A 125,089-nucleotide genomic window follows, 5' to 3' on the forward strand; every position below is an offset into this window, starting at 1 on the left:
TGTCTTTTCCTTATTAAAGAGGGAAGATTAGCAGGTATGAGAGAGCTGTCAAAAATGTATCAACACCAAAGAGAGACTTTCTTCCATATGCAATCAGTGGATTGAAAAAAAATTAAAACATGAATAACTCTTTCACCATGAGAGTTGACATTATTTAATGCTGGGTGTAAGTGCTACTCAAACCATCTGGCCCAGGGCTCCACGGCCCACACTTTGGGAAACCCGGCTTTAAGGAAGTGAGATGTGCGGGGGTTAGGAAAAAGGGAGAGGTAACAAGGAACTCTGCTTGGTGGCAGGGCAAGGCAGAGCGTGGGTCTCCCCTCCACACCTAGGTCGTTCACAACCTCTACTGAGATCTTTCCATGAAGAGAGACTATCGCTGAAGTAATTCAACCCAACAGTCAGATTCACTGCCAAGTGCAAGGCGCTGTGCAAAGTGTCACAGGGAATAATAAAAAATAATGAACCAGACTCAGCGCCTGCCCTCAGGGTTTCCAGACCCCTCCTCTCTCTGGTGACTCTACTCTGAACATGTTGTTTGTCCCACAATCCCAGGACTGGGGTCGACATTCCAAGCCTTACTCCCACAGAGTACACCAGGAGTACAATTTCTCATGGTCTTCATTATAATCCTCCATTAATTTAGCTCAAAAGTCAATTTAGGGTTAACTACGATTCTTCAACTTGTAAAAATATGTATTCTTATTAATCCAGCTTGCCTTCTTTCTTGGGGATTGATTTTTTTGAACATGAAGGAACTTTGCATGTAACCCAATTCAGTTACATATTGTTGTGGTCTCTCCAAATTGTCAGGAATTTTTCATGTCCTGATTTTATCCTTAAAAATATTTAGCTGTCCCTCCAAGCTTTACATCATTTTTATATATATTTACTATATATATATATAATATATATGACTTTTTATAAATTCCTTTTTTATATCTATATCCAACAACTTGAAAGGAGAAGGTCAAGGGTAGAGCCCTACTTCTAGAAGCATCCTTGAGACTGATGAGTACTCTGGGTCTGAAGTTTCACATGTATTTCTAACTCATGTTTTTCTTGAATACTTACATATTATGAGAAAAGTTTCAATACTTTATATCTACAATGATACCCCGATTTGAGAGAGAGAGCTAGGGAGACACAATACGATTAATTTAGTTTTAGGATGATTTAATTCCCAGGAACCCATGCAGGTTCCTAGTAATTGCTACTTCATTTCCTAAATATATACAAGCCACGTTTTGAGGGGTTTGTCCTTGACTTTGCTGTGAGTTAACATCCAACGTCCTGATCTCTAATTTCAGGAATCTCTGCTCTCTCTCTTTTTAGTTACTGGAGCGAATGTATCCACTCACGTCTTCTAACTCTCTTCTCTTTGGGATTATTTAGAAATTACTGAGCAAAGACCCCAGTCACCCCCAAGGTCTTTCTAAAGCAAGATTGTAGTTCAGAGTCTGGGGACCAGGATTCATTTAAAGCAGCTGGGTGATCTCTTCTCAATCTTGGTCTTCATATTAATTTCCCCCCAAATCCATCCCACTTACTATATGTATATTTTAAATTACAAAAGCAATACATGTTCATTTTAAAAACTCAAACTGTAGACATATAGTTACCATGGCCCTGAGGTAATCAATGTTAATAGCTTAGTGTATGTGCTTCTACACATTTCTCCATGGTAATACAAATACGTATGCACAAAGTTGTTTTTTTGTTTTCGGGCTTCTTAACACAAATGAAATCATAGCACATGTCCCATGTCTTCTCACACAAGGGAAACAATAGAAAAAATAAACAAATGGGATTTCATCAGACTAAAGAGCTTCTTCAAGGCAAGGGAAAACAGGATTGAAATGAAAAAACAACCCACTAATTGGGAAAAAATATTTACAAGTTATATATCCAACAAAGGGTTAATCTCCATGATATATAAAGAACTCACACAGCTCAACAACAAAAAATCAAACAACTCGATCAAAAAAATGGGCAGGGGACATGAACAGACATTTCTCCAAAGAAGATATACAGATGGCCAATAGACACATGAAAAGATGCTCGTCATCACTAATCATCAGGGAAATGCAAATCAAAATTACACTAAGATATCACCTTACACCTGTTAGAATGGCAAAAATAACCAAAACAAAAAGTGACAAATGTTGGAGAGGTTGTGGAGAAAAAGGAACCCTCATACACTGTTGGTGGGAATGCAAACTGGTGCAGCCACTATGGAAAAAAGTATGGAGAATTCTCAAAAAATTAAAAATAGAAATGCCATATGACCCAGCCATCCCACTACTGGGTATCTATCCAAAGAACTTGAAATCAGCAATTCCAAAAGTCCCATGCACCCCTCTGTTCATTGCAGCATTATTTACAATAGCCAAGATGAGGAAGCAACCTAAGTGCCCATCAACCGATGATTGGATAAAGAAGATATGGTGTATATATATATATACAATGGAATACTACTCAGCCATAAAAAAGGATAAAATTGTCCCATTCACAACAACATGGATGGATCTTGAGGGTATTATGTTAAGCGAAATAAGCCAAATAGAGAAAGATGAACTCTGTATGACTCCACTCATAGATGGATGTTAAACATGTAGACAAAGAGAACTGATTGGTGGTTACCAGGGGAAACGGGGGGTGGGGGGAGGGCACAAAGGGTGAAGGGGTGCACCTACAACATGACTGACAATAATGCACAACTGAAATTTCACAGGGCTGTAAACTATCATAATCTTAATAAACAGTAAAAAAATAATTAAATTATAGCACATGTGTCACTCTGCAATTTTCCTTTGTCACTTAACAATGATATCATGAATATCCCTCCTGATAGTATACATAGATCTAATTTATTCACTGGATGTATAATATTCCACAGTATGGATATGCTATAATTTAGCCAGCCATTTTCTTTGTGATAAATATTAAGATTATTTCAAGTTATTTTCAACTACAAATGATGCTGCAGTAAACGTTTTTGTACATCTATGCTCATACTGGTGCCTTCATTTCTATACAATAGATTTTCCTGGTGAGACTTGCTAGGTCGACACATATATCAAAATGTTAGTAATACTGGATTGCTTTCCAAAAATGTCATACTAATTCACATACGCTGACAATGGTTGAAAGAAATTGCTTCCTTGCAATTATTTATTCAAGTTTTTGTCTCCCTAAGTTAAGTAACCCAAGTTGCTAAATTTCTTTTCTGGAGTTACCATGTGTGGTTCAAGCGGTTTCAAGCTGGCCGACCAGTCACCCATCTATGATGCTAGAATGACGTTTTCCTTCAGAAGCATAGGGGCCTGAGGTTTTATTACCTTTTTAAAATGGACGTTCATTCAGACACAGGAGTCTTCCCAGCAACAAAACTCCCTAGGGGTGAGTTACGATGAACATTTTAAAACAAGCCTTGCTAATGCTTTTTATGATTATAAAATTAACTCATTTAAAAAATTTCAGCCCATATAGACGGTTATGAAAGAGAAAGTGAAAAGCTGAAACTTCCTGAGCATTTAGTATGCCCCGGGTAGTGTCTTAATCTCTTTATATAAATTACTTGACATAATCCCCCCAAAAGTTCCCTGTATTACTTCATTTGACACTTAAGAAAACTGAGGGACAGGGAAACAAAGCAACTTGCCCATTGTTGTGCAGCTAACAACGGGTGCAATCAGGATTCACACCAAGTCATCTGACTCTGGAGTCTGGGCTGTCTCTCACCACGTTATACTGGTTAATTAACCGGCTCAGATTGGTTTCTAGTACTTAGATGTCTTAACAGAAATGTCTTATCTAAATAGGGATCTCCTCAGTCTGGCCCCACTCAGCCTAACTAAAATTACCTGCCTTTTCACCCAGGGTGCTGAAGCCAGTATCCTCCTAAAACATCCGTGTGGACAATGTCACCTCCAGGCCTTTGCGCCTGCTGCCCCCTCTTTCCCCTTTTAGATTACACCAGTCATTCAGGGTCCACTTGCAGTTCTATCTTCTCCAGGAAGTCTGGCCACCCATACGCCATTTCAGTCAGTATCTACACTGCTTTCCAGGAGGTGAGTAGCTATTGCCTGTACATCAGGCTTCTATGATGAGATTGTAGGGTCCTCAAAGGCAGGGACTGCGGTTTCTCATTCTCTGTGTCCTCCACATTGTGAGCATGCAGTAGAAGCTCCTTGAATTGAATTAAAGACAGTGTTCCAATGATGTGGACAAAGGCAAGGAGAGAAGATCAGGCTCAGAGAGGCTTAGTTCTAAAGGAAGGATTGGCATCTTTTCATAAGTTTCAGGAATGGCCTTCATTTATTCGTCTTGTTTTAAAATTTCACTGGCAGTGTTGCATTTTAACCTTTAAAAATCTCTACAGGTTGTATATAAAGAAAACTATATTGAAACATAAAACTTCCCAAATTGCTGAATTCTCACCTAGCCTTTGGTCTCCTTGTTGAGTGGTCGTAAGTGACATTCTGAAAGTGACATATACTGCTTCCCCCAGCCTTAAACACACTTCTGACTTCACTCTTGGGCACACCTAGGCCTTAGGATGACCACCACAGCCCTGCCCGTACCCTAGAGGAGGTTGGTTTCTTCTTCTTAGAGGTGTGCTTGGAGGTGATGGAATTATCCCCGTGCCTGAGTCCTTCCATGCCCCTGTGAAGGCCCTGACATCCCCCCCATCCTCACTGTTCACCCTCTCACTTATGAAGCCACACCTGCTTGCTTTATATGGCCATTCAGTGTCCCAACAACATCCCAAACTCATTCCACCCAAAATCATATGAATATCTCACCCATATTGTTCCTCTTCATGGTAATAGCTACCACCCTCGTCCGATATCCAGGCTTGAAGCTTGAGTCCTCTTTGACTCAGAACATCATGGGGCTCAAAAAAAAAAAAAAAAGGCCATTTCCCTCCCTTCTCTCAATACCTGATTTACACTCAGACACTGTGTCTCTCAGTTTCTTCAAAATGTGTCTGGCATCTGTCCCTTCCCGTCTACGCCCTCGTACGTGTATTAAGGCCCTGGATTTGGCACCAACCTCTGAACTGGCATCTTTTCCTCCTGCTTCTTTCCCCTCTAAGCCACTCTGTTTACCTGTGCCATACAGTTCCTTCTACAAGCTCTTTAAACTTACTCTCCTGCTCCGAAATTTCCACTGGGTTCTCCTGATCTCCTTAAAAATAAGACTTTCCTTCCCTTCTTAACCTGGAATTCAGGAACTTCTGGGGCTAGACCTTTATCTGTCTTTTCTGATTTCTTTCCTACTCTTTCCCAAAAGAAATTCTTAGCCCTTGCTAGGTTGATTTACTATAATAATTATTATTGTGTTCTTTAAACAGCCCATGTATGTTAGTCATCAAGCCACAGAGTGTCAGAGAAAACCAAGGCCCAGAAAGATCAAGGGAATTGCCCAAAGCCAAACAGCCCCTAGGGAAGAGCACCTCTGCTCTCTCTCATTTATATGGCCTGAACTGCTCTTCTACGGGGTTTTAATAACTCTAAGTGACTCTTCATTACATGAGAAGGCGAGCTTTCATAACTTTTTGAAGATAAACAAGGGACAGTGTTTATCTGGAAGTAAATTCCTGCTGCTGCCTTGAAGCTTGGGTCTCTAACATCTATCCAGGCCTAAGTCAGTAGAGATATTCTTATTTTGGACAAAACTGGAGGGTGAAGAAGTGGAAAGAGATCTAGTAAATCACCTGGGAAGGGCAGTCCAATATGTGGACACCCTTTTCACAGCACTGGGGTCAGAGAGACTCAACTGAAAATGCCCCTTCTCTCTCTCAGCCACCAGCCCTCTCACAGTGTCCACTCAGCCCTCCTGGTTTGGACTTGAAACTCAATCTACCCCAACCTCAAGATCACCCCCTTTGACTCTCAACCCAGTGTTCAATTCAGAAGCTGTCCTCTGCTATATTTCTTATCTGGAGAGTAGAGGGAAATGAGTGAAACTAGACACGAGCAATCACAAACCCAGAATGTCCGTTCACTCATTCAGCAAACCTTGAGTGTAAGCTTGCTACGTACCAGGAACTATTCCAACGGCAACCCTCTTGATAATAACTGCAATGTATCGAAGGCTTGCTATGTGCCAGGCATGGTTTTAAGTGCTTTAGTATATTGTATATATATAATATATTGTATATATAACATAGTGAAGTCTCACAATAAGCCCATGAGATAGGTTCTTTTTTTTATTGCCATTTTACACACGAGCAAGCTGAGGTGCAGAGCAGTTAAGTAACTAGACACCGAATGACACATAGCTATGTGGCAGAGCTGGAATTTGAACCCAGCAGTCTAGCTCCAGAGCTTTGTATTCCTAACCCTACACTGTGTTCACAGAGCACCCTAACCCAACGTCTACTTATGTCATCCCCATCTCTTTTTTAAAAAAATAATTTAACAAACATTTACTGGTAATGGCAAGGCATCTGGCCACGTGCTAGGTGCTGAGAACACAAATACAAATAAGACGAGAAGAACTATTTTCTTCAGAAGCTCACACGTTAGTAGGATAACAATAAAAAGAGCTATCCTGTGCCGATGTTGGTGGCCTATAATTCTCTTCAAAATACTTCAGCATAGACGGTGTGATAAAGGAGTCACCTGTAGTCACCATTCTAGGAATGTTAGATCAATTATCCAAATTAGGAATAAGTACCCTAGGGGCAGACGTCTGACACTTCATCCAAAGTTCACAATCCAGAGGCAGCTACTATACCATAATCACTTCACCCCTCTTCATGTCCTCATGGCCCCATCCCAACCGTCAGAATCCCAGGGGAGATTTTACAACTGCAGATTCTAAGGCCAGGGTCCTCAGAAATTCAGTTTTAACTGGTTTTCTCTGGGCTCAGTTTTATATATATACTTTTTCATTATGGAACATTTCAAACACATACGAAAATCAGGAAGATAGAATAATGAATCTCCATGTACCCATCATCCAGCTTCAAGAATTATCAACTCTCATTGCTGTCTTGTCTATGGCACTGGTATTTTTTTTTTTAAATTGACACCTGAGCTAACATCTGTTGCCAATCTTCTTTTTTTTATTCTTCTCCCCAAAGCCCCCCAGTACATAGTTGTATATTCTAGTTGTGAGTGCCTCTGGTTGTGCTATGTGGGATGCCACCTTAGCATGGCCTGATGAGTGGTGCCATGTCTGCGCCCAGGATCCGAACTGGCAAAATCCTGGGCTGCCAAAGCAGAGTGTGCGAACTTAACCACTCGGCCATGGGGCTGGCTCTGGCATTGGTATTTTTAAAAAACTTCCCAGTTTATTTTAATATGCAGCCAGGATTAAGAATCACTGCTCTAAACAAATGATTATAGTGGGATCACTGCAAACATAGAAGTATGTACCAGATATAGCGGAAGCAGGGAGGGGAATGATGAACTCTGACCTCTGAGGGAAAAGGGAGGATTTCTATGACTCCTCGTTGGGTCCTGGGTGTCCAGGGCTCAGCCATCCCAATGGCAGCCCTGATGTCTGGACCCCCAGCAGAGGTGCTTCTCTAGCTGGGCCTGATCCCAGGCCAAGAACTGGAACCACACGCTCACATACACGAAAAATGAAGGCCTTCTCAAATACATATATATATTTAGTTGCATTAAAGTGGGGTTTACTACATTAGATAAAGTAACAGTGTAAATGTGAGGGTTTAAAAAATATGTTTATGTTTGCGATGAAGAAATGACAGGCGTTAAAAGAATTTAAAAGCTATGGAAGGGAGAAAGGAAGAGAATAGAAGACAAGTGGTGAATAACGAGGACTCAGGTTACAAGAAACAAAATTCAGAGAAAAAAGAAGAAAGCGAATCGGAGGAGTAGCACATGTTTTCCTCTCAGGGAGGAGCAGACGAGAAGCCCGAGCTGTCCATGGGCAGCAGAGGCAGGACATCAGGCCTGAACTCCTCGGAAGGGTCTGGAGAAACCAGACAGAAAGGATCTCCTTCCTCAGTCGTAGGAGAGTCAAAGAGAAAGTGTTCTGGCTTGAAGAGGGGGCAGAAGCAAAAGAAAACTGGAAAGCAGAACTAGAAGTCTCTAAAACCCCAAGTGTTAACCTGACCCATGTTGAATTGGTTAGCAGCTGAGTTTAACAAAGATTTAACAATTACCTACTAAATGCCAGGCACGTGACACCATGTGAGGTGCTGGGACCATAGCAATAAGTAAGAACGTGCCCAGCCCTGAAGTGCCTAGAGGAGTCTAGAAAAAGTGATGAAAACTGAGGGAGGTGGCCCCAGAAGACTCTGAGAGTCCTAAAGGGGGCAGGTTAATTCTGACCGGGGTGGTCTAGGTGGTAGGGAGAGAGTGGGAAAGGAGGTGACATTCGTCCTACCCTTGAGGGATGAATAGGATTAGGGGCGGAGTGCCAAGCAGAGGGCAATTCCAGGCCGCGGAGCACACATCAGTTGGAAGTTGATAGCTGGCAATCACGTGCGGACTCCCGGGAAGGATCACGTCAGAGAAGCGAACCAAAAGTGAAATAAAGTCCCATGATCTCCAGGGAAATTTCTGAGTGGGAGACACATTTCAGTGTATGAATTCAATGACAATTAGAAGTGAAACTGCTGAGAGTATTGCTTACACTTCTTCACTCACCAAGATTTGTGGGGGAGTCTACAGGAAATCAGGGTGTCAAGAATGTAAAGGGAAGGAGGTACAGAACCTCCAAGATGGACTCAGTTCCCCCCACCTCCACCCCAGGCAATTCTTCTCCCAGGGTTTCTCACGGGTGTCTGTCTCTCTGTTCCCGTGCCATCATGTGTTCTGGCCCTTGCTACCTCACAACCCCACTGACCATTTCAATGGCCTCAACTGTTCTCCTGGCTTTGTGCACTCTACTCAAGTCACTCAGAACATGAACGTTTGTGAAATAGTCACACTCTGCCAGACTCCATGGTGTGCGCTGAACACAATCTCCCTTAGCACTGCTTTGAGGGCGCCATTTCCCTGCTCACTTCCCACTCCCTTTTGATTAGAGCTCAGATTCCACAGCTGGTCATGAAGAGCCATTAGATATCCTCGTCTCCAGGCACGCCTTCCTTGTCCCTTCTAGCCCTTAGACTTTGATTTAACATTTTTTCTTTCACCTGGATTGCTTCTGCCTTGCCTAACTCTGTCTTTTAAGGCAGAGTTAGACGTCACCTTTTCCATGAACCCCTCCTGATCCCAGAAACAGGAAGTAACACCTTCTGCTGAACTTCTGTAGGTCATGTAGTGGTTCAACCACCATGTAACGCTTTCTACAACAGACTAACGTAAAGCTTATTTGTAAAAATGTCAGGGATCCAGCTTCAGCTTAAACTCATCATGGGCCACAAGAAGGCTATTTACACAAGGGCCTGAGGAGTCTTCTGGGAAAGGATTAATCCTCAAAGGAGTCAGGTCCAGGGAGCTTGACTTAACAAGGCCTTGGTGGGGATGGGGAGGGTGTCTATAACTGGTGTAGCTCCTTTTCTAGATCTCAAGCTCCTTCAGGGCAGATACCATGAATAATTCACTTAGTGAAGAATGTGGTGTACTGCATTGTGTTTGACAGCAGTGGATATTCAGTAAGTATTCAAGAGAGAAAAGAATATTTACTGTCCTCTCCATAGAGCAAATCTGACTATGTGTCAGGCTTCGTTGCTGAAAATATGAAGTTATAACCCAAAGGTTTTCTTTTCACACGTGTGGACCTCTAGTGTGGGGTTACTGTAAGAGGTTCATAAATCCTTATCATGCCAAGAATTTTCTGCAGATTGAGTAAATACAATGCTGTGTGCATATATGTAATGCTATGTTTCAAATACATAAAGATATTATTGTGGTTAATTTAAAAAATCCACAAACTTATCTAGAAACCTTCTTGGAATCCAAATGTCTTTTGCTGTTACACATACCATTAGATAATAAAAGCACAACTTCTACTATGTATGTTCTGATCCTTTTAAAAACAAACACACACACACTCACATTAAAAGAGGTCCCCCTACCAATGAAATTTTTTTAAAAAGTGGGGCCAGCCTGGTGGCATAGTGGTTAAGTTCATGTGCTCCATTTTGGCAGCCCAGGGTTCATGGGTTTGGATCCCAGGCGCTGACCTATACATGGCTCATGCTGTGGTGGTGTCCCATATATAAAGTGGAGGAAGATTGGCAACAGATGTTAGCTCAGGGCCAATCTTCCTCACCAAATAAATAACGAATAAAAAATAAAGTTAAAAAAAGACATTCTGAATACACATTTTTAAAATCTACCAATAAGTCTAATATACGTGTTAAACAATTTCTCAAAATTTAAAAGAGTTCCTCAACCTGAGGAACCTCTGCTATATGCCACATGTGTGTCACACCAGCCCTGCCTGGGCTGTCCTCCAGCTTGAGGGGTGGCACCACACCCGACCTAACATTTCGTCTCAATTTACAGTGTACAATGAGCTTTTTTCTTCTTTGTTTGTTGCTTTACTTATTCTCCACAACAGCCCTCAAGGGTTGACAAGAGAGCTATTAAATTTCTCAAGACTGACAGGGGCCTTCTATTAGGAAATGTACATGGAAGAGACAAAAATCAAACAAGAAAGAAAATAAACACACCATGTAATTTCAGAAAAAATTGAGAAAAGAACATAAGAGCTATATGGGACACACTGAAAAGTTCTGCCAAGCACATAATTGGAATCCTAAAAGGAGAGGAAAGAGAAAATAGGACTCTGAGGACAGTCCAAGCAGGGCAAGGGGACAGAGGGTGATGGTGAGGTGAGGTGGGTATATTTCCTGGGATGGTGATATTTGAGCTGAGAACTGAATGACCAGAAGATGTCAGCCAGGAGAAGGCATGAGCGAAAAGCATTCCAGAGAGAAAAAACAACCGCGAAGGCTGTAATCGAGAAAGAAACAAAGTATGCCTGAAGAATACCAAAAAGACCAGTGTGGCTGAAACACGATGAGTGAGAATAAGAGCCGAGTGAAATATGGTTGGAGACACAGGCAGGTAGGGCCTTGTGGATCCTACCTAAGCAGCCAGAAGAGTAGGATTCATCGAACATTCCTTTTGCTTCCCCACGTTCCCAGTCCCTTTAATCGACAAAGCACAAAGTTGATTATTAAGTGGGTCCAGGTGACTAGCTCTAGTCGGTGGACTGTGGGCAGAAGTGATTTGTATCATTCCTGGGCCACAGCATCAAAGAGCTAGCACGGGAATGTCAAGCTGTTTTTCTCTTCAGGCGACAAAGCCAGAAGGTCAAAATAGGTTGAATCATTGAGTTGCAACATGAAGACAGTTGCCCTTATGAGTCATACAGACTCTCGGTAGACTTTAAGCAAGAGAGAAATAAACCTTTGTGCTATTAAGACATAACATGCTGATTCTGACTAATATTACATGGTGAGGAGTTTGGATTTTATTCTAAGTGTAATAGGAAGTCATTTGAAATTTTAAGCAAGAGAGTGATGAGATTATATACATGCTTAAATGATCAATTTGCTGTGTGTAGAATAGATTATGAGGAGGAGGAACAGGATAAATCAGGAGACCAGTTATAAGTATTGAAGTTAATCTAGGTGTGAAAAAATGGTGGCTTGAAATCAGGGGTGGCAGAGGAGGTGGTGAGTTGAATTCAGGACATATTTTGAAGATAGAACTAACAAGACTGATGGAAAGACTCCGAGGTTTAAAGATCTCTTCCAAAGAATAGGAAAAAGAGAGAGAGAGAATACTTCCCAACTCCTTTCACAAAGTCAGCATAACCTTGATATCAAAACTTGACAATAATATTACAAGACACATAAATGCAAAAATCCTAAACAAAGTATTTGCAAACCAGGTTCAGAAATACATAAAGTTGAAAATAGATCATAATAAAATTGGATTTGTTCCAGGGATGCAAGTTTGTTTTAACATTCACATATCTAATAATGTAATTCATTAATAGAATAAAGGAGGAAAATAATCTCAATAAATGTAGAAAAGTCATTTGATAAAATTCAACACTCATTCATGATTTTTTAAAAACCCTCTTAGCAAGTTAGGAATAGAACTTCTTTAACCTCATCGGAGTACTATAAAAACTTACTAGTACACATCATACTTAATGGTGAAATACTGAAAACATTTTCCTTAAGGTCAAGTATGAGAGAAGGATGTATTCATCATCCCTTTTATTCATCCCTGTATCTAGATGTCCTGCCCAGTGGAACAGGCACCAAAAGAAAAAGAAGGAGAAAGAGGAACAGGGGGAAGGTACAGTTCAGGAAGGAAGAAATAAAACTCTCATTATTTACAGATGACATAATTGAACCTATGGAAAATCTTGAAGACTCTGTGGAATAATGATTAAAACTGATAAGTGAATTTATCAGGATCACTGGATGGAAGTCGAAGATATAAAGATCAATTATATTTTTATATACCAGCAACAAAAAATTACAAAGTAAAAAAATATTAAATGATAGCATTTACGATAGCATCAAATTCATCAAATACATAGGAATAAATCTAACAAAAGCTATGTAAGGATATCTACATGGAAAACTACAAAACACTGTTGAGAGAAAATTTAAAAACCCAATAAATGAAGTGCTATACTATGTTCATGGATTGAAAAATCAATATTATAAAGATATCAATTCTTTTTTGTTTGTTTGTTTTGGCAGGGAGAGATTGGCCCTGAGCTAACATCTGTTGCCAATCTTTCCCCCTTTATTTTCTCCCCAAAGACCCAGAGCATGGTTGTACATCCTAGTTGTAAGTCCTTCTAGCTCTTCTATGTGAGCTGCTGCCACAGCATGGGTGGTGTGGTTCCATGACCAAGAAACGAACCCAGGCCACTGGAGTGGGAGCACCAAACTTTAACCACTAGCCGTCAGGCTGGCTCAAGATATTAATTCTTTAAATACCTGATTCACAGTATCAATGTAATTCTAAAAAAATTTCCAGCAGAGGTTATATTTTTGTGGAGATTAACCAGCTGACTCTCAAGTTTATATGGAGATACAAAAGGAAAGGCCAAGAATAACAAAAACTTGAAGATGAACAAGGTTTGAAGACCACCAGATATTAAAACTTATTATAAAGCTACAATAATTACCACCAGGTGGTATTGTCAATTGCTAGAAAGATAGGCTAATGGATCAGAAAGATAGGCTAAAAGATCCAAAACCAGACCTACAGATATGTGGACATTTGATTTATGCCAAAGGGGACACTGAACACTAGCAGGGATAGGATAATCATTTCAGTAAGCAGTGCTCTGTCGGATATCCACCGAAAAGTAAATTTGATCCTTACTTCATTCCACACACAAAAATCAAATCCAGGTTGATTGTAGCTCTAACTGGGAAATGTAAAACAATGAAACAGCCAGAAAGTAACAGAAGAACATCTTCAGGGGAGGAAAAGATTTCTTAAACATGGCACAGAAAGCGCTAATGATGGAGGAAAAGATTGATAAATTACTACATTGAAATTAATAACTTATGTTCATCGAAAGACATCATTTAGAGAAAAGAAGACCAGTTACAAAGTGGGAGAATATATTTGAATATATATAAGCAACAATGGACTTTTAACCTGAATATTTAAAGAATTCCTTTAAGTCAATAACCAGAACATACAAACAAATAGAGAAATGGACAAGAACTTGAACAGGTACTTCACAACAGAGGATATCTATATGGCTAATAAAAACACGAAAAGGTACTCAACTTTATTATTTATCAGAGAAATGAAAATTAAAACCACAATGATATGCTGCTACATATGCCCAAATTTCCAAAATGACAGTGCCAATTATTGGGGAGGATGAGAAGCAACTAGAACTCTCATACATCGCTAGTGGGAATGTTAATTGGTACAGGCACTTAGGGAAACTGGCTGTATTTACTATAGTTGAACATACACATACCCAGTGCCTGAGTAATTCCAGCCCTAATTATATGCTCAAGAAATGTATACATATGTGTGTATATGCTTGTGTACAAAAACATATGTTCAAGACTGTTCATACTAGCACTATTTATAATTGCCCCAAGCTAGAGACAACTCAAACGCCCATCAGTAGAAGGGATAAACAAGTTCTGGTGTATTCATACAACAGAGTACTATACAGCAACAAAAACGAACAAACCATTGTGAGAGACAGATGCCTAAGGACTCCCAGCTTTTCCAGCCTCAGCTGTTTGAGTCTGCCCAGACTTGGCCCCAAATACATGTGTGAGGGAGCCTCTGAGATGATCCCAGCCCAGCCACTATCCGAACACAACAGCAGGAGAAACATGGAGCGAGGACAGCCTAGCTGAGCCCAGTCAAGCTGCACATTTAAGAGCAAAATAAATCATCCTGACTATTTTAAGCCACTGTTTTAGGGATGCATGTTATACGGCAGTAGAAAACCAGAATATACATTCAAGTACTTAGGGAAAAAATAAAATAGAATGTTAAATTTATAAATCCATTTAAAAATGTTTAAGGAAATTTAATTAGCTAAGTTTGTAAAAATCCCTCTAAAAACTATTGTTTAGCGGCCCGCCTGGTGGTGCAGTGGTTGAGTTCACGTGCTCCGCTTCAGCGGCCGGGAGTTGGCCAGTTCAGATGCTGGGCATGGACCTACACACCGCTCGTCAAGCCATGCTGTGCTGGCATCCCACAGAAGAACTAGAAGGACTTGCAAGTAAGATATACAATTATGTACTGGGGCTTTGGGGAGAAAAAAAGAAAAACAAAGAGGAAGATTGGCAACAGTTGTTAGCTGAGGGCCAATCTTCCTCAAAAAAAAAAACCACCATTGTTTATTGCTAGGGTCATAAACAGATCAAGAGATTTGCAAGCTGAACTTAAAAACTTAAGGAAAAACTAGGTTTTTAAATTTCTATTTCCATAAATTGAATCTTAGTTGAAAACAAAAACCCAAATGTCTTGGCTGGCTGACTTCATTGATCCTCTCAGACAGTTGAAAGAAACAACACAGGGAAAGGAATGGAGTGATTTATTGAACGCTTACCAGGTGCCCCGCCACCACCCAGGTGCTCTCCTGAATTGACTGGTTAAGTCCTCACAACAGCCCTGTGAGGTGGATGTTCTAATCCCCGCCTTACAGAGGAGGCTTGGGGAGGCTGTGGCACCCGCCCAAGATTCTGCAGGCGGTAAAGGACGGAATCTGTGCTTTTGCACGCTCGGCTGCCTTCTCCTGGAAGGAAGGCTGGTGAGGGTGAATCTCTAAAAGTCACTCAGGGCCCGGGGTGTGACTGCGTTCTGGCATCTTCTGTGTCTGCTCCGACAGTGCCAGTGAGCCTTCCAGGGGGTGAGGAGAGGGGTGTGCATCCAAGCGACCTTCCTGTGAAGATTAACGTGGCCAGAAAAAGATGGCCCACTGGTCCTTAAAGTTCAGGGGTGTGGATGGGAGCCAAGGGGGCCCGTCCCCTGGACATAACTTGAGAGTAGCTTTGGCAAGGAGTTCTAGAAGCTGTGGAAAGAAAAAGAGGAAGAATTTCAGCGCTATGTCTCCAGATAGCTTGCCTGACGTCACAGGATTCCTATCAGTTTCTTTTTCCTCTACCAATTCCCAATGTTTTAAGTGTACCCAATGCCTGACATGATAGGGATGGTTATATCTTTGAATCATTTCATTCTAGAATATTAGTTGAGGCAGCTTTGAATTGCGTAGTCCAATCCTCTCATGTTACAGGTGGAGAGACCAAGAGATCAACTTCCGTTGCTTCCTATGGAGAATCTGTAGAACTCTACTTCCTATCTAACACTACTGAATGAGTTTTTAAAAATCTGTGTAGAAAAATGGTGAGTTTCATAAGATCCCTGTCTTTTATTTTTACAAAGAGAACGGTAGGTAAATGAGGCCTGTAAAACATCAGTAGAAGCGGGCATAGGTTGGGCTGGGAGATGCCATGGGTTGCTGTGGTCCAAGGGTCAGAGAGGGAACTGCTAACTAAGTCACCAGACTGAACACGGAGCCCTGGCAGGTGGAGTGGCACTGCCATCTAGACACTCAGAGCCTGAGAGCCCGGGCAGCTTCTGCCCTGCCACCTCCAAGGGCAAGTTTTCTGCCCCATGAGTCTTTCCGGTGGTTCTGTGAGAAATGTGAAGTTTCACAACAGTGACAGCTCCCCAAGCACCTCACAGCCACTTCACAGGGAGAGAGCCTGAAGACAGGCTGATGGTGATCTGTCTGCCCTGAGCAAATGAAAGAAACAGATGGCGGTCTGGCCACCACTCAGTTCCACAGGGCCTGAGGAGCTAGTGTGTGTTTTGTTTGGGTCTCCAGCTTTCCGCTGTCCCATTTGTTCTCAGGGGGTCTGCCCCAGTTGCCACCTTCACTGGAAAGCCAGACTGGGGGAAATAAGAGGGGAAATCAGGTACCCCTGACAGAGAGAGAGGAGGAGATTACTAAACAATTCTACAAACAACAGAAGTTTTAAATACTTTACACTTTAACTTGGCGCTTTATAGCTTACAAACTGCCTTTATATACCTTGTCTCAGTTGCTCCTCACAGCAACCTGGTAACGCAGACAGAGCCTACCTGTCTACCTATAAGTGGGTATTCATTATCTATTAGACTAATAGTCCTGTTCTGCAGATGAGGAAATGCTCTTGACGCTGGTTAAACGGCAGGACTAGAGTCAGACCTTGGAATCACAGAATCACAGCATCACAGAATTAGAAGGCACCTTAACAGCAATAATCTAAGGCATGCTTCTCTCACAGCCTGAATCACCTTATAAAAGCAGAGATTTCTTCTGGTCCCTGCTGGAACTCTTCCAGTGATGAGTAACTCACTACTCTGTGAGGCAGGCCATTATTAACACTGAGCTGAAACTCTTCTCCTTGGAGCTTTCAGCCTTTCATTCTTTTCTGCCCTCAAGAGCAACACCAAAGGAAGGGAAACTCTAATTCCCCTTCTTTTTGAAATTTGAAAATATTACTCTTGCCCATGTCTTGCAGATGAAACATGTTCAGTTCTTTCCACTGTTAGTCATGATTACTCACGACGTGACTGCCTAGCACAGTGCCTGAAATAGATGCAGATACTCAAAAGATGTTTGCTGAATTGGTCCTCTAGCCCTTGGTACTGTGTCATGCTTCCGGGCTCCTCTCTGACCGCAATTAGCTTTCATGCTGCAACCTGTTTCTCATTTGTTTGTTTATTTAAATAATAGAAAGGAAACAATATGTAGTTTTTATTTTCAAACCACAGAGTTTTCAGAATAACTTAAAAATGTAATTAAAGTTGGCCAAATTTCGGACAGCTTTCAATTAATTTGTGGTAATGGACTCATTATCTGACTTAATGGACCACTTCAAAGATGCGGTCATTGAGCATCTCCTATAAGTAAGACGCCAAATGGAACATTGTGATGAGTGTCCATAGAATTAAATGGAAAATTCTAGTGAAGGTGGGGTTAATGTGGGGTCTGGCTGGAAGACCCTGCATGACTACACTGCCCAGCAACACTGCTTTGCCTGTTAAAAGAAGTAGCACACATTTGCATTTCAGTTCTGGGCACCACAGACCAAAAAAATGTACTGTCTTCACAAAAGAGGCCCAGGGGCAGCTCTATTTTGAGTTCATCTTAAGTTGGATTGGTGTGAGGGATGAGCTCCGGTGTCAGTGTGATGAAGCCCTGTCATTCTCAGCGATGCGGAATTCAGCCAGCTTCATGCCTCTTCTGTAAGTCTGTGCCGGGAGGAATAGCAGTGAGCTGACGGTTTTGGTAACTGAAGAGCCGGGGAATAGATGGTGAATTGTGTGCCACTTTATAAAGGAAGCCATAGTAAATTGCAATCACAAGGAGCCAGGCTTACTCATTGCAGTAATAACTCTAGAAGGAGTTTGCTGGTGAATAAGTCAAACCAAACATCCAAAACCACAATTTCAGAAAAGGATCTCTGATTTAAATTATTTCATTATCACAGACTACATTGAAAGCCATCTGAAATTTGGCCAATTTGATTATGTTTTCAAGTTGTTCTGAAAACTTGGAAGTAAACAATATGTTTTTTCTTTTCTATTACTTAAACTAACAAAAAAAACCATTTAAAAACCTATTCTCTTTATACTACAAATATAAGTACTTTAGAAAGTGAGTTATATCAACAATTTCCTCGTCTTGAGCTTCAGAAAAGGCTGAATTTGAAAAGGGGCATTTCTTGTGATAGTATTAAGGGTGGAGGACCTTGGGGACTGATCTGTGACCTCCTTTCACAGAGAATATCTGCATTGTCATCACATGGTAGGTGATAGACTCTTCACAGGTACAGAATGGAGGGAACTTCTAGTCAAACAGAATCCACCTAGCAGGGAGGAAGATGATCCCAAGTCACAAGAGAAACTGTGAAACACAGCAGAAACTTCTTGCTGAAAGACATTCAGATGTCCAGGGGCTTGTGTCCATTGTACTGCTGACTGACTACTTCCCTTCTCTTCCTCGGGACAAATCATCCTTTGCCTTCTTACATCAACCCCAGAGGCCTTTGGGGACCAATATACTCAAATGAAGGAAGTGAGGTTCAGTGAGGTTGTGTGGTTTGCACAAAGTAGCAGAGCCAGACATGGAAGCCAGGACTTTGGCTCCCAGTCCAGGTCTTGTTCTTGTTTACCATGCTGCCTGCCTCCTAATGTTTGGGAAAACTCGTGTATGAAACGTGTAGCCACCTAAAGTTGGGAATTTTCACACCTTCACTTGAAGGTGATGGTTTTCTTTATAGGCCGAGGGAGAGGTACTGATCTTGGAAGAGTCAGGATTAAAAGCTAAGATGAGGGTACAGGGTAGGTAGGAGGAAGGAGAGATAGAGCCAGGCAGGAAAGCAAAGGTGCTAGAGAAGGAAATACGGGAACAATAAAATGCGGGAGATGTAGAGGACAAACCTGGAGAGGGGAAATTAACTGAGAAGAAGCAAAGGGCATTTTTCTTCTGAAGAGCAGCAAACTCAGGCAACCACAGACTGAGCAGAAGTCAGAAAGAGGGGAGGAAGAAGAGAACAATCAGAACCAGAAAACAGAAGAAAACCAGGAAAGCACGAGAAAAGTGAGAGCTGCTGTAAGTTAAGAGCGTGTGCAGGTGGGTAGGCATGTTGGACAGAGAGGGATTCACAGGACAGAATCCATATGCGTGGAGAGGGGTGGATGAGCAGGGAGGTGAATATCGGCACAATGGGAGGGGGCAATGAGAGTGGACTATGCAAATGGAGGCAGTCAACAAAGTGATCTGGGCGCTAGACAGATCCTTGGAATTACCCCAGAATCAGCTCAACCGTGGTTCTAGAGACGCTGGTACCAGAGGAGACGATAAATTCCGTATTTGTAAAACCAAATCTCTACCCTCTTAGCATTCACCTCTCTTGCTTCTTTCATCATTTATGTAACTTGCTTTTCAAAATACACAAACATTCATTTATTCACTACATGTACCCTGGAACCCTTCCTCACAGGGCTAGTTTCTTGGGAAATTTGTCAGTGCTTCCCAAAGAACAATGGGTCTCTTGAGGCACCTCCCCTTGCCCCTGCCACACACACACACACACACACACACACACACACACACACACACACACTTGGATATGTCCTCCAAATTGGGAACAGTGGGTTTTCCTCAGGAAAAGCCAGGCCTCTACCATGGCTGGGTGGAGTCCCAGAGGAAAATGTCACAGCATTGTGAAAACAGCCAGGAGGAACATGAAAGCCGTTTCCCAGAACTGCTCAGTACAGCCTTTCTTGTACACTCTCCTGAGCTGTGAGGGAAATCCTGCGAGGACCACGAGGCCCTCCCAGATTCGAGTCCACTCCACCTCATGTAGGTGTGGTTTGCAGGGAAAGCCAGGCCGCTGTGTATCCTTCCCATCATAGGAACCTTCAGTCAGAGCAGCATACATCCTTTGCCTGAGCGATCAACATGCTCTCCACCGGGCCAAAGGAGAGCAGGTGGGCCATTTTCCTCCCCGCGTGTTAGTCTATATCACAAGCCTCTTTGAAATATGCGATTTTAACAGCAATATCTGCCCAATGCAGGCTAAATAAGGACTGCATTCCAGGGCTGACTCTTTGCCAGCAAGAACCACTGGGAATTAGAACCATGCCGGGGTTTTTTTTTCCCCCTTTAAAATGCATGCCACAAATAAAATCCCCTTTAGCCCTAGCTGTGGCCTTAGCTATTAGCACAACCTTGTGAAAAATTTAGCAAGCTATCTGCTTGCTCAGAATATCGACCAGCCCACTTTCCAAAATGCAATCACACTTGGTAAGAAATGAGTTTAAAAATCTCCTCATGCTTTTCATGCACCTGGAATGAGCTGCTATCCACAAGGTTGGGTTAATGCCACTTTCCGGGAGTCCTCTGAGAGGACAGGCTCTGTGAAATGGGTTTTTGCCCTTACAAGCTGAGTTAAGGCCAGCTGTTGGCAGGAAGGTGTGGCGGCTGCCTTCTGAGTACTTACACAGGATCCTGAGCCCGGTGGCCGTGCCCATGTTAATTCTTCCCTCACCTCATGTACTCCCCATCACTCCTATAATCCATGAACGATTCTGATCCTGACACTTCCTCAAAATCCTCCAGCACCAGACTGGTGGAGTCCTCACCCAGGACGCTGCTGTCGGGCCTGGACATCCTGGCCCAGGAAGGAGGTGCAGGAGGGTCGGTGGCAGCTGGAGGGGGAGAGCAAGGGGGCGTGTGCTGGACAGATGTGGGCATGGCCTGAGGAGGGGACACAGCCGGCTCATGGACTTCCTCATCATCCTTCTCGGACTCTGCCCCTGTCTCTGGGGCAGCAGGCCCCAGGACGTGGTAGAGGCTGGGGAGACGGATGTCGAAGCGCAGCCCAAACTTAGCAAAGAGCTTGTCGTTGAGAGCGTAGAGCTTCTCGGAGATGTCATAGCCCAGCAGGGCCGAGAAGAGGCGGGAGATGTATCGCTCTCTGGCCAGAAGAAGGTGGAGACTTTTCCGGGGCCAGGAAATATAGCTACACGCAGTCTCGGCTGTCAGAGTGACCTGAGAGGGGTCAGGAGCAGAGAGTGAAGGTTTAAGCTGGAAAATGTGTCCATGCTTAGCCCAGGGAAACACAGTGACTTGGCAAATGGCTGCACTTTTACTGAAGAAGCTGTGGGAACACCCCCCACGGCCTTCCTGGAGAGGTCCAGTGAATGACTTTTATTGTGTGCACTGATGGGTGGGGGTGTCCTTGTCAGGAGCCTGGGATCAGCCATTCACTCACTGGGCCCTCACCTTCCGGAGCCTCAGTTCCCATATCTGGGCTCCCTGGCTCTCACGTGCTATGGTCCTGTGGCTGATATCACTAATGGCTGCAGAAGGTTCTGACTCTGTAGTGATTTCAAGAGAGAGAAAGGGCCTCCTAGTGCTCTGAGGAAAGGTTGGAAAGCTGATGACTGTTTGTTTTAAGAATAAAGGACAATCTATTGCAGTAGGGATGCAAAAAAGAGCTGGAAAGCATTTCAGTTATTAGGTGTGACAGGCTGCCCCAAGTGGACAGAACGCTGGCCTGGGATGCAGGCCCATGAAGTTGCTCTTGACTTGGCCACGACACATAACCAAACGGATCTGATGATTCAAGTCAGCAAAAGGGCACAGAGGAAGAAGAACTCTTGAGAGCACAAAGTCAAAGGGCACCCCACTCTCCAGTTATTCAGTCCTCTAGGAATTTCTGAGCCCTCACCATGCGCCCAGAAGGCAAAGCTGAATTATACCTGCAGGGTCAATAATGTGTGGCCGGTATGTACTAGGTGCTTGATAAATCCTTAATAAAACAATGGTGAGTGGTAAAGCCAGAGTTAAAATGGAAACATGCTTAGGATAGTAAAGGAAAAGGGTGTGGAATCACACAGTTTTTATAACCTGATTGGTCATAATACTTTAAAAGTGAGAAGGCCGGTGGAGTTCATGACAAAGGTTTGTGAATGGAGACGGTGGAAATGATGACAGCAGCTAAGTTTACTGAGGGGTGACTGTGTGCCAGGCATTGTGTTAAGTTCTTTATGGGGATCATCTAATTAAAGGTAAGGTTAATTTATCAGAGATTTCTTATAATCCTTCTAATTCCTGCATTGCCTACCAGATCTCCCACTGCCCTCCTCTCCTTTCCCTTCCCCTTGGCTATCCCTCTCTTCCATTTTCTTCATTCATTTCCTCCTTTCTGCTTCTCCGCCCCTACCATCAGCACTGAAGTCAGGGCCCTAATTTTTTTTTTTCCTGCTTTATTTCCCAATCCCCCCGCCCCAGTACATAGCTGTATATCTTAGTTGCAGATCCTTCTAGTTGTGGGATGTGGGACAACGCCTCAACATGGCCTGACGGGCGGTGCCATGTCCACACCCAGGATCCGAACCCTGGGCCGCCGCAGCGGAGCGGCGCGAACTCAACCACTCGGCCACAGAGCCGGCCCCTCAGGGCCCTAAATTACCTTATCAAGGCCAGAAGCTGGTTTCAAGTTCCAGCTTCACCCCCTTACCAGCTGTGTGACATCAGACAAATCACTCAATTTCTTCAAGCATGTTGCATCATGAGAAAGAATTCTGGAAGTTGTGCTCACAATCCACCCATTACTAACAGTTCAGCGTGTCATTGTCACTATCTGCCCCAGCCAGCTCTTTAGATGTCTGTACTATCATTGCCCAAATGAGAAATCAGAGTACTGAGCACAAAGCAGTGTGGGTAAGAGCGCATCTGGATGTAAACATGGTCCTTAAAGCTGAGCACAGGACCGTGTGCGTGCTTACGAACACGCTGTTGCTTCTTCCATCTTAAATCAAAATGAAAAAATGAAAATCTGTTTTCTTCACCTCACTTGTTTGGCTAGCTACCACTCCATCTCCATCAATTTGCTCTCCTTTTCAGCAAAACTCCATGAAAAAAACTGTCTGTCCTTGCTGTCTTCCACTCCTCTCACTCTCTCTTAAACCCATAATAGGCTTTGCTCCTGGTTGCCCACCAACACTGTTCCTGGTAAGGTCACCGGCGACTGTAAGTTGTGGTGCTCAGTTTCTGTGGCGTTCAGCCCGGCTGATCACTCTGTCCTCTTTGCTACGCTTTCTTTCCTTGGTTCCCAGGAGGCCGTACGCTCCTGTATAGTCTCCTGACTGCTCCTTTTCAGCTTCCTTTGCTGCTTCCTCTTTTTTTCTCCAACCTCTAAACACTAGAGTATTCCAGGGTTGGTCGGTTCTTGAACCCCTTCTCTGTCTAAACTCACTGAATTGGTGATCTTGTCCAAGCCAATGGCTTTAAATATCATCTGTATGCCAACGACTCCCACGTTTATGTCTCAAGCTCAGACCTCATTCCTTAATTCCAAACTCAAATATTCAACTGCCCATGCAGCGTCTCCGTTTAAATGTCCATAGATGACACAAATCTAATATATCCAAACCGAACTTCTGCTCTTCCCTCAAAACCAAGTCTACCTGCAGCCTTCCTCATCTGAGTTGAGAGCAGCTCCATCCTTCCAGTGGCTCAGGCCAAAAGCCCGAGCGTCCTCCTGGATCTTCTTTCCCTCATACACTACATCCAATGTATTAGAAAAGCTTTTTTTCTCTATCTAGAAAATACATGCTCTGGCCCCACATGATGTGGATCCTCGGCACCTCTCTGATTTCTCCCCCTGCAATTCTCCCCGCTTCCTCTCTTTGTTCTGCCACACTGACCCCCTCTTCTGTACCTCAAACAGAGGTGCAGAGCCCCTCCCATCCCAGGGGCTTTGCAGTGGCTCTTCCCTCTGTCTAATATGCTCTTTCCTCAGCTTCACAGATCTCACACTGTCACCCCCCTCAGATCTTTCCTCAAATGTCACCCGCTCAACAAGGACTTCCATGACCACCCTATTTAAAATTGCAACTATATCCATCTCCCTTACACGACTCTATTTTTTTTTACTACCAGTTATTATCGTTTAACATATTACATTATTTATTTATTCTGTCTATGGCTTATTTTTTGTCTCCACCATTAGAATATAAGCTGCATGAAGTCAGGGACCTTCATCTGTTCTGTTCACTGACATATTCCAAGCACCTCTAACAGTTCCTGGTATACAATAGGTGCTCAACAGATAGTATTGAAGTGAATGCATGAATCAGGTGAAGATTACCCATCTTGTGTGTTGTAAAACAACTTAATGTCACTTTCTCATGTCCTGTACAAAATCTTTCCCCAAAGGTCTTCAGGAAACCTGTTCATTGTCTGGTTCCCACATACATACATGCATGCTGGTAATAAAATTTTGGCAACTTTTTCTTTAATTTTCCCCTCAGAGTTTGGTTGAGCGGCTTTAATGGGATAACATATGTAAAGAGGTCTTGGGTCCAATAAAACATGATGCAAACTGAGAAATACTGATGATTCCTCCCATGCTGTGTTCTTGGTGACTGATGAGATGGTCACAGTGCTGAAGAGTCAATAAATTCTTATTTAACTGAGTTATTGAGACGTGTGATGGGATGTTGATTCATTTGTGGTAAATGCAGTAAGAATTATGATTCAGGCAGTCACTGTGGATTGCCCTATTACTCAACAAAGACTATGTAATTGCAAAAGGCAAGGACAGGATGAACCATAACTCAGGACAGCACTTGACATTTGCAAAGAGGAAATGGGACTTTACACAGCCACTGGCCAATGTGTGGATCTCATTGCTCCCAAAGGAGGCGCACACTAAAAATACAAATGGGAGGAATATGATGGTAGCTACATTCCAGGCTCAGAGGCCATCTGGGGTTACAGCCCTTCCTTTCGAGCATAACTTAGGGGAGGACGCCCGGCTTATCCACCACCTGTCCCTTGGTGTCAGTGTCAGAAACAGAGCCTAGTCTGGCTGGATCAGGACCTGACTCAGCCCTCCTGGAGGTTCTCATGGCCCTGAGGGAGTTCTCCAAGGAGACTGCTGGGCTAGTTGGAGAGGGTGGGTGTGTTTGTGGTGGGGGAGGAACATGATCAGAGGTGGTCTGTGGCTGGTGGCCCTGGCAGTGGGATCAGGATTGCCTCTCAGGCTCTGTCCTCACAGAGCCAAGAGTCAGGGTGGGGCGGAAGCAGGCCCAACCAGGTGGCACCGCCTGGCATGTGTCTATTCTGGGGTTGGCTCATATGCTAGCATGAGGGACTCCCTGATAGAAGGAGTAGGAGACACATGGAACCCAGTACTGGCAAACTAGACTGAGGAGCTCCTACAATGGGGTGTGTGTGTGTGTGTGTGTGCGTGTGCGTGTATGTATAAACTCCATTCTCCTGGTGACCCTCCCATTTTAAAAATGAACAGACACAGTAGAGCCAGGCAACTTGCCCTTGCCACTTTCTAGCTGAAGACCTTGGGCAAATTACTTGATGCTTTTGAGCCTCAGTTTCCTCATCTGTTAAATGGGGCAATAATAATAGCCAGCCCAGAGGATTGTTGTGAGAATCAACAAGGCAATATAATATGTAGGGCCTGCCACACGCTAGCCATCCAATAAGTCAGAACTACAAAGAAGGTAACCAAAGTCTGAAGGATTGGCAGAGAAGAGAGTAGGGCCAAACAGCCAGGCCCCCACCTTGGAGCGTGTATGTGAATGCCCCATGGAGTCCTCTAACATACAAACTGCCCACTGCCAAGCCAGTTCAGCAAACCTTTATTGAACACCTACTGTGTTCAAGACACTGTCCTTTGGAGCCTGGGGATAGAGAAGAGGAGAAGCCCAGACTTCTACCGCAAAGAGTTCACTGTGCGGAAGACAGGAAACCAGGTTATTAGAACAGAGAGCATTGTGTGCACCAGTCAGCGTAAGTAAAAGGAATAGAAAAGGCACGCAGGCAGGAAAAATAAGCTGTGAGCATGGAAGCTGGTGAGGTCAACATGGGCAGGCTTCAGAGGAAGTGAGATGCCACGGCCTTATGTAGATGGGGAAACGCATTTCAGATGGAAGGGACAGGAGGTGCCAAGGCACGGCCACTGCGAAGAAACGTGGTTTATTTGGGGAAGTCCTAGTAGTTCGGCATGGCTGGTAAGGGCAAAAGTGTAAGAGAGGAAGGCACTTGAGATGTGGCTGCATATCACTAGAGGTCTTAAGTTACTCTCTAAGGATTGTGGGGTTTTATCTTGTGGTCACTGGGGTCTTCTGGAAGAGTTCTAGGCATAGGAGTGACATGATCCGCCTCTCAGGGTCAGTACCTCCCTACCCCACCCCACCTCTGCCAGGAGCCCAGGCACTCTTTCCACAGAAGGAGAGTGCTCCCACCCTTGACACCATATTGGCAGTGGTTCAAAGGACAGATGGAAGAGGGGAAAGGTGGAGGGGGGACATTGCTGGCTTACAGTGGGAGGGGGTGGGAAGGTGCTTCCGTGGGGTTCCCTGTTACCTGGAACACCCCCTCCTCAGAGGGCTGCAGCGATTCCCACTCGGGAGAGTCCATGAACTGGTAAGGAAAGATGTAGTGCAGAAACTGGCCGTCCTGGCTCACACGAACCCTGGAGAAGGGAAAGAAGAGACAGTGTGGGCAAAGGGAAATGGCTCCCCGAATCCTCCTCAGAGTCTAAAGGACATAGGACAAAATGGAAAATGATTAGGATCCAGTATGGGCTTTTTCCTCTTTTCCCCAGAAAACTCAGAGTCTCGGCTTCAACTTTTCTTCTAAAGTGAGTTATCGCAGGAAAGGAGATGTCTCCGTCAGGCAAAGGGGAAGATAGAAAGATCTCTAATCCAGACCCTGTCCCTTTGGAAGGAGCTATTGTTCCATTTTTTCTGGAGCTTTATTGGCTGAGCAAATATGCATGGAGCACTCCCTGTGTTCCTGGAGGTCTGGAAATGCAGAGATGGGTATGATCTGATCCCTGCCTTTAAGGATTTCACAATTTAGTGGAAGTCACAGGTACATAAATAACCGGCTGCAAGTCAGTGCGTGCTGTCATGGAAGAGGAGAATAGAGGAGGGAGAGAGAGTTCTCTTCGAGTGGCAGACTTCTCAGAGATGACATTTGACCTGAGTTTTGAAGGATGAGTAGGATATTGAGAAGCAGATCAGGATGGGGATGGATGGAGAGCTGGGAAATGCATTGGGGCAGTTTGTTTTCCAATATCTGCTTTTTCCCTTCCTCCATAGTGCTAGAGTTTTAGCCGGGCTCATGGCTGTCCAGCTAGACTGCATATCCCCATCTCCCTTGCAGCTAGGTATAGCCCTGTGATTAAGTTCTGGCCAATGGGATATTAGCACTCCAAGTTTTGCTCCTAATGAATGCCTAGATACATATGTTGTGCATACAAATTACCAAAGACCATCATCAACTAGTAAGCTATTGCCTATTATCTGACAACCTAAAGATGGATGACAGAAGAGGATGTAGGACTCAAACCAAGCCAAGGATGTGGTATCAGCCATTGTCTCTGATGGCAGAAACTCTTGCTGCTCCAAGAGCAGGTAATATACATAGATAGCCAGGCAGAACTTCCCTGAGTAATGAAAAGATACTAGAGAAAATGAAGTGCCTGCTCTCTTCCCTCAGGGTCTTCACATAATCTGTCCCCTCCAGCTGGGCTTCTTCCCAATCCCCACTTTCTCCTCAGGCATCAGTTTAAACATTCCTTCTTCCAGGAAGTCTTGTCTGACCTCCCCAGAAAAGTTAGGTCCACCGGTTGCATGCTGTCATTGCACTTCGCGTTTCTCCCTGTAAATATTATGTCTATTATTCACCACTACGTCAAATATTAACTATTGACTTTCTTGATAGACTATGAGCTCCATGAGTAGAAGGCTAATATTTTTCATATTTTAACACTGGATCCCTAGTCTCTACCACTCTTAATGAATATTTTTGGAAAAGGGGAAGAAACAAAGGAAGGAAGTGGGGGAGGAGGGAAAGAAGGAAGGAATGATCAAACAAATGAACTCACTTGTGTCACCATAAAAGGGCACTAAACTCTCAGGGAAAAGCTTCTCAAATAAAGGAAGAAAGACAAGAGGAGATATATCAAATCCTCCCATCGTATCCACGGGCAAGGAACCTGGCCACTTAAGCAAGCCACCGAGGAGTGACAACATTTTAGAGTGTGAACAACATCTGATGAGCTTGCGCAGCTCCTTGAAGCCATTTCAACTGGTATTCTGTGTCCTTTATCATTTGAGTCTCTTCTTCCTTCCCGATCTGCTAGATGACAGGTAACGTCCTCCTACATGAATAGCTTGGAGAGTTAGTTGCCTGCTCAGGAGGCTGTGCGTGTGGGAGTTCCTGCTTTAAATTTTATATGCGAGAAACTCTCCAACAGTAAGTACAGCTTAACAGGGTAATAAACTTTGAGGAAGTCACTTCGCCCTTCTGAGTCTTGAAAAGGACTGATTGTCTTTATTAAAACAAAACAAAAAGAATGTCTGAGGTTTCAGCAAAGGGCTCCAGAAGAGAGTATGCACGTGAGATGGCGAGGTCTGCCCAAGGAGCCCCCACTCCCTGGCATGTAGTTCTTGTCTGCTGCTTCGAGGTGTTTGGTACCTCACTATAACCAGCCAAAGCTACAATGATTCTCCTTTAAAACTAGAGCCTGGTCATAGACCCGAAGCCTCTTCCCCCAGCTCCAATTTAGCAAAGTTGAGACAGGATGACGTTGAAAGATAACAAGACAAAACTTTTACTCTAGACCTTGAAAACCAAGGGAAAAAATCAAAATTGGCTAATTTCTGACTCGAGTCTTTGATGCTAAGTATACTAGGAAAAGCCACACTGAGGAGGCAAGTCCCCCCTCCCCATCTCAGGGAAATTGTCTTATACAAATTACAGTAAATCCAACATATAATAGATACCTGAGCCATAGAACAATCATAACATCCTTCCATAAACTAGCACCATACAGCAGAGTGGGTATTTCTCCCACCAGTCTCAATTCCCTCCTTTGAACAGAGGAGGCAGGAGGAGAAAAAAACATTATGGATCTCATGAATGAGGATATTTCCTAAATTGTCTTTATTTTAAGCATGGAACTGTAGGTGGCAAACATTTGGCAGCAGTCACAATGTATTTGTACGTACATGCATTTGTTTACACTTCAATTCACTCATAAATGAAATGAAACACCTCCCCACAAAATCACATAGCTCATTCAACCCAGCACCTCTGAGCCAAACAAAATCAAAACTTGTCTACGCAACACTTTCAATTCGATACATTAACACAGAAATGCATAGGGTTACCAGAAGTAGTTGTTGTAGTACCATCATCATCATTGTCAAATTCTTCTTTTTTTCCCCACTGTGTGGTTGTCAGTCTTATCTGATTTCATTTTTTTCTTTCTTGGCATCAAAGCCTTCTGATTACTATCTGATCTTTTCTACTACATTCTCCCGGTCTCAAGAAAGCAGGTGAGAAAACTGAGGACAAAGCTTTTGAAATCCTTTGCTTGCTTTCCACATATCCAGCCCAAGTATCCCAGGTTATCCCACGCACAAGTCCCACTAAGGCAATATTTCCAAGAATCCACAACTACCTACCAAATGTGCACCACAGAGCCCCACGGTGTGTGTTCAGAAGATATCGGCCAATGGCCAACACTCCTGTGCAGGCTGCCTGGGCGTACACTGGTCCTAACTAAGACCATATCTACTAATGTCTGACTGTCAGCCTTCTTAAGAGGAGTCAGCCAGGTGTCTGCAGCAAATCCTCAGGTAGACACATGTGGGTATCTTTACTCTTTCCTCGACATCTGGCCCTCAGATTTACAGTACTTGATTTCGTGGTCTGTGAGGATCTCAGTAGAACTGGGAATGGAAAAGTGGACAAGGGTATTCCCTCTCCATACCTGGGTCTATACAGAATGGCTTTACCTTAGAGTCTGTACAGGATATCCCCAACACAATTGGGTGTGTTTCCTTGATGCCCTGGCAGGGAACAAGGGTTACAGGAAACCCTCTCTGTTTTGGCACTGTTCCCTGCATGCAGTTGGCACTGGGCAAATGTTGAATGCATATGGAAGAAATAAATTAATCTTACTGAAATGCTCAGTTTTCCAAAGCATACAGAGATATTGCTGCAGCTTAGGCATGACACAGTGGGGGGTGTGTGTGTGTGTGTGGGCGTGCGTGAGCATCTGTGTGTGGTCATTACAGACGCAAGCTCAAGAAACGTTCACCCCACAACTCCCAGCAGCAAGTGCATACGCAAACCTTCCTGCCAACCAAGAAGACGCCTCATGATTTAGTTTCCTCTTGGAAATGCTAGAAAGAGGAAGCAAACCCATGCTTAGAAAAATCCATTTTGGTTTGTTTGACTTGCCACATCCTTCCCTCAATGAAAGGGAACACGAAATGGAAAGGGATCATTGGGAAAGGAGAAGTGTGGGCAAGGGAAAGAAATGCTGGGCAGTGACAGAGCAGCTTACCGGCCAGAGAGCAGCAGGGACAGGCGGTTGATGGGCGTCTCGCCCTCCACAGCATAGGTCTGCTCGGCAGCCAGAGTCAAGACCTGGCCCTCGCAGCAGTGGACAATCTCCTTGTATGTCTGCAGGGGCACCTGCAGGGGCAGGCACAGCGTCTTGTAGAGGAGCTCGAACTCTTCAGGGAGGGTGTCCTCGCGGAGGCGGTACACCAGGTGTGCCAGCTGGAGCACACAGGCCGTTGTCAGCAGGAAGCTCCAGAGGACGACGTCCAGGCCGCAGGCGTGGAACCAGCCCCACAGCACGCAGCACAGGTAGCCTGTGCCCAGGAAGCCAAAGAGGTAGAAGCATCCATACACCCCACTGCCCCCCATGAAGCCCAGGAGCAAGAAGCAGTTGGCCAGGTGGTAGAGAGCCCCTTCCAGATCCTGCTTCCAGCCAGCGCACACGGGTGCCTGCCAGAGGAGCTGGCCCACGCTGCTGCCGTTGGTGCTCATCTTCGGGGTGTCTCAGAGCCTTGCTGGGCTCTAAGGCTGGCCCCACATAGGAAATTCAGAAAATGGGTTAATCGGTCCTCCCAGATGTCTTCTCACCTCAGGCTTCTCACCACCAACTCCACCTTTCCTGGGAGGAATGTTTCTGGCAGCTTTGGGAATGAATGGCAGAACATAGTACGCTTCATGGAGAACTGAAAACTTTTCCCTTCTCTCTTTCCCTCGGCAAGGCTCTGGCCCTCTTTGCAGAGCTTTGGCGAGCTTCCCCGGCTCCGGGTTTCTTAGGACAGCCTTCACATTTGGCTCTTAGCAGAAAACCTAAATTGTGGCAAGGAAAAGAGAGGACTACGGGCCTGAAAACTTCAGCAGTGAGGGATAAGGTGGCCACATCCTGCTCTCTGTTGTCCCCAGACAGAATGAGGAGAGCCCAGCACGGGAGGCACACTTGTGTTCCATTTGGAATGCGTCTCTCTTGGCACCGGAAGAAAGGGTGACCCCAGATGGATACCATGTTTGGAATTGGAATCCAAGAGGTACTGGCAGTGAGGAAAAACAGGCCAGGCACAGAGGCAGGCTGGCAGAGCACTTAACATACCTCCCCAGAGGACAAGATAAGACCCGGGCAACGGGGTGGGGGATGGACGGATGACAATGGAAAAGTGAGCGCAGAATTTACCACAACACCTCAGGCAGAACCCTGTCCGAGCTCCCTGTGGGTAGGGCTAGGGGCTCTCCTGAGGTAGGACACATCAAAGGAGGAAAGTATGGGACTATTATCAGAAAAAATCCTTACAGTGAGAACTGGAAAATCCCTTGAAGGCCTTTATGAAGTCACGGTGTAAATATCACTCGGCATTTAGGTGACATCCATTAAACAAAAATAGCTATGCAAAGCAGCGTTTTGAATTCTAAGCTGACTTTCCCATGCATACATCTGGATCTAGTAATAGTTAATACAATGGTAATACAGCGGTCACACCATCCCCCTGCCCACCCCATTATTTGCAAATCATGAAAACTACCACTTAGTAAACATCTACGAAGTGCCGGACCTAGATTAGGTACTTCACACACATATTATTTAGTCATCACGCAACCCTTCCACATAAATATCATCCCCCTCCTAGATATGAAAGAAACTGAGGCTCAGAGAGGCAGCGAGTTCCCTCAGGTTGTAAGTGGCAGACCCAGGATTTGAACCCCAGTCTCTCCGACTTACTGCTGTGTCCCAAATAGTTTGCACAGTAAGTGGCAATACAGATCCATGACTCCCCTCGTTGCGCAGGAATTCTGATGATGGCTAAGGAACTTCTGGATGAACCTAGGATCTACTTTGGGTCACCAGCAAATAAATCTGGAATACACAAACATTAAACCAAGAAATGTCCCTCTGGCTTCTAAATTACTCCTTGATTTTTTTTCCTTGCTGCTGGTTCACACTTACTACCATCATTCCTACCGCCCCTGAAGTACGGGGGGGCACCCAGTAACCTTCCAGAACTATTCAGTGCTGAATACATAGGGACTTTTATTATACTGTGAACAACCTAACCAAAATTACAAAGAAATTAGAAATTGTCAACTATGCTGAGGAGAGGAAGTTTTCAATTCAACAAGTATTTACTGAGTGTCTACTGTGAGCCAAGCCCTTCAGGAATCAAAGATGCCCGAGAGAAGCTTTCCGTCTATCAAGGGAAAGATACCTCAAAAAAAATGGCAATTCAGTGTGGGAAGCATGATACCCGGATTAAGGTTAAAGAGAGGTGGCAGCCAAGAAGAAGGGTGGCATAGAGGGAGGGAGACCCAGAGCCAAGATTTGATTTGAGGTGTAGGGGTTGAATTAACCAGGTAGGCAGAGGGAGAAGAGAATTTCCGGTGGTGGGAACAGCCGAAGCAGAGGCACAGAGGTGTGAGAATGTACAGCATGTTGAAGGAACCCAGTTTTTAAAATTTAATTAAAATCAACTGACCAATAAATGTGCATCTTATTCTCTCCTTTCTAAAGCTGAGGGGAAAAAACAGTAACCTATGGTAAAGGAAAAGAGCTAGAGAGTGCCTGGAGAAAGGCCTCCGGGGCCTCCTCACAGCAGGAGTCTGGGGATTTCCACGTGCTGCTTTTCTGTCACCTGCCTGCCTCCCAACCAGCCCACCCACTTTAACAAGCAGCAGCTGTTCATCCTTCCACCTTAGTCATGCACCCTCCCCCCCCCCCCCCCCCCCCCGCCCCCAACTGCGATGCCAGAGTAGCAGTCCCTGCCAGCTGTGAGCAAGGAAATCAGAAGCACAGGAACAGAAGAGCAACCTAGGCTCTGCCCAAGATAGAATTTCAAAGCAGGTCATCTTTCTCAGCAAGCGTTGCAAATGGGCTGGCCCCAGCCCTTTAAAGAGACAGGCAGATCCATTGACTACTGTTTTCAGCCTGCCTTTCTTGTCAACCCACACATGCTCATCTGAGCAGAGGGTACTAACATTTAACAAGGTATTATTGTTTCCTCATGATACCTTTTTTTTATGATAGAAAAAATAGGCTCAGAGAGGTTAAGGAACTTGCCCAAGGTCACAGAGCTAGTATGTGAATAAGGACTAAAGGCAAGGTCACTGTGACTCTAAATTGTATGTTCTCCATACTGTCCCACCTTGCTGGGTAGTTTTGGGAGTTTATTTGTATCCACATACAGGCTCATTTATTGCTACAGTATGTGAGTATGCTGCTGGGGTGGCATCACGGGTGCACAAACACCTGGGTGAAACACCATGGGTGATAGTGACATCAATGCCTCCATCAATAGGATAGGACATACGATGGGAACATAACAATGGAGAGTTGTATCTTGTTTGTTTTTAAATCCAATTTGATAGAAGAGGAAAGAAAAATTTGTGTGTCAAAATGGTATGCTTTTTTTTTTTAATTATCTTAACTTTTTTTTTTTTTAAGATTTTATTTTTCCTTTTTCTCCCCAAAGCCCCCAAGTACATAGTTGTATATTCTTCGTTGTGGGTCCTTCTAGTTGTGGCTTTTGGGACGCTGCCTCAGCGTGGCTTGATGAGCAGTGCCATGTCCGTGCCCAGGATTCGAACCAACGAAACACTGGGCCGCCTGCAGCGGAGCGCGCGAACCTAACCACTCGGCCACGGGGCCAGCCCCCAAAATGGTATGCTTTTATAAGGAAATCCACAAACAAGCAGGTAGAAGCACAGTAGAAAATATTTGGGGAAAAACAAAAGGAAAGAAACATCATTCGTTGGGTCGATTCAATTCAATAAACATTCATTTAGGGCAAAGTATGTGTGCCAGGAGCAGATGATATAAAGAAGAGCAAGACAATGACCATCTCCAAGGAACTCTTGGTCCAGTGGGGCAGACTGACCTAGAGATAACTGCGACCCAATGAAATAAGTATACTTGGGCTTCCAAGGAAGCACTGACGGGGGAGCAAGAATTGAGGAAAAACTTCACAGGGAAGGTGACATTTAAGCTGGTCTAAAAAGAGGAGTAGGTGCTCCCCAGCTAGGGGAGGGCATTCCGGGAAGAGAGAACAGAATGTGAAGTCCAGTCCAGAAGTAAAACAAAAATACATGGCATATTCTGGTAACAGAGAACAGCTTGCCGTAGGTGAAGCAAAGGGAGCAGCAGGCCCTGAGGCAGGCTGGGGCCAGATTATGAAGCCAGCTGGCTAACAGTGCCTCTCCAAGTGCAGTCCTGAACCACGCTGCTCCGTGCACTGTTACGGTCCGTGATGAGATAAGGGCAGAAATTGAGAGTAGTTAGACGCTTTTATAGCAATTGCAAAGAGAAACTTATGGCCTTTGAATTTAATAAAAACTTTCAGCTTATATAGTGGTATGTCTTTTTTCGTTTAATTGTTTTTTTAATTTCATTTTCCTAGGACTGGTTCTTCACCACGTATAGTTTGAGAATCATGGGGCTTGAGATTAATGCTTTCGTAATGTAGATATTAAAACAGAATGGAGGCATATAAGCAGTACAGTCTTTGACATCAGTCTTAAAAGGATCTTTTTGGACACCATGTCTCCTTGGACAAGGAAACAATAAAAAGAATAAACAAGTGGGACTTCATCAGACTAAAGATCTTCTACAAGGCAAGGGAAAACAGGATTGAAACAAAAAGACAACCCACCAACTGGGAAAAAATATTTGCAAATCATATATCCTACAAAGGGTTAATCTCCATAATATACAAAGAACTCACACAACTCAACAACAAAAAATCAAACACCTGACCAATAAATGGGCAGGGGATATGAATAGACATTTATCCAAAGAAGATATACGGATGCCCAATAGGCACATGAAAAGATGCTCATCATCACTGATCATCAGGGAGATGCAAATCAAAACTACACTAAGATATCTGATACCTGTTAGAATAGCTATAATAACCAAGACAGAAAATAACAAATGTTGGAGAGGATGTGGAGAAAAAGGAATCCTCATACACTGCTGGTGGGAATATAAACTGGTGCAGCCACTGTTTGGAGATTTCTCAAAAAATTAAAAATAGAAAAACCATATGACCCAGCCGTCCCACTACTGGGTATCTATCCAAAGAACCTGAAATTAGCAATTCAAAGAGACTCATGCACCATTATGTTCATTGCAGCATCATTCACAATAGCCAAGACATGGAAGCAACCTAAGTGCCCATCGATTGATGATTGGATAAAGAAGATACGGTATATATATACAATGGACACTTAGTCATAAAAAACGATAAAATTGTCCCATTCGCAACAACATGGATGGACCTTGAGGGTTTTATGTTAAGCAAAACAAACCAGATAGAGAAAGACAAACTCTGTATGATTACACTCATATGTGGAAGATAAACAAACATATGGACAAGGAGAACACATTAGTGGTTACCAGGAGGAAGGGGGGAGGGGGGTGGGCACAAAGGGTGAAAGGGCACACCTATAAGATGACAGACAAATAATAAGGTACAACTGTAATTTCACAATGTTGTAAACTATCATAACCTCAATAAAAAATAAAACATAGAAAATTTTTAAAAAGCCAGAATGGAGGCATAATTTTCAGCTTTGGACATAGACTGCCAAGCTGATCTTAGGCAGACCTGTTGGTTGCCTATCCTAGAGCCATTCCCCCTTTTTCTTTCGTTTATGAAACTCTGACCTCACTTGAGCCACGTTAAGGAAGAGGAAGGTGGACTTCTCCCCCAGTTGCCAGGACCTGAAATAAGACTAGTCAAAGCCAAGCACAATATCCCATTCCCCTCGATGGTAACTGGTTTAAGGGTGGGCATGTGACCAATGGGATGTAAGAGGAAGTGTGGGGCACAGCTTCTGGGAACAAGTATCTCCCCCGGTAGAGACAGTAAAGGGGCCTGCTACCCTTCTTCCCGGCTTGCGTGATGAGGTAATGCCTGAAGCTACCATAGCCACGAGATAGGATCTGCCTAAGGATGAGAAAGATAAAGAGCAGAAAGACACAACAAGCCTCGGTTCTTGAAAGTATTACTGAGCCATTGTCTCAAACCTGAAACTGTCAACCTCCAGACTTCATGACAGGAGATAAATTACATGTATTGCTTAAGCCAGTGTAGCTGGGTATGCTGGTACTGGCAGCCGAATGTGCCCAGATTCAGATCTCCCTGAGCATCTCCATAAAGACTACTCTTCAGGGAACAGCTCTCTGAACATCTGCTGATTGTCTTACTCTATGAAAACTGAACATCAGACAACTTACGTTCTACCAATAATTTTTTCTCCAAAGATTAGTAAACTATGAGAGGAACTGCTCCTCTAACTCAATTTGACCATTCATTTTGGCTTGGCTGTTAAGTGAACAAGTAGAAAATTGGTCACATACTCAATATCCATTTACCTCTTCCTCCTTGTAATAGAATTCCAGTTCTGTTCTGGTATTTAACCTACACATGGGGGGACCCTGTTTAAGCCAACCAGCATAAGGCATTCTGCTGACAACTATTTTTGGCCCAAAAACGCACATACAACCTAATTTGGCTCAGACTGAAAAAAGCGACTTCACGCCTTGGGAATGATTTCTCTCTTCTGTTGGACTTAAGAAAGCACAATTGACTTCATCAGTCCTGGAAGAGAGCTCTGAGATGAAAATAACTTGAGTCTTACATGGCATCACTGGGCCTATGATAGCATTGCATCTGGAGCTTGCCCTCACTCTGGACTTTCCTTGATGAGGATTTTGTATTTATTACTTGCTGTCAAAAGCACATAACTGACACAGATGGAACTACCATCTAGCAGTTTTTAATAGCTAAAGAAAGAAACACTGGGTATAGTCATACATGCACTCTTTTAAGGAAAGTGTCTTAGAATATTCTTCATAGCACTGAATATTCAGCTTTATACTTTTATAGTTTATATAATTTCTTTGAGAGCAGGGTCCATGTCTTACTAATCTTTGTTTGCTACTTAGCATATAGTTGGCATACAGTGCATCTTCAGTAAATGTTGAGTCAAATAGTCTCTCACCTCTGAGGATAGGATGTATGTCTCAGTCAACATGAACACTCAATATGTAGGGCAGTCCCTTGCACATAATAGGCCTTCACTAAATAGGTACTGAATGAATAAATGAATTTATCACTATGGATACATGATGTTTATATTAGACCTCTGGTGCAGGAAAGAACATTGGGCTTGAACTCTAATACCAAGACTCACATCCCAGGTCACCAGCTATTTGACCAGAGCAATTTCCTTAACTTCTCTGAGTGCCTAGACTCACCTATAAAATGAGGATTAGTTTCTCCATCAGCCTCTACATCAGACCTGTGGAGGCTATAGTTATGCTAAGGTAGGCTTTGCCTAGGGACATGGTCCTGTTCTCATCAACCTTCAAGTCAACTGTTTCAAGGTTAGACAAAGGGAACTAATTAGAGAGAACAGTGTGAATGTACCTGTATTGACAGTTGGGGAATTACCGTGAATAGCGGGGGCTTAACAAAGAGGCTATGTCAGAATGTGGTGGTCACCCATGAGGACACTAGGTTCTTCATTTTTCCAATTACTGTAGTAACATCTCTTACTGTTATTAGTACCAAAAATCTGCACATCATCTTTGGGAAGGATGGGCAGAGGGTCTTGTGAGATGTATTCTTAGCTATGCCAGATATCAAGAAAGGTGCTTTAGTTCCTTTATAAATCAGGTGAGTGTATCAAACTGGCAAAGGTTGAAAAACCTAACCTTGCTAACAGCTAGGGAAACGGACACCCTCAGATACTAAGGCGCAAATGGGACCCCTTTTCTAGAGATCAGTCAGGAAGTACTCATCCAAGCCTTGAAAGTTTGATAGCCACTGGCCCATTCCTAGGTAAGTGATTAGTAAAGATGCTCAGACTTTCTTATGGAAACTTTCACTGCAGTGTTACTATGGAGTAGCCAAAAAAAAGTAAAAAGTGTATATACATGCAGAAAAAGATGTATGGCAAGGTCACCAAAAAGTGGTCCTATTTTAAACTGGTGGGATTTCAGGTGATTTCCTCCTTTCTTCCTTCTGTTTCCATAAAACCAAACAATAAAACAAACAAACAAAATCAGAAATAATTTAGGTATCTGGTATGCATCCTGAATGGTGTCTGACACATAGCAGGGATCCTACAAAACATTTGTTTAATGAATGAATGTACAAACAATAGGGAATTGGCTTAATTAGGGTAAGCCACAAAATGGATTTATACATACCAACACAAATCACATTGTAGAACTCTACTCAATGATGGGAAAATATATTAAGGAGAAAAGGCAATTAATATTATGATCTCATTAAAAATACGTAACATAGAAAAATGATCTCTCATTTTTTTGTTTTAAAAAAGATACAAATGCATAAGAAAAGTCTGGAACAAGATACATCAAAAACTAACATTGGGTGATAAGGTAATGGATTTTTTTTTTCTTTTTTAGGGTTCCAGGACATATTCAAGCAGAATTTGGATAACCATCTGCCAGCGATCTGTACTGGGTGGGAAGTTGGTACATATCTGTGTTAGTTGTCCAAGATTCTATTCTTCACCTAGAAGAATGCTCTGAAAACTATAAAGTGCTTACTAAAATCAAAGTATTTTATCCAAATATTCAAGTGAAAGTAGGAATACAGAATCAAAGAATTAGAGAATGTTAATACACTAAATACTAGATACTGTGCCAAAGGCTTTAAGACACCATTTTAATCAGTATTCACAGTCTTGTAAATTAGATATTACTACTATGCATGCTTCTTTCTTTTCTTCTTTCACATGAGAAAACAGACCCAAGAAGGTCGTGACTTGTGTCAGGCCACACAGCCAGCTGTTGAACCTGAACCTAAAAGCCATGCTCTTAATTAACTGGAAAGAATCCTAAGGAATAATTTAATTCAGCTCCTTTATTTTACAAAAGAGGCAATTTTCCCTTCATACAATGACATATGAACACTATGTTTCTTACTTATATTCCTCAGTATCTCTTGTTGTTAAGATTTGAAACTCAATTTACTTAAAGGCAGAACATGACCAGTTGCCTCACTAGCCTGTAAGCAGCTAGGAGGATCACAGGGTTGCTATAGTAAGCGAACCACACTCCACGTGCTATTCCAGGTTTCACTACGGCACTGAGGTATTTCATTAGTGACTTATTTGTACAACCCAGCCCCTGGCCTGGGCCAGCTTCTAATTAATAAGAGACAACCGTCTGGCCCCTAGGCATTAATCTTATGATTTTAATCTATTCTAAAATGTAACTAGCCATCTATAGATTAATTATGCCAAACAGTTGAGGTCTTCCAAGACAAGGCACCCTAATGTGACCCAAAATCTAAACAAATTACTTTCCCAAAGGACAACTAGTAAAGAAACGATAATGATTTAAACTACTAAGACTGAGGCTTGTCCAGCTCTTGTCTGGAAGAAAGCTAAAAATAAAAAACAAAACTCTGAATGACATGATGTGGTTACCATATTCATTCTGAATTGGTAAATGGTTATTTTCTTACTTCCATGCATCTAATTTCAGATTTCACCGGATGAGATCAGTATTTGCTTTCTACTTACAACAAATATCCAGAGTTCCCAGAAAGACACAAGAACATAAGAAACTTATATTACAAGATTTGTTTATACTATATCCTTTAAGAAAAATAAATAAATGCCATTTTAGAATGTGAGGAACACACACACACAAAAAGGTTTTTGACCAGGCATATTTTCTTTCTTTCTTTTTTTTCTTTTTAAAAATTATACTTTTTCCATTTATCAAAGTTCACCAAAGAACTCCCAACATTATTGAATCTTCTTCATTCTTCAGGAATTATTCATTCACAGAGCAGATCACCTACGGAAAAAAATTATTTTAGAGAGTAAGTTCCAAACATCATGCCAGATTTATGGAGTTCTGGAATTAAGATCACTAGAAATGAATGCCCCAGCCAATACTATTAACAAATCACCACAATTATTCTAAACTGGTCATGAAATAAAAGATCCACATTTTTAAATTCTAGTTTTGCCTAACAAAACATCACTGAAACTGTTTGATCCATTACACTGTTTAATCTTGAGAAGTCTTTGTTGAAGTAAAAATTAAATACATATTTATTTCCTCAAAAATATCTTTCCAAAAAAGGCTAAGGCAGTTTATTTTTACAGATATGCCAGAGAAGAGACTTGCAACCCCCTCCTTGCTAATTCAAGTACGTTTGGCAAAGAGCCACTAAGTGAAAGGCAGAAGGTCAGCTCTGTACACAAGGCACTTCCTGTGGAAAGTTACTCACTTAATTCCAAGGGCAAACAAGTGTAACCCTTTTGAAATCCATTTGGAAAGATCAAAAGGGTAAAGTAGCAGAGGATAGGGTTGCTGGTCTGGTCAGTCAGTACTAGGCTTTCACCGCAGAAACAGGCTCAGAGAGGTTAAAGGACTTGCCTCCAGGGTTCTTCTGATTCCTAAAGGCAGAAAGATACTAGCTGCCATTTCCTCTTCACATTGCTAAGCAGGTTCTATGTTCCTCTAGTTTCTCTTTCAGTGAAAGCAGCAGTCACAAGACAGAAGAAAGTATCTATAATTACCACCATCACACCTATTTTTTCTTAGGACAAGTTTTGAAATCTCCCCCTTTGTTGCCTATTAAATCCCCAGATAGTTTATATTTAGCATTATCTCTGCTCCTTCCGCATAAGCAAGTGGGTCTGAAAGAGGGCACGCCTGAGAGTTACCTAGGAATCTCTGAGGCAACAGGTACAGATGAGGGTGCAGGCCTGTGAATTTCGGAAACCGTTCCTCAGGCGAGTCTGAGGCACACCTCTGGCGGAACGTAGCCTACCTTTATGTTAAGTCCCAATCTACTGAATTCAAGTTACCGTGAAGACCTATCTCAGTTACAAATAACATTAAACTCTACAAGGGTTTTCGAATTCAGGAACTTTCACGATCATTACTGGGAAGATCTAAGTTTGCAAAGTCTCTTTCCTTTGAAGCTATCCTCAGAAAAACTGGTCTCACAGTCTAAGAGATACCAATTTAGTTATAACAGTGCGGACAGTCGTGTTGGATTGTACCTGACAGCTCACGATCTGGTGACTGAGTTATACACACCTATGCATTTCAACAATAGGCCTTTCTAATTAGCATCTGATTGAAGCTTTATGATTGAAGATCAAGACTCTATGCAACCCTAAAAATGAATATGTTGGCAAAAAGTCTCATGAAGTGAAAGGAGTGAAGTGTACAGTGCTTGGGATTTAGAGAACATAAAAGACCCAGACTCTGGTTTTGATTCCACCACCTATCCACTCGTAACTGGAGCAAGTCTTTTTTGACTTCACTCTTCCTCCATTTCCCCCCAGGGGTTGGGGAAAATACGCCACCTGTGACCAATGGGGATCAAAACACCTGTTCTTCTTCCAAAAGTAGTATGCTAAAAACGAATACATGACATTTTGAATTCTTAGAAAGGCCTGATTTGGATTCAGATTGTTCTTCTTGTAACCAGGCTTCAAAAACACATAATCAGGTCATATATTCAACAGACCTCAATTATGCTATCCACAACTCCCAAGATATGGGCTATTTCGTTCTGGTTTCTATTTTACAGTTTACAAAGCCTATTCATACATATATTATTCAATCATCTCAACAACTCTATGAAATAGTTTGGGCATGTATTATTATCCCTACTTTAAAGAGGAGGAAACAAAGGTTCAGAAAGTTAAGGACTTGCCCAAGACCACACAATCAGTTAAACATCACGTCTTCTAAGTGCAAAGCTCGTGCAGTTTCTGTTATAGAAAGATGAAGTACAGGGGAGCCACTCTCACTCTCTGTCCTGATAACATAAAGAAAACTGTAGCTTCGGGTCCTTTGAATACGTGCTCTTTATAACAACTGTCCCACCTCTGTGGTCCACACGAAGTCCAAGAGAAGTTTCTGATGCTCCTAAATCAGCATTTTTTTAATCACCCTTTTTATCAAGGGAGGTTCAGCCCTAGGCAACAGCTTATATAATTGGCTAGGAAGAGAGATTATAAACAAGGAAACCATGTACAAATGTTGAGATTCTGTGTCTTTAAAATAATCAATACATGTACTTATACTTTTTAAGAACACACTCCCCCACATCCAAATTTACTTATTTTACAAAGTGATTCACCATGAGATTTCTTTAAATAACCATCTAGTCTAAAAGCCACTTAAGGGGCCGGACCCATGGCCGAATGGTTAAGTTCGTGCACTCCGCTTCAGTGGCCCAGGGTTTTGCTGGTTGGGATCCTGGGTGTGGACACGGCACCATTTGTCAGGCCACGTTGAGGCGGCGTCCCACATGCCACAACTAGAAGGACCCGCAACTAAAATATACAACTATGTACTGGGGGGATTTGGGAAGAGAAAAGAAAAAAAAAACCAGAAGATTGGCAACAGTTAGCTAAGGTGCTAACTGTTTCAAAAAAAAGAAAGCCACTTAAGTGTGTCATGTATATACAGAGTAGATATACCATACCATACATAGAATCACAAGATACATTACAGCTCTCTTTCTATAAATGACAAAAATGCAATCTGGAGAAGATTAACGTCTTGATAAACATTAAATGTAGCTGAAGTGAAAACCATGCTCAGCTAGACATCAGGGGAACCAAAATTAAGCCTCAGGCCTTTCAGCCTAGACTGTTTTTCACTACACAGTGATACGTCTTATCAGCTCAGGACAGGCTCCTTATCCCTCTTTTTTTACAGTCAGTGAAGAAGGCTGCCCATATATGAAATTCCAAAGAGGCAGGAAAGAAGTGAAAGGGAAAGAAGCCAGGCTCTCTATTACTATTAGACTGGTATGTGGTGTTGGCATTATCTCTCAGCTATTATTAAGCTAAAAGTGGTGGTGTGGTATGGATGTTATGGGCCGGGGAGGGCGGCAGGGGGGCCCAGAGCAGAGGGAGTCTGCCTGGAGACACAGAGGTTCCAGTTCTGACCCTGAGAACCCGCCTCAGGGGGCATTTCATACCTTAGGCCTTAGTTTCCTCGTTTATTATTCATTTAATTAACAGTCCTCTCTTGAGTACCTACGATGTGCCGGGCACTGTTATAGGTCCTGGGGACACGACAGGGAGTGAAACAGAAAATTCCTACTCTCTCAAAGCTTACATTCTAGTTGGACTAAAGCAATGCAGATGATAAATACGTAACATGCAGGCAATGGTGTTAAGAATCATGTGGCTATCAAAACTGAAATTAAATAAAACTAAAAATTCAGTTCTTCAATTTCACTAGCCACACTTCAAGGGCTCAATAGCCACATATGACTAGTGGCTACCATGCTGGAGAATGCAGGTACAGAACATTTCCATTATCACAGAAAGTTCTATTGGACAGTGCCGAGAGAGCGCAACGGGGAAGGGATGTTATTTTAGACGGAGTGTTAAGGAAAAGCCTCTCTAATCAGGAGACTTTTGAACTGAGACCTGAATGAAGTGAGGGAGGGAGTCAAGTTACTATCTGAAGGAAGGGCTTCCAAACAAAAGAAAATCAGCTATTTGTGGTATTGTTGTAAACACATCATTTAAAGTCCCTTTCAGCATTAAAATGTTGATTCAAAGTTCCTCAAAAAATGGTTTGAGGTTTTAGTTTTATTAGAATAAAGCACGGTACAGAAGAAATGAGAATGGGGCCAGCCTGGTGGCATGGTAGTTAAGTTCACGTGCTCCGCTTCAGTGGCCTGGGGTTCACAGGTTCAGATCCCAGGTGTGGACCCACACAACGCTCACCAAGCCACGCTGTGGTGGTGTCCCACATCCAAAGTAGAAGACGACTGACATGGATGTTAGCTCAGGAACCATCTTCCTCAAGCAAAAAGAGGATGACTGGCAACAAATGTTAGCTCAGGGCCAATCTTCCTCACAAAAAATAAAAGGAAGAAAGAACAGTAATTCCATTTCTGTTTTGCAGAAAGCAATGCTTCCATGTGCTGCCTACTCCCTTTTTAAAAGCACTTACTAAACACTCACAACATTAGAAACAAGGAATAGAGAACATGTTTGCTTTAGTTTCTTTAAGTCAGACAACTGAATATTTTGAACTTCCTAAGCCAAAATTCCTTCTGACTCTAACATAACTCTAAAGGCTTTTGTCAAGCTCTTTCTTGAAAGCTAAACTCTCCCGTTCCCAAATCCACTGAATGCCTCTCAATTTATTACCATCACTTACTCCCTTCATTAGGAACTGAAAAGTTATTTTTTTAGTGATGCTTAAGCATGTTAGATTAACCAGGTGAACTACCATTCAGAAAGAATGTGGCCCCATGGCTGCTAAATCTGTAAAGCAATACACAAATCTGAAGCAATAAGCCTAGGAATTACCTTGCCAGTCAGAAAGTACCATGCTCACCGTTTCATATCTTAAATCCCAGGGCTCTCATGCACTCCTTGTGGGCCTCAATTAGGTGTCCACAGTGCTCTTCTCCTTTCTCCATGATGCTATAAAACAAAATGCACTTGTTATCTAACAAAGTAGGCATTAAGCACTTTCCTAGTAAACAAGCGTGCATGATAGTGATGGGGAGTGAGGCAGAACATGGGTCTGACGGAACAGCTGGAGTTTTAAAAATGCTATTACACCAAATGGCTTTGTTTTTATCGGTTCTTGTGATATTTCCATGCTCATGAAGATGTTCCACAAATACCTAGTTTTTTGAGGGGGAATCTGAGTAGAAGAAATAATTGTGTATGGCAAATATTGCCTCTCGTCTACATCCAAGGAATAATAAGGCTCTACAATGAAATGAACTGACTGAATAAAATATTTATGTTCAATGAAGGACAGAAAGAAGAGCTTAATTTTTTGCCTGCTATCATATTGGAATTAAATTTTTGATTCTGCCCCACATTGAAATGCACCTAAGTAAATCTAATTCTAATCACAAGACACCCAAAAACATAAACAGCAAAAAAGATCTGGCAGCCAGGAGCAGCCTGATGAGCCCTCCTTGTAAGGATCAAAGAACTTTTTATGTGTAAAATTCACAAAGCAAAGACTAGGACCGCACAGTTTTATTTGTAGGGCCTGAAAATGTAATTTTAGCAAAGTTAAAGCCAAAATTCAAGTACAAGAAAAAACTAGCTCCTGACCATAGATATTTGGGGAGAAGCTATAGTGGTCCGAAGCAATAGATGCAAAAAGAATTTAAAGAAAGGTTCTCCTTCCAACTAATCCTACACATCCCTCAATAGCTCCAGGGCTGCCTGCAAATGACAACGACTGTCTGGGACAGCGGGCTCCTTAGGAAGATAATAGCTAACATTCCCTGATCATTTATCGAACGCAGTAAATATTGTGCTAGGCACTTGATGTGGCTTTTAGCATTAACCCGTACAATAATCCTGGCAGCAGATACTTTCCTTAGGTTCATTTTACAGACATATGAGGCAGATATGTTAAATAACTTGCTCAAGGTCACAAGGTTGGTGGACCAGGACTCAAACCTTGGCTCTGGATCCCAAGCTCTTAATCGTGATCCGGTAATACCCAAAGGTTCAGTAAGCACTAACTGTTACTGTGGAAGCAATTTCAGGATCAGATTACAATCTTTCAATTCTCCCTTTAGAGTCTTACTTGCAAAGTACTGAATATTAATAGAAAGCACTGAGTTCCTACAACTCTTATTACCCCTACTATGCCACTTAGGATTTTTTTTTTATGTGAAGACCAAAAGGGGCTGGAGGAAGAGGGTACATTCACATTATCTGAGGATTCCTTCTACTGAGATTTGTTCCCCAACTGAGGCTGTATAAAATGAGAACAAACAAATTTTGTGGATTGATGGTAACCTACATGTACTACAGGTACTCTGAACACTATGATGTCACCTATGTCATGACTGGTTGATTTTTAAATATCTAGCTAAAAAGGGGGGGGAGGGTTCAGCACCGTAAGAAACGTACCCTGTGTCCTACCGATGTCTAAGTTTGGGGAGAAATTACCAGAAAACTTTTACTCTTTGGTCTTGCCAAATCTGCTATCATAGCCCTTACCACGTGGTATAGCAATAATTGGCATACGTCTCCGTTAACTTTTAGCTCCTTTAAATCAAGCAGCATCTTTTTATCCACTTAGGTCTTCGGACCTAACGCAATGCTCGACACATAACAGATGCTCAGAAACCCTCTAGAGGAAGGAAGGAGTGGGCGAAGCGAGCCACAATCTGACCTCTCCCCACCCTTCATCCGTTCCCCGGGCTTCGTCAACGAGACAGCCCACCGCGCAGCCTCCGGGGCCCACAACCCTCCCGAGCGCCGCCCAGCAATGCGAAAGCCCGGCCGAGGCCGAGCGCGAGGCCCGCCAGAGGGCGGAGGGCGGAGGGCGGAGGCACCGGCGGGCGGCGCGTAGGCCGCCGGCGCCCCTGCCGCCTGCGCACTGACCACGCATCGCGCGCCTTCTTCGTCTCAGGGCAGGCGCAGCAGGGCTTCAGCGGCTTCTTCTCCTGCGAGTCAGACGGGGCAGGGCCTTGGGCGGTCAGACCCGGCATCTTTCGCGCCAAAAGCAGCGACTAGCACAGACACCCGAAACTCTCCAGGCTCCGCCGACGCCGATTCGTCCGCAGTCACCTCCGTCAGTCGCTCTAAAGGGGACAGGAAGTCCTGCCTCCCTCGGAAGGGTGGGGTGGGGCAGAAAGGATGGAAAGGGCGCATGCGCAGAAGAGGCTAAATCAAGGTAGTAATGTGAGCGGGCCTCTTCAGCGCAGGCGCAGAGAGACAGCTTAAAAGAGCACGGAGCGTTAGTAAACCAAGTTGTGGGGGTGGGACTCACGAAGGCTAAGAATACAGTAGTAAAACGTCTCAGAGATCTCTCAACCCAACCATCCACCGTGAATGTCGAAAACTGAAGCCCGAGAAGTGAAATGACTTGTCCACGCTAAACAAGAGAAAGAAACCACCTGTGACAGCCAGGTCCCCTTGAGTAACAGATTAGCTCCCCGTGTTTCATGCTGGGGCAGTACCTGCCTTCTTCCTGCCCCCTACTATCTTTCACTTACCTAGTTAAAAATGAGTAGCAAAGACGTTTGAACAATCCAATCCGCCAGTGTTGGAAAAAAATTCCTCCACCACCCTCAACCTCACCCCATACATTTGAAATCCTCAGCTAATGGTGTTTATAGCCCCCTCTCCAACTGATTTGATTTCAGTATGAATTTAATTGTAGGGCAAAATATGGGTTAATAAAACAAAAATGCCTTTTCCTTGGCATTTCTCAAATTCATTTAGGTAGATATGTAAACTGGTGCCTACCTTATTTGCAATAGAATGAACATAACCATTGTTTTTTTTCCTGCAGAGAATTATTAGAGAAAGAAAACTTGAACTTTTGTTAATGATTTTTTTTTCAGGGGAAGATTCACCCTAAGCTAATATCTGTTGCCAATTTTCCTCCTTTTTCCCCCACAAAGCCCCAGTGCATAGTCCTGTATACTTGTAAGTTCTTCTGGTTCTTCTCTATGAGCTGCTACCACAGCATGGCCACTGACAGACAAGTGATGTGTTTCCACCCTGGGACACGGAACCCAGGCGCCAAAGTAGAGGGCCCTGAACTTTAACTGCTAGGCCATCAGGGCTGGCTCTGAACTTATTTTTTAAAGCAAGACTTTGAGGCATTGTTCAAAAGCTACCTGGTGATATATATCTTGGGTAATTAAACTTTCAGCGTCACCTAACAGAAGTTTGTTTCTGTATTTCATGGCTTTAGCTCAGGAAATCTATAGGTGTGTCTGTGAACTGGTGCTGTATAGGAATAATTTCTACATGTGTATTTTTCAAGTTACTAAGAATATCTCCATTTTGTCATCTAAAAACTTCTAATAAGCATGATTTTTACTTCATTCTGGATGATTGATATGTTTAATAATACAACACATTGCCCTTATGTTCCCCTAAACTCACCCTTATCCACTATGCTCAGTTCTTTCAACTAGGTGTTCACTCTCGTTGTTTAGTATCTTGCTACTCAAATAGTGCTTCTTGGACTAGTAACATCACTTGGAAACATAATATATAATAAACGGGGTACAACAAATCAGTGGGGAAAAGAAAACAGACTAACTGGAGAAGATTAAACACCACATCAAAAGGAGGGGCTCTGGATGCATTAAAGGTCTACATGTGAAAGGTTAAACTAAGAAATTAATAGGTGAATAGAAGAGAAAACCCGAGGCCAACACTCATAAGAGCTGTTCCAAAATAGTACTAATCATAGAAATGGATAATAAAACAACAATGAGGTATCACTTTACACACATCAGACTAACAAAAATTAGAAAACTAGATCATGCCAAGTAGCAGTGAGGATGCAGGAATCCTCCAGGTTACTGTCAGGAATGCAGACTGGTCCTGCCATTTTGGAGGGCAGTTAGACGGTATCCAGTTAATTTAAGAATAGGTGCATATCCTATGATGCAGCATTTCTATTCCTGGATCTATATTCCAAAGAGCTTCTCAGCAAGTCCATAGGGAACATGTATGGGGATAATCGTCACAGATGTCTCTGTGGCAGGGAATTGGAGGCAACCTGGGCACTCATCACTGAGGAAGTAGACACGGAAATGTGGAGTACTGGGCACAAACTAGAAGAAATTGACAACATATACATAGTAACATGGACAAATTTTTAAAATAGTGTAGGTAGTGGGAAAAAGTAAAAAAGAGAATAGATACATAACCCAATATTATTTACATAATTTTTAAGAAGGAGTAAAAAATAAAAATACACATAAGAACACATACATGTGAAAAGAGTTGCTTTAAACAGTCAGAATGGTTGCCTATGAGGGGAGGCAAGTGGGGCTGGAGAATGGGGATAAATGAAAATAAATAAAGTGAACTTGCAGGGGCCAATGGTGATAATGTACCATGCACAGAGGAGGATAATTAAGTCGGCCACCTGCACCTGAAGAACAAGGAAACCTATAATGGTTGCATCCCGCTAAATGTAGTTGGAAAACACTGCTTTATGGGGTAGAAATTGAATTTCATTATTTTAATATCCTCTTTCACTATACTTTCAGGAGGTGTGGAACAAAGTAAGTTTCATTCTCAGGGCTTAAGCCTCTTCCTTGCTTTTAAGTAAAAATAATCATTTTTTCATAAGAGATGTGAATTTCTAGATGATGTGCTGTCATCTTGTCATGTTCATTTTGGTCCCCCGACAGTAGTTAGCACATGGTAGACACAGCATAAAGGCTTTTTACTCAGACAGATTATTCCCAATAAAGCTTCATTTTGCCCTGTTGCTGCCAAGAATCTAGAAAGGTTTTTTTTTTTCTATAGAAAGATCTCTCTTATCTTAAATAAGCAGAGAAACAAAAAAAAAAAAGAAAAAAAAACTGTTGTTTGAACTGATTTTCCCTTCTAGTATTGTCTGATAACTCTTATATTGCATTGATAATTCTTAATAGAGAAGCCATATTTTTAAAAATGTGCTCACTCAGAATCTATAATCAGTAGAAATGACAACAGAATCTTTAGCTACAATACTTTCCATATAGGTAGAAGTGTTGAGTTTGTGAACTATCATTTAATCTTCACAGCAGTTGAACTTATTATTTACATTTATAGATGAGAAAGTTGAGGTTCCGAGATGGACATGATTTGTTCAAGGTCACATAACTTGTAAGTGGCAGCCCTGAGTCTCAACATCTTCTCCCTCTAAGGTCTGTGTTCTATCTATGTAGTATCCCACTTAATTTATCTAAATGCAAGGTGAATATTTCTTATTTTACAACTTATCATTGATCTGTATTTAATTGTGCTGCTGAACTTTTGTGTCTAGGAAATGAACAAGGAAGAAAAGAGAAAGAAATATCTAAGTTTAGGGAGTTAAGGGAATTAAGATAAACTGTAGATACAGATTATAGACCAAAAGGCTGAAACAGCCTTTCTGCAGTTAAGAAAAGATTTTGCTCACTTGCCTCCCCTGCTTCAGTGAAGGGAGAGTACTTGCAGTGACAACACTTGCTGTGACTTCCTCAGGGTAAGCTAGTATCCACAGGCCTAAGACAGAAGTTAGCCCCTTGCCTAGTCCCACACTTCCTTAATCTGCTACGTTCAAGATATTAACAAGCCCTTGGTTTCCTTCCTGAGGCTGTGACTCTCACTTAAACTCTTTCAACAGCTGCTTCTTCAGGATGGAATATTATCCTGCCCTTGAGAAAAGGACCAAAAGATACTCCTTTCCAAAGTGAAATATTTAGTCCTTTATATCCAGCTACTTAACTCTCCTCTTATTTCAGAATGGTGCAGTAACACACAGGAGTTAATTTTTCTTCTGCCTTTTAATTTATGAATAAGTTAGCTTTAAGGTCAGCTACTGACTTTTATATTAACATCATCCTTTACTTTTCTTACCCAGCTGAAATGCCTTAAGACTTGTGTCATGGCCTGTCTTAGTATTAAAGGAAAAACAGGAGTATAAAACAATGAAACTTAGTGTTTCACACTCTACCCCAAGAAAAACCTCAATAACCCACTTCCCACAAGAAGAACACAACAATTTTAGAGAGCTGTCCTTAGAGGTTAAAAAGTTGAGAGTAGGTGGCACGTGGGGACTACATAATGTAAGACTGGATTCAACCACCTGTTTTACAGAGGCAACTCTCAGGTTAGTTTGATTAGTATCTTTTGTATCGAGTTCTCGCTTCCTAGTTCCGATTTTAACCAGCAAAACTTTACAATTTTAAGCCTCTGGGGCTCTTTGCTATTGCTATAATTGATACATTAGTAAGCTGCAAGAGTTGAAATGGTGACTGTAATGAACTTTTTCATAGCACAGTGAATATGTTTTTGTATGGTACTGAATTGAGGACATTAGCTACACATGGCATCGAGCAGTCATTCTGTGGATGGGATGACAGCCCTGGTAATGTAACAAACTAAGGAAATACTTTCTAAAATCTCTCTGTGGTAAAAGTGTTCTTAGCCGTTGTTTATGTCTGACTAACCACAGGAGTGGAGGCTTTACCAAGTAAGGGTGGCTAGTTGAAGCTGGTAGAGAAGGAGTGACACCATATGCTGAGAGAGGAGAATTACAAGGCTCGAATTCTCACTTGCCTAGTTAATAGGTTCAGAGGGAACTTTGTATAGCATTTACATTTCTGCCCGGTAAAAAAAAAATGCTTTCCAATTTCCACAGGTAAAAATGTGCTATACTTCATTCGCTATAGTTTTTCAAGAACTCTGAGAGGCAGGAAGCCTTACCCTGTTTGCCTGCCACAGTTCCATGAATGCTGGTAGAAGCCAGCAAACTGCCAGGTCAGAGATGAAGGACAGTTTATTACTCACAGCAGAAGCAGCAAAGTCTTGGCATTTTTGTGCCAGTTCCCTGAGCCTCAGTTCCCACAGGGTGACATGAAGAATGCCAGATGACATCTGCATACACACTGAGTTGCATCACAGGAAATGGACAGTGAGCTTAGGAAACCCAAAGCTTTAATAACGGGCAGTAAGAATGTCTGCCCTTTGCTCAGAGGGAGACACTGTCTCTGACTTTAAAGGCCATAAGCAAACATGCCCTTTGTTCCAGAGGGTCTCTATCTTCCAAGGTTGTTTCCTACACACATAAAGGAACAAGGGCAGACGGGGGGTACCCCCTTGTAAGACAAACATAAACATGAGAGACCCGTGGAGAACTGTTTCCCAACAAGCCAAAGTATAACTTTCATTTTAATGAAATTTTATTAACTAGCACCGCTCTCCAATATCAGAGTTTCTTCTACACAAGTAAATTAAAAGACACAGGACCTAATTTCAAAAAGGTTGCATATTAGTCATTTCTTGCTGTGTAACAATATTACTGCAAATCTAGTGGTAACACACATTGATTATTATCTCACAGTTTCTATAATCAGGAATCTGGCATAGCTTAAGTGGACTCTCTGATTAGGATCTCACAAGACTGCAATCAAGATTTTGGTTCAGACTGTGGTCTCATCTGAGGTTTTACTGGGGACGGATATGGTTCTAATCTCACTCAGACCGTTGGCAGAACTTCAGTGTCTTGCAGTTGTAGGATTGAGGGATATGGTTTTTTGCTGGTTGTGGGTTGGAGGCCACTCCCAGCTCTTGAGAGGCCACCTGTAGTTCCGTGCCATGTGGGGTTCCCCAGCGTGGCCACTTGCTTTCTCAAAGCCAGCAAGGGGGAGAAGAGCAACTCCAGCCAAATGGCCACTACAGTCTATGTAAGACAGTCATGTAGTCACATATATTCCCTCACATTTGATGTATTCTGTTGGTCAGTGTCTTCTGATAATGTTTTTGGAGGAGGCTGGCTGTTGACTATTTCAGATAATTTATCTGACAGAGCGAGGAAAATTCTTTCTGGGGAGGGGAAGTTTTAGCTGAGACCTCAAATGGTGAGTCAGCAGTGAGAAGATGGAGGTGGGGGTGAGGAACATTCTGGGAAGAGGAATAGAAAGTGGGAAATGGAGCTATACCCACAGACAGAAAAATATTATCATACTATTAAACATTGTAATTTATTTGTTTCTGTCTGTTTTCTCCCTCATCCAGTGAGCTGTACAAATTATCTCAGAAGCTTCAACACCTATTTCACAGTAGACAATTTGTTTAATAAATGGATGGATTTACTAATTCAGAAATCACTTTATTAAGCTTTTATTTACCAGGTACTTCAGAGATACAAAACGACCATGGGAGGGCCTATGCCCTCAGTGAACACACAGTTGTGGGAGCAGAGTTGCAAACAATTACTAACACAAGGTGGTCACTGTTATTGGTGCTACCACAGCATGGAAGAAAGAATGAAGCCTCGCTCTATTGGGGGATTGGGGAAACTTAACTCAGCTTGGCAAAGTTAGTCCTGAGTCTTGAAGGATACCTAAATTAGTTGGGGGGCATAAATAGGAAAAAGGCATTTTAGGTAAAGGAATCAGCTTGAGCAAAGACTTGGAATGACAAAGTATACGGGTGGTTTGCAAAAATCCCAAGAAGTTTAGGAGTAGAGAAAATAAAACCAGGGGCATGTGTGGAAAGAGGAATGGCAGGCCAGGAAGCTTATTCAAGAAGTGTCTATGGATCACATGAAAAGGATAAAGAAGATACAGAAGCCAACTCTAAGGTGTGCCATAGCCTAATGGGATAATTTGAGCATCATAAAGAATAATGACCATAGTGGATTAAAATACATCACATATGGAAAAATGCATGAATTCATAATGATACTAAACAACCATCAAAACCTTAACATTGGAGATTGCTAGGGCACCAACTCAGTTCACTGAAATTTGATAATTAAAGTGAAAGAATCCAGCATTTAGCCAGTCTTTCCTCTATTATCCCCGTATTTCAGTATAACCAGAGTTGCTGAAAGTTCTTTTTATCGAGGAACCCCAGGTAATAAAGAAAATTATTGAAAGTATTAGAAATCCACCATTCTAGCATAAAGGACTTAAGAGACATACCAAAATGCAATGTGAAGACTTGTTTTTGGATCATTTGATCAGAACAAACCAACTATTAAATGACACCTTGGACTCAACCAGGGAAGTTTGAATACATACTGAGTATTAGATATGAAGGAATTATTAATTTTATTAGAAATGATAATGGTGGCTAAGTTAAAAAAAAATCCGTGTTTGAGATGCAGATTAAGGGTAAAATATGATGTCTGGGATTTGTTTTAAAATATTCAATCAAAAACTGGGGGAGGGGATAGATGAAATTTGGTAAAATGTTGATAATTGTTGATTGTTGGTGGTGGGTACCTGAGGGTTCATAACTAAAAGTGGATTCACTTTTGCCCATGTTTAAAAATTTCTATAATAAATAAAAAGCAGAGTCAATGCATACAACAGTCATCTTCAGCTGATTTAATGCCCAGGGCTCAGTAAGGGGTACCAGTCTGCGGACCAATACTTACTAATTACTGAGCCCACTCTTGGATTCCTCAGCTAGCAGAAGCCCCGCGGAAAGGGGATGTCCGAAATGAAAGCCCCAACTATTCTAGAAGGTTCTGAGATTTCCCAGGGATTTCCGAAAGCGGCTACGGAGTGTAACTGGAAAATCGCTACTGGATTTGAACAGCAGCCTTTTCCCCAGCCTCCGGGGCCCCGGCGTTGACCCCGCCTGGGCGGCTGAAAGCTCGCGGCTCCATAGCGGGAGCATAGCGGGAAGCAAGGCTGTCCCTTCACGTCCCCCTCTTCCCCCGACCCCTTTACCTAACCTTTTCCTCCTTTCTTTCCTCCCAGCCCCGCGCTCCTCCCCTCTGCTCTTTCCCATCCTTCCTCTCCCACGCCTCGCCTCACCCCTACCTTATCTCACCGGCTCCTCCACGCCCACGCCAGCCCGGCCCCTCCCTTGTCGAGCCCCGCCCCGTACCTTCGCTCAGCCTCTCCTCTCCCGTTCCCCGCCGCACCTCGCTTCTCCTCTCTCACGCCAGCCCCGCCCCATGCTCGCCCCGCCCCGTATCCCGGCGCTTACGTAGGTTACCATAGTTACGGTGCAAGCAGCCGCTAGGCCTCCCTAGTTTTCCCCGGCTGGCGGGAGGGAAGAGGCGGCAGCATGAGCCACGTAGTGACCATCGAGGAGCCCCAGGCCAAGCCAGACGTGTCTCAGCCCCGGTGTGGGGTGAAGTCGGGGGCCTGGGGCCACGTCTCCTCCAGCCGAATGTATGATTTCCTGTATGGTAAGGGCGGCCCCAGACCTCCCTACTGAGTTATCGATTCCTGAGCCAGGTGGGCTTTGAGACGGTGGGACCTGGCCAGGGGCGCAGGGGACGAAAGACGAGCCTCAGGACGGATCCCTTACCCGCTGTTGTCCTTTGTTGGGTGGGGGCAGCTCCGAGCCCTCCAGGTGGCGGCGCTCTCGGGGGAGCCTCGAAGCCGCCGGGGCGCTCTGCGTCTCGGAGCTTGGCGAGAGACTGTCTTCCTCTTCACACCCTCTTTTCCTGACAATTTGCGCAGCCCATAGCCATCTTCCTGAAACCTGTTCCAGACGTTTTGGTACCCAGAAAAGTATGCAATGATTTGGAGACTTGGAGATTCCCCCAACATTCCCGCGTTCAAACTGCATAAAATGCCCAACAGGAATGACCTTCCTGCTCCCATTCTCTGGGAAACTCCAAATTTGGCATTGTAGGTAAAGAAGTGCCAGTTTATCTCACTTTTGTTTTTAGTTTTCTCTTTTTCCTTAAACTTATTCTTATCCATCAAAGCATTACTTATAAACTAGGTCCACTGTGTCCTTTTGGGCCAATAAAGCCCCAGTGTATTTTATTTTATTGCTGAAGAAGATTCGCCCTGAGCTAACATCTGTGCCAGTCTTCCTCTCAGTTTTGCATGAGGGTCGCAGCCACAGCATGGCTACTGAGGTGTAGGTCGGTGCAGGGATGGACCCAGGGCTACCTAAGCGGAGCCCGAGTCTGCTGCCAGCACCCTGCCTCCCACTCCCCCTCCCCTCCCCCCCGTGTATTTTACTGCCCTGATTGACCATTTATGTTGTCTCTTCTACAGGATCTTAAGTTGCTTACGCTCTTTAAGTTCCTGTTCTATACATTTTTGTAGCCTTCTCAGTACCCATTCCAGTGCTGGTGCGTATACTAGGTGCTTCATAAATGTTTTATTGAATTTTTGAATTTGCTATTACAAGAATTATAATCAGGTAAGCATGATTTTTTTCCAATTTTGCCCTCAGTAGTCCCATGCTCTTCACTTGAACTTTCCATTGCTTTTAACAGTGTGGTATCTCCTCTGGGATTCCCAGGGTCTCCTTTTGATGGAATCTGTAGGCTGCCCATTTCCTGGTGTAGGGGCCATGAATGATTGCTTGTATATTCTCACCAGTGCTTTTCTTTATTCCCTTTTGGTTTCATCTTGTGAAGTAAATCTAGTAAACCCCTATAAACACATCACCATGTTTGCTTCAAAGGTAATTTGGAAATGGGGATAGACATCTTCAGGAAAGACAGGCAAAGGATTTATTAAGCTTCTTGTTTCTTTTATTCCTGAAAGTATCTCTTTTTTTTTGCAGAGAGATTGCTAAATGTTTCCATGTATCTTGCAAGGAACAAAAATCCTCTCAGAATAGGTCAAATGACAATTTGGATTGTTCTAGTTAAACAGGCAGCATCACAGCCATTCGTGGACAGGAAGCATAATGTAGCCAGAACCGACCAGAGCCAGGACAGGAAGGGTCAGTGCTGCTCAATTCCTTGGACCTTATGGTCTTTTACCCTCTTAGGGTTGCCAGATTTAACAAATAAAAATACAGGATGCACACTTATATTTGAATTTGAGATAAATAATGAATAATATTTTAATATAAGTTTTTAGTCCCATGCAATATTTGGGACATATGTATATAAAAATCATTCATTGCTTATCTGAAATTCAAATTTAACTGGGTATCCTGTATTTTAGCTGGCAACTCTAATCCTGCTTCTTTCTGCACATATGCTTCCTTCTTCCATCTGACAGAAACTCGTTATGTGTGGATTTCTCTTACTATCACAGGGACTAGGGTGTCACTCTACGTGACCTCTTAGCTTTAGAGCTCACCACCAGTTATATAGAGTCCTTGTGTATCATAGCTGAAAATTAAAGAGAGAAATAAGATACGTTATTGGCCAGCCAATGAGTTGACTGGCTTGGGTCAGATTTCCATCCTGACAGAAGGGTGGTGGGGTGGGTGTGGGGATCGACGGTACAAATATGGACATCTTTCCAAAGTTACAGTTAACATCATTCTTTTATAGATGTTACCTCATTTATACACCATTTTGCATTTTACTCACTTTTTGTAAATGCTTTGTATCTCTCAAATGCCTCTCTTGAAATGCCCACCAAACTTTGTCACTTCCCTGAATTTGTATATTTGTTGATGGATTAATAGCTACATTACTGTCCTGATAATTAAAGTCTTTTAAATTGAGGATATATTTTTCCTAGCCTCCAAAAATGTTTTAGAATACCTTCTAGGTTTATTATGAGCTCTTTACTCCTTTCTTTTCCCCCAGAATCTGCAATTATTATACTTTCCCCTAAAGTCACCATTATGTCTTAGGGTTTGAAACACATCCTCTTTGTCACTATTACTTGGTCGTGACAACTTCCTGGGTTTCTTAGAACTGTTTCTACAATATGGGTAAATTGGCTGAGGGGCTTTCTCATGATTTCCTTGGGAAAGTCTCCCCCATAAAATTCATGGGTTGTTGATAACATTAGGCCTGGGAGCCGGAAGAATTGGAGTTCAAATCTTAACTGCCCATCAGTAAGTTGTTAACTTCTTGAAGCCTCAGTTTCCTCGCCTATAAAAAGGAGGCCTCGGCCTACCTCATTGGGGTTTTGTGAGGATTAAATGGAATATTGCATATAAAGAACTTAATACCTGTCTAGAAGTAAGCAAGTGATATTTGGCGACCACTATCACTTGGGCATCTCAGAGGCCTTTCTACTGCCTTTTGAGCACTGATTATAATCACAGTTGTAGGATTTGTTGCAGACTGTTTAGTCACAAATCATACAGTATTGTGGCATTATCTTCTGTAGATGGCAAGTTTCTGTAGATATCATGTCTTCACACTCCTCATGGGAATAAGAGGAAAGTGGTTTATTCAGACTTAGGGGAAATGCAGGCTAAACTAGTTTCGGAGGAACAACCAGTGATATCTTTTAAATCACTTAAGAGTATAAATAGAAATTTCCCCTTGTTCCATTCTATTCCCAATATATCAGAGATGTTGAAGCTGTGTTCTTCCTTCTCTTTAAACAGGTGCATTCATTCTGCCTTCGAATTCACTAGCCTATAATTTCAGGCCATAAAATCTGGCCTCTTCATTCCTAATCAGCTCAGTTTTCATCACTTCTCAACCCGAATCATAGATGTGGATTTGGGTGATGCAGCTGAAGAAGAATATATCTAAAGGCTGATGATTCTCAAATTTAAATCTCCAGTCTAGACTTCTTTCCGAAATTCTAGACTTCTGTATCAAATTGCCTACTTTATATCACCACTTGAACATATACTAGACATCTGAGACATGCTTCCCTGATGTTCTCCACACAAGTTTTCCTATATCAGTGATGCCAACCCCACCCTTTAGTTGCTGAATCCAAAAATCTTGGAGCCGTCATTGCCTCCTTTATGTCTCTCACACCTTCCAATCCATTAACAAGTCCTTTCTGCTCTGCCTTAAAAATATATCTAAAATCCTGTCACTCTCCATCACTTCTGTTGCTACCACCATATGCAAACCACAATCATCTCTTCTGCATTATTCATGAGCCTCCTCATAGGTCTCTCTGCCTCTTCCATGCTTCCCTGCAGTCCGTTCTTAACGGGGCAGCCACAAGGGACATTTGAAAATATAAATCAGATTTTGTCACCCCTTGCTTCAGAATCTTGCAATACTTCTCTGTCACCCACCCTCCTCTCCTCTTTTCATTTTTACTAGCACTTATTACCCTCTAACTCTTAGATATTATATAATTTGCTAATTTGTCGCGTTGTTACTTATTGCTTCTCTCTCATGAAGCCAAGGATCTATATCTTTTTTCTGATGTGTTCCAAGCACCCAGAACACAGTGCTGCTCAATAAGTATTCCTTGAATGAAAGAGTAAAGAGAGCCCAAGCCTCTCGTAACTTTCACCCTTGGTGGGAATAGCAAATGTCTGCATCCAAAAAATCATTTTTGTGGGGTAAGCGAGGAGTTCTTAGGTTCTAGGAATTGACTCACATTATCTAAATTCAAAAGAGACTTATTTCTAAATCACAATACCAATTTATTAATTGTGTGGAGGAATACGTATTGCCAAGTCATGTAGTCTAGTTGATCAGGGTGTTTGTCTCTTACGAGATGTCTACGTGGGAGATCAAGTCTGTATTGAAGGTTGCTTGTGAATTTAATGTCAAATTGTTTGATTTTAAGGGACGCTATAATCAATCGTGAATATTCTTCTTCACTTCAAAGATATACCTAACGAGCACATACTTATGACAGCAGGGCAGTCTTTTGTTGAACACTGGAGAAAAAACTTAGTCCATCACCAGCACACTTATAAACTTAAGGGGCGAATTCTGAAGATAGATGATCTTATTTATCTCTTATTAGAGAATAATATTCTCTTACCATGTCTACCAATTCTGAGGTGACATGCTGTTAAGAGTTTGTATCTTCCCTGTGTACTGAATATGGGAGGTAGTGCCCAAATTTATTGTTTCTTTCACTTGAAAATTGGCACAGTGTGTATACACATGGTCTTTCCTTTTGAAGTATTTCCTGAACTACCCATACCCAGAAGGTGGTTTGTTTATAGGAGAGAAGAGAGCATGTTTAGGCTATGGTGCTTGAGAACATGTTAGGCCTTCAATTTTTTTTTTTGGTAAGGAAGATTGGCCCTGAGCTAACATCTGTGCCAATCTTCCTCTACTTTGTATGTGGGACGCTGCCAGCTCATGGCTTGATGAATGATATATAGGTCTGCACCCAGGATCCAAACCTGTGAACCCTGGGCTGCCGAAGTGGAGCACATGCACTTAACCACTATGCCACTGGGCTGGCCCCTGTTAGGCCTTCTTTTTGCATTCCAATTCTATAGACTGACTTTGGAATACACAGAAAAGAAATGCATCTAACAGACTCTTACTGGTGGCAGAGTAACAGGGCTATGAACTGCAGCAGTTAGGCAATGCCTAAATTTTCTAGTTTGTATTCCAATTAAGAAATTACATTGCTTTGCCACTATTCTCAGTCTAGGAGTAGATATGTTCTATTCCTGATAGTACCTTATTGTTTATTTTGCAGATCCATTGTTTATTTTGTCAAGTGAGAAAGACCACAAACAGGCAGATGTCCAAGCCACCATGATTCGAAGCAAACTGGTAGGTCTAATTCATCCACTAAGAAAGCCTAGTGAACTGCAACAGTCTAGTTTGGCTAACTGCACTGGTCAGATTGACTGATCACCAAATCTCCAATGGATTTTATGTTCTGCAGAAATTACTTTGCCATGATTACTAGGGGACAGGGCGTGTTGATACTTGTGGCTCAATGTGAGGGTTAATTGACTAATGGTGAATAAAGGATTCATTATAACCTAATTTATTTCAACGGGAAAAGTAACATATGCCTGTGTTAAAAGATTTCAAGTAGTATAAAAGCATATAGTGTATGACATAAATTCTAACCCTCAGTCGTCTTCACATAATCATCGATTGTCAGCACTTTCTTGGGTATCTTTCTAGAGATAGTCAGTGCATATACCAATAACTCTTCTTTCTATGTGATATACACTGCGTACCTTTTTTAAAGTTTGCAATATAAGTGACATGCCTTAGAAAATCTGACGGTATAATTTTGTCCTTTTCCTCCCTGCCTCGCCGTCCTAATATTAGAGAAAAGTTCCCAGGTTTAGAGCCATGTTCAGTAACCTGATCCATTATCCAAGATATTCTGTATATTGGAGCAAGGCAGATCCCGTCCCAGCGTTCGTCCGTCGGGAGTGGAAGGGACAGGAGGAGAAACACAGAGAAGCCCTCCAGCAGCTTGCCACGTAAGTGTCAGGAAGCTTCAGCTGCTCCTGTTTTTAATGAGTGTATTTTTCTTTTTAAAAATTTCTATGTATTTTGCATTATTTAAAAATGTATAATTGTGATGTTATACCAAAGCCAGCTGACCCCAATTCTCTCTCTTAACCCCTTTGACCAAAGCGAGCTTGATTCAGGAGCAGTGGTTATAGATTTATTGGTAAATAGATGTTCTGAGAGGGTTGCAGTGAATATATATATTAAGTGACAATTTGCCAGCAAAAGTAGAGGTGAGTGAATTTGTTGTCCCTTTGATTTATCTTAGAAACTGCAGGTGGACGTTTCTGCTAGTATCTAAATATAATTTTTGGAGACTTGTGGCCAAAGCACCTTCAGAGACAAGTCTCTTGAATTCCTTATTCTTTTAATTATTTACAAGTTCATATCTAGTAAGTTAAAAAGAATTTCTACCTTTCAGCCTGGACATAAAAAGTTGTCTTTTAAAATTTCGTTATTCTTTTTTTTTTTTTAAAGATTGGCGCCTGAACTAACAAATGCTGCCAATCTTCTTTTTATTTTATTTTATTTTTTTCTGCTTTTTCTCCCCAAATCCCCCAGTACACAGTTGTATATTTTAGTTGTGGGTCCTTCTAGTTGTGGCATGTGGGACGCTGCCTCAGCGTGGCCTGACAAGCAGTGCCATGTCCACGCCCGGGGTTCCAAACCGGTGAAACCCTGGGCTGCCAAAGCAGAGTTCACAAACAACCACTTGGCCACGGGGCCGGCCCCAAAACTTTGTTATTCTTATGTGCTATTAATTAAAAGTGGGCATTTTTGTATGCGGGATTTCGTAAATCTACACTTTCCTTAACTCTCACTTCTTTTTGTTAGCTCTCGGTTTCCTGGCTCAGGGAGAATAATTATACCCAGGCTGAGGTGGGGTCAGTCAGGTGCAGTTATAGAAGTCTTTGCTTTCAGTCTGAAATACCCTGTGCATCTCCTGCTTGATAGACATAGAAATATTAGATAGAAACTTTATTTTGAAATGATATGTTAGACTTGAATAATGTTTTCCTGCTTCATTTTAGAACTGACACTTCTTTTCAGATGCCTAAAGAGGTTTACGAAGATCCTGAAGTTACTGGAAGGAATCGTTATAAATATTTTGAAAGGTAGAGTAATTACTAATGAATATGAGACTTGATATTATTAGAGAACCTCTTTAAAATAATGATAGCAGCTATCATTTTTAAGTCCATGCAATGTTCCAGGCACCATTGTAAGTTCTTTACATATGTATTATCAGTTTTCACCACAGAAATGTAGGCTAGGATATATTATCCCTATTTTACAAATAAGGAAGCTGAGACCAAGAGACGAGAAGTAAATTACTCAAGGTCGCATAAGTTAACAAGAGGCAGAGTTGGGATTCCAGTGAAATCTGCCTGACTGCAGAGGTACTGACTGCAAATAAGAATGTATATTTGAGAACAAATGCAGTGAGATACAGCAGAGATAGCAGGACAGTCATAGTGCAGGGAAGGTTGCTAAAAGTGGGCAAATAGGTGACACTTGCTCTCTGTGTTAATGTTGCCAAAACCAACATGGTTAAAAGATTTACTTTGTTTCATTTGTGATTAATACTCATGCGATAGTCATATACTCGGATCAAATAACATAAGATCAGGATTTCCCTATAGGTCTTACCCGAGTTAGAAAAATAGTCTTGATATCATATCTACGTAAGATTCCTTGAGAAAGTAAATTTGTAATCCACATTGTTATTTATGAGCAACCTCCTTATGGAAGTTTTATGATGTTGACCTTTTTCAGGGAAATGTTTAATTCTTAATAAAGTATTCTCCTTTCCTAGACTTTTGTGGGAAATTTTTAAAACTAAATCATTGGGAATTTCAGAAAGTCTTGGGGAACTTGAGAAGTTGCTGGGAGCTAATGGCCAGCTAAAGCCCAAGCATAGGGCACTGTTTCTCAAAGTGTGGCTTGTTTCCCATCTGCAGAGAAAATACTGGAGTGTTTATTAAAAATGCAGATTTATTGGCCCTGCCCTATAGCTACTGAATCTCCTGAGCTAGACGTGGGAATTTGCGTTTTAAAAAACACTCTCCCCACTCCCCAGTGATTTTGTGTATGCCAAAGTTTGGGGATTACAGTGATACACGGAATTTTCAAGCTCACTGATTTTAAGGGACAAATATTAGAGTTAGAAGAAAGTTCGGAGTTCACACAGTGCAAAAGTCCCACACGGTTGTGTTTTTCTTTCTCCTCCAGGCCTTTCCTTCCATTTTTGGAGCAGATGCCACTGAATGTTGTTTTTGAAACAACCAAGTAAGTAACCATTACTTTAAAACTTTTTTTGCCAGTTTATTTTATTTATTATTTGTTTCCAGAAGCTCTCTAAATCAATATTTTTCAAACTGGATCACAAACCATTAGAAGGTCATGAAATCTTCTAGTGGGTCATGAACAGCATTTTAAAAAATGAAATAGAATAGAAAATAACCAAAAGAATGGAGAATAAGTTATTTTCTGTTTACAACTTTTGTTTCATATAGATATATAATATGTTTATATTATATAATCGTTATGATGTAAAATGTATTTCTTATTATGAGTTATGGTAAAAATAAAAGTTGAAAAAAGCTTTAAATGTCCTCTTTTGCTTCCCTGAAACACATACTTATTTGACAATAGTTCAACATTTTATTAAGAAAACTAATCAGTTATGAAATATTTTTAAATGCTAGAATTTTCGAGTTTAATAATCATCTAACCTACATAAGGCAGTGTCATATACAAAAATAAATGAAACTTGGTTTCTGTCCCATAAAGGGGTGAACCAAGGTGAGAGGGAAGTCAAGGACTAGGGCAGAATCTGGGATAAATGTGCAGTTCCCCAGGCTTTAGTTTTAGGGCAAGGCAGATTAGGTAAAGTATTTCATTAAAAATCTAATTTTTGCTATACTCTTTCCTGTGTTAACATAAATTAATATTTCTAAAGAGAAAAAAATCCAAAGTATTCATGAAATGATCAGGAACAGAAACCTTTTTAAGGTTTCAGATTTCTGAATAGAAATTTAGATAGGGCTTGGCTTTCAAACAAGCATTTAAAGGATATGGTTACCCCTAATGATATTAGCATCTTATAAATAGGACATATGTTATCAAGTGTCTGTAATGCTCAAGATAAATGCCAATTGTGATCTCGATTCTCCTCTCATTTTATAAGACTGTATATGGATACCTTTGGCTTTTATGGATCGAGAATAGATTCCCTACTCTTCCCTTAGACCGAGCGACTCTGTGTGCTGTCAATTTTCAGACTTGTTTTCTATGAAATGTTTTGTATGAACAAAGGGGGAGCTATGAGACAGATGGATACCTATAGATACCTCTGATAGTTCTTTAAAAGCAGGCTCACTGGATCACCTGATTTGGAGGTCAGAATTATGTCAGGGGTAAAAGTTGTTCAATTAATTGTAGGGAGTTTGGAGATCTACAGTGATGCACAGGGGGCCTCCCCACTCCTTCCTAAGTCACTGTGACACAGGGAAAAAGATTCCCTCTGAGTGTTAAACCACCACAGTTGAAATTCTAGATAGTCTCTGTCTCTCTGAGAAGTTTTTAAAGAATGAATCAGTATCCCTGAGTGAAGTCACCTCTGGAATTCTGGCAGGGTTGAGTTTCTCAGTGGGGAGGATAATTCTACCCTATGTTAGCAGGGATGCACTCGTCTGGGGGCCAGCTGACCTTCTCCAGCCATACCCTTTTCATGGCTGGCTGTTAGAGTCTTTACTTTGGACTCTATATAAGCATCTTGGCAAAGAGGATAAAAAATTATTTTCAAAAGATTCAATGGCAGTTTCCAGTCCCACATGTAAGGAGCTTGGAAGTCTCCATTCTGTCCTAACGACAAGTAAAAAGCTGAACAGACTGAAAAATCAACAACTCTCCTTGGATTCATAAGAGAGGGGGAGATCCAGGGCAAACTGCTGCCCCCAAGATTGAAGAGACAGACAGGCGAATACACGGAGCCATGGCTTCCTGGAACAGAGAGACAGAGAGTCATGAGCAGAAACTGCCCCAAGAACCAATCCCAGGTAGGAACACCTGCACTGCAATCAATGAATTGCTTGAAGCTCAGTGTGGAAAACTCTGAGTTAAAAACTCTAGGGGGACTCAGTAATAGTGGGGCCCTCACAGTTTTTTGAGATTTACCTCCAGGAGCTCAACTAGGTTCTCACAGTAAATATCAGAGAAAAATCTTGTGCTTCTGGCAGGGGGAAGGGAAAAGAAACCATTTTGAAATATGCTGGAGCACTCAACTCTTAACAAGGCCTGCCTTGGAAACTAGTTTACCAGAGCTTAATCTGCTGGGGTCTTCTCAGAATCTAACTGACCTGGAGGAAGGGAAATACCTGAGGATTCCAGCCCCCTCTAGCCATCCTCTCTCACCCAAAGGGGCAGTAAGAAACTGAGAAACACTTATGAAGTTCACAGTCGAGAGGCATTGGCTCACTAAAGGATTGAAATCTAATCATAGGACCATAGATTGCTTTCCCTCCCCCAACACCTTACCACTACATGACTAATGGCCTATTTACAGTAGGCCAGTACATCGTGTCTGACTGTCAAGAAAAAATTGCAAGGCATATAAAAGGCAAAACCCCCCACAATTTGAAGAGACAGCACAAGTATCAGAATCAGACATGGCAGGGCAGGGATGTTGGAATTATCAGACCAGGAATCTAAAACAACTATGATTACTATGCTAAGGGCTCTAACAGATAAAGCAGACAGCATGTAAGACCAGACGGGCAATGTAAGCAGAGAGACGGAAATCTTAAGAAATTCTAGAGATAAAAATACTGTAACAGAAATGAACGCCTTTGATGGGCTCATTAGTAGACTGGACACTGCTGAGAAAGAATCTCTGCGCTGGAGGATGTATCAATAGAAACCTCTAAAACTGAAAAGCTAAGAGAACAAAGACTGAAAAAAAAGGGAACAGAGTATCCAAGAACTGTGGACAACTAGAAAGGTGTGACATACATGTAATGGGAATACCAGAAGGAGAAGAAAGAGATAAAAGAGCAGAGGAAATATTGGAAATGATAACAACTGAGAATTTCTCCAAATTAATGTCAGACACCAAACCACAGATTTAGGAAGCTTAGAGAACTCCCAGCAGGATAAATGCCCAAAATCTACACTGAGGTATATCATTCAAACTAAAGAAAATCAAAGATAAAGAAAAAATGCTGACAGAAGCCAGAGGAAAGAAATACCTATAGAGGAACAAAAATAAGAATTACATCTGACTACTTAGAAACCATGAAAGCAAGAAGACAAAGTGAAATATTTAAAGTGTTGAGAGGGAAAAAAAAATCAACCTAGAATTCTGTATCTTGTAAACTATCCTTCAAAAATGAAGGAGAAATTAAGGCTTTCTCAGACAAACAAAAATTGAGGGAATTTGTTGCCAGTAGACCTGCCTTATGAGAAATGTTAAAAAAAAAAGTTACTTAGAGAAAAGGAAAATAATACAGGTCAGAAACTTGGATTTACATGAAGAGGAGAACATTGAAGATGAATAAGTAAAGGTAAAATAAAAACTTTTATTTGTCTAAATTGATCTAATAGTTTGTTCAAAATAATAGCAACAATGTATTTGATTATGTATGCATATATATATCTTATGTATCTCTCTCTCTATATATGCTTGTGTATGCTTATATATAAATGGAATGCATGACAGCAATGATAAAGAAATGTTAGGGTGGAATTAGGATTGTTTTGTTATAAGGTCTTCACACTACCCAGGAAGCAACATAGTGTTACTTTAAAGTGGACTTGGATTAGTTGTAAATGTGTCTTGTGAACTCTAGGGCAATCACTAAAAAACGGAAAAAAAGAAATATAATTTATATGCTAATAAAGAAGAGAAAATGGAATAATACAAAATGCTCAATTAAAACCACAAAAAGCAGAAAAGGAGTGGGAGACAAAATAGGAGCAAAGAACAAGGGCACCAAATAGAAAGCAGTGACAAATATGGTAGACATTAATCCAATCACATCAGTTACCACTTTGACCATCAATGGTCTTAGTGCACCAATAAAAGACAGATATTGTCAGAGTGGATCAAAAAACAAGAACCAGCTATATGTTGTCAACAAGAAACCCACTTTAAATATAAAGACATATATAGATTAAACGTAAGTGAATGCAGAAAATATACCATGCTAACCCTAATTAAAAGAAAGCTGCAGTAGCGATATTAATTTCAGATGGAGCAGGCTTCAAGGCAAGAAAAATTATCAGGGACAAAGAGTGGCATTACATTACTGATAAAGGGGTCAATTCTCCAAGAAGACATAATCCTTAAAGTGTATGCACCTAACAACAGAGTATCAAACTACATGAAGCAGAAACTAATAGAATTATAAGGAGAAATAGATAAATCGACTATCATAGTTGGAGACTTCAGCATCTCTCTATCAGAAATAGACAGATCCAGCAGGCAGAAAGTCAGTAAGGCCATAGTTGAACTCAAAAACTTTATCAATCAACTGAATATAATTGATATCTTTAGACTATTTCATCCAAAAACAGCAGAATACACATTCTTCTCAAGCTCACATGGCACATTCACCAAGATAGACCACATTCTGTGCCATAAAACACACTTTAACAAATGTAAAAGAATAGAAATCTTACAATGTTTGCTGTCAGGCCACAATGGAATTAAACTAAAAATTAGTAATAGATAATTGAAACTATGTGGAGATTAAACAGTACACTTTTAAATAAAACATAGGTCAAAGAAGAAATCTTGAGAAATTTAAAAATATTTTGAACAAAGTGAAAATGGCAGTACAACTTATTGACATTTGTGGAGTGCTGTGAAAGCAGTGCTTTGAGGAAAATTTATAGCATTGAATGCATATATTAGAAAAGAAGAAAGATTTGAAATCAACTGTCTGAGCTTCTACTTTGTGAAACTTGAAAAAGAAGAGCTAATTAAATCCAAAGTAAGTGGAAGAAAAAGAGATGATAAGCATTAGAGCAGAAATCAGTGAAATTGAAAACAGGAAATAATAGAGAAAATCAATGAAATCAAAAGCTGTTTCTTTGAAAAGAGCACTAAAATTGATAAACCTCTAGCCAGGCTAACTAAGAAAAAAAGAGAGGACACAAATTACTAATATCAGAAATGAAAGAGAGGACATTACTACAGATCTTATGGACAGTCAAAAGATAATAAAGGAATACTATGAATAACTCTATGACTACAAATTTGATAACCTAGATGAAAATGGCTAATTCCTTGAAAGACACAATTTGCCAAAATTCACACAAGAAGAAATAGACAATCTGAATAGGCCTATATATATTAAAGAAATTTAATTAATAATTAATAAGCTTCCAGTGTAAAGCACCAGGCCCACATGGGTTCACTGGTGAATTCTACCAAACATTTAAGGAAGACTTTATACCAATTCTCTACCTTATCTTTCAGATAATAGAAGCAGAGGGAATACTTCCTAACTCATTCTATGATGCCAGCAGTACCCTAGTACCAAAACCAGACAAAGACATCAAAAGAAAAGTAAACTACAGACCAATATCTCTCATGAACATAGGCATGAAAATCCTCCACAAAATATTAGCAAATCAAATCCGATAATGTATAAAAAAAAGTTATACACCATGACTAAGTAGGACTTATCCCAGGTATGCAAAGCTGGTTCACCATTCAAAAATCAATCAATTTAATCCATCATATCACCAGCTAAAAAAGAAAAACCATATGATTATGTAAGTAGAAGCATAAAAAGCATTTGACAATATCCAATATCTATTCATGATAAAAACTCTCAGTAAACTAGGAACATAGCTGAACTTTCTCAGTTTGATAAAGAATATCTACCAAAAACCCTACAGCTGGCTTTATACTTAATGGTGAGAAACTCAGAGCTTTGCCACTAGGATCAGGAACAAGGCATGTGTATCCCCTGTCACCACTCCTTTTCAGCTTCATACTGAAAGTCCTAGCTAATGCAATAAGACAAGATAAGGAAATGAAAGGTATACATATTGTGAAGGAAGAAATAAAACTGTCTTCATTAGCAGATGACATGTTTATCTATGTAGAAAATCAGAAAGAATTGACCCAACCCTGCCCCCCCCCCCCCCCCCCCCGGAGCTAATAAGTGATTATAGCAAGGTTGCGGTATACAAGGTTAATATACAAAAGCGAACTGCTTTCCTATATACCAGCAATTAACAAGTGGAATTTGAAATTAAAAACACAATACCATTTACATTAGCATCAAAAACTTGAAATACTTAGATAGAAATCTAACAAAATATGTACAAGATCTATATGAGGAAAACTACAAAACACTGATGAAAGAAATTAAAGAAGAACTAAATGAATGGAGAGATGTTCCATGTTCATGGACAGGAAAGCTCAAAATGTCAAGATGTCAGTTCTTCCCATTTTGATCTTTAGATTCAATGTAATGTCAATCAAAATCCCACAAGTTTTTTGAATATCGACAAATTGATTCTAAAGTTTAAATGAAAAAGCAAAAGACTCAGAATAGCCAACGTAATGTTGAAGGAGAAGAACAAAGTTGGAGGACTGACACTATCTTACTCCAAGACCTACCATAAAGCTGTAGTAATCAAGAAAGTGTGGTAGTGGGGAAAGAATAGACAAATAGGTCAATGAAATAGAATAGAGAGGCCAGAAATAGACCCACATAAATATAATCAACTGATCTTTGACAGAAAAACAAAGGCAATACAATGAAGCAAAGATAATCTTTTCAACAAATGGTGCTGGAATAACTGATTATTCATATGCAAAAAAAAAAAAAAAAGAATCTAGGCACAGACATTACCCCCTTCAAAAAAATTAACTCAAAATGGATCACAGACCTCAATGTAGGATGCAAAACTATAAAACTCTTAGAAGATAACATAGGAGAAAACCTAGATTACCTTGGGTATGACAATGAAATTTTAGATACAACATAAAGGCATGATTCATTAAAGAAATAATGGGTAATCTGGACTTCATTAAAATTAAAAACTTCTGCTCTGCAAAAGACAATGTCAATGGAATGAGAAGATAAATTACAGGCTGGGAGAAAACATTTGCAAAAGACATACAGTCAGCCCTCCACATGCGCAGGTTCTGCATCCATGGATTCAACCAACTGGGGATCGAAAGGCCCACACTGGTTGCATCTGTACTGAACACGTACAGACTTTTCTTTTCTTGTCATTATTCGCTAAACAATAATGTTTAGTGCTGTGTATAACAATACAGTATAACAACTATTTACATTGTAATTACATTGTATTAAGTATTATAAGTAATCTAGAGATGATTTAAAGTATACAGGAGGATGTGCATAGTCATATGCAAATCTTACACCATTTTATACAAGGGACTTAAGCATTCTCAGATTTTGGTATCTCTGAGGGGTCCTGGAACCAATCCCCCGTGGATACCGAAGGACGACTGTATCTGATAAAGGACTGTTATTCAAAATATGTAAAGAACTTTAAAACTCAACAATAAGAAAACAAACAACCTAATTTTTGCAAGGGCCACAGACCTTAACAGACACCTCACCAGAGAAGATATACAGATGGCAAAGAAGTATATGAAAAGATGCTCCACATCATATGTTGTCAGGGAAACTCAAATTAAAACAACAACGAGATACCACTACACACCTACCTATTACAATGGCCAAAATCCAGAACACTAACACCACCAAATGCGGAGCAAGAGGAACTCTCATTCATTGCTTGTGGGAATGTAAAATGGTACAGCCACTTTGGAAGAAAATTTGGTGGTTTCTTACAAAACTAGGCATACTCTTACCATATAATCCAGCATTTGGGCTCCTTGGTGTGTACCCAAAGGGATTGAAAACTTATGTCCACACACAAAGCTGCACACAGTTGTTTATAGCAGCTTTATTCGTAAATGCTAAAACTTGAAAGCAATTGAGCTGTCCCTCAGTAGGTCAACAGATAAAGAAACTATGGAACATCCAGACAATGGAATATGATTCAATGCCAGAAAGAAATGAGCTATCAAGTCATGAAAAGACATAAACGAACCTTAAATGCATATTACTAAGTGAAAGAAGCCAATTCTAAAAAAGCTACCTATTGTATGATTCCAACTATACGACATTCTGGAAAAGGCAAAACTATGGAGATTATAAAAAGATCATTGGTTGCCAGGGGTTGAGGGGGTGAGGGGAGGATGAATAGGAGGAGCACAGAAGGTTTTTAGGGTAATGAAAATACTCCATATGATACTATAATGGTGGATATATGTCATTATACATGTATATACATATATATAGATATATATGAATATCATATAGGTAGATGAATATATATATCTCTCTATATATGGATTTGTCCAAATCCATAGAATGTACAACACCAAGAGTGAATCCTAAGGTAAGCTATGGACTTTGGGTGATAATGATGTGACAATGTAGGTTCATTCATTGTAACAAATGTCCCGTTCTGGTGGGGGATGTTGATGTGGGGGAGGCTATGCATATGTGGGGGAAGGGAGGATATGGGAAATCTCTGTACCTTCCTCTCAGTTTTGCTGGGAACCTAAAACCGCTCTAAAAGAAAATTGTCTTGAAAGAAAAAATTCACTGGAGTTCATAGAACAGAACAGGATCTGCTGTCTTTGTGAAGCTCCTCTTTGTGTGTAGCTTTACTGGGGCCGGAAGGGAAACTCTAGAAGACTGTAAGTGAGGCCGACAGTCCACGCCCCTGGCGCCCAGGCAACGTGGAGGAGGAAGGGCCTGGAGAGGGCGGGTGGAGCAGCAGCAGCCGCTGTAAGGATACCAAAGCCAGAGTACGTGCGCCTGAGCAGATGTGGGGTCTTGCTGCTTTTGGATCCTGATCGAGGCTGGGGAGGAGGTGCAAAGAGATCATTGCGCTTTCTTACTCACATTTTACTCTCCCCTAAGACCACTTGAAATGGAGAAAAAAAGAATAGGCTGGAGAAAATAAAAAGTGAGTTAGGAAAGAAGTTGCATTAAGTTACTAGAGGAGTTTTCTCAAAGTAGCATTCCTCCTTTGCATCCTCTCCTCTGACCCCTGGAAGGATGCTGTCATCAGAAAGCTTAGTCAGAAGGCTTGATCATAATCTTAGCACATTTGATCAGATGGATCAAATTTGTAATTATTTAATTTGGAAAACAGTATTCTCTTGATTCAAGCTAATGGTGTTATAATAAAATTTCATATGATCTTGCATGATATAAAGCTGATTTGAAGTTATTTTCTCAACTAGAATATTTACAATAGAGTAATTTCTGCCGAAAATGTAAGAAACCGTATATACCTATATTGTCTACATATGTCAGAAATTCATAGCAACTGCTGAAGTTCATCATTAAAAACAATTTAAGTACTCTTCCATCCCAAGTTGAACCTCCAAATAGGTGCTTCTTTTAACTGGCTTGAAATCCACTTTCTTTAGAGCTAAGCTATATATGTTATGCTCGTATATAAGTACCTCCCATTGCCGTTGACTGTTTTTCAAAATGGAAATATTTTTCTTTTTTGCCATTATCTTTAGTTATTTATTATTTATATAATTTAACCAGTTCTTCCTCTAACTAGAAAAAGTGTTTTATTTTAAATAGAAGTGGCTATCTATTTTCTTCTTATTTTAAAAGTAATACATGTCTAGGTAAAATAAGGTTAGAAAAGCAGTTAGAATTTTAGTTAACTAAAATATAACTAAACTTAGAAAGTTAAAGTTAGAAAAGTCGGAAGACTATAAGCTTAAGGAGATTCTCTCTGTAATCCTACTATCCAGAAATCATTGCTGTTATTATTTTATTGCATATCCATCTAGGCATTTTTCTATGCATAAAGCACAGTTTTTAAAGACATAAAAATGAACTCTTACTATACATACTGCTTCACAGTGTCCTTTTTTTCAATTTGCATTGAATCATGGATATTTTTGTATGTTCATAAATATAGCTTACGTTGTTTCTTTAAATAGCTGCGTAAATTCCATTATGGGTGTGCCATTTTTAAAACAATTCTTCTATTGATGGTGATCATTTAAGTTTGTAATTTTTTATTTGAAAAGACCCACACAAGTAGATTGGGAAGTATTTCCATGAGGTATTGTTCAGTCAAAAAGCAAGATGCAAAAATGTACTTATAATATTCCATTTGGTAAAACAATAAAATGACACTGTATATGTGTATATTTACATGCACATATATGACAGTGGAGAAAAATATAGGAAGATTTAGTTCAAGAATATATCTGAGGTATACTCTAGATCTCTGTCTACATAGAGGATACTGCTATTAGTGGATAGGGAGAAAAAAACCATTGGAGGGAAGCAAATTCAAAAGTAAAAGAAAAAAATTGTACTAAAAATTTAAAGTATATGTGCTATTATCTTTATTGTTACAAAAATTATGTATAAAGGTAGGCATATGTTTAAGTGAATTAATTAAAATTTTTTTCTGTACTTAAAAATAGCTAGAATGAAGAAAACAAAGAAGAAAATAATGGGTCCAAGGTTGATGCCTAATGACCTCAGGTGTAGCTATTTTTAGAAATAAAATTGGCCATTAAAAAAGTTTGTAATTTTTTACTCTTATGAGATTTATGAACATGTTTGCATATGTCTTTATACACTTGTCCAATTATTTCCTAGAGTAAATTGCTAGGAGTACAATTGTTGGGGCAAAAGAATATTTTAAGGGTTTGATATGTATTGATAAATCACCTGTCAGTTAGGTTGTACCTATCTGTATTTCCATCCACAGTTTATGAGAATGGCTATTTCTTCACAACTTCCTCAGTGCTGGGTACTTTGAATCTTTTAAATCTTTGCTTATGTGACATGTAATAAAATAAAATTTTGCTTTTTTACTTTTCTTTGATTACTAATTCTGTTCATTGTCTTTTCATGTTTGTTAGAAGTTTTACTTTTTGTTTCATGAATTGTCCTTTACCCAATTCTGTGGGAATTCAACTGTCTTACTAATTTACAAGGGCTTTTTCTATGGAAAGGCTGTTTAACTTTTTATTATGTACATTGTAAAGCCTATTTCCAAGTTTGCCATTTCCATTTTGCTTATGATATTTTGAGATATAAAAATTTCAACTTAACCTCAATTCTGTTGATCATTTCCTTTTATAGTTTCTGGCTTTTGGGCCGTGCTTAAAGACTTTCACTCAAAGATGATACAAACACTTACTTATGCTTCCTATTGGTACTTTTATAGCCTAATTTCTACCTTAAATATTTTTAAATATCTGGAATTAATTTCTATTCAAGGGATGACGTAGCTTTTCCACATGGTTAACCAAGTGATCCCAGTATTTGTGATTGAATCACAATCCAGAAAGAGGCCTGGTTTTTTTAAATCAGAAAGCGTGTCTTTTTTTTTTCTCAACTCCTGCATTTCTGGAGGGAAATAGCTAAAGGTGAGTGTGCAACTAAAAGCAGAGAAGAAAGAAACCAGGGAATGTACCAATTCCGAACAGGTTCAAAAGTAACTGTATGACATCCTAGAATCTACCTTTTATAGGTCATACTAGAACCCTGCCCCTGATACGCAGGTAAATAGGCCCTTTCGTGAGTACACCCAGGTTTCCATACCCCTTCAGTTTCTTGCCAGAGGTGGGAATAACAAGGCAATGCTGTCAGGATTATTGGATGGAATCCTGGTTACACTGGATTCATAGCTTTGTGCATGTCGGTGTTTAAAGGGGGAATGGACTTCGTGAAGCTCAAGGATTTATTGCTACTTGATTATATAGTATCCTAAGTGATCATATCAAGTTTTAATTTCTAAAATAATTTTCCCTCTTAGGATAGAGGCATATACTTTTCCTCCTGCTTCTCCTGATTACCCGCCCAGCCCTTCAAAGTGCACTGTGGGCACTCAGACAGCTTATCGGGATGCCGAAGTTCAGACGGATCCGTATTCCCCAGAGTACGTGGTATGTCAGGACTCGATCCCTGAGCTCCTGACCCTGGCCACTCTTACTTGGGGTGAGTCGGTAATTCCCTTGAATATTTGCAGATGACAGTCTGATAACCAGGCATGCTATTGAGTTCCTGGAAATGACGCACACAAGCAACTGTGGTTTAAAGTGTTGCTATTTTAAGTGTCTTGCTCAATAGGTCTGCTTCACAGACTCTTACTTTTTATAATAGTTTTGTTCAAAGAGAGATACGCCCTTTTCACTGTAAGGAGGCTTATTGTGCTCTGTCCCTGAAGCTGAAGTTATATTTCAGCTCAGTTTTGTTGCTTTGCTGGCCGTTGGCCTCCTTCCTCTCACTGTTTCTCCCAGTGAATCAGCTCCTTTTCATTGAGCAACCCATACTCCTTTCCATATAAACCTTTTCTGAGTGTGGAATACTGAATGTGTATTCCAACATATGTAATAATATCTTATTTTGCCAAAATATCTTGCAAATGATCAAATCTCTATTACATACCTTATTGCATGATTTATTTTGATATTATCTCTGAAATGCTAATATCTTTTAGGCTCAGAATTTCACTCTTAGAATGCAATAAAACCTGGCCTAGGCCTATATGATGTGAAACTATAAAAATCGTTAAGAGCAGAGGTCTTTAGAAATTATTAGACATTAGATTTTCGAACTCACTTGGTTGTAACTGGGAAACTGAGAACCAGAGAAGCTAACTGACTCCTCCAAAGTCGTGGAGATCGTTGATACATGTAGTGATTTTTGTTAAAATGAGATCACTTTTGTTTCCCCACTGCAGTGGATAGCTGTGATCAGGCCAGCGTCACGGGCAGTGAAGATGTTCATGTCTGCACTCTGGTTTCATTCAGGTCTCCTGGCTCACTGTGCGAATCCAGGTTCAGCATCTTGACCCCCACACTTCAAAGCAGAGGCTCTACTTTCAGGCCTAGATGACAGATTGACAACGTGCTGAAACTTTTCCCTTCTGCTCTGAACACATAAAAAATATATTATAAAAATTAACAAACACATCGCTACACTTAAAAACGAGGAAGAAAATTTCCATAGTCTAGAAGTGGAGCCTTCTTCCTAAAAGAAAGAAATGGCTGGGAACCTAGGATCTTAAGCAGAGCCCTTGAATGGCGGGGAGCCAGATCCGATTCACCTGCCTGATCTGGAGGACACAGAGACTTTTCTCCCGCCCACAGGTGGGATTGAAGCCCCGCACCTGCCAGTCAAAGATTATAGCCAGAACTGAGTCAGGCGCTCCCGCCTGGGGCCTCGGGCTTTTTGCCTGTTCGTGTGATATGGGCATTGAGCTGCAGAAGTTACCAGAGCCAGGCCCTCTAAAGAAAAAGATCTAGGAGGGGCTCAGAAATGCTTCACTAGTCAAAAAGCCTAATCTGGAGCCCTGCCCCTGGCAGCACTGAGATGGAAGTGTCAATAAAAACCCCTGTGAGTCAGGCCTACCCCCTCATTTGGGCGGCCCTGGGTTGGGATTCAAAGGCCCACATACCATATGTAAAGACGTTTAAAAATGATAAATCAAGCTAACATCTGTTAAGTTAAATACATTCTGTAATTTTTACAAATATATCTTTATAACAAGTTGAAAGGACAAGTTGAAATTTAGAATTCTTAGGCTTCTTGGGATGCTGGAACGTGCAGCAAGGGGAGAGGCCTGTAGCCTGCCCTTCTCTCCTCCCACGCTGGTCTGCTCCGCACCGTGAGGGACCTGACATGCACGCATGTGATTGCCCCACCTTGCCCTTCCAATCTCTGTCCACACATCCCTGAAAACAGCCACCACGTGGCCACACCTGGGTGTCAGGGGGAACCAACGGCAGCAGATAGTCTGCCCTCAGGAGTCTGAATCCTGGGAAGAGGCCCACGGAGACTTTGGAAGCAGGCTTGGGGCCGTTTGTGCAAGGATCTTTAAAAGGCAGAAGAAACAGTCATTAGGACCATAAAGTAGTTTTGTGGATAGAGATGAATAATGTAGACAAACCTCTCGCAGGAAACATCAAGCCCAAAGACAGAAAATGCAAATAAAGAGTATTAAGATTGGAAGGGGACATAGCTATAAAGGGTTTAAGAACTGCAAGAGAATGCTATGCATATCTTCTGCCCTGTATTTTATAACTTAGATAAATTATACAATTTTTAGAGAAAATATAAATTACCAAGTTGGTTTCAAGAAGAAATAGCAAACCTGAATAGAAGAATAACTATAGAAATTGACTTGGTAAAAAAAAAACAAAAAACTTTTTAAACCTTTTAAGAGCACCAGGCCTAAACAGTTTCACAAATAAGTTTACCACTCCGTCAAGGCACAAATAAGCTCTGTTTTATGAAAACTCTTCCAGCAGAAAGGATAGAAGTTAATTTATTCATTTTATGAAGCGAGTATAGCCTTGATTTGAAAACTGAATAAGGATAGTACTAGAAAAGAAAATTACAGGCCCATCTCGCATATGAAGAAAATGCAAAAATTCTAAATAAGATACCAGCAATCAAATCTTGCAGTATTTTAAAAAGATGACTTTATCATAACCAAGTGGGTTAATCACGTAGATTCAAGGTTAGTACAATATCGGAAAACCGACCAATGTAATTTACCATTTTGACAGAATATGTAGGGAAAATGTTTCAATAGATGCAGAAAAATTATTTGATAACGTTCAGCACTCAATCATGATATAAACTTTGAATAAACTGGATAAAAAGGGAATTTTACTAACTTAAAGGCATCTGCCACAGCCTTCAATAAACATGATACTAAACATGAACTTCTAGAAGCTTTCCTTTTAAAGAGAAAGACAATTATCCCTTTATCACCACTATTGTTTAGCAATGCAGAGAAGATCCCAGCCCAGAGCTTATTAAGCTAGGCTGTGACTCCTAGCCCCCAGGAACATTTGGAAATATGGGTGGCACCTTTTTTTTTTAAGATTGTCCCTGAGCTAACATCTGTTGCCAATGTTCTTTTCTTCTTCTTCTTCTTCTTCTTCTTCTTCTTCTTCTCCCCAAAGGCCCCCAGTACATAGTTGTTTATTCTAGTTGCAGGTCCTTCTGGTTGTGCTATGTGGGACGCCACCTCAGCATGGCTTGATGAGCGGTGCTAGGTCCATGCCCGGGATCCGAACTGGTGAAACTCTAGGCTGCTGAAGGAGAGCGTGCAAACTTAACCACTTTGCCACGGGCCGGCCCCGGGTGGCATTTTTGTGTGTAGTAACAGTAGGAAGTGCTCCTGGCATTTAGCACATGGGATAGGGCTTGGGGGTAGGCTGACATGAATACTAAACATCATAGGGCAGCACCATATAACAAACAGTTGTGTGCCCAATATGCAGTAATAGCACTCTGGTTGAGAAATATGGAGTCAATGTAGTAAGATAAGAGGGGGAAAAATGACCTATGAGGATTAGAAAGAAGCAGCAAAACTATCTTGATTTGCAGACAGTGTGCTCATTTAGAAAATCAAATCAAATAACAAATTGTCAGAACTAAGAACTTGAGTTCAACAAGGTAGCTGATTATGAAGTCAGGATACAAAGATCAGTGACTTTCTTGTATATGAGCAATATCTAGTTAGAAATGTTATTGAAAAATCATATTCTTATTATTATGGTGAGGAAGATTGGCCCTGAGCTAACATCTGTTACCAATCCTCCTCTTTTTGCTTGAGGAAGATTGTCACTGAGGTAACATCAGTGCCAATCTTCCTCTATTTTGTATATGGGATGCCACCACAGCATGGCTGATGAGAGGTGCATAGGTCTGAGCCTGGGATCCGGGCCAGTGAAACTTGGGCGGCCGAATCAGAGGGCGCAAACTTAACCACTACACTACTGGGCCAGCCCCGAAAAAATCATATTCTTAATAGCAACAAATAATGTACCCAGGAAATCACTTAATGAAAACATGTGCAAGGCATTTATGGAGAAAAATATACATTGTTTCTTAAGCACATAAACAAAGATTTGACAAAAAGAGAGGCACACCATGTTTATAAACGGGAAGACTCATGCTTGAATACATATTATTTCTTCCTCAAATATTTCATACCTTCACACAATTCTGATCCAAATCCCTATTCCCAGTATAGCCATACCTATGTAAATCAGCATCGTTCCTCTCCTCCTCCCAGAAATTACACAAAAGCAAGAAGGACAACACAACTCCCACGAATTCCATTTTCAGTGAAACTAAAAAATGTGAATATATATAAATAATCTGTGAACTACTAAATGTTTCTAAGGACTGCAAAGAGCAACTGAAATTAGGCAGAAGCAATGTGGGAGGAAGTGAGGAAGCATGGACTGTGGGAGAGGATCAGGGGAATCTCACAAGGCTTGAGCAAAAATATACTTCCGGAGGCAAACTTGACAATACCAGAAAAATTTAAAATAATTGTATTTTATGATCTAGCTGCTAGACTCTAGATCCTTCGAAGGATCCTAGAGAAATTCACATATGGGCATCATGAGACCAGTACAAGGATGTTTGTTGCAGCATTATTATGGGTAGTCAAAAAATTAGAAGCAATCTAACTGTCAGTTCGAGAAGGTGGCTTAAATTGGGTAGAGTCCTACAGTGGAAAAATGAAATTAGATCTCTGTATATGTATGCCTAGGTCCCCAAAACAAAGGTGAGTAAAAAAGCAAGTTGCAGAATGATACCTATAGTAAAATATATGTATGTAAATATTACATAAAAAACAGTACTATATTTTATTTATGTATAGTTCATTTTTTCACAGCTTTATTGAGACATAATTGATGTATAACATTGTCTAAGTTTAAGGTGTACGTGATGATTTGATATACATATATATTGTGAAAGGATTACCACAATAAGGTTAGTTAACACATCCATTATCTCACACAGTTATCATTTGTGTGTGTGTGGTGAGAACATTTAAGATCTACTCTTTTAGCAACCTTCAAGTATACAGTACAGTGTTATTAACTATAGATCTGTACATTAGATCTCCAGAAGATTAGATCTCCAGAACTTATTCATCTTATCACCGAAAGTTTGTACTGTTTGACCACTTTCACTCATTTCTCCCACTCCCTTGCCCCTGGCAACAACCAGTCTATTCTCTGTTTCTATGAATTTGATTTTAGAGTCCAGATATAAGTGAGATCCTATAGTATTTGTCTTTTTCTGTCTGACTTATTTTATTTAGCATAATGCCCTCAAGTTTTACCTATGTTGTCACAAATGACAAGATTTCCTTCTTTTTTATGGCTGAGTAATATTTATGTGTGTCTATCTATCTATTTATCTATTGATCCATCTACCTCACATTTTATTTATCCATTCATCTGTCCATCGACACAGGCTGTTTCCATGTCTTGGCTGCTATAAAAAAGGCTGCAATGAACACGGGGGTGCAGACATCTCTGAGAGAGTGATTTCATTTCCTTCAGATATATACTCAGAAGTGGAACTGCCGGATCATATGCTAGTTCTACTTTTAATTTTTCAGAAACCTCCCTACTGTTTTCTACAGTGGCTGCACCAATTTACATTCCCACCAACAGTGCACAAGGGTTCCGTTTTCTCCACAGCCTCACCAGCACTTGTTATCTCTTGTCTTTTTGGTAACAGCCATTCTAACAGGTGTGAGGTGATATCTCATTGTGGTTTTGATTTGCAGTTCCCTGATGATTAGTGATGTCGAGCACCTTTCCATGTACCTGTTGATCGTTTGTATGTCCTCTTTGGAAAAAGGTCTATTCAGATCCTCTGCTCCCTTTTCAGTCGCATTGTTTGATTTTGCTATTGAGTTGTATGAGTTCCTAGTATATTTAGGATATCAGATATATGGTTTGCAAATATTTTCTCCCATTCTATAGGTTGCCTTTTTATCTTGTTGATTGTTTCCTTTGCTGGCAGAAGCTTTTTAGTTTGATGTAGTCCCATTTGTTTATTTTTGCTTTTGTTGCTTGCACTTTCGGTGTCATATCCAAAAAAATCATTGCCAAGACCAATATCAAGAAGTTTTCCCCCTATGTTTTCTTCTAGGAGTTTTACACTTAAGTTTTTAGTCCATTTTGAGTTAATTTTTGTGAGTGGTGTAAGATAGAGGTCCAGTTCCATTCTTTTGCATGTGAATATCCAGTTTTCCTAGCACCATTTATTGAAAAGACTATCTTTTCTCCCTTGACTATTCTTGGCTCCTTTGTCAAATATTAGTTCACTGTATATGCATGCATTTATTTCTGGGCTCTTGACTCTGTTCCATTGGTCTATGTGTTCTATACTGTTCTGATTACTATAGCTTTTGTAATATGGTTTGAAATCAAGAAGTGTGATGCCTCCAGCTTTGTTTTTTTTTCAACATTGCTTTGGCTATTTAGGATCTTTTATGGTTCCATATGAATTTTAGGATTGTTTTTCTATTTCTGTGAAAAATACTATTGAAATTTTGATATGAATTACATTGAATCTATGGATGGCTTTGGGTAGTATGGACATTTTAACAATATTAATTCTTCCAGTCCATGAACATGGGATATTTTTCCGTTTGCTTGTGTCTTCTTTAATTTCCTTCATTAATGTCTTATAGTTTTCAGGGTACAGGTCTTTCATTTCCTTGGTTAAATTTATTCCTAAGTATTTTATTGTTTTTGATGCTATTATAAATGGGATTATTTTCTTTATTTCTTTTTTAGATAGTTCATTGTTAGTGTATAGACATGCAACTAATTTTTTTTATTTTATTGAGGTCCTAATAGTTTATAACATTGTGAAATTTCAGTTGTACATTATTATTTGTCAGTCACCATATATATGTGCCTCTGTTTCCCTTATTCCCACCCATTAGCCCTCTTCCTCTCTGGTAACCACTAATCTGTTCTCTTTGTCCATGTGTTTATCTTCCACATATGGGTGAAATGATATGGTGTTTGTCTTTCTCTGTTTGCCTTATTTCACTTAACATAACACCCTCAAGGTCCATCCATGTTGTTGCAAATGGGACAATTTTGTCCTTTTTTATGGCTGAGTAGTATTCCGTTGTATATATACATATATATATATATATATATATATATATACCACATCTTCTTTATCTAATCATCAGTCAATGGGCACTTGGATTGCTTTCACGTCTTGGCTATTGTGAATAATGCTGCAGTGAACATAGGGGTGCATAAGTCTCTTTGTATTGTTGATTTCAAGTTCTTTGAATAAATACCCAGTAGTGGGATAGCTGGGTCATATGGTATTTCTATTTTTAATTTTTTGAGAACTCTCCATACTGTTTTCCATAGTGGCTGTAACAGTTTGTTAGAATAGCCATTCTAACAGGAGTAAGGTGATATCTCATTGCGTTTTGATTTGCGTTTCCCTAATGATTACTGATGTTGAACATCTTTTTACGTGTCTGTTGGTCATCTGTATATCTTCTTTCAGAAAATGTCTGCCCATTTTTTGATCGGGTTGTTTGTTTTTTTGTTGTTGAGTTGTATGAGTTCTTTATATATTTTGGGGATTAACCCCTTGTCAGATATATGACTTGCAAATATTTTCTCCCATTTGGTGGGTTGTTTTATTTTGAGAACCACAACTAATTTGTGTATGTTAATTTTTATATCCTGCAACTTACTGAATTCATTTATTAGTTCTAATGGGTTTTTGTTTTGTTTTTTTGAGGAAGATTAGCCCTGAGCTAACATCTGCTGCCAATCCTCCTCTTTTTGCTGAGGAAGACTGGCCCTGAGCTAACATCCATGCCCATCTTCCTCTACTTATATGTGGGACACCTGCCACAGCATGGCTTGACAAGCAGTGTGTAGGTCCACACCCAGGATCCGAACTGGTGAACCCCAGGCCACCGAAGCAGAATGTGCACACTTAACTGCTACACCAGAGGCAGCCCTTATAATGGTTTTTTGATAGAGTCTTTAGGGTTTTCTATATGTAAGATCATGTCATCTGCAAACTGAGACAGTTTTACTTCTTCCTTTCTGATTTGGATGCCTTTTATTTCTTTTCTTGCATGATTGCTCTGGCTAGGACTTCCAGGACTATGTTAAATAGGAGTGGCGAGAGTGAGCACTTTCGTTTTGTTCCTGGTATTAAAGGAAAAACTTTCAGCCTTTCACTGTTGAGTATGATGTTACTGTGAGCTTGTTTGTGTAGTTTATTTTTGTTTCATATTTGTTTTTATCAGAGAGGGAGTATAGTTTAGTGCATAAGACAAGCATCAGATCGCCACATTCAAATCCTGATTCCACCAGTTACCAGCAGTGACCTTTTGCAAGTTACTTTGATATTTCTTCATATTTCAAAATATAGGTTTGTCCAATACAAGGCATGTCAATGTGGATTATTCAGCAGTCCCATAATATTCTTCAAATACTTTCTAGCATTTTACATGCAACCTAAAATGTCTTCTGGCTGAATTACCAACAAGAGGCAGTGCAGTGCACAGATAACAAACTGTGAGGCACATCTGGGGATGTTTGCTAGTGTCATTTTATCCTGTTATAACCCTCGAATTCAAACAGAGAAGGAACTGAACGGGAGTAAATTAAATACCGGTAGGTACATGAGTTTGTCCGTGTGTTTCTAAAGCGTTTTGCTTCCCCCTCCAGGTCGCGGTCTCCCGGCAGGACAAGCCGAGGTGGAGATGATAGAACGTGCCCGGGAGAAGCGCGCTTGGGAGGCCACTCTGCCCCCTCTGAGTGACACCGCCCAGTTTGAGAAGAGGAGGAGGATGATGAACGTGATGGAGAGGAAGGAGTGGGCCTTCAGAGAGCAGGAGATTGAAAAGTAGGTTCTCGATCCCCCGGACAACTGCTTCTGCACTAATGAGAGTATCGCTAATACTTTTGACTGTGAAGCATTTTCCCAAAGGCATGGGTTTAAAAGCAACCCTCAACACGGAGAGATTCAGGAGCAATCGCTCTATAATTTTCTCTTCAATAATATAAAAATGTGTGAGGCCCTCTTTGTGAAGTTCAGCATGGAACCCAGATTTGAACAATTGCTCAAGGCATCTCTGGTTCTTCCCTTCCCTTTTCTCTTTGGTATCTAATCTTGACTGTCATAGAATTCCACTGATTTCTGCAAAATGTCTTTCAAACCATCCCTTTCTGTTCATTCCCAGTGCCACTGTCCCTAGGCCTTGGCCCTCTTCATGTCCCACAAACAGCCTCCTAGCTGATCCTGTCTCTTCATCCCCCTGGTACTGGATTCACCATCAGGACACCTTGGAGTCTAGCTACCGCTAATGGGACATTTTCTATTTAAAAGACAAATTGTGGACTTCTTCAATTAAGAGATGAGCTTACAGCACATAAAGAACAATATGCTGAGGTACTTCTGGTTGAGTTTTAAGTCATTTTAACTGCTGTATTTTCAGTAATGAGGTTGTCCCTGCAATGAATAGGAATGATGAGAACCAAAAAATCTACAACTCCCTAGCAAGAAAGGAACGAAGGGAGCTGGTTGGGGTTGTCCTTTGTTCCGGGCTGTGCTGAAGCACTTTATTGCTCATAGCAATGCTACCAAGGCCCCTGACAGTGTGCTTACACACAGGAAAGTTAGAGGCCAAGAGAGTCAGGGACCCAGCATGGTTCTGAATTCAGCGTATATTTGTATTTTTAGAACACCTTCTCATTAACCCTCAATCCAGACTGTGTGATGTTTTGGCAAAAGCTTGCAATTTAATAGAAAATAATGTTTGGGGCAAAGTAGGTGTCAGATATCTAATCTTGTCTGCAGAAATTTAAGTTTCTTGCTGTGATTTGTAGAGGTATATTCTTGTCAGAAGAACATTAAAGTGTTAAAAATGTATTTGACCAGAATGAAGATATCACCTGGGAAAATGAGTACTTTTGTTAAACTGAGGTTAATTTTAATAAACATATTTTGAGTCCCTCCTATCTGCCAGCTCTGTGCTGTGAGCTGGGGAAAGAGGGAGGCCTAGGAAAGCGCTGTGCCCTCACACACTCTTTATAGTCCTCTGGGGCAGGGAGTGGGGGCTGGGAAATGGGCAGGGAGGTGCGTGGGGATGGGGCAAAAGACCTCCAGACCAACACGTCTCAGGCAGGGTCTCTCAGGTGATGTGCTGGGGAGCTCAGGCGAGAGAACAGTTAGTTTGAGGTGGGTGGGGATTTGGAGGAACTTCTGAGAGGGAGTAGCCTTTGAGCTGGGAACTGTTGAAGGGTAAGAGCAATCAGGTGGAAGGTAATATCGGTGGTGATGATGGTGATGATGATGATATTCACAGAGCACGTAACACTTGTAGAATTCTGACTGTGTACCGGAGCCAAGTTCCAAGCCAGTAGTTCTCAAAGCGTGGTCCGCAGACCAGCAGCATCAGCATTACCTGGGAACTTGCTAGAAAGGCACATTCTTAGGCCCCATCCCAGACCTTCTGAACCCGGGTGGGGCACAGCAATCTGGGTCATAACAAGCCCTCCAGATTATCTAACGCATGCTCAAGTTTGAGAACTACTCTTCTAGCACGTCGTGTGCATTCACTCATTCAACACTCACAACAACCTTATGGGATGGGTGCTATTATCGTGTCCATTTTATGACTGAAGAAGTTGAGGGAAGTGATGAAGTTGAGAACTGAACCTAGGATTTCCAACTCGAGAGGGAAAGGTGACTTTGGTGTGTGGCTTATTTTTTAAAATGCCTGCCTCTCCACATTCACTTGTCACTCCTTCCCGCCCTCCCATGTGTATTCACTTTGAGAAGCTCCACCAGTATGACAGGCTGGCTCTCTCTCTGGTCCTTTTGAATAGTGCACTCCCTCTGCTGAGGCCGGACTTCTCCCTGTCAGTGTGCAAATCTCAGTCCTTGTGTGTCCTCAGGCCTGCCTTCCCCACCATCCCCTCCTTCCCCCATCAACTGGGAACAGTGCTGGACGTGAGTGCTTTCACGCTTCTTCCCCCACAGAAGTCTTGTCACTCCCCTGGTCTGGTATTCATCCCCTTGTATTGCAAATGTTGGTTTCTATGCCCCTCCCACCAGAACAGTGCTTCCAGAGAAGGCGGTTTACCTTTCTTCATTGTTTGTTCCCTCCCTGGCTTATGGCAAATACTTAATAAATATTTGACAAATGAGCGGCTGAATGAATTACTGTATGAATTTTTAAGCAGGAGTAAATTGTTCAGCTCTCTCTTTTAGGAAGGAAGATCTTGATAGCTATGTGGAACAAGACTGGGGGTAGGAGAGACTAGAGCAGCAGCTAGAGTCCAAGTTAGGAGAGGCATGACAGGAAAACGTGAGCTGGGGAGTGGATGCAAGAAGGTTTTTAAAGGAGGACTCATTAGACAAGGGAAGAAGTGTAAGAGAAGGGGTAGATTTCTGGGGGAACAAAACGAGTGGGTTTTTTTTAGGTTGTCAGGGGATAGCTGGAGATTCAAGTAGACAGAAATTCTGGCTCAGAAATATCTGGGCTGGAAGTACAGCTTTTGAAGTCATCTGTGCATAGTTGTATATGCATGAGCAAGACAGTGCTGGGAGAGCCAGGGGAGGGTCAGGGGAAAGGCAGCGATCAAGCACCTACCTGTGCCAGACGCTGGCATTTTCACATTCGCGACGTAGGATAGCATAACACACCCTCATTTTCTCTTCACTCTTCCTCTTACTTAACCCTCCAGCAGTACCAGTCGCCCTGGAATTGTTGTTCATTTAGACTTATCTGCCTAGAGAGCCCCGTTTTTTACCTCCCTACCTGGCACCCTCTTCCTTGTCCTTCAGAACCATACCCAGACTTTTTCCTATAGAGGCCCTATAGTTGCCTCTTCCAAACCCCCATTCATTTGTCACCCTTTGCCACAGTGGTCTTTTGAAAATAAATGAATATGATACCAGCCCAAAGATCCTGTTTATGGCAGGTGTTGCCTTTCTCCCTAGCGGAACACCCTGTTTGAGATACCATATACTTCTTGATGTTTTGTGATGTATTTGAAGATTGCAGGAGATTCGCCTAGAAGTTCTAAAACAGCTGTTGAAAAAGCGTGACGAGAATCAAAATGAAGTGAACACGAAGCACTTGAACGCCCAGTGGTCTAAACTGCAGGAAGCAAAGGAGGCAAAGCTGGCACAAATTCAGCGTGCACACGTGTCAGGTAGCGGCGTGGCGTGCACAGTGGAGAGTGTGGAAGAGTTGGCTTTGCTTTGGATCTTTGACCAAACCTGATTTAACTATGCTATAATCCTTTTTGGGCCCTGGTGTTATTAAACCGGTAAGGGATGGGGGATGAGTTGTGTTTCGAAAGTAGAAGAGTGGAGGGAAATTTCTCACCAAGAAGATCAAGTAATGATGTTCTAACAGGTAGTTGAGTTGTGGACATTTTGGGGCATGTGTGTGTAGGGGTCGGCTCCTCATATTCATGGGCTGGAACCCTGGATAATCCTGTTTCTCAGCCTTTTTTTCCTTATTGTCTCCTAACAGAGACATTGATATCTTTTTTCTACTTGCCCCCTGCCCATGAAATTTTAATACCATCAATATGCTGTATATCTGCTTATGTACTATGTCTGTACTTTATACATAAGAGGAGCCAGTAGAGGATTAAGAATGACTAAATAAAAATTTTAAATAAAAATTTAAATTAAAAAATGTTTAACTTAGTAGTATTTAACTTAACTTTATAGCTATATTTGCTGAGTAAATTTTAATATACGGTAGTCCCCACTTATCCACGGGGAATATGTTCCAGGACCCCCAGTGGACGCCTGAAACCACGGATGGTACTCAGCCCTATATATGCTATGTTTTTTCCTGTACGGACATACCTATGATAAAATTTAACTTACGAATTAGGCACAGAAAGAGATCAATAATAACTAATAATACAACAGAATGATTATAACAATATACTGTAATAAAAGTTACTGTAGATCTTAGCAACCTCAATATATGATTCTTTTCCTTTCCTTATTAAGTCAAACTTTCACCTTTTCGCTTAAAGGAAGCACTTTATGGCTTCTCTTTGGCATATCCAAATTGCCAGCGTTACTACTCTTGCACTTTTGGGCCATTATTAAATAAAATAAGGGTGACTTGAACACAAGCCCCGTGATACCACGACCATCGATTTGATAACCCAGAGGGCCACTAAGTGACTAATGGACAAATAGCAGATACACCGTGGATGTGCTGGACACAGGGATGATTCATGTCCCAGATGAGAAGGAGCAGGACAGTGCAAGATTTCATCATGCTACTTAGAACAGCACACAATTTAAAAAGTTATGAATAGTTTATTCCTGGAATTTTCCATTTAATATTTTCAGACCACAGTTGACTGCAAGTAATCGAAACCATGGAAAATGAAATCACAGATAAGGGGGAACTACTGTAATTTATTTGCTTATAAAAATTATAATGTATCAATTGTATGTGCAAATTAGTGATTTATATACATAATAGGAATGTAATCACATTTAAAAAAAGCATTCAAAATTGTTATTTTTCTAACAAAAGTAAAATAATTATAAAAATTAAATTAATTCCAGGGCTGGTCCAGTGGTGTAGTGGTGAAGTTTGCATGCTCCACTTTGGTGACCTGGGGTTCACAGGTTCAGAACCTGGGTGCTGACCTACACACTGCTCATTAAGCCACACTGTGGTGGCATCCCACATACAAAATAGAGGAAGACTGGCCCAGATGTTAGCTCAGGGCCAGTCTTCCTCAAGCAAAAACAGGAAGATTGGCAACAGATGTTAGCTCAGGGCCAATCTTCCTTACCAATAATAATAATAATAATAATAATTCCTTAAAAATTATTTTTAGTGAACTTAACTTTTAACTTTTTCTTGATGTGAGAAAATAACTTTTAACTTAACTAGCTGCTAGGTATGCATTTAGATATTGTCAACATTTTTTTCTTTTCAGTACTTGACATAACTAATGATGGGTTGACTTTTTGTTTTTTACTCCTCCCTCTCTTCTGCCCTCTGGTTTCCCATCCAAGTACTAGCCAGGCCCGACCCTGCTTAGCTTCCAAGATCAGACAAGATCAGGCATGTTCAGGGTGGTATGGCCATAGACTCCCACCCTCTGGGATCACCTCCCAAATAAACTACCCGCAGGCACACCTTTGTCTCAGGCTCTCCCTTTGGGGGAACTGAGGCTAAGACACAACTCAAATATCACTACCTCAGAGAGGCCCTCCAGGACCCCTCAGATAAGTCAGGGCCCTGTTACCTGTTCTCACTGTTATATGCGCCTGAACTTTTTGTGTGCATGAGAAAATAACTTCTAAGTTAACTAGCTACTAGGTATGCATTTAGACATTGTCTACATTTTTCCTTTTCAGTATTTGACATAACTAATGATGGGCTGACTATCTTTTGTAGATAAATAATAAAAATGCAAACTGTTTTTGTTTACTTCTAAAACCCCAAGTCACACACAAAAGTGCTGAGGATCAAACATAAACAACATCCATCAGGCAGCAGGGGCACATGCAGGGGCACGTGCACCCCTAGCAGTGTGACTTCACGATCGCGATGTGGTCTTACAGCCATTGGGTGGCATAGTGCAGAGCCTTCCGAAGGGGATGGGCTGTGACAGGAACGGAGGAGGAGCAGGAGGAGGCAGGAGCATGCCTCCTTGATGAGCAGACTCCTGACGGGCACCCCTGAGCTCTTTCCCTCAGACTGCCAGACAGTTCTGAAGGCTGCAAGCTGGGATCCATTCTGCTTTATTTCAGTGTTAGCCAAGATGGACAGAGATGATCGAAGAACCTCTTGCCTTCTCTTTCTCTTTTTTTTCTTTTTTAAGAGATCATTCATTTCTTCTTTATATACGTGTTTTTTCCTATAACTTATTGTTTTAAATTGAGTAACATTGGTTTATAACATTATATATGTTTCAGGTGTACATCATTATATTTTGACTTCTGCATAGACTACATCATGTTCACCACCAAAAGTCTAGTTGCCATCTGTCACCATACACATGTGCCCCTTTACCTCTTTCTTCCCTCCCTTTTAATTATTCTCCCGGAGAGAATAACTCTCCTAGTCTCCACTGAACATATATTTTTCAGTTACTTTGAGTTTCTTTCATTCATTTAACAAACTTTTATCGAATACCTCTTCTTGGCCCAGAACTTGGAATGCAGTTATAAAAGATTTTTGATGAGTACTAGTTAAGGACACTAGCTGATTCAGCTTGTCACTCCCACCTGTCTCATCATAATCTGGGCTGTGCAGATGCCCTCTGATTTTAGTGTCACATTCTGGCTACAGTGAGTGGTCATCATGAAACTCATTCAGTTCAGTAACTTCCCTGTGAATAAAACTAGAACTGGTTTACTATTCTGCATTTGGATCATTCAGAACAATATTTTGGAGATAGTCATGGAGGTATGTTTTGTTTTAGCCATCAGAAAACTTATGGGAAAGGGAAAGAATATAGAAGGAAAGTTGGAGAGAAGAAATATCATCAAGGATTATTCTGATTATGCATCACAGGTCTATGGACCTCTGTCACGCCTTGGTCGTTTCCCAGACAACAACTCAGAGGACTTTGTAGTAAAAAACCTCTATCTCAACACCTATGAAGGTAAGTAATTTAAATAACTGCAAATCTAGTATAAGAGGGTTATCTTAGAAATGTAAATTAAATATATAAAATATAGCAATTTAATTTAGATTAAAAGCTAAACAACAAATAAAAATGAGTAAGAAATAGCAATAAATACATTTAATATTATTAGTCAGTTCGTACAAACCAACAAAAACTATGAACACCCAAATAAATGGATACACTATACAAAAATTCATCAAGGAGTAAACTCAATTAGCTCCTAAACATTTAAACATGTTTAATATCACTAATAATCAAAGTTATGCAAAAACGAAATAGAAAAAGCTTTTATACCAACATTATGAAGCAAACAAGAAATATATAATGAAGTCAGCCCTTTAAGAAGAAATGTCAGAAGACTAGTGGGCAACAGGATGGATAAGCAGTGGATGAGTTTATGGGCGGGGCTATACCTGTTATAAAGTCTGAGAGGCTTATTTAAATTATTTAAATTTCAGTTGACAAGTTGAAACATCACATGGCCAAGATCATGAGTCGATGGTCACACTGTTGAACGTGTGGACCATCTCCAGAGCAAGATATGCTATGTCGGTGTACATTCACTTTGGAATGGTGGTGCCATGTATCATATGATCGTTAATTTTCTATTGGTTATTATTGTGGAATTTATTACCTTTTTGTAGGGCAGCGTTTTCATTTTAGAATGCATTTCTCATTTTATAGTCTAAGTCACTGAGAACATGAGTTAATTATACAGAAATCTGCCTTACATTTTGGGGACAATTCAATTATATGAGATACACCTTATCAATAATTCCAAATGAAACCACTTGGCAAACAGCTACTAAAATCAACAATATGCTTTCAAAATGCTAAATTTAAGCGCCAGATGCTAAAAACATGTACTTCCTTCCCATAGGATTAGTCGAACTTGAGTCATGTCTCCCGGATTTTGTGACTCAACCCCGCATCAGACCTCCAAAACCCAAAGTCACTACCACCAAAGCTGGCTTTCTAAAGAGGGCAGCAAGGATGGACCATGAGCTGGCAGAAGTTCATCAGGTATAATCCTTATCTGGACGACAAGATGCTTCTAGTGAGAACTTTGCAGAGAAAAGCTCCACCTCAGAAATTGCACGGTGTCTTGAGCAGCAGTGTCCAGCAGTTCTCACCACATAACTCCTTGCCTGTGCTGTGCGGAACCAATGTGGTTTTTTGTCTCATTTCAAACTGTAGGAAAACCTTTTGTAGGTTATTCTGCCCATTTGCAGAAGTCATGTTACTTTCTAAAACTGTTTCTGACTTTGGGTCTACATACTAAAATCTGACACTACATTGAGGAGTAGCACATTTCTAGTGTTAGGAATTACTATTGCTTTTAATAGTGTAATAGGCCTCATTTTCTCCCTTTTAGATTTGTTAACAGAGCATCAGGAAGAAAGAGAGTCATGTTCAACCACTTTCTCATTTAGTTTAAAACTCAACTAAATGAGACAGTTACATGGTCATCCCCACAAACCAACTACACAGCAACCCCCAGCTGGTTTTCTCTGTTGTGAATTGGACTATAGGTGTAGACTTGGATACTTTAGAATTCATGATTGTTGATAGTGGTGTTCAATCTTTAGCGTGCATCAGAATCACACGGACGGCTTGTTAAAATGCCTGTTGCTGGGCCCCATTCCCACTTCCTGATTCAGTAGGTCTGGGGTGGGACTGGAGTATTTGTATTTTTTACGTTTCCAGGTGATGCTGATGCCACAGGAGCCACACTTTGAGACTCACTGGTTTATGACATACTCTCATCACTGGTCCATGCATGTTTGTTCAGTTGGTTTTAGTATTAGAATAAGAATCCATGAGAGTCCATACTCAAGATAAAAATTAGGACTTTGACAATAATTATGTATATCTATGTGGTTCTTTCCCGCCTCATCCCTTTGTCTCCATCTACCCATTCTGAAGTCTATGTTCATCATTCTGTCACTGTCTGTAAGATTTTTTTTTATACACTCTTTATTAGGTTATGGAAATTCCCTTCTATTTCTGATTTACTGAAGCTTTTAATCATATATTTATGTTGAATTTTATCAAATGTTTTGTTGTATCTATTGAGGTAATTATATATTTTTTCTTTTTAAAATTATTATTGTGGTAAGGAACATTTATAATTTTTCACAGGTATCCTTACATACCTGGCATGAACCTAATGTGGTCAAGGTGTATTATTTTTAATACAGTCATGCATCACTTAACAACAGGGATACGTTCTGAGAAATGCGTTGTGAGGCCATTTTGTCATTGTGCAAACATCAGCGAGTGTACTTAACGCAAACCCAGATGGTATAGCCTACTACACACCTAGGCTATGTGGTACTAACCTTATGGGACCACTGTCGTCTATGTGGTCCGTAGTTGACCAAAACATCATTATGTGGTGCATGATTGTACATTGTTGGATTTGGTTTGCTAATATGTTGTTCAGAATTTTTAGCTCATGTGGAAGAATAAGAGTTTGGGGTTTGCTTGCAGACACACGTGACAGAACCTTTTGAAAACTTTTCATTTTAAAATCCTCAAAATCTTTTGATTAAAATGGATACGCCTGGAACGTGTGCTGTGCATATTCAGTGGTTAACTTCTCCTTAGGAACATCACAGCATCCCTTGAGAGATACGAGCACCCTGGTTTGGCCTTTCTCAAACTGTCCTAGCATAGCCATAAAGAAGATTTTTCTTTCATTTTTTTTCTTAAAGATTGGCACCTGAGCTAACAACTGTTGCCAATCTTTTTGTTTGTTTTCTGCTTTTTCTTCCCAAATCTCCCCAGTACATAGTTGTATATTTTAGTTGTGGGTCCTTCTAGTTGTGGCACTTGGGACACCGCCTCAGCGTGGCCTGACGAGTGGTACCCCATCCGTGCCCAGGATCCGAACCTGTGAAACCCTAGGCCTCGGAAGTGGAGCGCTCGAACTTAACCACTCAGCCACGGGGCCGGCCCTGAGAAAATTATTTCTGATTGATAGTCAGGTCTGTGGCCTAAATCTGGTAGTGGAAGAAAATACAAAGGTATGGAATGACACTAGTTGGTGTTATTGCAGGTACTGTTGGAGAAGAAGAATAAGGTTCTTGAACCAAAGAAACCTCCGCGCTTTCTTCAAAGAAAGCTAATTCCCCAACCTCGGCTCCCAACTCCAACCTTGGAAATGGGCTCCAATGTAAGTTTGAAACTTTTCCATTTGAAATGCTAAATTCGGTATTGCTGTCTGTTTATTCTTAGGATAGTTTGGGTTAAAGACAAACCTAATTTAACAGTGTTAATTTCCCTAGATCTGACTTATGTTGCCTTTATTTTTATGTTTCAAACATCACACCACACACACACACACACACAAACAAGCAAAAGAAATGAAATCAGATCAAATCTAAACCCAGTCCTTTTCAAGGATACAAAATATTCTCAAGAGAAATAGGTGTCAGAAGGTAATTCTCATGTATGTTAAATAAAAAAAGAAGATCAAATGATGATCAGTTATCATAACTCTTCCCACATGGGGAAGTGGCTGATAACAGCTGGAGTCGGAGAGGAGCAGAAGGCCAGAGGTGTGAGGCTGGCTTCTGAGGTTAGACTGGCTGAGAGTTCACCCTGACCAGGGCGTACCTCACCTTCATAGATCCCCAAACTCAGCCTGGGCAAGGTACCAGAGCTGGTTAGGATTTAGACTGACTAGGACTAAACAAACCAACAGGAAACTGCTAGAGATGCCACAATGCAAATTTACTGACTTTTAGAGAGAAATAGAACTGCCTGGTGGATCAGAATGTTCCTCTTGGCAGGCCAGCCCGTATCTCCCAGGACAGGGCCATTCTCAGAAGAAGCCAAATTGTATTCAGAAAGTTGTTCTGCTCTGTCAGAGGGAGGGGAGTTGACAGGAGATCTCACTCACGCCTCTGATGGGTCAGCTCTGTGGAGGGACTGGAATGCTCCCACTGACTGGCCTGGAGGTGCTTCTGGACAACATCCCCTTTTCTAGGCTTCGCGCTGACCGGTGCCTGGGGTTAACATGGTGACTTTCACATGTGTGCATGCCGTTGATTCGACTGTTGCTTTCTTTTGCATTCAGAGGCATCTTAATTAGATTTGCAGGCTCTGCTCTTTCTGCTTTTGAAACATAATTATTTACAGTAATTTTTGCAGATGGCTAATCTTGTCCATTATATTCTGATTTTCCCAGCTTGAATAAATTCTTATGAGAAGCACCTCACTCTAGACTGTGACACAGACTAGCTGTGTTCTTTGTCTACTCATGATCAAACATGAAAAAACTATTGCAAAAGGGATGTTATAAGCAATACTTGCGCTTCAAGGAGAATTTGCTGGAAAGGAGTATAGAAAAACGAAAATGGCTTATTTTTCAGGGATAGCATGACTGGGTTAATTTTTTGCTCTTGATATGATTTGTTAATATCTTATTTCTGATGAAAAATAATAATGAATTTTAACAATGCAGTAAGTGACACTGAAAATACTTTATGTTCATTGAGAGTAGGGACCATGTTTGATTTCTCTTTAAATCCTCCGGCATCTAGCACAGTCTCTTTTTCTTGATATAAGTCTTCAAAAAGATATTTGATGCTGACTGCCGCTCTTCTCAAGCTGGTTGGTTCTCCCTTTGTTCTTTTAGGAAGAAGAGGATATAGAAATGGCTGTGATCTACCTGCAAAAGTTACTCCGAGGCAGAGTCGTTCAGAACATGGTATGGACGGTCCAGCCGCTGGCCCCGTGCTGCTTCTCTGAGGATAGATTTAGAGGATGCATATGTGCTGGTTCCTTGGGGTGAATTCCCTCTTGCACCTTGCTGTCCTGTGGAACTATGCTCTTGAATCACTTACCCATTCCCTTCTGTGGCCATAGTTTGTCCAGGTGGGTGGCATAGTGTCAAGGGGAGAAGGGACCTGCCAGCTGTTTGCCACAGTTGTAACCAAGGCAGTGCGAAACTAAAGTCGTCCTTGGAATTGCTAAATCCACCAGTTTTCTTACCTGAATATCGACTGTTCAAGCCTCACAAACCAAGCAGATTCCCTGATTTTCCACAAAGTCATAGTAAAATTATTTGAGTTTACATATAGCTAGCAACGCCTGCATAATAAATGAAATATCTAAATAATAATAACTACAGTTTTGAACCCCTACTATATTTTCGCATTATACATTCTTTGCTTTTCATATATAATCTCATTTTTTTTCTATCAATTACTCCATTTTATAAGCAAGTAATGTGAGTCTGAAAGAGATTATGTAAACTGCCAGCAAATTCAACTCTGGTCTCCTGACTGTAAAGCCTTCACTGGATTATCTGTGCTGCTAGAGCAAGCACACTTACTTACTTCAATTTGAAAATGGACTGATATAAAGTCCCAGCTAAAAAGCTTTTTCTCCCCAGACAGCTCTAACTCTTAAGAGGCTCAGTGATGATGAGGATGTCTGGGAAGCTGGGGGAGCATCTTGTGCTCAGCATTATTCTTTACTCTCCTTCCAGTTTTTTCCTAGGAGAAATACCACCATTAAGTTCAGACAGCGGGTTATGTGTTTCAAACCAGGGGCAGATCTCTTGGAGAAGAAAATACGGCCATGAAAAATCCCAACCCCAGGCTTCTTGGGGAAGGAGCACAGGAAACGAGGGGAAGGTTCTAGTTTCTTAATATGACCTTATAGTTGTCACCTTGTCTTTGAGAGCCATTTTAAGAAATTGAGTAAACAACTGTCTGATCACTAAGCTCCTTCTCTGCCTGAGCAGCTGAAGGAGAAAACAGGGCTGGATTCCAGCTCTGTGGAACATACCTGCTCTGTGTCCCAAAAGGCAGAACAGAACCCACTGTTCACAAGTGCCTCATAGATCACTGCGTGCACATCCTAGTGCCTGGCACAAGGGATACTAATTTGCAAGTCTCTCTTTGATTTGATACAGATGTTTGAAGGGAAAGAAAAGCGACTGGAGTTGATCCAGGAGCTGCGCACGAGCCATGCACTACAGGAAGATGACAGGCTGGTGAAGAAAGCCGAGAAGCAAGTCACCCTGGCCTTGCAACGCCAGAGGAACTTGCATGAGCACAAGGTTCTTCCGTTTTCTTTCTTGTTACTTTCTTCTTACATTTTCGCCCTTGAGTTTTATTATTGCACACGCAACGTTATAATAACAGTAAGTATGATGATGCAAAGGAAGCATCCCGGAAATCCCACCACTCTGTCACCATCAGCATTTTTAAACAATGCCTCTGCAGCCCATAATTTGAATGGGGTGTGTCCTCACTGATTTGAATATGGTCTTTCTTTCTTTGCAATAAAAAAAAAAAAAAGGAAAAGAAAAGAAAGCCCACTTTTCTTTTTTTAAAGATTTTATTTTTCCTTTTTCTCCCCAAAGCCCCCCGGTACATAGTTGTATATTTTTAGTTGTGGGTCCTTCTGGTTGTGGCATGTGGGATGCTGCCTCAGCATGGTTTGATGAGCGGTGCCATGTCTGCACCCAGGATCCAAACTGGCAAAACCCTGGGCTGCCGAAGTGGAGCGTGCAAACTTAACCACTCAGCCACTGGGCTGGCCCCGAAACCCCACATTTTAAAAGGATTTTCCTTCCAATTTTTCTTAAATATTTATTGACTCAACTATATTTCAGGGGGAGCTAAACAGAATGAATAAGTAATAAAAGCAATAATAAAAAAGTGAAAAATGAGATTTATTTTAAAATAGCACTTATTTGTAAGTTTTGGAGCTGCACACAGCATGCTGGGTTAAACTGCGTATTCAATATGTTAATATCTCATGATCTTCTGGGACTGTCATCATGGCCTCTAAGCTCTGTGTCATCTGACAATGGCTAGTATTTGCAGCTCTGACCCAACAACTGTAAATATTTTTCCTTTTCTGGCATTTGTCTATATTTACACAGTTTTTAATGTTATCGACTTCACTGTAAATACACTTTTACTATCTCTCCCAATTGTCTGTAAATCAATGTGAAAAAGAATTGGTTTGCACAGAGTGTAGTCTTAGGAGAAAGTAAACTTACGGCAGAGTTAACGTGACCCATCTTTGGTAACACACGTAACTCCCGTGCTGTGTGGGATTGGGCACAAATGGTAAGCAGCTTGGAAACGCGCACAACGTTATTCCTCTTACATGACAGCGGGACTCTGAATGGTCCCCGAGTGTTGGCGAGTTGGTGTGGGGGAGCGGGGGTGAAGGTTACAGGCCATGCGACCCAACAGAGAGACCAGAGAAAGCAGAGAGCGTGGACACTGGGGTCTCTGAACCTGGAGGTCTGAGAGCTGTGGAGACGATGGAGCTGGGGCTGCGCTTCTGTTCAATAGGGGGCAGAATGCCCTGGAAGCACCAGGTCTCAGGACCTGGATGGAAAAATGCCTTCCTGGGGCCTTTAAGGTTTCTTTCTTTCTTTTTTTCTTTTGGTGTGGAAGATTGTCCCTGCGCTAACATCTGTGCCAGTCTTCCTCTATTTTGTATGTGGGACACTGCCACAGATGAGCCGTGTGGAGGTCCGCGTTCAGAATCCGAACCCAGGCCGCAGAAGTGGAGCGCATCAACTCAACCATTGTGCCATGGGGTCGGGCCCTCCTTTAAGGTTCCTGATTACAGACTTTACCAGATGCAGCCGAGCCAGTCCAGGCTTTTCAACTCCTCTGTCCCGTTTAGTGGATACATGCTTGACTGCTATGTTGGCTAAGAGCTAAGGGAGGAGCTAATGAGAAGAGCAGTCACTTGGCCAGGGACTGACCCTGCTCCCCTGCAGCTGTACCTGGATCCGCCAGTGACATGCAGGGGTCTGAGGGAATAGGCACCTCACATACCCCTACAGCAATGCTGAGCCTCTCCTTTTCTCCTCTTATATTTTTGTGGAAAACAGCCCGGAAAATGCACGGTTCCCAATTATGTAATGCATGACGTGATATGATCACAGCAAACTCACCTTCTTAAATGTTTTTACTTAATTTTCAAATTAGATTGTACTACCTGAGTATACCCAAATTTCTTGCCGAGAGAGAAGGCTAGACCTGAATAGGGAGCCATCTTGGGACTTTAAAGGTTGCATCTGCCTCTGAGCAAGGGAGCTTGTGATCCCAGGAGATAGGGGAGAAAGTGTTTGTGATCTCTGGGCTGAATGACACTGTTTTTTTGTTTTTGTTTTTTTTTTAAAGATTTTATTTTTTTCCTTTTTCTCCCCAAAGCCCCCCAGTACATAGTTGTATATTCCTCGTTGTGGGTCCTTCTAGTTGTGGCATGTGGGACACTGCCTCAGCGTGGTTTGATGAGCAGTGCCATGTCCGCGCCCAGGATTCGAACCAACGAAACACTGGGCCGCCTGCAGCGGAGCGCGCGAACTTAACCACTCGGCCACAGGGCCAGCCCCCTGAATGACACTGTTTATAAATGTAAGGAGCATCTTAGTCTCGCCCTTTCTTTCCACCTCTCCCTATTATAGATGTAAAGCTGAACTTTGTGGTTAGAAAGTATGTGTGCGCAGGGAGGTGAGTAAGGATGAAGATGAGGGTGTTGGGGTCAACAACCACACTTGAATGGCCGTCTCACCCAGTAGCCACACCACCTTTGAGACCTGTAGGGGCTTCCTGCCTTCAGATACAAAGCAGAGTGGAACTGAGCACAGAGGGAGAGCTGTCAGTGCGACAGCAGCCTGTGACTGGGCGAGGAGCTCTTTTCCCTTATCCCCGAGGATAGAAGAGGGAACAGGATGAAGCTGCAAAGGATGCAGTCTTCTTCAACACTTACTCTCCACGTGTCAAAGCAGGACAGAGGGATCCATCAATCGATACTGTGGCTCATTCCTGGCCGGGAACTCTGGGCTCCTATTTTACCTCAATAATTACACAGATAGGTAGGCTTTTTCCTGCTGTGTTTCAAAGATAGCTCTTAATGACTTTGAATTTATTTAAAAGAATAAAAAGTTACCACAGTTATCTACTTTCATGTTATTCAACATCTTAAAATTCCTCAGACTTGTGTTAAAGGACCAAGCATTAACAAATTAAAAGGTATCATGAGTGAATTTCTAGGAGAGTCTATTTTATTGAACTCCAATATTATCTTTTAATAAAAACCTTGACATTTCCCTTCATGTCTGGGAAGACACAAGCATTTTACCTTCTGGATAAAATGTTCTTTAGAAACATTCTGTGTGGATGCTAACAGCAGTGTTTTGCTAAATCGTCTTCATAACTGAAGGACTGTAATCCATCAGTGACTGATGAAGCCATCTACTTTCTCATGTCTGCGTTTGCATCATAAGTTTTCCTATTAAGAACCCTTGGGATCGGGCCAGTCTAGGGATAATATTCCTATTGAAAACTAGGTACATTCTGAAAGTAAAGTGGCTGTCAAGAGTTCTGGGTAACCCAGCATCCCTCATTATAAATCACCATTCTTAGTGGGATTAGTATCCTTACAATCTTATTATTATTTTCCAGGTGTCACTGGTGGAAAACCATTTGGCTGGACTGGAAGGAAGGGTGCTGGCAGACATGTTTGACTTCCTGTCCAAAGAGCTGGTGAGACTACAGGAAGAGAGGAGGATCCATGCCTTCGCCATGCTGGCCGAGCGACAGCGGAGGATGCGGGAAGCCGAAGAAAGTGGTCGGCGCCAGGTGGAGCAAAGGCGCCTGCGGGAGGAGGACCAGATATTTAAGGAGGCAAGTGCGGGCGGCTGGATGGCTGGAAGCTGTTTGTAAGGAGCCAAGTCAAACCAAAGGAAACTCATGATATAAAACGGCAGTTGTTTTGCTTTTCGTTGTATTCAACAGATATGTGTTGGCTTCCGGCTATATGCCAGGCACTGGGCAAAGGCATTGTGTGATACTTTGGAGGGAAAAACCAGACATGGTCCCTTCTCTCCTGGAACTTAAATACTATATAACATGCAAGTAAGAGTAGAATTAGAAAATGTAATAAGTTTCTTGAAGGAGACAAATGGGGTACAGTGACACATTTAAACGGGTTACTTTGCTTGCTGTGAGGAGAACAGGTTGGAGGGAGCACAGGCTGGACATGAGGAGACCGGGAAGGAAGCTGTTGCAGTAGTTTAGGCCAGAGTGAGGAAAAGGGAGAAGTGAGTATGACATCCAGTTTCTGGCTTGAGCAACTGGGAAGATGATGGTACTATTTCCTGAGGTGGGAAAGCTGAGAGTGGCATAGGTTTCTGGGCAGGGGCGGAATCAGGAATTTGTTTTATATTAAGTTTGAGGGATCTTAGTGGAGGTATCATTTCAGCAGATGGATATACAAGGTGGAATTTAGAATAGAGGTTTTGGCTAGAGAGATAAACCTGAGAACGTACTAGGTTGTTAAATTAGAATTCTGACCAAGACACAATGGATGTGAAATTCCCAAGTGACCAAGATGCAAACTGAGAGGGAAGTCAAGGAGCCAGTGATATCTCCACACACTCTCGTCCTCATCGAGAATTGAAAAGCTCACGTGCTACAATTGGAGGGGATGTGTGAGAAGATTTCTTTAGAGGGAGCTGTGCTGTGACTAATACTCCCCCTAAAAACACACCCCGAGGTTGGGGGGACCTCCTTTTCCTGTAGTGATTGGAGAGCTTGATCTGCATTCTTTCAGTGAGGGTGTCTGACCCCCTAGAAATGGAGAGGAGGGAGCTGGGCTCGCTGGCTGCTTTGGAAGTGGGCACAGAAGAGGCTGCATGGGTGGCCAACATGCCCAGAATATGTCAGGGCAAATCCTGTGTGAGAATTTCCCTTGGACCAGATGTGGGCCACAGGGGAAAGTGAGGAATTTAAAAAATTCCTGTCCAAGAGGGCTGTCTCAGTTGTATATGTGGATACCTTTGAGCTCCTCAGATTAAAAAAAAAATACTATGTCAATTTGGAGTCTTCTTATTTGATCTGAGGTTTCAAGGATTTACCGATTCCTGTGGAATTAGGATTGATCCCTGAATAGTATTTGGTGTGTGTTTTTTAAATTAAAAAAAAATTGGTTAAAACTAAACAGATTGCCCTCTCTCTATACAGCTTAAGAAGTTTGGGGTTATATGTTGTGAAGTTCAGCTTCTTAACTGGAGTGGCAGATCATTTACAATGGGTAACAGCCTATAATAATTCATATTCTAGCTTCCTACCATCCTAACATATTTTGCTTCAAAAAGAGTTACTGAGTAGAAATTATTAGCAAACCAGAACTTACTATCCCCTACCTAATATCACTAAGGAAAACCCAGTGGGGTAGGAAGAGCCAACGAGAGTGAGAATGGAAAGGAAAGGGACAGAGGAGCCCCTGTGCCCAAAAACATGGGAGGGAGGAGCAGGAAAGGGCTTCTGGGAAGGTATATTCTGAATGGGAACGACCAGGACATGTCGGCCATGTCAAGGAAGGGCAAGGAAGGGTTAGGGGGACCCTTCCAGCCTGATTTACACATCATTTCTGTAAAGAATGTAGCCAAATGGACCCAAGACTCAAATACCATCCATCATTTAAATTCCCAATCTCCCTTCTTACAACCCTCTTAAAGATGAACATGCTTGCACATAAATATACCAAAACACAGAAATGTATACATTAAGTAAATTTCCAGAAAAATAACATATGCATATTGAGAAACATAGACAAAGTCATAAACTCACATTTAAACGCATACACGCTTTTGCATGCACATGCGCAAAGATAATCCAGTGTACACAATATTAGCAAGCAAAGACTTGGAGGAACAATCATATGGCTACCTATGTTTCCTGGTTCACTCATGGACACACAAGCACAAATGCATCCAGAAACTTACACATTTATAGAGATATATGTAAACACACAATTACATATAATGCTAGAGGTGGACCACAATAAACTTCCCATCTCTGGGTATTATAAAACTCAGCTGTCTAATTGTTCCATACAGGTGCAACTTGCTTCCTGAATAAGACAGAGTGCTCTGCGAGAGCAGGCACGTCGCACATCCCTCCGTGCCTTCCACAGCACCAGCATGGATCCCTGTACATAATAGAAATGGAGCAAATATACTTTGGTTGGCTGGTTGCTTGGTTGAGACTGTATTAAACTGGTCATTGGGTCTCCCCCACAGGGAAGGCAGAGGGACTCACGGCCGCGGACTCGGCGTGTGGCGGGGAGATATAAAGTAAACCTCATGTACTCAGAGTCCTGCTGCAGTGCCAGTCGAGAAACGGGCTGAGTTGTTACCGAGTCCCAAGCATTATCTCAGATACAAAGAAATATTCAGACATGAAATAGAAAAGTGCCCTCCCCCCATGGAGCTCCGAATCTGTCGAGGAGTCGGGATGCAAACAAAACTAAATGTGCTGCACTGGGTGCTCGCGGTCCTTCCTGTGTGTCCACCTGTGAAACAGGCAAAACTAAATTGTGCTGTTGATGGGTGCATACTCAAGGAGCAAAACTCTGAAGAAAAAGAAGTGTTTACCATAAAACCGTGAGAGTGGGAAGGGGCGGTGGTGAGGAGGAAGCCACAGCGTCCTGCTGGGATCCTGGCAGTGGCTGCACGGGTACTGGCTGTACCCTAGTTCATTACACTGTACATTGAGGTACTCTGCACCTCTCTAAACGTGTATTCTATTTCACAGTTTCAGGAAGCAGCCCAAGGTTGATATGATTGTTCAAAAATTTCATCAGAGACCTAGATTCCTTCTAGCTTTCTGCTTTTCTCTCCCTAAGGCCTGGCCGTCATGGCAGTTTAAGATGACTTCTGGTGCTCGGCATTATGTCCCTTTGAAATGAAAAGAGAAGAGAAAAATAAGCTGTCTTTCCCTTTAAGAATCCTTTCTAGAAAGTGCAGAGATCACTTCTGCTCATGCTATGGACTTTGCCACAACTGTGGGTGCTTGGAAAGGCAGTCTTCATTCTAGGTGACTGTTGGCTCAGCTAGAGCCCAGGGGTTCTGTTATGTAAGAGGAAGAAGAGAAGGAAAATTGGGAAATATCTCTTAGTCTCTGCCGCAGTTAGGTAGTTTGACCAGGTCACACTGCTGGTGAGAACAAAGCCAGGATCCGAAACAGGGTTCTTGACCGAAGCCCATGATCTTTCTGTGGTGTTGTATTGCCCACCCCGAATAAGACTCATATTCTAAAATGGGCTCGATGGGTGTGGGCCGCCCAGAATGGGTAGGTGGGTGGGTTGCAAACAGACTGACTAGAGAGTGAAGAAAAGGAATGATTGGTGAGGGGACTGTTGACTTAATGGGCAAAACAGATGTGCTCACAAAAGGCCACCCATGTTGGTGCCTTTTTCTTCTTTCCAGTAGCAATGCTGTTCTCAGTAACAGGGGTCTTTTTGGTTTTCACAGGTTCTTAAAGTTCACCAAAGTACTGTAACTTCCTATCTGGAAGACATAATACTGAACACCGAAGAGAACACTGCAGAAGAACAAGCCAGGGCAGAAATTGAGAAGGTGGCTAAGGAAATTAATGACATTGCTTATGAAATGGAGAGCCGGTGTGTACCAAGGGAACAGGGGGTAGAATGGACAGCCCATTCGCTGTTACTCATGTGCATTTTTCAAGAGCTTAAGATTTCACGTCCAAGGAGAAACAAATATGTAGCTCACGCTTCAGTGTCCACTGTTTTATTAGCACAAGTCTAGAAGGCAATGTGCCTGTTCTTTCGCACGACAAGAGCATTGGGAACAGACTGTTCGGTAATCCTCTGTAATCTGGATCCCTTCCATGTTGCTTACTGTTAGAACAGCAGGAAAGCAATGTGAATAAGGATGTGCAACGTTACTGGGACTTCCCCCCGAGGTTTTTGGCTTCCACGTATAAGTTGTATCGCTCACATTCCCTTCCTGGCAGGAAAGGTAAATGAAGGACAGGGTCAAATCTGAATTTCCCATGGTTTTAACCAAGCTCACCAGGAGTATATTTCAGATCACTTAATCAAGGAAAAGGCGAGTGGACTTCCTCACACGAGCAAGGAGGATCCAAGCATAAAGTGGCAGCTCAAGTAAGGCAACAAAGGAATAGTTTAATTTGTTTTTTATTTTTTAGTCGAACTCAGCTCCAGTCAGAGGAGATTGTCGCAGAGTTGGTTTATAGTTTCTTGATCCCAGAGGTGCAAAAGAACTTTGTCAAAGAAAAAGGTGAGCCAATGTAAATGCTCCACTTTATGATTTTTTTGAGAGATATAAATTATTTTCAATATCCCAGAGATTTAAACCTGAGCAAGGGCGTGGGGAGATTTCTGAAGGAGAATCCCTGAGGTTTCTTATTTCAGAGCTTGTCGAGTTCTCTTCAGGCTGATTCCAGAACAAAAAGGGAAATTTCCCAAGTTCTCACAAGAGGTGTTTTTGTTTTTTGTTTTTGTTATTTTTTGCTGAGGAAGATTGGCCCTGAGCTAACATCTGTTGCCAATCTTCCTCTTTTTGCTTGAGGAAGATGGTCCCTGAGCTAACATCTGTGCCAATGCTCCTCTATTTTGTATGTGGTTTGCCATCACAGCATGGCTTGATGGGCAGTGTGTAGGTCTGCGCCCAGGATCCAAACCCGCAAACCCTGGGCCACTGTAGCAGAGTGCATGAACTTAACCACTACACTACTGGGCCAGCACCGAAGAAGTGTATTTTTTGATTTGATTTTTTTAACATAAGTAAATGTTGAGAAGATGCAGGATTTTCACATGGTAGCACCTTTCGGAGGCGGGCACATGGAGGTGGGCGTTGAGAAGCAGGGATGCCTGGGAGCCTGCGTCTACTTGGCTGCTCTGCCTGTGCCACAAATAGCTCCTGGGTCTGCCAGGACTGTGTCTAAGTATAAATATCCTCATTAATCATGCGTCAAAAGTGAGTGGCATGGTTTTGAAGATTGATGCTTTTAGTCAATAGAGAAGAAGAGAAAAAATATGTCAAAAAAAGGAATATTCTTCTAGAGCTCTCAGACTATTGGTGACAGATCTGATCCCAGAGGGAGGGGTGTACCTGGGAGAAGACTAATATTTATAAGTGAAATGATGGCTCGGAATGTTTCAGAGTTATGCATGGGAATTCTGGAGGTTTAAGAGAAAAGTGTGTAATATTTCAGATCACTTAACCAAGGATAAAGGAATGGTGGCGTTCTAATGCATTTGAAGAGAACAAAGAAATATCTTATTTTTCCATTACATGATTGTACTGTAATTTTTAAGCCAGTACTGTCTAGCAATAAGTATTTAGTTTGTTTCCAGTGTGTTTTCCTATAAACAGCAGTGCTGCAATCAATATATTTTCCACATATCCTGGTCATGTTTCTGAGAGTAAATTCTAGCAGTGCAGTGCTGGAAATAGGATGTATGCGTTTTACATTTTGATAGATGCTACCAAATTGCCCCCACAAAAAGACTGTTCTAATTCATACACCTGTCAACAGTGTGTAATAATACCTATAGCAACAAAATTTAATTTCCAGATTAAATAAATATTTCTGTGTCACCTATGTTATAAAAGGGATCTTGTATTTTCTAGATCCTTAAGAAAACGCTCAACTCTTTTTCACTTCTCCCAGGCCTGAAGTGAGATCAGCCTGCTTCAGATCAATTCCACCTGAGGGAAGTGAAGGAGGGGGGAAAGTAGTGTGTTGAATAGTTCCTAGTTTGTGACCCCTCTCCCAGCTCCTTGAGCTGAGGGGGCACTTGAGCTGAAGGAATCCAATGGGACTTGTCTGTGGGCAAGTGGGTGAGTCCTTAGCCTCTTCCTCTGTGTTTATGCCAAATCAAGAAAGCCACATGGACAGGGAGCACACGCTAGGACCTTTAGTGTCTCTTTTAAAAAAAAAGAACCATATGTATTATATATACCCTTTACCCCAAATTAAGCAAATATTGTATAAAGACCATTTGGAGATATCTCATTTTTTAAAAAGCTGATGGATGGAAACACCTTGAGGATACCTGTATATAAATGTAAAATAACAATTACTCCCAAATTTTAGATGCATGTTAGGTTCCAGACAAGGTACTAAGGATTTTTAAAGGTACATTATTTCAGTTTCTTCTAACAGCTGTAGGTGTGTTCTCATTTTTCAGTTAAGGAAATTAGAGACATTCTACGACATGCATATTTGAACCATGGTCTGTATGGCTCCAAAGCCCCCATTCTTTCACCCCTACTACTGGGAAGTGCTATAAGCTGCTGTATGATTTACCCTATGTAAACTGGCTGAGACTTGAATAGCACAGAATCCACAGTACTTCTGTCTTTTACTAGCAGTGTGACTTTGGGCAAATTACCTAATCTCTCTGTGTCTCAGTTTCTTCATTTGAAAATGGGGATACTAATAATACTCTCTTTAGGGTGTGGGGTGGTTTAAATGAATAATTACATGCCAACTGCTTAAAACAGAGTCTGGTACACAGTAAGGACAAATGCTAACTGCTAGCATCATCATCATCCTCATCATCATCATCATCATCATCATGATTACTCCTTTCCAAGGGAAGTGGGGTGCTTAACATACTAAGCCTTGATAATAAATATTCTTAGAATATGGAGCTAGGACCACCTTCTAAAGCCATGAGCTCAGAAACTCATCATCAATCAACAGGTGCCTTCCATGTTAGGAAGTGAAGCTCAAGGAGAAGTATGAGATAGGGTCTTTACCTTAAGTCATTTGTCATCTAGGTAAAGAAGAACATGTAACTCACGTGAATTGCTTCAGTGCTGAATGGGTTGATACAGACTCCAGTGCGGTAATGGCACTGTGGGCTCACACAGCCAGAGCAGACGTCCTGGAGGAGCTGGGACTCGCTCTGGGCTTTGCGGAAAGGGAAGGATTTGGAGTGCAGACCTTCCAGGCGAGGGAAGCTGCTGAGGAGTGGGATGAGGCAAGGTGGGGAGGAGTATGATGCGACCGAACCAGAGAGCGGGAAGAGGAGAGCAGGGATAATAAGAGTTGGGTTTCGTTACCTTTAGAAGGGGTCCTAAAAGAGAGAGCAGGTAATTTTTATTTAACCCAATTAGCCTTCAGCAAAAGAATATGTTGTTTACAAAATTATCATTTCTATCACTAGTGTCTTGAAAACCTTTGGGAATGATTTCATTCAGACTTTCAGAGTAAAATTCTTCCGTCTCTTCGGCACAGTGAGGAACGCTCAGCGGAAGCACGTTCTTGCAGCCCATCAGATCATCCACAGGCAGACGGAAGCCATGCTCAGACAGAATTTTGCTGAGCAAAAGCAAGATGAGGTCCCAGACACTGACAATTTACCTGAGGAAGGACAATTTAGAGAGGAAGAAACTCAAAATGAGGAAAACAGCTAAGGTGAGTTTGATTTTCCAACTGGAAGGAAGTAGAGAGAGAAGGAGAAGCAGCGTCATTCATCTCCGTGCCGTAAAAATGGCAAAGTGAAGGACTGTCCATTGTTTAAGGAAACGACGCACTCCCATTTGAATTGGCACATTTCATCTAGGTTATGGAATCTCCTATTGAAATTATTAGAGAATAAAGTTGATATTATAGCAATTGGACTCTTGTGACCTGAAAACAGGATTCTAGATTATTTTTTATGGGTTCTTTTAGCATGTAACTATACTCCATCACAAATAAAGCTGCAAAATGTGTCAGTGTTATAGAAAAAACCTTTCTTCTGGAGGTAGACAGGGTACCTCTATCGCATTGTGCTGGCTGTAAGCAGAGCATGAGGCACAGTCTGCCCAGTTCTGGCCCAGGTACCTTCTGCAATGCCCACCGGGGGTTGGTCTTAGGTTCAACTAAACATTCATACTCACGAGACTAACATAGGCCATATTTAATTGATTTGAGTGTCAATCTACTCAGAAAGATATAAGACAGGAACCACGGCTCCCAGCAGCGCAGCATCAAGCATTTCTTTTCCTCTGCGAACTCTTGCCATATCCGTACAGAACACACAGCTATTTTCTTTAGCCCCCAGGTTGCAAACTCAGGTGCAAGGAAAAAAGATTTGCATTGGGTGGGTATAGGAGCTGCCCCAGTTTACATGCCCCAGAGCCCAGTATCTCTTGTAATAATTCTATAGGCAAAGTTTCCAGGGTCCCCCCGATGGATTTGTCCAGTTACAAAAGCCAGCACACTCAGGAAAGCTCAAAGCTGTGGTTTCCTATTAGGTATTTATAGTTCATTTATAATTCCTGCCAGTCAGTTGCTGGTTACCAATCAGGGGTCATTTTTACCTTAAGTAATGTTGCTTGGTGACATAGCTGACACATACCACCTCGTCAGATTACAGAACAGAGCTAGAGAGTCGACTGAAAGTAAAATTCTGAGAAGGGGAAGGGGAGTGAACCCATTAGTTCTACCTTCTCCCTCAACCACCACCCCCGCCCCACCGCCAGCCCCGTGGGAGAGGCACACGTCCGCTGTTTTGGCCTGAGGGTAGGCTGTCAGGTTAGGGAAGCACCGGGGCTTAGGGGGAAGTTTGAGCCTGGCATTCAGAAGGTTTGGGTGTTGGTCAGCTCTGCCGCTGACTGTATAATCTTATGCAAATAATTTCCCTTCACTTGAGGTTTGCACACGCACATGTGACCAAGGGGAATCTATCGGGACCTTAAGTCCCAATCAAAGAGGATCGTGGAAGGAAGGTTGAGATGAGGGGGCAGTTATGAAAGAGAGCAGAGAGCAAGCTGATAAAGGACTCTTAGATACCGAGATGCGGCTGTGAGTTACAGCAGAAAATCTTTTTTTTAATTAATAATGAAAAACCTCTGAAATCATTGGAGCTATAAACTATGTGTTTACATATAATGCTATATACTATCTGTATAATATAAATTCAAGGACCAAGGCATTTTGCCTATCTTATTATTGTGATAAAAATCAGACTTAATGTTGGGGTAGTCATTTTTCTTACATAGAAATTTATTAAGATTAATAATTTACATAATCTGAATTGAATTCATTTGCATTTACTTCTGAGTATAACATCTGTTCTGTGACGTCCATGGTGATCTGTGAAATCAAGCCAGAGGAGTGTAAAAATGATTTTCTCAGGGCCGGCCCCGTGACCAAGTGGTTAAGTTTGCCTGCTCCACTTCAGCAGCCCAGGGTTCGCCAGTTCAGATCCTGGGCAAAGACCTAGCCCAGCTCATGAAGCCATGCCGGGGCAGCATCCCACGTAGCGGAACTAGAAGGACCTCCAACTAGAATAAACAACTATGTAGTGAGGGGCTTTGGGGAGAAGAAGAAGAAGAAAGAACATTGGCAACAGATGTTAGCTCAGGGCCAATCTTAAAAAAAATAAAAATTTATTCTCTCTTTTATATTTAGTGAAAGTAAAATACATTTGATTAAAACCTATGTAAAGCATATTGTAGTTATAAAACATAATTTCAAAAAATTCTAGTTGCCAGGCAAACTACACACACTCAGCGAGGAAGATCAGCCAATAAATTACTAAAGCATCTTCTTGGTGCTTGAGTAAATGGTTGGAACCTCGTGCTTGGCTGCCCCACAGTGTGCTCTCCTTCTTCCTGCTCTCAGAGGGAAGGGGGGAGGGGCAGATGTGAGATTATGTAATCATGCTTAGAGAAGGGGGCAGTAGGCATGGACGGTTGATTAAAAACATATTTTAATCAGCTTGAAGACAATGGAGAGCCAACTAAATAGTAAAGAATTTCTGGGCAAAAATCTAAGAGAAGACAAATTCAGAAAGTTGAGTCTGGCGTTTGGAGCCACTTTTTTTCTGAAAGAATATGAAAATTCTAGAAAATGTGGCTGAAAGGCTAAGCAATGCTTTCACCAGCTTTGCAAAACCCCGGGCTACAAAAACTGGAGTCAAGGTTGAGGCCCTGGTAACCCACCTCCATTTGGCTTGGGACTCCAAAAGGCTATGTCCTGATAATAAGAGTGAATTGGAACTAAACTGGGCCTCACATAGACTACAGGTTAGCTTCCAATCATCTGAATGATCAAAAAAAATTCTCAATCCCAGAAATTGAATTAAAGAGATCTTTGATCCCTGTTGCCTCATGGAACTTGTCAGAAACAAAACTTAAATTCTCTTTGGAGAAAGTTGACATCATTTTGGACCTCAATTTATTTTCACAAACAATTTTTCATGTATAATTTCCAGAACACAACCAAGGAAATCCAGGTACATAAGAAGGCATTGAACAAGCAGCAGTAGAAATCAAAGAAAATAGAAACAGACCTAAAGGGATCTAAAATATTGGAATTATTAGAGAGATTTTAAAATAACCATGCTTGCTACATGGACTTCTAGCCTCCAGAATTATGAGAAAATAAATTCTGTTGTTTGAGCCATCTATTCTGCGGTATTTTGTTATGGCAGCCTGATCCAACTATGAGAGATCTTAGTACCAGGAGTGGACAGCCACTATAACAAATACCTAAACATGCTGAACTTGTTCCAGTATTATTGGAAGATAAAACTTGTGAGCGATGAAATTAGATATTTAGCTGAGAAGATTTCTAAGTAAAGTATTGAGGGAGTGACTTGGTTCCCCCTGACTGCTTATAGGAAAATATGAAAGGAGAGAGATGAATTGAAAAAGGAATTATTAAGCAAAAAGGAACAAGAACTTGAAGATTTGGAAAGTTCTCAGCCTATGTATGTTTCAAAAAAATGAGAAAGTTTATTCTGAAAAGAACACTAAGGGTGTGGCTGAACAGCTATTTGATAAAGAGTTTATGAGGCTGTAAGACTAGGAACACTGCCAGTTTGAACTGAAGGGGATGGAGACAGGATGACATGAAGGAAGGCTGTCAGACTTCTTGGATTTGACATGATGAGACGACAGAGCTATTATGCTGTGAATGTGCACAGTTCTTCAAGAAAAGGAAAAAATAACCCTGAAGGCATTTCAGATATTATCAGGGCCACCGCCTCAGTTTCAATAGGTGAGATGGCCTCTCCCCAGAACCTTAAGGGTGGGGCCGTCCCTGGGACCCTACCCTGGCAGAGCTGCAGTGATGGGACCCCCACTGAGAGCCGTGGGGATGGGGCACAACATAGCCGAAGGGGCAGGGCCACTCCCCAGAGCCATAGGAGTAATGCTGCCATCCCAGTGGACATGGAAGGCAGGACATTGAGCCAAAGAGGGTTCATCTTAAGATTTAAGATCCCATAGAATTTGTCTAGCTAGGTTTTGGAGTTGCTTGGGACCCATTACTCCTTTCTTCCTTCTGATTTCTCCCTTTTAGAACAGGAGTATCTATCCTACACCTGTTCCACCATTGTATTTTGGAAGCACATAATTTATCTGATTCACAGCTGAAGAGGAACGTTGCCTGAGGATGAATCGTATCTTGAGTCTCACCCATATCTGATTTAGATGATGTTTAGATGAGACCTTCAACTTTAGAGTTGGTGTTCAAATGAGTTAAGACTTTTGGGGCTGTTGGGATGGAATGAATATATTTTGCATGTGAGAAGGACATGAATTTGGGGGGACTGGCATGGATTCCTGTGGACTGAATTGTGTCCTCCCAAAATTCATATTTGAAGCCCTGACCTCCCATATGATGACATTTGGAGATGAGGACTGTGGCAGATAATTAGGATTAGATGAGATCATGAGGGTGGGTCCCTCATGATGGAAACAGTGCCCTTATAAGAAGGGACACCAGAGAGCTTGCTCTCTCTCTCTTTCCCTGCTGTGTGAGGACATAGCAAGAAGGCAGCCATCTATAAGCCGGGAAGAGAGTCCTCTCCAGAAACCCACCATGCTGGTACCTTGATCTTGGACTTCCAGCCTCCACAACTGGGAGAAAATAAACTTCTGCTGTTTAAGCCACCCAGGCTATGGTATTTTGTTATGGCAGCCTGAGCTGACTAAGATACTATGTTCAAAGAAGTGAAAGTCAATATTGAAATTTTCAGGAGAACTAGAAATGATAAAAATGATATAGCAAATCTGAGAAAAAAGAGAAATCCTAGAATTTAGAAATACAACAGTCAGGGCCGGCCCTGTGGCTGAGTGGTTAAGTTCATGCGCTCCACTTCAGCAGCCCAGAGTTTCACCATTTGGATCCTGGACATGGACATGGCACCACTCATCAGGCCATGCGTCCCACATGCCCCAACTAGAAGGACCCACAACTAAAATATACAACTATGTACTGGGGGGATTTGGGGAGAAAAAGCAGGGAAAAAAACAAAAGACTGGCAACAGTTGTTAGCTCAGGTGCCCATCTGAAAAAAAATAAAAAACAATAGTCATCTTGAGAAACTCAATGAATGCATTTAACAGCAGGATAGATACAGCCAAAGAGAAAACTGGTAAATTAGAAGATAGATTGAAAGAATTTACCTGGAAAGAACACAGAGACAAAGAGATGGAAACTACAAAAGAGAAGAAAGGATAGATGTATGATAACTTAATCCTTAGGAAGAGAGAAAAGAATAGTAGACATGGAACATGGATTCAAGAAATTTGACTGCTAAGAGAAGAAATATGTTGGGAAATCATATGAAATATGAATTTTCTAAAACTGTTGAAAGGCTCAATGTTTAAGAAGCCTTCTTAATCCCAAGCAGAAAAATTAAAATGAAATCTATACCTAGGTGCATTTGAATATTACTGCTGAAAACAAAAGAAAAAAATCTTGAAAGCATTCAGAGAAAAAGGATGAATTACCCTCAGGAGAGCAGTAATTAAGTTGACAGTTGACTTCTCATCAGAAACAAAGCCAGAAAATAGTAGAATGGTATATTCAATATGCTGAAATAGTATAATAAATAGGATTCTGTACCATGCAAATATATCCTTTGAGAATGACAATGAAAGACATTTTCAGACAAACAAAACTGAGAAAATTTGTCACTAGGAGATCTGTACTACAGGAAATTACTGAAGGGTGTTATTCAAGCAGAAGGAAAATTATCCCAGTTGGAAGGTTGGAAGTAAATAAAGAATTAGTATGTGGATAAATATTTATTGACTGCATAAAACCACCATAAAAAGAAACAGCAACAATAGCAGCAGTACAGTTACACAACAAAAGTAGCAAATAAGTCAGAAAGGGCATAAATGGAGTAAATTATCTTAAGACACTTGCATTGTCTAGGAGGAGGATAAAGGTATCATTTAACATTATCTGTGATAAATCAAGGAAACATTTTATAACCTCTAGTCTAACTCCTAAAGGATAGTAAAAACATGTATGACATCTAAACTAATAGAAAAAATAGAATAAATAAAAAACACAATACAAAAGGAGGATAGAAAGGAGAGAAAAGGGAAACAAATAGAACCAATAGAAAGCACTGAAGAAAATGGTAGGTGTTTATCACTGAGTCGTCATTAACTACATTAAATGTAAATAGACCAAATGCTCAAAGTAAAGTTAGAATTTGTCAGACTGAATAAAAAACAACTCAATTATATGCTATTTATAAGAGATGTGTATAAAATCTAAATATACAGAATGGTTACAAGTTAAAAGACAGAAAAAGATACCATGAAAAAGTATGAGACAGTATTTGAATATATCTAATAATATGGCCTCAACCTATATGAAGCAAAATTTGATAGACCTTCAAGGAGAAATAGAGAAATCCATAATAATGTGAGGAAATTCTAGTCTCTTTCAGGAACTGATGGAGCAAACAGAGAAAAAAATAGTGAAAAATGGAAGATTTGAGATACATAATTAATAAATAACCTAATGGAAATTTATAGAATATTACACCCCAAAACTATAGAATGCATATTAGGCACACACAGAACGTTTACAAAAACTGACTATACACTCTGTCATAAAGCAAGTGTCAACCATTTCAAAGAGTTGAAATGAAAAGTGTGTTCTCTGATAAAAATGCAATGAAACTAGAAATCAATGACCAGATAATTCTAATATGTTTGGAAATTAATAAATACAGGTATAAATAATCTGTTCATCAGAGAAAGTATCAGAATAGAAAACAGAAAATATTTTGAACTGAAAAATGACAAAAATGCTATGTACGTATCAGACTTGTGGAATGCTGCTAATGCGGTGCTTCGTTGGAAATTTGTAGTCTTACAGGAATTTATTAGAAAATAAAAGGTGAAAATAAGACTAAGCATCCTTTTCGAGAAATTAGAAAAAGAACAGCAAATTAGATTCAAAGAAGCAAAAGGAAGGAAATCATAAAATAAAAATAACAACAGGAATTAATAAAACAGAAAATAGACATGTCTTCTGGTTCTAGGTAGGATGCAGCAGAGGCTGCGACAATTAGAGAAAATAACGGATACATCGTGAACATCCTATTTTTAAAGGCACTGGAGAGCTGTGGAAATAAAGGGGACTAGAGGAGCTGAAACAGGGAAGGAAAGAGTCCTTCCTAAGTGATCTCAGACCGCTGGCCATTTTCTTCCCTTGGGGCATTGGCCAAGCCTGGGCACAAGCTTTCTAGAGGGAACAGAAACCAGCAAGGCTTTTAGAGTCTGTGTGGGCCAGAGGATGGACTGGAGTCTAGAGGCGCCCCAAACGTAAGGCCAAATTGCCCCGAGAATGTCAGCTTAAGGTTTTTGCTCAATAACTTTTTACCAGTGGCGAAAGGTTTGAACCTTTGTGTTATTTAACCAGCTGTGTCAAAGGGTGATCTTCACTCAGTCCGGTGGATTTAACCATTGTTGATTCATTGTTGCATGAATTTATGGCTTTTTGGTGAGAAATAGCTGAATATCCTGACTTGCCTCACCACACTGATGTTCCATGGCTTAGCATTGGTAATGTTTTAGTGCAATATTTTGAGCTCAGACCAAGATTGAGATTTTTCTAAGTGAGAAAACTACCTTTAACCACTATTATGGAACACTGAATGGTTTTGGAAATTAGCTCTTGCTGCAGACTTGGTAATATTTTTTAATGGATCCAACCTAAAATTACACGGCAAAACAGAGCTTCTGTGCAGAGTTTATAGTATAGTAAAGTCATTTCAACGGCAGCTAACATTGTCTGAATCGCAAGTACTAGTAAGCTGCTTTATATACTTCCTGTGCTGTCAAAAGTTAAAACAAGAAGCACCGTTTCAATTCCCACACATATTGGCAGTGAATATATTTTCTAAGATTTAACTATACTTCCAGGAGTGTTTTTTGGACCTCGAAACAAGTGCAAAGGAAATTTCCGTATTTCAAAATCTATTTAACTGTGCAGTGGAGGCCTGTCCACCTAACCTTCAGTTGGAAGTGATTGATCTGCATTGCAGTGACATGCTAAAAGGCAGGTATTAGGAGAAGAATCTACTGGAATGCTACAAGTCCCTTCCAAGTAATAAACATGCACAATTAAAAGCATACACTCGTGGATGGATGTCAGTATTGGCAGCACCTATCTGTGGGAAAGACATTTTCAAAGATGGGAGGAAGTCTCATTGCACATCACCATTAACAGATGAACACTTTGATGATTTCAACTCCAATTAAGCAAAATGTTATACCCTAAATAAGAGTTCCATCCTTCTCATTGGTAGACCTGTATTACAAAAAACTGTAGCCAATTGTTATTACTATCTTTTGAATTTTATCAATAAAAAATTTGTGAAAATTTGTTTCCTTTCTTGGTATTTGAGTATCCACCGAATATCCTCAATTTTGTCTTGTGGCTCACAAAGCCTCAAATATTCCCTATCAATCCCTTCGCAGAGAAAGTTTGTCAGTTTCTACTCTACAGCAGTTTAAATGAATGAAGTAGGACTAAATACAACAATATGGATGAATCTCACAAACATAGTAAAGATAGAAAGAAGCTAAATCCCCCCCAAAATCTACAGTATGAGTATGTTTATATAAAGTTCAAAATCAGCACTAAACTAATGGTGTGTAGGAATGCACACATAGGAGGTAAAGATATAAAGAAAAGCAAGGAAGTGATTACTGTAAAAATCAAATAAAAATCAGAATAGTGATTACTTTTAGAGGCTAGAGAGAGGGTTGTGATTGGGAAGGAGTAAGTGGGGTGGTATTTACACAGATGAGCACATCACATTAATTCATTAAGCTGCACGTTGGTTTTCTGTACTTTCTAATATGTGTCATATTCCATAACTAAAAGTTAGAAATATGAATGTATGTATACAAACACATATATACATACATTATGCCTGCAGGATACACAGAATATTTCTGGAAAGATCAACAAGAAACTGGTAGGTAGTTGTTGCGAGGCATGGAAGCTGGGGAGTGGAGGTCAGACTTGGGGGAAAGAGATGTACTCTCCTCACGTTTATATCCATTTGTGGTTTGAATTTTTTAATGAGGTACACATATGAAATTTTCTATTATAACCCCATTAAAGTTTTATTTTAAGTGCTAGAATTCAGAAACTGCGACCCTGTGAGTTCATAAATGTTTAAATCATGGGGCTTGTAAGTGACAGAGCTGGGCTATGTCTGGGACTGTCTGACTTCAAAACCAAGGCTCTGTGTAATTATATCACAGTGATTTTTTGGATGTGTTGATCTGATAATGTTTGTTTCTAAAAAGATGACATAATCATAAATATTCACGTGGGTTTTTTTACAGATTATGATCTTTTTTAAAGGAAGATGTGCAAATCATCGTAAAGGATCCAGTAGTCTGTGCTTCTCCCAAGATGGGCAGCTCTTAAGGACTTGTCAGTGTGTGATTCATGAGGAAAGAGGTTTATTTCCCTTAAATTCCCACTAACTTAAAATGATTTTCAGTACTAATAATCAAATGAAGGAGCTTTATTTTCTTTGGTGTTTCCTAGATGCTCTACTTCAAGAGAAAATTTTTTCATGTATCATTTCAACATTTTGTTAACTATGAGGACATCCTGGCTTGTTGACTCAAACAAAAAGAAATGTTATTGAATATTTAAGTGGTTTTGGTTTGTTATTCGTAGTACTTTGGCATTATCTACTAAGGTTGAAAAATATGCATACCTCGTAACCCAGCATTTCATCTCCTAGATAGAAACCCAGTAGAAATGCGTTAGCATGTGCACCAACACACACGACAAGAATGTTCATAGCAGTACTATTCATGATAGCCCCTAAACTGGAAACTCAATATCCATCTACATTGGAACAGAAAAATAAACCGTGGCATATCTGTACAATGGCACATCAACCACTACTGAGCTCTAGATCTAAGAAGTATATTCATGCAACACCCATAGAGAGGGTGCTGTTGGAGAGCAATCTGTCCAGCCTGTGTGTTGACAAGCATCAGGGCTGAATGGATCCCTCCTCATTTCAAGATCAGTAAATAGGAAAAACAATAAACAAAAGCATCAACAACAAGTCAAGATGTTGGAATGTAAAGAATTTACATTAAATGTAAAGACCCATGTAAAGAATTTACAAAAGAAATTGTATGTTACTCTGAAATCAGAATAAAACCTATCATGGAAAATATCTTAATATAGGAAACAAGAAAAATTTCAGGGGGCTGGCCCGGTGGTCCAGCAGTTAAGTTTGCATGTTCCACTTTGGTGGCCTGGAGTTCGCCAGTTCAGATCCCAGGTGCGGACATGGTACTGCTTGGCAAGCCATGCTGTGGCAGGCGTCCCACATATAAACTAGAGGAACATGGGCACAGATGTTTGCTCAGGGCCAGTCTTCCTCAGCAAAAAGAGGAGAATTGGCAGCAGATGTTAGCTCAGGGCTAATCTTCCTCAAAAAAAAAAAAAGAAAGAAAGAAAGAAAGAAAAACTTCAGAAACTACCTGCTTGGTGCTTTTAATAGAAGGCAAGAAGAAATGGCCTCTTAGGGAACTGAAGCAGGGAATAATAAGAACAGACAGAGGCCAAAAGACAGACAGATGCAGGCTAAAAAGAAAAGAATGCTGGGGAAGATGGAAAAAATGTACAAGAAGATTAAAAATCTACTGACATCCATTTGGATGCAGTTAAAATAACAGAAATCTCACAGCAGAGAACAAAACAGGTGATGTTGCTGACAAGTGTGTTAAGCCATCCAGTATGGGCTAGGAAGGAAAGGGCAAAGAGATGAAAATGACAGAGGCCAGCTCTGGATGACACTCTTACAAGCAGTAGGAATGCTTAAAGAGGAAACCAACACAAATACAATAGAAACAGTAATCCAAGTTATAATAAAAGATTTTCTGAGCTGAAAAAATACTTGACCATGCAAACTTGAAAGGGTTGACCGTGTCCTAGGAAAACTAGGCTTGGGGCAACTTTGCCCTGAGGATAAGTGAGTAGCAGCCAAGTACTGCCCACGTAAGGAGGAATCAAATTCTGTTTCGTCCCTTTAAACACGCTAACCTGATCTAGGGAGAAGGTGCTATTATTCACTTGTGAAATAAGAAATCAGGAACACAAATGAGAAGATGCGAGTCCGGCGTGATGGGGTAGAGGTGGGGGATGCTGTACAGGAGGGAACAGCAGACTCCTCTGTAAACAGCCAGAGAGTAACTGTTTCAGGCTTTACAGGCCAGGCGGTCTCTGCTGCAACCACTCAACTCTGCCGTTGCTGGGGGAAAGCAGCAATGGGTAAGCCATAAATGAATGAGAGTGGCTGTGTTCAATCAGACTTTACAAAAATGTACGAAAACTGGCGGCATGCCGGGTTTGGCTATGGGCCGTAGTTTGCCTGTCTCTGCTATATAGCAGTGAACTAAAGTTAAAGTCAATGCCTACTTTGAAAAAGGATTTCAGGTGGCTTCTAATAGCATGTAATGAAACTTAGAATATTTTCTTTAAAAAATTGTATCCTTATGTAGTCTTCTAAAACTCAGCTTTGTATTTAGACAAAAATAAAAATGAAGCCAGCACAACACAAGGTTGACATAAGGGAAGCCATATTGTAGAAGACAGACCATATTGTAAATTTGAATGACCTCTGACTAACTAACCCAGCTGGATTTGCCCCCTCCAGGAGATCCACCTGCTCTGAGATTTTATGACCCCTGCTTGTGCATACACCTCCCAGCTGCAATAAGATGATATCTTCTTTCTTTTGAGTTCCTTAGGAATGTAATGACCCCCACACAGAGAGTCTATGCTGATAGCCATCATCAATGAAAACTGAAAGATTTTGTGTGGCGACTCCCACTCTGCAACACCAGAGGGTCAACATTCCTAACCCCCTCCCCTATAACCCACTGGCCTATATAACTGTTCAAGATTCTGTGCCCCTTTAAGATGGTTCTTTTGGACCTTAATCAGCCATCTTCCCTCTTGCTAGCAAGGTATAATAAAATGCCCTTTCTCTGCCACCATCTTGCCTCTTGTCAATTGGCTTTTGTTTCACAGCGAGCAGATCATGCCGTTTGTGTGGTAACAAAAATATAAGGTATTACAGAATCCTCATTAGCTAATTGAAGTTTACCAGGAGAGGAAAACTTTTTCCTGATACTAGCAACCCTCTACTTATAATGGCTTTGGTTAAAATTCCCGAATTTTAATAACCTTTGCTCTTGAAAATAAAACACTCTGAGTGATGAGCAAAACTCATGTTTAAAGCCATGTGATCATGGCAACTGGAGCCACGTAGTGGACCGGGACTAGACTAATCCAGTCAATAGCAACACACAACCACAACTGATTTCTGAGGCAGAAAACTTTTTTCACATGGATGCACAATCAGGTGCAGTGATCCTTGCGCGATTTGACAAAGGCATTGCCTGTCTTCAAAACACATAAGAACAGGCGAGGGAAAATCCAAGGAAGAGTGTGTGGTGTGAGTAAAGGCTCCCTTTGGGATGAGGGATTCCAAATCTTGAGGAACAGAGCTCCCGGACAGATTGAAGTCTAGTGTACGTTGGTTCAAGGGAAGCTCCCGTGACTGTCATCCCCCTCCTCAATTCTGGACCATGGAACCCGCTTGGGAGTAAAGCTGCACCTGCTAGGAAGGCTTGGAGTACTTTTATGCAGCAGGCTGCAGAGGCTCACAGCCAGTTACCAGTAGAATGGAGAATGCCAACGAGCATGAGTGACAGTGAATGGCCTCCAGCTGTGCCTACTCTTGTGGCACAAAAGCCAAGTGAGCACCCTAGCAGTGCAGTAGCGTGGAGGTTAAGAGAGTAGGCTCTGGAGCCAGATGATCTGGATTGAAATCCCAGCCCAACGACAGTGTGCCCTCAAACAAGTTACTTAACCTCACCAAGCCTTAGCTTCCTCCTGTCTAAAATGATATAACTATAGGATGTACATCATGGGGTTGGTATGAGGATGTAATGAATTCATTTATGTAAAAGGCTTATAACAGCACCTGGCATATGGTAAGCACCCAGTAAGCACCAATTGGCTACTTTTACTATCATTATGGGACAGAAGCAAATGAGATATGGGTGGAGCATTTTTCCTGCTTTTAAAGAGGCAAAGTAGCTACACCTACTTCTATGTAAAAAGTGGCCCAGTGGATGTCAGTCTCTAACCAATCAGGTGAGTTTCTCCATCTCACCTGGGGAAGAGTAAAAGAGAGAGAATACGGATGTGCTGTCAGCCCTCCTTGCCCACAAATGGGGGAGAGAAATGAGTGCCCCACGTTCTGAAGAACCTTAAAGTGTTGATAATAAGGGCTCCCTCTCTACCAGACACCAGAGCAGTAGAAGAAAGCCATACATATCATGAAGAAGAATTTCCCAGAAAATTTAACTAAAACCTTTGAAGAAGGAGGCATCTTTTATTATAGGCGTCAAATGATGAGGAAACTGGAAGCAAGGGCTGTGATGGTTCTCAACCATGGCTGCATCTTAAAATCATCGAGTTAAAATCACTTTTAAAAAGATTGGTTCTCAGGCCTCTTTCCAGACCACTTAAGACAGACTCTTTAGAAGTGGAGCCAGACAAGGGTATTTTTAAAACCTTCTCAAGTGATCTAATGCATGTTCAAGGTGTAGAATAGGAGAAACCTTTCCCAAGGAGACTGTCCCTTGTCAAGCATTTAACATTCAGAGAGACTTACCACGGAAGACACGTCTTCAGTCTAGGTTTTAACAATATTTTATTTCTAAAGCTTCAAGGATTCCAAAGACAAAAAAGAAAATGTGGGAGGAAACACTGATACTGGGCACAATATAAAACCTGTACTTCGTGTGCGATAGCATATATCCCATTTGACTGTAATTGCCTGCATAATCCTCTCTCTCACCAACCGGCCTGTTAGCTCTGAGGGCAGGGCAGCAGCTGTGCCTCCTGAGTTCATTTGTTTTGATTCCCAGTGCCTGGCACAGTCTCTGGCACATGGTAATCTCTCAACAAGTATTTATTGAATGAAATTCAGCATTCTTAATGTTTGTAGAAGCAAATATTTGTGTGGTTTTGGAGAACATTTATGATGTCTTGGTATTTTACGGTATGAAATGAGTTTTCAACAACAAAATTCTAATTTATAATATTCATTTCTATCAAATAAAGGTTTAACTTTTTCTGATTCAACTGTGGACTGTTACAAAGGAACCAAGTAAGTCACAAAGGAAGGAGGGACCTTCTGGACTACATCCTGAAAGGAATTTATCCCACTCATTCTTGCACAAACAACATTCAACAGCTTAAGAAACCTCCAACAGAGGTTTTAGAGAAGATGCAAAAATGTTCTTCTCACTATTTTATTTTTAATAAAAGTTAAAGACATTATATTAAAACATAACTATAAAGTCAGCTTCCAATTACGACAGAAAGAAGAGGTCAGCAATTCTTCTCCACTAAATAAAAGTATATAACTGGACAAAATTGTCAAAAATACCCACTTTATGTCACTAGAAATCTACCAGAGATGGACAACAGATTGAAAACCTGCTAGAGATTCAGGTAAGAACAACAGAAGCCTAGCACTCCCCCCCCCCCCAACCCCCACCCAGCTCAGTCAGCAGGAATGACAGTCTTCTAACGAGCAGCTTTGCTTCCAGAGGGGGAAGACTTGATTCAGGGTGAGGAGGTGGGGAGAAATCTTACGACTTTACATGCTAAAGGTAGCAAACTCAGTTATAAATGAACAGGGAATACCCACAGCTTTGTTAGCACAAGGATGCAATCCCAGTTGGGGTGAGCAGCCGACCAACCAAACGTTTAATGGGGAGATCCTGAAAGGATCGAGACAAGTTCTCCATACATCCCTGGCTGACTGAGAAGACGTACTAAATTTAACCCAGACAAGGGAAGGAATGAAGAAACAAAACCTATATGGGATGAATAGAAAACAAATGGCAAAATAGTATACCTGAATTCAACTATAACATACGTTAAATATTAGTGGATTAAATATTCTAAGTAAAAGACGCAGTTTGTCAACATGGATTTTTAAAAAAGCAAAACCCAACTATATGATATTTGTAAGAGATACCTTTAAACATAAAAACAGAAAGAATGAAAGTAAATAGATGGGAAAAGATATGCCAGGAACATATTTAACATAAGAAAACTTGTGGCTCTTAATATAGCTGGCAAAGGAAACTTCAAGGCAAGGAGTATTACCAGAGATAAAGAAGGATGCTTCATAATGATAGAAGGAGCAATTCATCAGGAAAACTGAACAATCTTAAGTATTTATGCACCTAGTAACTGAGCATCAAAATTCTTGAAGCAAAGCCGACAGAAGTAAAGAAAGAAAGAGACAAATGTAAAAATCAGAGTTGAAGATTTAACACCTTCCTCTCAATAACTTATAGAACAATTAGACAAGAAATCAGTAAAGTTATGGAAGATTTGAACAACTCTGTCTGCCACCTTCACCTAATCAAAATGCTACACCCAACCACTGCAGGCCACATTCTTTTCAAGTGTACATAGATCATATACCAAAACGGACCATATCCCAGGCCATAAAATAAGCCTCAATAAATTTTGAAAGATTGAAATCTTATGGAATATGTTCTCTGGCCACAGAAATAATTAAGTTAGTAATTAGGAGCAAAAAAAAAGTTGTTAGAAAATCCCCATTTGGAAGTTAAACAACACATTTCAAAATAACTTTTAAGTCAAATAAAAAATCACATTGGAAATTAGAAAATGCTTTGACCAGAATGATTGAGAAAATACAGTTTCAAAATTTATGGGGTGCAGTTAAAGCAGTGCTTAGAGAGAAATGTATAAGTTTATATGTTCATAGTAGACAAAAGTTTGAAACCAATTATCTAAGTTCTTACCTAGAAAAGATACAAGAAGAAAAGCAAAGTAAACCCAAAGTCATAAGGGGGATATTTTAAGATAAGAGAAGAAATCAATGAAACAGAAAACTTACAAGCAATAGAGATAATTAACTAAACCAAAATTTGGTTCATTGAAAAGATTAATAAAATTAATAAACTCCTAGCAAGACTGGTTTAAAAAAGAGAAAACACAAATTATCGACATCAAGAACAGGAGAGAGGGTATCACTACAGTGAAAGAGGGGATGTCACTATCGATCCTATGGGCACTAAAAGGATAATTGGGTATATTTTGAAAACTTACAACAATAAATTTGATAGCTTAGGTGGAATGGACAAAGTCCTTGAAATATAAAATTTACCAAAACAGATATAAGAATAAATAGAAAATCTGAATAGCTCTATATCTATTAAGTAAATTGAATTCATTATCAAAAAACCTTCCACACAGAAACCTCCAGGACCAGATGGTTTCAGCAGTGAACTCATCAAACATTTAAGGTTACCAATACCAATTTTACACAGACGCTTTCAGAAAAAAAAGAGGAAACATTTCCCATCATATTTTAAGAGGCCAATATAATCACGATACCAAAACCTGACAAAGATAAGAAAATAAGGTTACAGATCTATATCCCTCATGAATATAGATACAAAAGTCATTAACAAAATGTGACCACATGAAATTCAGCACTACAAAAACAAAACAAAAACCAGGACACTACATCAAGACCAAGTGCATATATTCCAAAGATGTTGGTTCAACATTCAAAAAATCACTATAATTCACCAGATTAATAAAGAAAAAGGATAAAAGCATTATGATCTCAAAAACTGAAGAAAAAATTCAACAAAATTCCACACTCACTCATGACTAGAAATTCTCAAAAAAACTAGGATAAGAAGGAACTACCTCAATCTGACAAAAGCATCTATAAAAAACCTACAGCTAGCATCATAGCCAACGGGGAAATATTGAATGAGCCCCACCCCAAGATTGGGAACAAGGCAAAGATATCCAGCCTCATCACACTTCTACTCAATATTGTATTAGTGGTTCTAACTGGTGCAATAAAGCAAGAAAAAAGCATAAAGATTGGAAAGGCAAAAGTAAAACTGTCTTTATCTGCAGAACGTGGAACAACCTAAGGAATACTAAGGAACAATACTAAAACTATTTAACAAAGTCACAGGACACAGGGAAATATGAAGAATATATATACATATATTAGCAAATAATTAGAAGATAATTTTTAAACTTCTATTTACAATATCATCAAAAACAACTAAATGCTTAAGAGTAAATTTAGCAAAAGACACACAAGCCCTCTACACTGAAAACCCCAGAGCACTGCAAAAAAAAATGACCCAGATAACTGGAGAGATATACCATGTTCATGTACTTAATATTACTATGATGTCAATTCTCCCCAAGTTGATCTATAGATTCAATGCAATCACAATCAAAATATCACAGGCATTTTGATAATTTTGATAAATTGATTTTAAATTTTCTATGGTAAAGCAAAGGGCTTAAGAATAGCCAAAACAATTTTGAGCAAAGTTAAATGGCCCATGCCACCTGATTTCAACA

General features: G+C 41.0%; 3 protein-coding genes across 13 annotated transcripts; 1 reads left to right on the plus strand and 2 right to left on the minus strand.

The window, feature by feature from the left end:
• Positions 1-14,982: 14,982 nt before the first annotated feature.
• POPDC2 (popeye domain containing 2) lies at positions 14,983-31,295 on the minus strand. 2 transcript variants are annotated; one of them, XM_046659813.1, is made up of 4 exons: positions 30,356-31,295; positions 26,356-26,464; positions 20,601-21,009; positions 14,983-15,474 (listed from the first exon to the last, which is right to left on the minus strand). In XM_046659813.1, the coding sequence occupies exons 1-4, from the start codon at positions 30,844-30,846 to the stop codon at positions 15,389-15,391; spliced, it is 1,095 nt and encodes a 364-aa protein (XP_046515769.1). In that variant the 5' UTR covers positions 30,847-31,295; the 3' UTR covers positions 14,983-15,388. The 2 variants fall into 2 exon arrangements, with proteins under 2 accessions (XP_046515769.1, XP_046515768.1); XM_046659812.1 differs by having other exon boundaries at positions 20,459-21,009; positions 30,356-31,293.
• Positions 31,296-40,070: 8,775 nt separating this feature from the next.
• LOC124238457 (cytochrome c oxidase copper chaperone) lies at positions 40,071-46,945 on the minus strand. The gene is made up of 3 exons (XM_046659430.1): positions 46,747-46,945; positions 44,717-44,805; positions 40,071-40,177 (listed from the first exon to the last, which is right to left on the minus strand). Exons 1-2 carry the CDS (start codon positions 46,851-46,853, stop codon positions 44,721-44,723), a joined length of 192 nt encoding a protein of 63 aa, XP_046515386.1. The 5' UTR covers positions 46,854-46,945; the 3' UTR covers positions 40,071-40,177; positions 44,717-44,720.
• Positions 46,946-54,861: 7,916 nt separating this feature from the next.
• On the plus strand, positions 54,862-117,685 carry CFAP91 (cilia and flagella associated protein 91). Of its 10 annotated transcripts, none has more exons than XM_046659114.1 (19): positions 54,862-55,015; positions 56,359-56,520; positions 60,132-60,208; positions 60,722-60,879; positions 61,942-62,025; positions 63,143-63,199; positions 74,789-74,970; positions 83,529-83,706; positions 86,866-87,023; positions 90,291-90,473; positions 91,378-91,520; positions 93,559-93,675; positions 95,143-95,214; positions 96,427-96,573; positions 99,953-100,174; positions 103,807-103,955; positions 104,507-104,598; positions 107,570-107,749; positions 116,941-117,680. In XM_046659114.1, exons 1-18 carry the CDS (start codon positions 54,892-54,894, stop codon positions 107,746-107,748), a joined length of 2,484 nt encoding a protein of 827 aa, XP_046515070.1. In that variant the 5' UTR covers positions 54,862-54,891; the 3' UTR covers position 107,749; positions 116,941-117,680. The 10 variants fall into 10 exon arrangements, with proteins under 10 accessions (XP_046515070.1, XP_046515072.1, XP_046515079.1 ...); XM_046659116.1 differs by having other exon boundaries at positions 56,443-56,520; positions 116,941-117,679; XM_046659120.1 differs by having other exon boundaries at positions 54,882-55,463; positions 56,443-56,520; positions 116,941-117,679.
• Positions 117,686-125,089: the final 7,404 nt, after the last annotated feature.

The sequence above is a fragment of the Equus quagga genome, chromosome 4 (genome assembly GCF_021613505.1).
Source record: "Equus quagga isolate Etosha38 chromosome 4, UCLA_HA_Equagga_1.0, whole genome shotgun sequence".
Taxonomy (NCBI): Eukaryota; Metazoa; Chordata; class Mammalia; order Perissodactyla; family Equidae; genus Equus; species Equus quagga.

Coding starts and splice junctions, on each gene's coding strand:
- POPDC2 (XM_046659812.1), bottom strand. CDS start 30,846: ATGAGCACCAACGGCAGCAGCGTGGGCCAGCTCCTCTGGCAGGCACCC. Junction 26,465..30,355: donor TCCCTGCTGCTCTCTGGCCG/GTAAGCTGCTCT, acceptor TCCCTTCTCCAG/GGTTCGTGTGAGCCAGGACG. Junction 21,010..26,355: donor CTGAGGAGGGGGTGTTCCAG/GTAACAGGGAAC, acceptor GACCCCTCTCAG/GTCACTCTGACAGCCGAGAC.
- LOC124238457 (XM_046659430.1), bottom strand. CDS start 46,853: ATGCCGGGTCTGACCGCCCAAGGCCCTGCCCCGTCTGACTCGCAGGAG. Junction 44,806..46,746: donor AAGAAGGCGCGCGATGCGTG/GTCAGTGCGCAG, acceptor TTTGTTTTATAG/CATCATGGAGAAAGGAGAAG.
- CFAP91 (XM_046659114.1), top strand. CDS start 54,892: ATGAGCCACGTAGTGACCATCGAGGAGCCCCAGGCCAAGCCAGACGTG. Junction 55,016..56,358: donor AATGTATGATTTCCTGTATG/GTAAGGGCGGCC, acceptor TTTTTTTTGCAG/AGAGATTGCTAAATGTTTCC. Junction 100,175..103,806: donor AGGACCAGATATTTAAGGAG/GCAAGTGCGGGC, acceptor TGGTTTTCACAG/GTTCTTAAAGTTCACCAAAG.